Source organism: Hyla sarda, chromosome 11 (genome assembly GCF_029499605.1).
Source record: "Hyla sarda isolate aHylSar1 chromosome 11, aHylSar1.hap1, whole genome shotgun sequence".
In the NCBI taxonomy this organism is placed as follows: domain Eukaryota; kingdom Metazoa; phylum Chordata; class Amphibia; order Anura; family Hylidae; genus Hyla; species Hyla sarda.
This window is the reverse complement of record NC_079199.1, coordinates 103,068,372-103,193,192: the sequence shown is the minus strand read 5'-3', so window position 1 is coordinate 103,193,192 and position 124,821 is coordinate 103,068,372. Positions and strand designations below refer to the sequence as shown.

The 124,821-nt window shown below is 43.8% G+C and overlaps 4 protein-coding genes across 12 annotated transcripts in view; all 4 read left to right on the top strand.

The window, feature by feature from the left end:
• The window catches only part of LOC130295080 (Fc receptor-like protein 3), a 32,272-nt gene extending 19,909 nt beyond the window's left edge, over positions 1–12,363 (top strand). The window contains exons 6-15 of the mRNA XM_056545349.1: positions 206–481; positions 2,286–2,333; positions 5,486–5,767; positions 6,599–6,916; positions 7,276–7,404; positions 7,481–7,502; positions 7,635–7,705; positions 9,442–9,516; positions 10,398–10,423; positions 11,841–12,363. Of these exons, the coding sequence (XP_056401324.1) occupies positions 206–481; positions 2,286–2,333; positions 5,486–5,767; positions 6,599–6,916; positions 7,276–7,404; positions 7,481–7,502; positions 7,635–7,705; positions 9,442–9,516; positions 10,398–10,423; positions 11,841–11,969 (1,376 nt within the window). The 3' untranslated portion in view covers positions 11,970–12,363. The remainder of the gene's footprint in view (positions 1–205; positions 482–2,285; positions 2,334–5,485; positions 5,768–6,598; positions 6,917–7,275; positions 7,405–7,480; positions 7,503–7,634; positions 7,706–9,441; positions 9,517–10,397; positions 10,424–11,840) is intronic.
• A 3,168-nt stretch (positions 12,364–15,531) lies between these two features.
• On the top strand, positions 15,532–50,050 carry LOC130295083 (high affinity immunoglobulin gamma Fc receptor I-like). Of its 9 annotated transcripts, XM_056545357.1 has the most exons (15): positions 15,532–15,611; positions 20,943–20,963; positions 28,522–28,638; positions 30,745–30,765; positions 31,209–31,475; positions 33,999–34,259; positions 34,351–34,605; positions 36,182–36,460; positions 37,891–37,926; positions 40,048–40,173; positions 41,443–41,520; positions 42,368–42,384; positions 48,047–48,084; positions 49,195–49,340; positions 49,685–50,050. In XM_056545357.1, exons 3-14 carry the CDS (start codon positions 28,608–28,610, stop codon positions 49,307–49,309), a joined length of 1,524 nt encoding a protein of 507 aa, XP_056401332.1. In that variant the 5' UTR covers positions 15,532–15,611; positions 20,943–20,963; positions 28,522–28,607; the 3' UTR covers positions 49,310–49,340; positions 49,685–50,050. The 9 variants fall into 9 exon arrangements, 8 of the variants coding, with proteins under 8 accessions (XP_056401332.1, XP_056401331.1, XP_056401338.1 ...); XR_008848695.1 differs by lacking the exon at positions 49,685–50,050 and having other exon boundaries at positions 40,127–40,173; positions 49,195–49,262; XM_056545356.1 differs by having other exon boundaries at positions 49,195–50,050.
• A 9,891-nt stretch (positions 50,051–59,941) lies between these two features.
• Positions 59,942–97,394, top strand: LOC130295081 (Fc receptor-like protein 2). The gene is made up of 13 exons (XM_056545350.1): positions 59,942–59,972; positions 66,319–66,339; positions 66,726–66,992; positions 68,350–68,610; positions 68,702–68,953; positions 70,947–71,225; positions 76,408–76,671; positions 89,855–90,136; positions 92,102–92,230; positions 92,728–92,799; positions 93,706–93,768; positions 95,888–95,925; positions 97,139–97,394. Exons 1-13 carry the CDS (start codon positions 59,942–59,944, stop codon positions 97,259–97,261), a joined length of 2,082 nt encoding a protein of 693 aa, XP_056401325.1. The 3' UTR covers positions 97,262–97,394.
• Positions 97,395–100,669: 3,275 nt separating this feature from the next.
• On the top strand, positions 100,670–124,517 carry LOC130294985 (low affinity immunoglobulin gamma Fc region receptor III-A-like). Its single transcript, XM_056545142.1, has 8 exons — positions 100,670–100,775; positions 101,496–101,516; positions 103,933–104,193; positions 106,338–106,601; positions 111,569–111,709; positions 114,238–114,312; positions 119,413–119,438; positions 124,419–124,517. The coding sequence occupies exons 1-8, from the start codon at positions 100,745–100,747 to the stop codon at positions 124,515–124,517; spliced, it is 918 nt and encodes a 305-aa protein (XP_056401117.1). The 5' UTR covers positions 100,670–100,744.
• The last annotated feature ends 304 nt before the right edge of the window (positions 124,518–124,821 follow it).

The following is a 124,821-nucleotide window of genomic DNA, read 5'->3' as shown; positions in this document are numbered from 1 at the left end:
TATCTATCTCATATCTATCTATCTATCTATCTCTCTCTCTCATATCTATCTATCTATCTATCTCATATCTATCTCATATCTATCTCATATCTATCTATCTATCTATCTATCTATCTATCTCATATCTATCTATCTATCTCATATCTATCTATTTATCTATCTCATATCTATTAGTAAATATTAATACTTCTTATATTTCCCGCAGAGATATTGAAGCCCCCGGTGTTGACCGTCTTCCCGTCGTCTGCTGTCAGTATCGGAGATCAGGTGGTACTCCGGTGTGCGACCTCTTCTCCTTCAGGAATCCGTCTCCTCTACAGCTTCTTCAGAGGCTCCCGGACGGTGCGCGACTATAGTGCGAGTGACACCTACACCATCCCTGGGGCTGAGGAACATCACGGCGGAATGTATCGATGTTCCGGTAAATCTGACAACAACAAGGGGTTAAAATTCAGCAAGGACATCAACATCGTGGTGAAAGGTGAGACGCCATACTGAGTCTATGGGGGGGATTTATCAAAACCTGTGCACAGGAAGAGTGGTGCAGTTGCCCATAGCAACCAATCAGATCGCTTCTTTCATTTTTAAAGAGGCCTGTGAAAAAGGAAAGAGACGACCTGATTGGTTGCTATGGGCAACTGGAGAACTTTTCCTCTGGACGGGTTTTGATCAATCTTCCCCTATGTATATATAGTGTATATAGCGTACATGTGCAGTATATAGTGTATATAGCGTACATGTGCAGTATATAGTGTATATAGCGTACATGTGCAGTATATAGTGTATATAGCGTACATGTGCAGTATATAGTGTATATAGCGTACATGTGCAGTATATAGTGTATATAGCGTACATGTGCAGTATATAGTGTATATAGCGTACATGTGCAGTATATAGTGTATATAGCGTACATGTGCAGTATATAGTGTATATAGCGTACATGTGCAGTATATAATGTATATATGGTACATGTGCAGTATATAGTGTATATAGCGTACATGTGCAGTATATAGTGTATATAGCGTACATGTGCAGTATATAGTGTATATAGCGTACATGTGCAGTATATAGTGTATATAGCGTACATGTGCAGTATATAGTGTATATAGCGTACATGTGCAGTATATAGTGTATATAGCGTACATGTGCAGTATATAGTGTATATAGCGTACATGTGCAGTATATAGTGTATATAGCGTACATGTGCAGTATATAGTGTATATAGCGTACATGTGCAGTATATAATGTATATATGGTACATGTGCAGTATATAGTGTATATAGCGTACATGTGCAGTATATAGTGTATATAGCGTACATGTGCAGTATATAGTGTATATAGCGTACATGTGCAGTATATAGTGTATATAGCGTACATGTGCAGTATATAGTGTATATAGCGTACATGTGCAGTATATAGTGTATATAGCGTACATGTGCAGTATATAGTGTATATATGGTACATGTGCAGTATATAGTGTATATAGCGTACATGTGCAGTATATAGTGTATATAGCGTACATGTGCAGTATATAGTGTATATAGCGTACATGTGCAGTATATAGTGTATATAGCGTACATGTGCAGTATATAGTGTATATATGGTACATGTGCAGTATATAGTGTATATAGCGTACATGTGCAGTATATAGTGTATATAGCGTACATGTGCAGTATATAGTGTATATAGCGTACATGTGCAGTATATAGTGTATATAGCGTACATGTGCAGTATATAGTGTATATAGCGTACATGTGCAGTATATAGTGTATATAGCGTACATGTGCAGTATATAGTGTATATAGCGTACATGTGCAGTATATAGTGTATATAGCGTACATGTGCAGTATATAGTGTATATAGCGTACATGTGCAGTATATAGTGTATATAGCGTACATGTGCAGTATATAGTGTATATAGCGTACATGTGCAGTATATAGTGTATATATGGTACATGTGCAGTATATAGTGTATATAGCGTACATGTGCAGTATATAGTGTATATAGCGTACATGTGCAGTATATAGTGTATATAGCGTACATGTGCAGTATATAGTGTATATAGCGTACATGTGCAGTATATAGTGTATATAGCGTACATGTGCAGTATATAGTGTATATAGCGTACATGTGCAGTATATAGTGTATATAGCGTACATGTGCAGTATATAGTGTATATAGCGTACATGTGCAGTATATAGTGTATATATGGTACATGTGCAGTATATAGTGTATATAGCGTACATGTGCAGTATATAGTGACGCCGTATCTCCAACATTTTAGAGCCCTTTGACACCGGAGGCAATGGGAAAAAGAACATAGAGGGCGACGGTGAGTAACAAGGTATTATTTACATCTCTACACGGCTTAAAGGGGTATTCCAGGAAAAAAAATGTTTTTATATATAAACTGGCTCCAGAAAGTTAAACAGATTTGTAAATTACTTCTATTAAAAAATGGTAATCCGTCCAGTACTTATTAGCTGCTGAATACTACAGAGGAAATTCCTTTCTTTTTGGAATGCTCTCTGATGATATCACGTGCACAGTTCTCTCTGCTGGCGTTATTATAATAATAATAACGCTTTATTTATTGTTGTCCTTAGTGGGATTTGAACCCAAGTCCCCAGCACTGCAAGGCAGCAGTGCTAAGCACTGAGCCACCATGCTGCCCTTAGCATACATTTGCTATGTTTGGTTGCTAAAAAGGACAGAGATGTCAGCAGGGAGCACTGTGCTCGTGATGTCATCAGTGTTCCAAAAAGAAAGGAATTTCCTCTGTAGCATTCAGCAGCTAATAAGTACTGGAAGGATTAAGATTTTTTAATAGAAGTAATTTACAAATATGTTTAACTTTCTGCCACCAGTTGATTTAAAAGAAAAAAGGTTTTCACCGGAGTACCCCTTTAAGTTTGTTCTTTTCTGTCTAAGTGCTCTCTGATGACACGTGTCTCGGGAACCGCCCAGTTTAGAAGAGGTTTGCTATGAGGATTTGCTTCTAAACTGGGCGGTTCCCGAGACACGTGTCATCAGAGAGCACTTAGACAGAAAAGAACAACCTTAACTTCAGAAGCTCATAAGTGCTGGAAGGATTAAGATTTTTTAATAGAAGTTATTTACAAATCTGTTTAACTTTCTGGAGCCAGTTGATATATATATATATATATATATATATATATATATATAAAGTTTTTTCCTGGATAACCCCTTTAAAGGGGGAATCCAGAATTAGAAAAATAACAGCCCCCCTGTCCACAGGTTGTGTCCAATTCACCCCCTAGAGCAGTGTTTCCCAACCAGAGTGGCTCCAGCAGTTGCAAAGCTACAACTCCCAGCATGCCCGGACAGCCGTTGGCTGTCCGGGCATCCTGGGAGTTGTAGTTTTGCAATAGCCGGAGCCACCCTGGTTGGGAAAACACTGCTCTAGATCACCTCATTAACCATTTAGATGCCGTGATTAACACTGATCGCGGCATCTATAGTATTTGTAAAGCATTGGGAATGCTCATCGGACCCCCTGGAGCACGATCCCAGGGGTTCCGATGAGTGAAGATGGCAGAAGGAAGTCTCTTACCCTCCTCCGCGCCGCTCTCATCTTGTATATGGTCTGCCTTCTGGCGGGCTGTACATGTAGATTGCCGATATTACTGATCGGTGCTATGCCACTGCGCAGCACTGTACAGTAATAGCAATCGCAACGAACACATGTAATAGACTTTAAAATTGTGAAATAAATGGTCAAAAAATGTTTTTTTAAATAAATATGCCCCTCCCATCATAAAAATTTTAATTGCACCTCTTTTCCCATTTAAAAAAAAATAAAAAAATAAATGTCCAAGCTATTAAAATATAACGTTCATGATGACGACTGGCCTAAACGTAAAAAAACGTACCAAAATCTAAAATTGCTGATTTTTGGGTCAGCAAAAGAGTTGAAAAAAAAAACTGATCAAAAAGCCAATCAGGTATATACAAAAAAATTGGTACCTGTAAAAACTGCAGATCAGGGCGTGAAAAATTGACCCTGTATACGGAAAAATAAGAAAGTGATAGGTGTCAGAATAGGACGATTGTAAACAGACTTATTTTGTTAAAAAAAGTTTTATTTTTTTGTTTTTTTCAAGTAATACAGTGATAGAAAAGTATAAAAACACGGACATCATTTTAAATCGCGTTTTACCCACAAAATGAAAAATATCATTTTGATTTTACCGTAAAGGGGACAGCGTCAAAACGAAACCCTCCAAAAGTTTCAAAATTGAGAGGAAGTTGTGTAGTTCTTTCCAGTCTGACCACAGTGCTGGAACTGTACAGAGTAGAAGCAAATCCCCATAGGAAACCTCTCCTGCTCTGTACAGTTCCTGACATGGACAGAGGTGTCAGCAGAGAGCACTGTGATCAAACTAATAAGAACTACACAACTTCCTCTGGAGCATACAGCAGCTGATAAGTACTAGAAGGATTAAGATTTTTAAATAGAGGTAAGTTACAAATCTGTTTAACTTTGTGGCAAGAGTTGATTTGAAAAAAAAATAAAATTAAATAAAAATAAAATTCCACCAGAGATCCCCTTTAAAACTTTTAAAATACTTGCCCTTTAAATAGACCCCTAATTACCAGTGAGGGCGGGGCAGAAGTTAGCTCCTCCCCTGAATTTTTGTTTAATATATTTAGGGCTCTACTGGGAAATGTATCACATGATTCCCATTGCTGAGCTCATCCACTGCATGGGTCAGGTGACATAGAGAAGAGAAGCATAGGGAAAATTATGGGGGAGATATATATATGTATGTGTATTATATATACATTTATATATATATATATATATATATATATATATATATATATATATATATGTCTAGTTTAGAGCACAATTTAGTCCTTTAGATTTAAAGGGGTACTCCGGCGCTCCCCGTTAAAATCAGTCCCCGGTTTGCTCCGGAGCTGATTACTGTCGATCACGGGGCCGGAGCGTTGTGACATCACGTTCCGCCCCGTATGATATCACGCTCCGCCCCCTCAATCCAAGCCTATATGAGAGGGGCCGTGACGGCTGTCACGCCCCCTCCCATAGACTTGCATTGAAGGGCGGGGCGTGATGTCACACGGGGGCGGAGTCGTGACGTCACGCTCCTCCGCTCGCGTGGTCGGGATCCGAAGCCTCCAGCGTTGCCGGAAGTCGTTGAGGTGGGTGCTGCAGCCGAGATCCCGGGGGTCCCCAGCGGCGGGACCCCCACGATCAGGCATCTTATCCTCTATCCTTTGGATAGGGGATAAGATTTCGAAGCACCGGAGCACCCCTTTAATACTTTATAATATACAGTAATAGATAAATAATAGAAAACATTATAGCATTGTGTGCTTACAAAAAGAGTCTTTAGGGGTGGGTGGGGGTGACGGGGAGATAAAATAGAACATTTTTGAAAAATGTAATTCTGAGCTGCTCGCTATGATTATTATTATTGTGACCATTTCCCCCTGTAGTTGCGGTGGGCCGCCCGCGGTTGACGCTCTTACCGGATAAGGTGGCGGTTGGTGATGAGATTATCCTTCGCTGTGAGTCCTCCCAGGGTTCTCCTCCTATCCACTACAGATTCTACCACAATGGGACGATGGTAGGAAATGTTACCGTTCACCAAAGCAGGACAGGGGAAATAAGACAGGTCATCGAGTCGGTGACCAGGACCGGACCGTACCATTGTGAATCTCGACAGGATATTTCACCAGTGATATGGCTAAGTGGGGCAATAAGTTTGTTCATTGTGGGTGAGTACTTGGTTTACTTTGATGATTCCAGAAAACATTGTAGAGATCAGGCGGAGTTAACTAGATGTGCTAAGTCTGATGGTTAACCCTGCTACGTCAAATACTATTTTAAAAGTAAAAATGTATGACTTTTTATTAAAGCCAATGTTATAAATGTTATATTAGCCAATCTAATAAATCGCCTTTTTATTTTTCATTCAAGTTTCAAGGAGGCGGGGCCAACCTGTTTAAGTGCCACAGCCTGGAACGTCTTCTCTTTCACCCTCACCTACCAGCCTGTCCAAGATAGATGTACAGGACTCAATATATCCATCAAGGAGGGGCTGGAAGGTGAGGGTGAGCAAGAAGGTGTGTCCCACTGTGGTACTTGAGCAGCTGGACTCCGCCTTCTTGACACTTGGTATTAATTTTGCTATTTATATTATTTATTACAGCCTGGCCACTAGGTCTAATATTAAGCTGAGACTTTTAATTCATTACAGATAACTTTCTAGCAGTGATCTTCTTATCATCACAGACAGGATCAGTGTATAGATAAGACAATAGCTGTTATTCGCTGCTCAGCCACCCCCTCCCCACACAGGTGATAGAGCGTGTCCAGAAAACTTTTCCATATAAGTGAATGGGGTCAGCTCCAGACCATTTTGCCTATGTCCTTGGGGCCCGCTGTAGAGCATATACAGTATCTAAATTTTGTAAAAAAATAAAATTAAAGAAAAATTTGAGAACAAACGACATATTTCAATATCTGGCTTTGATCCCTTTGATATCTCTATAGACTTACTAAATTTATTATTATTTTTTGTTTTTTTGTATTTTTGGTTTAAACAGACCCCGTAGCAGATATCTCAGTTACAATAGAAAATGATGATGAGGATTTTACATTTGGGGAGCCTGTCACGTTTACCTGCTCCGTTCAGCGTGGCACTTCTCCGTCATATCTTTGGTTCCACAATGGCGAAGTAGTAGAAGAACGGTCAATGTTCTACCAGCTTAGAGACAATTGGAGACAACTATATATCGGTTCTCTTCAGAGTCACCATACAGGAACCTATCGATGTCAAGCCAGCAATACCCTACCACCCAGCAGAACCTTCTCCGTCTTAAGTGACCCCTGGGACATTAATGTCATGGAGCCGAGCACAGCTGGTGAGGACACTTATGTGACTAGCTGAGTACCCGCTGTTCTTCCATCTTCCTTCCTAGACATTGTGGAAGAGTAAAAGCAATGCTATTCAGGAGACTGGGAAAAGCTGGGTGGCACGCATAATGCGTGCCACCCAGCTTTTACCAGTCTCCTGAAGCCCCCCAGGCTGCTTGTCCTCCCTGCACTTCTCACTGCAGAAGCGCTTCTCTCCCTCCTCACTTTTTTTCTCAGCTGACAATAAATCTTCTCTTCTCCGCCGACTGGTCCCCTCTCCCTGCCCCTGCACTAACTATTCTTTACACCTGCCTGCCGGACAGTTAAATCATATTTTATATAATGAAACCTTGTCTTCTTCTATCAGAAAACAATGTCCTGTTGACTTTACTGGGGATTGTCCTCTTGACTGTTCTCACTGCTGTCCTGGGCTTAATGTACAGACAGAAAATGGCTTCGATATATAGACGATGTGCCGGACAACAACTCAAAATGGGTAACACTTTGTTTGGATTTTTTTATTTTAAATTTTTATGATTTTATCTTTAATGTTTTTTTTTTGTTTCTTTTAGAGAGAACTAAAGATGAGGTGAGGTAAGTGGGCATTGTGTGCTGTATACGGTATTGCTGTATAGGAATTCATAGATGGTTCTTGGCTTGTTGACCGTTACTATGACACAAAATCCATCGTCTGACTTTCTTTCTTACACTTGTTGTGTCATCCAGATCTACACAGAACCCGACAAGGGACATCTGCCAGAGTTCATTAGACATTGGCCAGGAAGACTACACTAACAGTAAGTAACCTTGGAGTTTGGTGTCCTAGTTGTCTTTCTTTTACATGATTTTTTTCATTTATAACTACGACCGATCTAACCAGATCAGAAGAAATTTGTGAGCTTTAACCCAAATCGGTATAGGACTGTAGAAGATAGTGGGGCCCAACATAGGGGTGTACAGGTCTTCTACTCTTGTGGGCAATTCAAAAGATTAGCAATTGCTCAGATGGGGAGCAGAAGGCCCCTCAGGAAGCTACAGTTCCCGGTCTAATAATGTCCCAAAATTGTCACAAATTTTTAGACTTTTCTAACCAAGGTTGACCAAGATCTTTCTCGTTGCAGTTGAAGGAGAATAACTTTTCTGAAAGAACTTGACAATGGCCCAATAATGACGCGTTTCAAGATTTCCCTTCATAAGATTGTAGGACATAACCCTAACATATGAGGAACGTTGAAACGCGTTATTAGGTCTCTGTCAAGTAGAATAGGTATTCTTAGTAACTTAGTGGCAACAAACTGGAAACTTACAGGGGTACTCCGGTGCTCCAGCATTCTGAAAATTTGTTCAGGACGCTCGGAGCCGGAAGCCGTGATCATGATGTCATGCCACGCACCCTCTATTCACGTCTATGGGAGGGGGCGTGTCGGCCAACATGCCCCCTCTCATAGACATGAATAGAGGGGGTGTGGCGTGACATCACAAGCGGGCTTGGCCGTGACATCACGACCACTGCCACAGGAATTTGGCGTTTGTTGGATAAGGGATAAGATGTCTAGCAGTGGAGTTCCCTTTTAACTATGACATGGAGTCCAAGGAACCCTTATGTTCATCGCCCCGATCCTCGTCATGCCTTATTATTGGGTCTTTGTCAAGTTGTCAAGTAAAAAAGGCATTCTTAGTAATTTAGTAGCTACAAACTGGAAACTTAAATGGGTACTCTGGTGCTCGAGCGTTCTAAACATTTTGTTCAGAACGCTAGGAGCCAGAGGCCATGATCTTGACATTAGGGCCACGCCCCCTCATGGCGTCACACCTTTCCCCTCTATCCATGTCTATGGGAGGGGGTGTGTCGGCCGACATGCCCCCTCCCATAGACATGAATAGAGGGGGTGTGGCATGACGGCACGAGGGGGCGTGGCCATGGCGTCACAACCACTGCCGCAGGAACCTGGCGTATGTTTTGAATGTCGGGTGCTGCAGGAGATTGCAGCAGGACCCCCACGATCAGACATCATGTCTAGCAGCGGAGTGACCTTTAACCACAACATGGAGTCCAAGGAACCCTTGTGTTCATTGCCCCCGATCCCTTTCATGGGGTAATGAGCTTTCCTGGTTAAACCCTCAGATCCGTGCACCCAGAAAAGTCTTGTAGGACGTAGCATAGTGGTTCAGAGACACTGGGTAGGCAATTAGATTTAGGATGGGGAAGGTGGAAGATTAATGGTTGATGCCTCATAAAAGTCAGGAAAAGTAAAGGGCCCCTGGTCAGAGTAGATGAGTAGAAGTTGGACTGAGGTAACATGGATCGGGGCTTCTATCATGGGGCAAATAGTATCCACACAACCAATACTGAAGTAACTAGATAGCTGGTATTACCCAACAGTACTGACTGACACACCATTATGAGGCCACGAGCTGACATCTATTTTACTATTTTATTGTCTCCCTTTACAGCTTCCTCCTGACTCTAGCACTCTAATATTAACCCATTTTTCTCTTAGTTTTTCCATTTAAATCCTTTATTTTTTCCCAGTCCCTTCCAGGAATCATGTTGTATGTGAAGAAGACGTAGGTTATTCCCAAATTGCTTTTATTCGGGTAAAAGAAGGTAAGTCACATGATGTGTATCTGTACGCTGCACTGTGTAAATACATGTGTAAGTATTTTAGTAAAATAATCCTCCGGTCAGGACTGACGTACTGTGTTTAGCCCAAGGGGGCGAAGAGTAATACTTGGTTTAAATATTTCCTAATTACTTATTTCCATCGGGGTTACTGTTTCGTGTCCATGACATGAAAACATTGTATGAAGAATAAATAATCTGTAACATACTTACCTGTCCTGGGTCCAGAGCCCTCTTGGATCTTTGTCAGGTGCCCCTGTCGATTAACTTACATGGCGCAAGACCACTTGTCACTCTGTGAGGCAGCCATGCCTAGCCAATTAGGAGGTAGTAGCGATGGACCAAACAGCTGCCGCGCCAGCTTTTACACCTCTCTACAGTAGGAGACTTAAACTAGACAGCTGCTACAGTCACTTTGTACCCTTCACTAGAGTTCCTCCTCCCTGTATTTTTCTAATCTGACCGTTTACCTGTATTTTTGGCTATTCTCTTGCTTGCTGATTTTGTACTGTGCTCACCTTTAGGTTTTGACAATGGCTTGTCCCTGCGTTACACTTGGTCTTCTGATTTGGCTATATCCTTGCCCATGTGTTGCTAACCTGGTCTTTCTGACCTCCCTGTAGCAGTAAAGTGTAGGGACCATCACCCAGTTAGGAGCCGCTGGTAAGGGCAGATAATTTCCTAATAAACTGGAAAGTTTATACAGCTTAAAGTACTTTATGAGTTTTCTAGTACTTTTTGGTATTTGCCAAGACAAGCCCTTGTTGCTTTAATAGTCTATACCTGCTCTAACTGTGAAGAATCCTTCCATTGCTGGTGACATTTCTCACATTCCATCAACATACCTATTTTTTTCCCCCCTACAGCATCTCCACGTTCAAACAAAGACAATGTAAGTATTTACTAGACTGATATTGTTCAAAAACTTTTTACACCCATGAAATGGAAAATTTAGAGAAGTAGGAAGTGTCGCCTTTTCTTGCCACGTTTGTTTGGATTATAGTCATTATTTACATTGTCTTAAAAATAGTAGATCAATATCTGCAATTTAATGTATTGTTGATACCACATCTGGACCTTCTCAGGGAATTGACCAAGTGACTTCTTCTTTGTACCCATTTCTTAGGGGAAATGTTAAGCTAAATAAGACAATATCGGCTATCTACCAATTTGGGAAAACCAGACGTTAAATCTTCTAGATTATTTTACTTTACCTAGTCAAGGCCTTCACCAAGTCATGATCTTCACCTAGTAACTATCTTCACCTAGTCACGATCTTCACCTAGTCACGATCTTCCTCTAGTCATGGTCTTCCCCTAGTCATGGTCTTCCCCTAGTCATGATCTTCACCTAGTCATGATCTTCACCTAGTCATGATCTTCACCTAGTCACGATCTTCCTCTAGTCATGGTCTTCCCCTACTCATGGCCTTCACCTAGTCATGATCTTCACCTAGTTATGGTCTTCCCCTAGTCATGGTCTTCCCCTAGTCATGGCCTTCACCTAGTCACGATCTTCACCTAGTCACGGTCTTCACCTAGTCACGGTCTTCCCCTAGTCATGGCCTTCACCTAGTCATGATCTTCACCTAGTCACGGTCTTCCCCTAGTCATGGTCTTCCCCTAGTCATGGTCTTCCCCTAGTCATGGCCTTCACCTAGTCACGATCTTCACCTAGTCATGGTCTTCCCCTAGTCATGGTCTTCCCCTAGTCATGGCCTTCACCTAGTCACGATCTTCACCTAGTCATGGCATTCACCTAGTCATGGCCTTCACCTAGTCATGGCCTTCACCTAGTCATGGCCTTCACCTAGTCATGATCTTCACCTAGTCACGGCCTTCACCTAGTCACGGCCTTCACCTAGTCACGTTCTTCCCCTAGACAGGGTCTTCCCCTAGTCACGGTCTTCCCCTAGTCACGGTCTTCACCTAGTCACGGTCTTCCCCTAGTCATGGCCTTCACCTAGTCATGATCTTCACCTAGTCACGATCTTCACCTAGTCACGGCCTTCACCTAGTCACGTTCTTCCCCTAGACAGGGTCTTCCCCTAGTCACGGTCTTCCCCTAGTCATGGTCTTCCCCTAGTCATGGTCATTGACCAACACTTTCTGGTCACCTTTCACTTATCTAATCTAATGTCATCTTACATTATCTCACACTGGTTTGTAACCAGTTGGCCTTGGTTTTGTCAATTTTTTTAAATATTTTTTCGGCACTGTTACTATAAACTCTCCATGTATTTTCGTATTTACAGGCAGCCATGGAAAACACTTAGATTAGAATATAATTCTGCCTTTATTCCCCCTCAGGAAGAATTATCTGTGACATATTCTGCTGTACAGTTTTCTCAGCCGACAACGGATCCACGACCAACCAATGGGAGACCTGACTGTGTGGATCTCTACCAGAACCTTAATACTGAGAGACTTCAATCGTGATGTCACCAAATACCTCTGGGGCATAATATCTGTGGAGATCGGTGCCAGTGATGGGCACCTCTACTACATTCCTATTCACATATATAATAGGTCAGGAAAAGGGGAGTGACTGATCGACTTATAACAACTTCCCTAAATGTAAAAGAAATCTCTAGGATTGGAAAAACAGAGCTGATTTCTTCTGGATGTCTAGGGTGCCGCAGCTGAGATCCCAGAGGCGGGACCTCCGCCATTAGACATCTTATCCCCTATCTTTTGGGCGGAGTACCCCTTTAATATAGACTATCACACATACACCGGTGTAACAGCCGCTGTCTTCCCATCTACCTTTGTATAGTGCCGTTCTTTTGAAGCTGTTAGTGTTATGTGCTCCAGAATGTATTTTATTGTTCATATAAATATTTTGTGTATATTCCTATTTGTGTAATTGTCTCTTATTGAGTATTTTACAGGATCTCTACAGTAGGTCCACACTTTTTATATCATCTTGATATAGAGCAGGAAGAACTGAGATGATGGAATAGAATGAAGTGATCTATGTAATGATGATCTATGGAAGTGATTATAATAGTAGAGAGAATAGAGAAGATTATTGGGGAAAACTGTACAATACAGAGGAGGCTCTAGCCTAGATACAAGATGAGATACGGTTGGGATACACAGGGAGTGTAATGAAGAGACAGGAGGGGTAATGAAGAGACAGGAGGGTGTAATGAAGAGACAGGAGGGTGTAATGAAGAGACAGGAGGGTGTAATGAAGAGACTGGAGGTGTAATGAAGAGACTGGAGGTTGTAATGAAGAGACTGGAGGGTGTAATGAAGAGACAGGAGAGTGTAATGAAGAGACAGGAGAGTGTAATGAAGAGACAGGAGGGTGTAATGAAGAGACTGGAGGTGTAATGAAGAGACTGGAGGGTGTAATGAAGAGACTGGAGGGTGTAATGAAGAGACAGGAGAGTGTAATGAAGAGACAGGAGGGTGTAATGAAGAGACAGGAGGGTGTAATGAAGAGACAGGAGATTGTAATGAAGAGACGGTTGTGTAATGAAGAGACGGGAGAGTGTAATGAAGAGACAGGAGGGTGTAATGAAGAGACAGGTGGGTGTAATGAAGAGACAGGTGGGTGTAATGAAGAGACAGGAGGGTGTAATGAAGAGACAGGAGGGTGTAATGAAGAGACAGGAGGGTGTAATGAAGAGACAGGTGGGTGTAATGAAGAGACAGGAGCATGTAATGAAGAGACAGGTGGGTGTAATGAAGAGACAGGAGGGTATAATGAAGAGATAGGAGGGTGTAATGAAGAGGCAGGTGGGTGTAATGAAGAGACGGGAGCATGTAATGAAGAGACAGGTGGGTGTAATGAAGAGACAGGAGGGTGTAATGAAGAGACAGGTGGGTGTTATGAAGAGACAGGTGGGTGTTATGAATAGACAGGAGAGTGTAATGAAGAGACAGAAGAGTGTAATGAAGAGACAGGAGAATGTGATGAAGAGACAGGAGAGTTACATAGTTACATAGTATGTGCACTCACGCCGACAGTTTGTGCACGCCGGCAGTTTCGCACGTGAGTGCGTGCTTCTTCTGGAGGCCGGAAGGAGCACGCACTCACGTGCAAAACTGCCGACTTTGCCTCCGAGCGCTACCTATATGCGTCCACGCTGAGATCCAGCTTCCCGTGACCAGGACCCCGGGACACAGTGACCTATATTGAGCGGTGAGTGCACATACACCCCTCCTGTACTATATTTCTTGATACTTCATCTGTAGTATATGCAATCCGCAGGAGGTACTCATATAGGTCGCCGAGGTTGGGCTGCGCATTCCATGCAGGTGAAGTTGCCGTTCAGTGTGCCCTCCCCTTTCTGTATTGTATACTAGTTAATAACTTATTTAACTATTAGTCTCTAGGGGGCCCAACGCCTTGTGCTGTCAAGCTGCTAGAATCAGTCCAAAGCGACAGGACAGCTACTGGTTCTAGGACATCACACTAACAATGAAGCCCCCACAATCTATCACTTGATAAACGTCCATTGTGGTAGATCCACTGCCATAAAATGCTGCTTCTACATCTATAAAGCCATGAATGATTACATTAGAGCAGACAAAAACATTAGTAAACAATATTTGTTGATGTTCTGTGGGTTTGCCTTTCCTGTAGGGTCTTGTGAAAGGATCAGACATGCTACAACCCAACAACCTAACTACCAACTCTTCACCAAGCACCGGAAAATGTTCCTCCTTCTTCTACATCTATAAAGCCATGTATGATTACATTAGAGCAGATAAAAACATTAGTAAACAATATTTTTTAATGCTCTGTGAGTTTGCCTTTCCTGTAGGGTCTTGTGAAAGGATCAGACATGCTACAACCCAACAATCTAACTACCGGCTCTTCACCATGCACCAAAAAATGTTGCTCCTTCTTCTACATCTATAAATCCCTGTATGATTACATTAGAGCAGACAAAAACATTAGTAAACAATATTTTTTGATGTTCTGTGGGTTTGCCTTTCCTGTAGGATCTTGTGAAAGGATCAGACACGCTACAACCCAAGAACCTAACTACCAACTCTTCCCCATGCACCTAAAAATGTTCCTCCTTTTTCTACATCTATAAAGCCATGTATGATTACATTAGAGCAGACAAAAACATTAGTAAACAATATTTGTTGATGTTCTGTGGGTTTGCCTTTCCTGTAGGGTCTTGTGAAAGGATCAGACACGCTACAACCCAAGAACCTAACTACCAACTCTTCACCATGCACCGAAAAATGTTCCTCCTTCTTCTACATCTATAAAGCCATGTAAGATTACATTAGAGCAGACAAAAACATTAGTAAACAATATTTGTTGATGTTCTGTGGGTTTGCCTTTCCTGTAGGGTCTTGTGAAAGGATCAGACATGCCACAACCCAACAACCTAACTACCAACTTTTCGCCATGCACCAAAAAATGTTCCTCCTTCTTCTATATCTATAAAGCCATGTATGATTGCATTAGAGCAGACAAAAACATTAGTAAACAATATTTGTTGATGTTCTGTGGGTTTGCCTTTCCTGTAGGGTCTTGTGAAAGGATCAGACATGCTACAACCCAACAACCTAGCTACCAGCTCTTCGCCATGCACCGAAAAATGTTCCTCCTTCTTCTACATCTATAAAGCCATGTAAGATTACATTAGAGCAGACTAAAACATTAGTAAACAATATTTTTGGATGTTCTGTGGGTTTGCCTTTCCTGTAGGGTCTTGTGAAAGGATCAGACACGCTACAACCCAAGAACCTAACTACCAACTCTTCACCATGCACCGAAAAATGTTCCTCCTTCTTCTACATCTATAAAGCCATGTAAGATTACATTAGAGCAGACAAAAACATTAGTAAACAATATTTTTGGATGTTCTGTGGGTTTGCCTTTCCTGTAGGGTCTTGTGAAAGGATCAGACATGCTACAACCTAAGAACCTAACTACCAGCTTTTTGCCATGCACCAAAAAATGTTCCTCCTTCTTCTCACTCACCTAGAGGTAAAACCAGTGTAAAGCGAAAGTAAAAGAAACTGTGAAGCCCTTCATACTGAGCTCTGCAGGCAGCCTACACCGATAGCCCACCATGTCAGTCCTCGTCCTCATCACCCTCCTCTGTAAGTAGTTCTCAGATATTCTCCACCCCTATGGTGATGTCCGGGGGAGGCGAGTGCTTGGGGGCGATTGTCATGGGTCATCAGAATTTTTTGTGATAGTCCGATAGATTCTTTACCTCAAGTCTCTGAGAGGATAAACCTGTTTGTGATTTCTAGACCAACCATCATGGGTTAAAGCCAAACCAAGACGTCTCGGTCTATGACTTGGATTATGTAACTGGATACTGAGCCAAATAGTGAGAGCTGGTGGTCCGGTCTGATGACCGAGGACGTCATCCATGGGGCTTATCAGGGATGGGGAGTTCTCTGTCCTCCGGAACGATCCTGCCCAAACAATATGACTAGGGTCGTCACCTTTCTTCCCCCCCAAAAATACCGGCCATGCTAATTTGCATAATTAATTATATATGCGTGACATCACAGGATACACATATTAAGGGGATCATTTTGTCCTATTCTGACCCCTATAACTTTTTTCTTTCTCCTTATACGGGGCCTGTATGAGGGTCATTTTTTGCCCCCCAATCTGTAGTTTTTCACAGGACTGTTTTTGTTTTGATGGGACTTTTTGATCGCTTTTTTTTATTTTTTAAACAAATTAGGGAGTTGCAGTTAGTTACTAACTACAACTCCCAGCATGCCATGATACAGCAGCTGCCCCAAACGACAACTACAACTCCCAGCATGTTGGACTATATAGTAGTATATAGTATAGGTCAGTGTTTCCCAACCAGGGTGCCTCCAGCTGTTGCAAAACTACAACTCCCATCATGTTGGACTATATAGTAGTATATAAAATAGGTCAATGTTTCCCAACCTGGAGTGTCTCCAGCTGTTGCAAAACTACAACTCCCAGCATGTTGGACTATATAGTAGTATACAGTATAGGTCAGTGTTTCCCAACCATGGGTGCCTCCAGCTGTTGCAAAACTACAACTCCCAGCATGTTGGACTATATAGTAGTATATAGTATAGGTCAGTGTTTCCCAACCAGGGGAGCCTCCAGCTGTTGCAAAACTACAACTCCCAGCATGTTGGACTATATAGTAGTATATAGTATAGGTCAGTGTTTCCCAACCAGGGGTGCCTCCAGCTGTTGCAAAACTATAACTCCCAGCATGTTGGACTATATAGTAGTATATAATATAGGTCAGTGTTTTCCAACCAGGGTGCCTCCAGCTGTTGCAAAACTACAACTCCCAGCATGTTGGACTATATAGTAGTATATAAAATAGGTCAGTGTTTCCCAACCAGGGGTGCCTCCAGCTGTTGCAAAACTACAACTCCCAGCATGTTGGACTATATAGTAGTATATAATATAGGTCAGTGTTTTCCAACCAGGGTGCCTCCAGCTGTTGCAAAACTACAACTCCCAGCATGTTGGACTATATAGTAGTATATAAAATAGGTCAGTGTTTCCCAACCAGGGGTGCCTCCAGCTGTTGCAAAACTACAACTCCCAGCATGTTGGACTATATAGTAGTATATAATATAGGTCAGTGTTTTCCAACCAGGGGTGCCTCAAGCTGTTGCAAAACTACAACTCCCAGCATGTTGGACTATATAGTAGTATATAAAATAGGTCAGTGTTTCCAAACCAGGGGTGCCTCCAGCTGTTGCAAAACTACAACTCCCAGCATGTTGGACTATATAGTAGTATATAATATAGGTCAGTGTTTTCCAACCAGGGGTGCCTCCAGCTGTTGCAAAACTACAACTCCCAGCATGTTGGACTATATAGTAGTATATAGTATAGGTCAGTGTTTCCCAACCAGGGTGCCTCCAGCTGTTGAAAAACTACAACTCCCAGCATGTTGGACTATATAGTAGTATATAGTATAGGTCAGTGTTTCCCAACCAGGGGTGCCTCCAGCTGTTGCAAAACTACAACTCCCAGCATGTTGGACTATATAGTAGTATATAAAATAGGTCAGTGTTTCCCAACCAGGGGTGCCTCCAGCTGTTGCAAAACTACAACTCCCAGCATGTTGGACTATATAGTAGTATATAATATAGGTCAGTGTTTTCCAACCAGGGTGCCTCCAGCTGTTGCAAAACTACAACTCCCAGCATGTTGGACTATATAGTAGTATATAATATAGGTCAGTGTTTTCCAACCAGGGGTGCCTCAAGCTGTTGCAAAACTACAACTCCCAGCATGTTGGACTATATAGTAGTATATAGTATAGGTCAGTGTTTCCCAACCAGGGGTGCCTCCAGCTGTTGCAAAACTACATCCCCCAGCATGTTGGACAATATAGCAGTACATAGTATAGGTCAGTGTTTCCCAACCAGCGTTCCTCCAGCTGTTGCAAAACTACAACTCCCAGCATGTTGGATTATATAGTAGTATATAGTATAGGTCAGTGTTTCCCAACCAGAGGTGCCTCCAGCTGTTGCAAAACTACAACTCCCAGCATGTTGGACTATATAGTAGTATATAGTATAGGTCAGTGTTTCCCAACCAGAGGTGCCTCCAGCTGTTGCAAAACTACAACTCCCAGCATGTCCGGACAGCCAACGGCTGTCCGGGCATGCTGGGAGTTGTAGTTTTGCAACAGCTGGAGGCTCGCTAGTTGGGAAACACTGGGAGTTGGAGGATTGGTTGGATATGTGACGGCCATTACATTGCCATTATTTTTAAGATATAAATACCGGCTGTGCCTGTAAAATACCGGCCAGGTGTTAACCCTAAATATGACAGATGGAGTAAATTTTTTTAATGTCAAATTTTTTTTTTGTTTTCTACTTTATATCTAATATTTTATTTATTTATTTATTTATTTAATTAATTAATGAATTCATTCATTCATTCATTTAGTTAGTTTTTGTTTCTCGGCGTTCCTTCGCTGTGGCTTTAGAGCCAATTCCTGTAAGTGTGACCTAGTTTCGACATTTGTCACTACGACACCTTGTTTCATTCTTGTGGGTGCAAAAGTGAAGAGGAAACCGGTGGAACAGAACGGATAAAAACGACATATAGCTAAATGGCGCAAAGTACAGAGAAATTCTTAATGAAAACATGATCCAGACAACGCAGGAGCAGCTTAAAGGGGTACTCCGGTGAAAAACTTTTTTTTTTTTTTAAATCAACTGGTGGCAGAAAGTTAAACAGATTTGCAAATTACTTCTATTAAAAAATCTTAATCCTTCCAGTACTTATCAGCTGCTGTATACTACAGAGGAAGTCAATTTCTTTTTGAATTTCTTTTCTGTCTGACCACAGTGCTCTCTGCTGACACCTCTGTCCATGTCAGGAACTGTCCAGAGCAGGAGAGGTTTGCTATGGGGATTTTCTCCTACTCTGGACTGTTCCTAAAATGGACAGAGATGTCAGCAGAGAGCACTGTGCTCGTGATGTCAGAAGAGAGCTCTGTGTCCCCCCCCCAAAAAAAAAAAAAAAAAAAAAGAATTTCCTGTAGTATTCAGCAGCTAATAAGTACTGGAAGGATTAAGATTTTTTAATATAAGTAATTTACAAATCTGTTTAACTTTCTGGCTCCAATTGATAAAAAAAAAAAAAAAATTCCACCGGAGTACCCCTTTAAGGACAACTCTGAATATCCTTGAGGGGTCCAACCAGAGCCTGAACCCAAAATGGCTTAAAGGGGTACTCCAGTGAAAAACATTTTATTTTATTTTTTTAAACCAACTGGTGCCAGAATGTTAAACAGATCTGTACATTACTTCTATTAAAAAATATTAATCCTCCCAGTACTTATCAGCTGCTGTATGCTCTACAGGAAGTTATGAAGTTCTTTCCAGACTGACCACAGTGCTCTCTGCTGACACCTCTGTCCATGTCAGGAACTGTCCAGAGTAGAAGCAAATCCCCATAGCAAACCTCTCCTGCTCTGGACAGTTCCTGACATGGACAGAGGTGTCAGCAAAGAGCACTGTGGTCCGACTGGAAAGAACTACACAACTTCCTGTGGAGCATACAGCAGCTGATAGGTACTGGAAGGATTAAGATTTTTAAATAGAAGTAATTTACAATTCTGTTTAACTTTCTGGCACCAGTTGATTTGAAAAACATTCTTTTCCACCGGAGTACCCCTTTCTGGTTAATAATTAAGTATCACATGTTCTTTTTTATACATCCTCCAGCCTTAAAGGGGTACTCCTCCCCTAGAAATCTTATCCCCCTATCCAAAGGATAGGGGATAAGATGTCTGATCGCGGGGGTCTCGCCGCTGGGAACCCATGCGATCTCTCCTGCAGCACCCCTGTCATCTGGTGCACGGAGCTCGCTCCGTGCACCAGATGACAGGGGTGCTGCAGGAGAGATCGCGGGGTTCCCAGCGGCGAGACCCCCGCGATCAGACATCTTATCCCCTATCCTTTGGGTAGGGGATAAGATGTCTAGCGGTGGAGTACCCCTTTAAAGTAAATTTAGCTTTTTGCTATATATCAACTGGCTCCAGAAAGTTAAACAGATTTGTAAATGACTTCTATTAAAAAAATCTTAATCCTTTCAATACTTATGAGCTGCTGAAGTTGAGTTGTTCTTTTCTGTCTAAGTGCTCTCTGATGACACGTGCCTCGGAAACTGTCCAGAGTAGAAGCAAATCCCCATAGCAAACCTCTTCTACTCTGTGCAGTTCCCGAGACAAGCAGAGATGTCAGCAGAGAGCACTGTTGCCAGACAGAAAACAACAACAACTCAACTTCAGCAGCTGATAATTATTGGAAGGATTAAGATTTTTTAATAGAAGTAATTTTCAAATCTGTTTAACTTTCTGGAGCCAGTTGATATCATTTTTTTTTTTTCTTGGAATACCCCTTTAACCTCTTCGGATACCGCAAGGCAATGTCATGATACTTTATAATCCAGTCAGAACTTGTCATTTCAGCAGCTATGACATCACTGGTCCCACCCCTGAGGATTAATCCACCAGTCCGGAGCAGTTAGGACATCACTGGCCCCGCCCCTGAGGATTAATCCACCAGTCCGGAGCAGCTATGACATAACTGGCCCCGCCCCAGAGGATTAATCCACCAGTCTGGAGCAGCTATGACATCACTGGCCCCACCCCTGAGGATTAATCCACCAGTCTGGAGCAGCTATGACATCACTGGCCCCGCCCCTGAGGATTAATCCACCAGTCATGACATCACTGGCCCCGCCCCTGAGGATTAATCCACCAGTCCGGAGCAGTTATGACATCACTGGCCCCGCCCCTGAGGATTAATCCACCAGTCCGTACAGGTCTATACATCTCCAGAGGAATCACTCTGACCATTCAGTTATTTTGTATATGTATTTTGGCTTTCTTATGACTATGGTATTTTATCACAGTTACAAATGTTTCCTATTTTCTTTTCTTTCAGCCTTGATAATGGAAAATTCAGGTAAATAATCTCCCAATGAGCATTAGGAGGGGATCTACATGTAATTGGGAATTGGTCTTCTATATGAACAGTATGTATGCACTAAGCTCCTGAGCTCCCCCTAGTGGTGGCTGCAGGCGGTCAGAATGTTATTATGGAAACAGGTTCCATCTTATATAGATACATTGGGAAAAGACTCAGCACTGACTACATAATGGAAGAATCGGCAGATATGTAAAGCCACGTACCGCTGCACTACATATATATATATATATATATATATATATCTTTAATTGGATAAGAAAAATCCCATCCACATGAATATCTGAGAACAATCCGACCTGTATAATACTAAAAATGTCCGGCCATTGATGTATTTGGTGACTGATACCTCACTAGGCCTCAATGACAACATAACACCCAATAGCGGTCGTTGTACAGTATATGGAGAGAGTATAGCGGTCCCTCTTTGTACAGTATATGGAGAGAGTATAGCGGTCCCTCTTTGTACAGTATATGGAGACAGTATAGCAGTCCCTCTTTGTACAGTATATGGAGACAGTATAGCAGTCCCTCTTTGTACAGTATATGGAGAGAGTATAGCGGTCCCTCTTTGTACAGTATATGGAGACAGTATAGCGGTCCCTCTTTGTACAGTATATGGAGACAGTATAGCGGTCCCTCTTTGTACAGTATATGGAGAGAGTATAGCGGTCCCTCTTTGTACAGTATATGGAGACAGTATAGCGGTCATTGTACAGTATATGGAGACAGTATAGCAGTCCCTCTTTGTACAGTATATGGAGACAGTATAGCGGTCCCTCTTTTTACAGTATATGGAGACAGTATAGCGGTCCCTCTTTGTACAGTATATGGAGACAGTATAGCGGTCCCTCTTTTTGCTTTTCCTGTGTGACCCTGAGAACCCAACACCCTCACAGATCTTCACCCTCACAGATCTTCCCCCTCACAGATCTTCCCCCTCACAGATCTTCACCCTCACAGATCTTCACCCTCACAGATCTTCACCCTCACAGATCTTCACCCTCACAGATCTTCACCCTCACAGATCTTCCCCCTCACAGATCTTCCCCCTCACAGATCTTCACCCTCACAGATCTTCACCCTCACAGATCTTCACCCTCACAGATCTTCACCCTCACATATCTTCACCCCCACATATCTTCACCCCCACAGATCTTCGCCCTCACAGATCTTCACCCTCACAGATCTTCACCCTCACAGATCTTCACCCTCACAGATCTTCACCCTCACAGATCTTCACCCCCACAGATCTTCACCCTCACAGATCTTCACCCTCACAGATCTTCACCCTCACAGATCTTCCCCCTCACAGATCTTCCCCCTCACAGATCTTCACCCTCACAGATCTTCACCCTCACAGATCTTCACCCTCACAGATCTTCACCCTCACATATCTTCACCCCCACATATCTTCACCCCCACAGATCTTCGCCCTCACAGATCTTCACCCTCACAGATCTTCACCCTCACAGATCTTCACCCTCACAGATCTTCACTCCCACTGATCTTCACCCCCACAGATCTTCACCCTCACAGATCTTCACTCCCACTGATCTTCACCCCCACAGATCTTCACCCTCACAGATCTTCACCCTCACAGATCTTCACCCCCACAGATCTTTACCCTCACAGATCTTCACCCTCACAGATCTTCACCCCCACAGATCTTCACCCTCACAGATCTTCCCCCTCACAGATCTTCCCCCTCACAGATCTTCACCCTCACAGATCTTCACCCTCACATATCTTCACCCCCACATATCTTCACCCCCACAGATCTTCGCCCTCACAGATCTTCACCCTCACAGATCTTCACCCTCACAGATCTTCACCCTCACAGATCTTCACTCCCACTGATCTTCACCCCCACAGATCTTCACCCTCACAGATCTTCACCCTCGCAGATCTTCACCCTCACAGATCTTCACCCTCACAGATCTTCAACCTCACAGATCTTCACCCTCACAGATCTTCACCCCCACAGATCTTCCCCCTCACAGATCTTCACCCTCACAGATCTTCACCCTCACAGATCTTCACCCTCACAGATCTTCAGCCTCACAGATCTTCACCCTCGCAGATCTTCACCCTCACAGATCTTCACCCCCACAGATCTTCACCCTCACAGATCTTCACCCTCACAGATCTTCACCCTCACAGATCTTCACCCTCACAGATCTTCACCCCCACAGATCTTCACACTCACAGATCTTCACCCTCACAGATCTTCACCCCCACAGATCTTCCCCCTCACAGATCTTCCCCCTCACAGATCTTCACCCTCACAGATCTTCACCCTCACAGATCTTCACCCTCACAGATCTTCACCCCCACAGATCTTCGCCCTCACAGATCTTCACCCTCACAGATCTTCCCCCTCACAGATCTTCACCCTCACAGATCTTCACCCTCACAGATCTTCACCCTCACAGATCTTCAGCCTCACAGATCTTCACCCTCGCAGATCTTCACCCTCACAGATCTTCACCCCCACAGATCTTCACCCTCACAGATCTTCACCCTCACAGATCTTCACCCTCACAGATCTTCACCCTCACAGATCTTCACCCCCACAGATCTTCACCCTCACAGATCTTCACCCTCACAGATCTTCACCCTCACAGATCTTCACCCCCACAGATCTTCACCCTCACAGATCTTCACCCTCACAGATCTTCACCCCCACAGATCTTCACCCTCACAGATCTTCACCCTCACAGATCTTCACCCTCACAGATCTTCACTCCCACAGATCTTCACCCTCACAGATCTTCACCCTCACAGATCTTCACCCTCACAGATCTTCACCCCCACAGATCTTCGCCCTCACAGATCTTCACCCTCACAGATCTTCACCCTCACAGATCTTCACCCCCACATATCTTCACCCCCACAGATCTTCGCCCTCACAGATCTTCACCCTCACAGATCTTCACCCCCACAGATCTTCGCCCTCACAGATCTTCACCCTCACAGATCTTCCCCCTCACAGATCTTCACCCTCACAGATCTTCACCCTCACAGATCTTCACCCTCACAGATCTTCACCCTCACAGATCTTCAGCCTCACAGATCTTCACCCTCACAGATCTTCACCCTCACAGATCTTCACCCTCACAGATCTTCACCCTCACAGATCTTCACCCTCACAGATCTTCACCCCCACAGATCTTCACCCTCACAGATCTTCACCCTCACAGATCTTCACCCTCACAGATCTTCACCCTCACAGATCTTCACCCTCACAGATCTTCACCCCCACAGATCTTCACCCTCACAGATCTTCACCCTCACAGATCTTCACCCCCACAGATCTTCCCCCTCACAGATCTTCACCCTCACAGATCTTCACCCTCACAGATCTTCACCCTCACAGATCTTCACCCTCACAGATCTTCACCCCCACAGATCTTCGCCCTCACAGATCTTCACCCTCACAGATCTTCACCCTCACAGATCTTCACTCCCACTGATCTTCACCCCCACAGATCTTCGCCCTCACAGATCTTCACCCTCACAGATCTTCACCCTCACAGATCTTCACTCCCACTGATCTTCACCCCCACAGATCTTCACCCTCACAGATCTTCACCCTCGCAGATCTTCACCCTCACAGATCTTCACCCTCACAGATCTTCAACCTCACAGATCTTCACCCTCACAGATCTTCACCCCCACAGATCTTCACCCTCGCAGATCTTCACCCTCACAGATCTTCACCCTCACAGATCTTCCCTCTCACAGATCTTCACCCTCGCAGATCTTCAACCTCACAGATCTTCACCCTCACAGATCTTCACCCTCACAGATCTTCACCCCCACAGATCTTCACCCCTACAGATCTTCACCCTCACAGATCTTAACCCTCACAGATCTTCAGCCTCACAGATCTTCAGCCTCACAGATCTTCAGCCTCACAGATCTTCACCCTCACAGATCTTCAGCCTCACAGATCTTCACCCCCACAGATCTTCACCCTCACAGATCTTCACCCTCACAGATCTTCACCCTCACAGATCTTCACCCTCACAGATATTCAGCCTCACAGATCTTCACCCTCACAGATCTTCACCCTCACAGATCTTCAGCCTCACAGATCTTCACCCCCACAGATCTTCACCCTCACAGATCTTCACCCTCACAGATCTCCAGCCTCAAAGATCTTCACCCTTACAGATCTTCACCCTCACAGATCTTCACCCTCACAGATCTTCAGCCTCAAAGATCTTCACCCTCACAGATCTTCACCCTCACAGATCTTCACCCTCACAGATCTTCACCCTCACAGATCTTCACCCCCACAGATCTTCACCCTCGCAGATCTTCACCCTCACAGATCTTCACCCTCACAGATCTTCCCCCTCACAGATCTTCACCCTCGCAGATCTTCAACCTCACAGATCTTCACCCTCACAGATCTTCACCCTCACAGATCTTCACCCTCACAGATCTTCACCCTCACAGATCTTCACCCTCACAGATCTTCGCCCTCACAGATCTTCACCCTCACAGATCTTCACCCTCACAGACCTTCACCCTCACAGATCTTCACCCTCACAGATCTTCACCCCCACATATCTTCACCCCCACATATCTTCACCCCCACAGATCTTCACCCCCACAGATCTTCACCCCCACAGATCTTCACCCTCACAGATCTTCACCCCACATATCTTTACCCTCACAGATCTTCACCCCCACAGATCTTCACCCTCACAGATCTTCACCCCCACAGATCTTCACCCCCACAGATCTTCACCCTCACAGATCTTCACCCTCACAGATCTTCACCCCCACAGATCTTCACCCTCACAGATCTTCACCCCCACAGATCTTCACCCCCACAGATCTTCACCCTCACAGATCTTCACCCTCATAGATCTTCACCCCCACAGATCTTCACCCCCACAGATCTTCACCCTCACAGATCTTCACCCTCACAGATCTTCACCCCCACAGATCTTCACCCTCACAGATCTTCACCCTCACAGATCTTCACCCTCACAGATCTTCACCCCCACAGATCTTCCCCCCCACAGATCTTCACCCTCACAGATCTTCACCCTCATAGATCTTCACCCCCACAGATCTTCACCCTCACAGATCTTCACCCTCACAGATCTTCACCCTCACAGATCTTCACCCTCACAGACCTTCACCCTCACAGATCTTCACCCTCACAGATCTTCACCCCCACATATCTTCACCCCCACATATCTTCACCCCCACAGATCTTCACCCCCACAGATCTTCACCCCCACAGATCTTCACCCTCACAGATCTTCACCCCACATATCTTTACCCTCACAGATCTTCACCCCCACAGATCTTCACCCTCACAGATCTTCACCCCCACAGATCTTCACCCCCACAGATCTTCACCCTCACAGATCTTCACCCTCACAGATCTTCACCCCCACAGATCTTCACCCTCACAGATCTTCACCCCCACAGATCTTCACCCCCACAGATCTTCACCCTCACAGATCTTCACCCTCATAGATCTTCACCCCCACAGATCTTCACCCTCACAGATCTTCACCCTCACAGATCTTCACCCCCACAGATCTTCACCCTCACAGATCTTCACCCCCACAGATCTTCACCCCCACAGATCTTCACCCTCACAGATCTTCACCCCCACATATCTTCACCCTCACAGATATTCACTCCCACATATCTTCCCCCTCACAGATCTTCACCCCCACAGATCTTCAACCTCACAGATTTTCACCCACACAGATCTTCACCCCCACAGATCTTCACCCTCACAGATCTTCCCCCTCACAGATCTTCACCCTCACAGATCTTCACCCCCACAGATCTTCACCCTCACAGATCTTCAGCCTCACAGATCTTCACCCCCACAGATCTTCACCCTCACAGATCTTCACCCTCACAGATCTCCAGCCTCAAAGATCTTCACCCTCACAGATCTTCACCCTCACAGATCTTCACCCTCACAGATCTTCAGCCTCAAAGATCTTCACCCTCACAGATCTTCACCCTCACAGATCTTCACCCTCACAGATCATCACCCTCAAATATCTTCACCCTCACAGATCTTCACCCTCACAGATCTTCACCCTCACAGACCTTCACCCTCACAGATCTTCACCCCCACAGATCTTCACCCTCACAGATCTTCACCCCCACAGATCTTCGCCCTCACAGATCTTCACCCTCACAGATCTTCACCCCCACAGATCTTCACCCTCACAGATCTTCACCCTCACAGATCTTCACCCCCACAGATCTTCACCCTCACAGACCTTCACCCTCACAGATCTTCACCCTCACAGATCTTCAGCCTCAAAGATCTTCACCCTCACAGACCTTCACCCTCACAGATCTTCACCCTCACAGATCTTCACCCTCACAGATCTTCAGCCTCAAAGATCTTCCCCCTCACAGATCTTCACCCTCACAGACCTTCACCCTCACAGATCTTCACCCTCACAGATCTTCAGCCTCAAAGATCTTCCCCCTCACAGATCTTCACCCTCACAGACCTTCACCCTCACAGATCTTCACCCTCACAGACCTTCACCCTCACAGATCTTCACCCCCACAGATCTTCACCCTCACAGATCTTCACTCCCACAGATCTTCACCCTCACAGATCTTCACCCCCACAGATCTTCACCCCCACAGATCTTCACCCTCACAGATCTTCAGCCTCAAAGATCTTCACCCTCACAGATCTTCACCCTCACAGATCTTCACCCTCACAGATCTTCACCCTCACAGATCTTCACCCCCACAGATCTTCACCCTCACAGATCTTCACTTTCCACAGATCTTCACCCTCACAGATCTTCACCCTCACAGATCTTCACCCTCACAGATCTTCACCCCCACAGATCTTCCCCCTCACAGATCTTCACCCTCACAGATCTTCACCCCCACAGATCTTCACCCTCACAGATCTTCACCCTCACAGATCTTCACCCTCACAGATCTTCACCCTCACAGATCTTCACCCTCACAGATCTTCACCCCCACAGATCTTCACCCACACAGATCTTCACCCCCACAGATCTTCACCCTCACAGATCTTCACCCCCACAGATCTTCACCCCCACAAATCTTCACCCTCACAGATCTTCACCCTCACAGATCTTCATCCTCACAGATCATCACCCTCACAGATCTTCACCCTCACAGATCTTCACCCACACAGATCTTCACCCTCACAGATCGTCACCCTCACAGATCTTCACCCACACAGATCTTCACCCTCACAGATCGTCACCCTCACAGATCTTCACCCCCACAGATCTTCACCCTCACAGATCTTCATCCTCACAGATCTTCACCCTCACAGATCTTCACCCTCACAGATCTTCACCCCCACAGATCTTCATCCTCACAGATCTTCACCCTCACAGATCTTCACCCTCACAGATCTTCACCCCCCACAGATCTTCACCCTCACAGATCTTCACCCCCACAGATCTTCACCCCACACCTTCTTTTTTGAGGAAGTTATATTGGGAGCTAAAAATGTTTCTTCTTCTTATCAACGAGAAAGAATAATTTACTATAAAGGGAAGTAAAAGACCTGTGAACGTCTTCATATCGAGCTGAACGCTGCTTGGAGCTCAGACGAGAGCCGCCATGTCAGTCCTCGTCCTCATCCTCCTCATCTGTAAGTATAGTCTCTGTTATATTCTATAGTTAACTGAATCCAACCCGTCCCTATGGTGGCAAAAAAGGAGAGGAGGGTGCTCCTGGGTCATCAGAAATGGTTTAGTAACTCCATATTTATTATCTCAGATTTATGGAAGATTGTATGTTGTGGGTTGTTTGTAAAGTACGAGGTTGTACCATCTGGGCACCCCCTGACCATACGCCCCTTGTGGACTCCCCTCAATAATCTATGGGCAACTATGTATGGCACCAAGTTATTGGAATAAGTGCCACCAAATACCACATATCCCTTAAAGGGGTACTCCCCCCCCTAGACATCTTATCCCCTATCCAAATGATAGGGCATAACATGTCTGATTGCGGGGGTCCCGCCGCTGGGGACCCCAACAATCTCCCTGCTGCACCCCGCATTCGTTTAGAGCATCAGTGCAGTGCGGGAGACTCGTCATGTCATGGCCATGCCCCCTCAATGCAAGTCTATAGGAGGGGTGTGACGGAAATCACGCCCCCCTCCCATAGACTTGCATTGAGGAGGTGTGGCATCTTATAAGGGGGTAAGATGTTCGGGGCGGATGTTTGCGATACGGGAGTAACATCTGACCTATCATGAGCAGCTGATACTCTACATTACTGGTACCTGCAACCACCCCACCCCCATACTGCAATGAGTCCTGCGGACATATTGTTCCTTTTATAACTGAGTTTAGTTCTTCCTTAAATTTTTTATTTTGTTATTTATTGCTCCTGGTTGCTACTCTGGGTTTTGTTACAATTTATTTTATTTGTTATACAAGGTTTTAAATAAATTTTATTAATTATATTAATTGTATTTATTTTTTTATTTACTTTGTACTATTTCATTTTATATGTTATTTTGTATTATTATTTTATGCTGTTTCCTATGTTGAGATTTTGTTACATTTTTTAAACACTATTTGTTATAAAATGTTGAAAATGTTATTAATTCTTCTATTTTTTTATAATTTCTTTTTATATTTTATTTTGTATTAATATTTTCTGATGTTTGCTATGCTGGGTTTTTGTTACATTTTATAAATATTATTTGTTATAAATTATTTGTTTTTCTAGTTTTTTAAATTATTTAATTCTATTATTATATACTGCTGTTTGCTATGCTGGATTTTTGTTACAATTTATAAATATGATTTGTTATAAAATGTTATTTATGTATCTATTTTTTTATTTATTTTTAGATTTTATTTTGTATTAATATTTTATGATGTTTGCTATGCAGGGTTTTTGTTACATTTCATAAATATTATTTGTTATAAAATGTTATTTTTTTTCTAGTTTTTTTATTATTTATTTTTAGATTTTATCTTTTATTATTATTGACTGCTGTTTGCTATGCTAGGTTTTTGTTACATTTTTATAAATATTATTTGTTATAAAATGCTATTTATGTATCTATTTTTTTATTATTTATTTTTAGATTTTATTTTGTATTAATATTTTCTAATGTTTGATATGCTGGGTTTTTGGTTACATTTTATAAATATTATTTGTTATAAATTGTTATTTATTTTTCTAGTTTTCTTATTATTTATTTCTATTATTATTGACTGCTGTTTGCTTTGCTGGGTTTTTGTTACATTTTATAAATATTATTTGTTATAAAATGTTATTTATGTATCTATTTTTTATTGTTTATTTTTTATTATTTATTTTTAGATTTTATTTTGTATTAATATTTTCTGATGTTTGCTATGCAGGGTTTTTGTTACATTTCATAAATATTATTTGTTATAAAATGTTATTTGTTTTTCTATTTTTTTTATTATTTATTTTTAGATTTTATTTTGTATTATTATTGACTGCTGTTTGCTATGCTGGGTTTTTGATACATTGTATAAAAATTATTTGTTATAAAATGTTATTTATGTATCTATTTTTTTATTATTTATTTTTTATTTATTTTTTTATTTTATTTTGTATTAATATTTTCTGATGTTTGATGTGGGATAACTTTTATTTTCACACCAAGTAAAAAATAAACCTCTTATAACCCCAGATCCCCCAAACAAGAATCCCCGGTGTTATCTCACTTGTACTAACATTCTGTATATTTGTTTTTTTTTTTCAGCCTTGATAATGGAAAATTCAGGTAAATAATTCCCCAAGGAGCCCTAGGATTATATGTCAATAGGCTCTCTTTGTAGTGTCTACAGCAGTGGCCTCAAACTGTGGCCCTACAGATGTTGCAAAACTTCAACTCCCAGCATGCACGGACAACCAATGAAGCCTTGATTTACCTTTCATGATCAGTGTGGATCCTCTGGAGGAGGCAGACAGGTGTTTGGCGGTTCGGGCAAGCTGAGAGTTATAGTTTTGCAAAAGGGAAGCCTTGATTTACCTTTAATGATCAGTGTGGATCCTCTGGAGGAGGCAGACATATATTTGGCTGTCCGGGCATGCTGGGAGTTAAAGTTTTGCAACATCTGGAGGGTCACTTACATTAATCTTCAAGTATTTATTTTTTATACCATTCTTATTTAACGTTACTCTTTGGCCTTGTCATGTGGCTATCGTAGTTTCGGTTCTTTGCAGGATCCTCACCCCGGTACCTGGTCACCTCCTCTCCTAACTGGAACCACATATACACGGGTGACCCCGTGACCTTAACATGTGACACCGGACCAGAGAAAAACAGCAACAAGGACAACTTTATTTGGTTTAAAGATAATAAAGAGATGAATCAACAAAAACAAAAATTTTACCTTAGCGAGGCCAAATCTTCTGACTCGGGGGTCTATGAATGTTGGACGGGATCCGGTGACCGCAGTCACCCCCTCACTATATATGTTATACAGAAAGGTAAGTATTTATTGTCTATCTACTTACAAGCTTTCTTTTTGTCACCAGCAGACAACTTAGGTTTCGATCTTTCAAATACTCACGTTATATTAGAGCTATCTGGCAGCCACTCTCGTTCCCACCATAAAACACAAGCCCATGGGCCAAGCTTCTCACACACATCTTAAGATTGATGACCGACATCCCACTCAATGTTAAAGGGGTACTCCATCCCTGGACATTATATCCCCTATCCAAAGAATAGGGGATAAGATGTCTGATCACAGGGGGGAGGGGGTCCGGCCGCTGGGACCCAGGGCCGACTCTGCCTATAGGCAAAATAGACAGCTGCCCAGAGTGCCCACTTGAGGGGGGCGCTGCTCTGCCCACTGCAAGAAACTCAGCCAGCTAGCATACGAACCACCCGCTCACAGCCAGCACCTCTCCCCCTGTTGCATTGTGTGACTCCAGTGGTAAGTAGATTTCATGAGGAGGGGGTTTGTTACAGTGTGTTACCCATATAGAAGGGTGATTACACCGACTCTGAGTCTTCACTGTCCATCACCCTCCATAGGTCCTTCGCTGTCCATCACTCTCCTTCACTGTCCATTACCCTCCATAGTTCCTTCACTGTCCCTCACCCTCCATAAGTCCTTCACTGTCCATCACTCTCCTTCACTGTCCATCACCCTCCATAGCTCCTTCCCTGTCCATCATTCTCCTTCACTGCCCATCACCCTCCATAGATCCTTCACTGTCCATCACCCTCCATAGCTCCTTCCCTGTCCATCATTCTCCTTCACTATCCATACCCCTCCATAGGTCCTTCACTGTCAATCAGCCTCCATAGGTCATTCACTGTCCATCACTCTCCTTCACTGTCCATCACCCTCCATAGATCCTTCACTGTCCATCAGCCTCCATAGGTCCTTCACTGTCCATCACTCTCCTTCACTGTCCATCAGCCTCCATAGGTCCTTCACTGTCCATCACCCTCCATAGCTCCTTCCCTGTCCATCACCCTCCATATGTCCTTCCCTGTCCATCACCCTTCATAGGTACTTCAATGTCCATCACCCTCCATAGGTCCTTCACTGTCCATCACCCTCCATAGGTCCTTCACTGTCCATTGCCCTCCATACCTCCTTCACTGTCCATCACCCTCCATAGGTCCTTCACTTTCAATCACCCTCCATAGGTCCTTCATTGTCTATCCCCCTCCATAGGTCCTTCATTGTCGATCACCCTCCATAGGTCCTTCATTGTCGATCACCCTCCATAGGTCCTTCACTGTCCATCACTCTCCATAGGTCCTTCACTGTCCATCACCCTCCATACCTCCTTCACTGTCCATTACCCTCCATACCTCCTTCACTGTCCATCACCCTCTATAGGTCCTTCACTTTCAATCCCCCTCCATAGGTCCTTCATTGTCCATCACCCTCCATAGGTCCTTCACTGTCCATCACTCTCCATAGGTCCTTCACTGTCCATCACCCTCCATACCTCCTTCACTGTCCATCACCCTCCATAGATCCTTCACTGTCCATCACTCTCCATAGGTCCTTCACTGTCCATCATTCTCCTTCACTGTCCATCACCCTCCATAGGTCCTTCACTGTCCATCACTCTCCTTGACTGTCCATCCCCCTCCATAGATCCTTCACTGTCCATCAGCCTCCATAGGTCCTTCACTGTCCATCAGCCTCCATAGGTCCTTCACTGTCCATCACCCTATATAGGTCCTTCCCTGTCCATCACCCTCCATAGGCCCTTCACTGTCCATCACCCTTCATAGGTTCTTCCCTGTCCATCAGCCTCCATAGGTCCTTCATGGTCCATCACCCTCCATAGGTCCTTCACTGTCCATCACCCTCCATAGGTCCTTCCCTGTCCATCACCCTCCATAGGTCCTTCACTGTCCATCACCCTCCATAGATCCTTCACTGTCCATCACCCTCCATACCTCCTTCACTGTCCATCACCCTCCATAGATCCTTCACTGTCCATCACTCTCCTTGACTGTCCATCACCCTCCATAGGTCCTTCCCTGTCTATCACCCTCCATAGGTCCTTCACTGTCCATCACCCTCCATAGGTCCTTTACTGTCCATCACCCTCCATAGATCCTTCACTGTCCATCCCCCTCCATAGATCCTTCACTGTCCATCACTCTCCTTCACTGTCCATCCCCCTCCATAGATCCTTCACTGTCCATCACTCTCCTTCACTGTCCATCACCCTCCATAGGTCCTTTACTGTCCATCACCCTCCATAGATCCTTCACTGTCCATCCCCCTCCATAGATCCTTCACTGTCCATCACTCTCCTTTACTGTCCATCACCCTCCATAGATCCTTCACTGTCCATCCCCCTCCATAGATCCTTCACTGTCCATCACTCTCCTTCACTGTCCATCCCCCTCCATAGGTCCTTCACTGTCCATCACCCCCCAAAGAATTAGTCAAAACACATCTGTTCCTGCTTTTCTTTGATATGTTTCATATGTTTTTTTTATACATTTTTATATGTTTTGCCTTGAAGATGTAAAGAATAGACCAACTGTGACCTTCAATCCAAACTATAGAAATATATTCGCTGGGGAAAAGATGACAATTTCTTGTGAGGACGGATCTTATGCAACACGAAACCAAAGATATGTTTGGTATAAAAACAATAAAATTCTCGATAATGATCAAAAATTCATCACAATTATTAAGGCGAATAGTAATGACAGTGGAGAATATAGATGTGGGAGAGGAAGAAGAGACAGTTACCCCCTCAGACTCCATGTTCACCCCATATGTGAGTATCTGCCCCATCTGGGACCAGGACGGATCTACAGAGGAGACTTCACGATGTTCTGGACATTTCTCTTATTTCTTCTATTTTATAGATGATGAAGTCATCCTGCAGACTCCCCCCAATATTCTGGAAGGTGACCCCCTGGATGTGAGATGTCACAGCTATCCGCACTACAGTAATAAGGAGGAGGATGGAACATTCTATAAGGACGGAGACATTATCCAGAAATCCAACCAGATTCTACATCTAGAAAATGTGACTAAATCCACGACCGGGATTTACAGATGTGAAAAAATTGTTCAAACCCAAAATTCCAAATTAGAGGAAACATTTATGTTTGTCCAAGGTAATACTTACAGGGCCTCAATATGGCCATTACCTTCAAAGACATTCAATATGGAAGACTAAAAGGTCTTGTAGTATTGAAGAATACAATGTTATAAGATGGATGTATTTTTCGTACTGCAGAAGACATCTCGCTAAAAACTTAAAGTGGGGGGTTTGGTAACAGAAATCCTTATTTAAACAAAACTTTAAAAAATTGCTTTAAAAAAAATCTGTTACCTATTTTATGCTGCCTAAATTGCAGGCAGCATGAAACATGTGAAGAAGTGGGGTCCCAGACCACTATCATTTACTTTGAAACTTTCCGGTACCTGGGTGATTAGTCATTGGGGAGATTCCCGTGGCTGATCTTCACCTCGCGAGTGTGATGTGCATTTTCTTGTCTGTGCATTGGAATAGGCTTGTTCATCAGGCCTGGTGGAGACTTGGATGAGCAATCATCGGATTGCTCATACAGATCAATTCGGTACAGATGTACTGAATTTATCCATTAGTTCTGTGCTCTTCTGGCACAGCCTAGTCATAGGCAGACTCTTTTCATAGCAGAGTCCTGTCGGCCATGGAGGTCTTATTGAGGAAAAAATACTATACAAGGTACCATCCAATGGGAGGCCATCCCTGGCCATAGTCTTGTGGTGGCGGAGGAGAGGACACTGTCCCGTGGGGGTGTAGGGTGTCTAGGGTGTCGGTGTGCAGGATAATTAAGGGCGCTGTTAACCCTTGTCACTTGTGACGCCAGGGTGAGGGTTAAATACTTTATTTTCTTGATCGGCTTATTGCCACCCTTCCCAAAAGCAATAGGTGATGCAGAAATAAAGGATTGTCCACAACCGCTGTTAACTGAAAACTTGCAGGAACTTTTACTGAGGAGTTTCTGTGCATGAAGTAACAGTAACAGTCCGGATAACAGAGTCTCTTTACATTAGGCTTGAGCAGCGATTGACAGTTGGTTGGGATCATATAAGCCCAATTTGGCTTGTGGAGAATTGTATGGGGGAATATTGAGGTCCAGTGATCCTGCGATGAGTAGTGGGGAATTGCTTAGTCTATCCATTATGCCATAGGCCTAGGCCGCAAGGCTTTGGCCTAGTAACTAGTCTTGCAAGCTGCGGAGGTCCTACCTCTTCCAGAGTCAGCAACCCAATAGAGGGATCAAGATGGCGCGGGTCCCTTATATGGGCAGGGGCCGGCCGTTTTGGATTGGTCCGTAACGACTGTCACTCACCGTTCCAGTGCATTGTGGGTGCATACATCACGGGAACCTCCAAAGGTCCTGTAGCAAAAACCATAGAGTTTCTACCTAATCACATGACCCGCAGGTCCTGCTACGCTGCGAACAGCTAGATAACTAATTATATACAATTGTATACTTATAATTATATAAATATTAAATAAAACTGCTATATACTTATTGACTAAGTGAGAGGTGACAAAGAGAGATCTACAAAAGAGGGACCCCGACGTCCTAGGGACTCTGACTATGGGGACCTCTTACACAGGTATCATATACAATATGGTACCGGGACACCGCAGTCTCCTGTACACAATTATAAGATTATTATTATCATCTGTTGTAGATCTCTTCACAAGGCCAGAAATAAAAGCACACTCCGACATAAAGGAAGGAGAAGTCCTGACCCTGAGGTGTGACACAAGATGTAACCCTCTCAGAGAGGACACTGAGCTGACGTTCACCTTCTACAGGAATGGAGAGACAGTGCAGGAACTCAGATCACATGACACATATACAGTCCAGACCGCTCAGGGGAAGGATAGCGGGAAATACACCTGCACGGTGCGGACTCTATCAGATACGGTGATGAAGAGGAGCGACGAGTTATTTATCCGAATAATAGGTCGGTATGTTGGAAAAAAATTGCAAAATGTAATCCAAATTGATCGAGATGCAGTACATGGTATAATATATTGGCACAAGTCATTAGATGTAGTAGACATGTTTCTTTTTTTTAGGCCTCATTTGATGCACAAATATATTTTTACAAATCTGGTGCTTTTCACAGTTTATGTTATCCATGTCCCCTTTTTTATATACTTTTTAAAATCCAGAAAAAACATCTCGGTTTATTCAGTATAGAGCATAGAAGAGGTAGGTAAACACTAGAGTTGCTCGCGAATATTCGCAATGCGAATTTTATTCGCGAATATCGCATATTCGTGAATTCGCGAATATTTGCGAATATAGCGCTATATATTCGTAATTACGAATATTCGTTTTTTTTTTTTTCACAGTACACATCACAGTGATCATGCCTCTCTGCTCCCAGCTTGTGTGGTGTAAAGAAGGCTCTAATACTACTGTGTGAGACTGGCGTGCAAATTTTCGTATGCGCGAAAATAAAACGAGAATATTACGAATATGCGAATATTCGCAAATATATGACGAATATTCGTCCATATATTCGCGAATATTCGTGAATTCGAATATGGCCTATGCCGCTCAACACTAGTAAACACTCACCCTCTTTGGACGTCTCGATGTGCGAAGCAACGATGTCACGGGAAGGCATAACCAGACGGTGAGGAGTGCTCAGAGACGACTGACGGTCGTTTCGCACGAAGGTACATGCTTCGGTCGCCTCTGAGCGTACCGTCTGGTTATGTCTTCCTGTGACATAGTTTCCTCACACATAAAGTTGTCCAAGTAGGTCAGTGTTTACCTACCTCTTCTATGTTCGTTATATATAATGAACTGCTTTTTCTTTAAATGTTTCGTACCCGCCAACATCATTTGATATCTATGTTAAGCAATATCGCCTGCAGAAGCCTAAGTTGTGGACTGTAGCCAGTGATTTAGCTGTACTGTGCCCTCCCCCCTTCACCTTCTTGCCCATATTAGTATAGAGTATGAGCAGACATACACACACTTACACACTTTGGCATGCTATCAGGGAGGTTATGAATGATTGTCTGAGGAATGTTCTGCCACAATGAATACACGTGGGCACCTAAATCCTCAAGATCCATTGCTGGCAGCTCCCTGTGTAATTGCTGACCAATGAGGTACCAGATGTTACTGATGGGAGACAAGTCTGGAAATTTTGCATTCCATTGTACAACCTTCAGACCACGATGGCTGCCAATAAAATCACAATAACCATGGGGTCTGGTGTTGAAAAAAGTCCCTACCACTGGTTCCACAACCAAACCAATGTAATGCCGAGCTGTTACTCTACCAAGAATGAAGACGGGTGGGGTCTATTTTGATAGGCCTTTTGTGGTGTGCAATGTATTATTACTTTCACTTTCAATATCTCTCTTCCAACAGATCCAGTGACAGGCATTACCCTTGGACCAGATAAAGGTGAGAACTTTATAATAGGAGAACTTTTGACTTGCTCCATCCAGCGAGGCTCTTCCATCTTTATTTTCTTTAAGCACAAGAAAGTGTACAAGAAAGATATAGTGGAGCTGGAGAGAGTTCAAAGATGGGCGACCAGAGTAATACGGGGAATGGGAGGACTACAGTACCCAGAAAGATTATTATAATTAGGGTTATTTCGTTTAGAATAAAGAAGGCTTAGGGGTGACCTAATAACTATGTATAAATATATCAGGGGACAGTACAGAGACCTCTCCCATGATCTTTTTTAACGCAGAACTGTATCTATAACAAGACAGGGGGTTCTTTACTGTAAGAGTAGTGAGACTATGGTACTCCCCGCCAGAGGAAGTGGTCATGGTGAACTCATAAGGCTTCTTTCACACTGCCATTGTGCTCCGTCGAGAACATCTGTCAAACTCTCTCTTTTTTTAAATTTAAGTTTGACTGCTGTAATTTTGACATGACACAACGGGCAACAGCGGGTCCTGTTGGACCCCATTGTAGTGTGACAACTGTAGTGTGAATGGGGCCTAAAAGAGGCCATTCTTAAAAAGATTCAATTCTGGAGGGCAAAATTATTACAGGTTTAACACAGAATGAAGATATTGCACGGATGACCCTGAGTAGGATCCTCTGTAGATATAGAACAAAAATGAAAGCTCCAGCAAGATAGGTACCATAAACATCTTACTTTATTGTTTCATCTTAAAACAGTTTTCCCCTGGTATGGGGCAATTGGCATCAGCCTCAAGGGAAAGGAGGGGGGGGGGGGGTATTTGTCTTCCTTTGGACTAACTCAGTAGGGACACAATAGAGATGTAGGTTAAACATGATGGACTCTTGTCTTTTTTTGACCTTGCGAACTATATTACATAGCTGTGACTTTAGTGGAACAGGGTTCAGAACTCATACCACAATGGCAAAAACTTTCGGTCAACAGGACTTTTTCTTTTCTCAGCAAAACCTTAAAGTGTCAGAAGTGGAGTGGAGAACTGGTGATAGGTCCAGTTATGGATGAATACTTGTTCTTTTAACTTGTTCATCCCCATTTTTATCTTTGTCTTTTCTGTTTTTGTTGCTTCCATCCCTGTCTTCTTCAATATCTTCCTCTTAAAGGGGTACTCCGCCCCTAGACATCTTATCCCCTATCCAAAGGATAGGGGTTAAGATATCTGATTGCGGGGGTTCCACCGCTGGGAACCCCCGCAATCTCGGCTGCGGCACCCCAGACATCTGGTGGACGGAGCGAACTTTGCTCCATGCCAGATGACTGGTGATGCGGGGTGGAGGCTTGTGACGTCACGGCAGCGCCCCCTCAATGCAAGTCTATGGGAGGGGGCGTGACAGCTGTCACGCCCCCTCCTATAGACTTGCATTGAGGGGGCGTGGCCATGACATAAAGAGAGAGGCATGGCCGTGAAGCCACGTGCCTCTGGCGCTGCACCTGTTTCTATAAACGAATGCCGGGAGATCGCAGGGGTCTCCAGCGGTGGGACCCCCGCGATCAGACATCTTGTCCCCTATCCTTTTGATAGGGTATAAGATGTCTGGGGACAGAATACCCCTCTAATGTTCTTCATTAGCTTCTTGAGTCCTGGACCATTTTATTTCCATTATGTTCTATTTCGGTTACTCTCTGTTCCTCTTCATCGTATTCATAGTTGTCTCTTCTCCATCTTCTCTGTTTTCTTTATGTTCTTTTTTGTCTTTTACTTCTACTTCATGCCTTTAGTTTGTAATCTCTAGAAGACTCTGGAGGGAATTTACTCTTGTCTGCACTAGGCACAGACAGTGAAAAGACGTAACATTTGTACTCAAGACTTCTTTTTGAACTCACGCCTCGCTTTCTAAGTGGGTGGAGCTTGTTGTGAAGTGGGTGTGGCAGGAGGCATGGCTTCCTACAATGCCAGATTTACCATGTTTTATGCTACAGATGTTAGCTTTGAGCTAGCTTAGATTTTAGAAGTATGGCGCACGGCCCATTTTTCTGCTTGCACTATATAGAGATCTGGTCCCTTAAAGTTTTCCGCCACCTTATCATTATTATGACCATTGACATCATTCTTCCTGCTCTGTGAATTCTCTTCTCTTGTTTCACAGATAATAGTATCCAATGGATAATAATCGGGGTTCCGGCGCTGGTCTTTATCCTTGTTGTTGTCCTTCTTGTAATGTGCAGGAAGAAAATGTCCGCCCGATGTTGTCACAAGAAGCCGCCATCTACAGGTCACCACAACTAATATACATATCAGTCATATTATTACCTGTTGCTCTTTATAAGACACACTATCTCATTCTTAAATTTTACCTTAAAGGGGTACTCCACCCCTAGACATCCTATCCCCGTCGCAGCACCCAACGTTGGTTTATAATGCTGGATGCGGGCGGTGGGGGTCATGACATCACGGCCACGGCCTTCATGATGTCACACCACATCCTCTGAATTATGGGAGGGGGCATGACAGTCATGAGGGGGCATGGTGTGACATCATGAGGGGTGTGGCCATGACGCCACGACCCCCCACCGCCCGCAACGGAGTACCCCTTTAAACATGCAGATACTGTCATTTATTTGACGAATCTCAGTCCTGAAGCCCACTGTGATCTGGAATTATAGCCTCGCTTCATTCCCCAACCGGCTGCCAGATACAACTCATGAGCTCCATTATAGTCTATAGAGTGTATGAGTCAGATTGGACAGCCAATGGGAGAGTGAATTGATCACCATGTGCTTCAGCCAGCTATAACTCACGATCTCACTGCGATTGGACTGAGACGTGGTGCCCTCTGAACTTTTAACATGTAAGTTTGTAACATATAGAGCTTCGCCCACCTTCAAAATAGGACATCTACAAAATAAATGATGTAAGTGGAATTAGTGGACCTAATGTATAACCTTAAAGGGGTACTCCGCCCCTAGACATCCTATCCCCTATTCAAAGCTTTGTCACCCGGCGTTCGTTTAGAGCATTGGGTGCAGTGCCGGAATCTGCAGCACTCCAGACATCCGGTGCATGGAGCGAACTTCGCTCCTTGCCGGATTACTGGCTATGCGGGGCGGAGGCTCAAGACATCACGGCCATGCCCCCTCCCATAGACTTGCATTGAGGGGACGTGGCCATGACATCATTTATCTCTGGGGCTGCACCGGTGCTGTAAATGAACGTGGTGCAGCAGGGAGATTGCAGGGGTCGTAGCCGTGACATCACGAGCGTGGCGTGACTGTGACGTCACGAACCTCTGCCCCGAATCGCCAGTCATCCGACAAGGAGTGAATTTCACCAGTGCACTGGATGCCTGGAGTGCTGCAGCCGAGATCGCGTGGATCCCGCGGGATAAGATGTGTAGGGGTGGAGTACGCCTTTAAGGGGCCAAGGGGGCATCTTGTCTATTTCTATCTCTAGCTGAACATGTTTCCAATCCCGTCCCTCACCCCCAATTTCTTTCCCTCCCTCACCATTTCCTCCCTATTTATCCAAATGACTTTATCTACAGGGATGGACATGGGGCAGAATGACCAAGACATGGACAAGGAATATGCTGCGTCCGATTCTGAAGGAATATATGTGAATGGTATGAAAAATAACCAGAATAATGATTTCTATCCGTTCCCATCCTACTTGAATCCGTTTGTTTGCTCTTCTATTCCATTTACTTCCTCTTACATTCTTTTTCTGTAGCTTCCATATCTCTCTCTTTTGCTTCTCCATCCATGTCACTTTCTTTTTCGTGTTTGTTCTTCTCTATTCCTTTTCCTTCTACATTAAAATCTTCTCTTGTTTCCTTCCATTTAAGTTCTCTTCTAGTCCATTCTTTCCATTCCCATCACTTTCCCCTTACATGGGTTTCACTTTCTCTTTATTCCTGTTACATTGCTTTCACTTTCTCTTTATTCCTGTTACATTGCTTTCACTTTCTCTTTATTCCTGTTACATTGCTTTCACTTTTACTTCAATTTCCTTCACTTTCTCTTCCATTCTTTCACTTTTTACCTCCATTATCTTCACTTTCTTTTCTGTCCAATTTTCTGATAAAAAAATAATGTCTTTTTGGTTTGTCCTCGCTTGAACCATCATCAACTCTATTATCTGCTTTTTGTTCACTAACTTCTCATGGGAGTTAAAAGCAAAACTATAGCACCAAGACTAGAAGTGGCACTAAAGCTTTCCTCCTGACCACTGTAACTTTCATTTGGGTTTTAGTAAAGTAAAACAATAATTTCCTAGTCAGAAATACTAGTTATTGATTTTGGTGAGATTTTCACAGATTTTCATGAAACACTTTTTGTTTCATCCCCCCAGTGCATCACAGTTATGAGCCCATAGACCCCATCAGTGCCCACATGACCTAAGAATAAAATGTAGGTGACTCGGAGGCACCGACAACGACTGATATTTATTTTCTTTCTGTCTTTTTTTAGTTTCATCAAGAGATGAGGTAAGTATACAGAAAAAAAATATGTCCATGTGCAAGCTGTGGCTTTGGACACTGTAATGTCCAGAAGTTAACCCATTAAGAACATCCAATAGCCTAGTAAACAAAGAAGATTTGCTGGACCCTGCTCTGAGGTCTAGTGGTAGATCAACATCTACCAATTGACCACCACTGGCCTATACCATAAAGCCTTCATTGTTAGGACTTATATTGTAGTTTTTGTTTGTAATTCAGGATAGGAAATTCCAAGTGCCAAATTTCTCCACTTTTACACATTTTAAAGGGGTAGTACAGGGAAAACAAAATTTGCTCCAGTGCTGAAGGTGGTGTAAAAGTAATAAACATGCTATACTCACCTCCTCTGGTCCCCTGCATCTGCTGTGCTGATGCTCTGTCCATCTCTGGTCCCTGTTATTTCTGTCTACCTGTGACATCTTGACACCCACAGGACCTGCCCACTCAGTGGCCGCAGTGGTGTCCCGCCGCAGTGGTGTCAGTGATCGGCTGAGCAGGCCAATTCTTGTGGGCTTGGGACATCATAAGAACCAAGAAGAAGCCAGAGACCAATGGAGGACCAAGAGCTGCGGGGGACCAGAGGAGGTGAGTATAGCATGTTTATACGGTAAGCTTAAAGGGGTACTCCGCCCCTAGACATCTTATCTCCTATCCAAAGGAAAGGGCATAAGATGTCTGATCGCAGGGGGTCCCGCTGCTGGGGATTCCCGTGATCTCCGTGCTGCACCCAGTGTTTGTTTAGAGCGTCGGGTTCAGCACTGGAGGCTCGTGACGTCATGACCACGCCCCCTCAATGCAAGTCTATAGGAGGGGGCGTGATGGCTGTCACGCCCCCTCCCATAGACTTGCATTTAGGGGGCGCTGCCGTGACGTCACAAGCCTCCACCCCGTATCACCAGGCATCTGGCACAGAGCGAAGCTCTCTCCGTGCACCGGATGTCTGGGGTGCCGCAGCCGAGATCGAGGGGGTCCCCAGCAGCGGATAGGCGATAAGATGCTTTGGATAGGGGATAAGATGTCTAGGGGCTGGAGTACCCCTTTAAAACAACCGTCAGCCTTGGAGCTAAATAATGTCCCTTTGTACCTCTGTACTAATGGGATGTAGCTTTTTATAGTTTTTCATGTTCAGGAGGTTTTCATTTTTCAGAGAAATGGAGATCCATCATAGCATATCATGGACTCGAAGACCTGCATGGACTCGATGAATTCTGGCTGACATTTAACACATTGTTCCCAAGACCTGCATCCTACAGTGGACATTGTAGCTCAGTTTTGAGTTTTTTCCCAACTCTTTCCCAACACTTTTTTTTTATTATTTTTTTTTTATTGTTGTGTATTTTACCCAAACAGTGAAGATCCCTTTAGAGACGAGCACAACCCCCGGCTTTACCCACACCCCCTCATTAACCTCTTCACTTCTGTAAACGGCAAGCCCTGAGCATTAACTACTTCCTGTACTAACTTTTTTATTGCTACAGTGTTTTTTACTTTTTTGGTACACCCCCCTAGTTTGCATAGTAATAATAAAGGGGTACTCTGGCCCTAGACATCTTATCCCCTATCCAAAGGATAGGGGACAAGATGTCTGAACACGGGGGTCCCACCACTGGGGACCCCTGCGATCTCGGCTGCGGCACCCCAGACATCCGGTGCACGGAGCGAACTTCACTCCATTCCGGATGACTGGCGATGCGGAGGCTTGTGACGTCACAGCCATGCCCCCTCAATGCAAGTCTATGGGAGGGGGCGTGACGGCTGTCACGCCCCCTCCCATAGACTTGCATTGAGGGGGCGTGGCCGCGACATCACGAGCCACCGGCACTGCATCCGATGCTCTAAACGAACGCCGCGTGCTTCAGGGAGATCAGGGGGGTCCCCAGCAGCAGGACCCCAGCGATCAGACATCTTATCCCCTATCCTTTGGATAGGGAATAAGATGTCTAGGGGCGGAGTACCCCCTTTAAACTGTTAAGTTGATGAAAAAAGAAGGATGTCTATAATAAGTGGGGTCAAATGTCTTATATAGTATCCTTTCTATACATGTTGCCTTATTTCTGCCAGAATAAAAAAATTATTTATATATATATATATATATATATATATATATATATATATATATATAAATAAATTAAAATTCCCTTGATCTTTGTAAAAAAAATTATTCTTGTGAATCTATTGGTAAATGCGCCCATTATGTGCTTTATTGTTCATATGTAAATTTCATGTATATTAAGAATCTTTGTAAATGCGCCGTACGTGGTCATTGACCACAAAGCGCCGTGATCTAGAGTACATGGGACTTTTTGATCACATTTTAGTAAAAAAAAATTTTCTGATACATTATGTGAGTAAAAAATCGCTAATTCCGGTATTTAGTACCATCTTTTAATTTACTCCTTCAATTCAGGCATTTCCCCTTGCGGCGAGAACAATTTCATCTATTTTTCTGTTTGTTTATATTCGGTTATGAGAAAAAGAGGGGGTGGTTAGAATTCTAGAAATGTGCAGTTTTATATTTTTAAAAACTTTTTTCCTATGCTTTCAATAACCCTCTAGGGGACTTTTATAAGCAATCATTAGATTCCTTATATGGATCAGTGCTATGCTGTTGCATAACATTGACCAGATACATAGTTGCTCTTCTGGTACAGCCTCCCTGAGGCTGACTGTATCAGCAGCATTGCTGTCACGCCCCCTTCCATAGACTTGCATTGAGGGGGCGTGACGTGACAGCACAAGGGGCTTGGCCATGGCGCTGCCGCCCGCACCCAGTGTTCTAAATGAACGCCGGGTGCTGCACGGTGCAGCGCCGCTGGTTTCCACCAGAGCCCACCGCAAAGCGGGATGGACTTGCTGCGGCAGACGGCACCCAGGTCGCTACCCCTCACACAGGTTGCCCAGATGAAACTTGGCACAGATGATGAAGCGTAGCCAGGTCACAAGCACAAGGACTGGAGGCAGGCGGCAAAGGAGCGTAGTCAGGTCACAAGCACAAGAACAGGAGGCAGGCGGCTAAGGAGCAAGGTCAGGTCATAAGCAGGAGGTCAGGAGCACTAATAAGGCACAAACAACATAACGCTTTCTCTAAGGCACTAGCACAAAGATCCGACACCATAATAGGGAGACTTATATGAAGTACGCCCTGCAGCAGACCAATTATGGGCATAATGGCCGTTTAAATCAAGAAGTGCCGGCGCGCGCGTGCCCTTAAGAGAGTGGATGCACATGCCGGCGATGAGCAGGACAAGAAGGGCCGGGGAGACAGAGGTAAGGGGATGCCCAGGACTCGTATGCTGGCGCATCGCGCAAAGCGAGTCCCAGGGGGGATTATAGACTGTACCATACTACAAAGCTTGGTGTCATCTGCAGAGATAGAAACAGAGCTATATATCAATAATAAATAAACTAAACAAGAGTGGGCCCATTACTAAACCTTGGGGTACACCACTAATAAACGGGGACCAATAAGCCATTCACACAGCCGTTGTGCTCCAATCCGTCCAGGGTCCGTTAAGCTCTGTGTTTTTTTTTTTTTTTTTACGCCAAAAGGACCTTGAACTGTTTCGAGCACAACGGACTCCACCGTGTCCTGATAGGTCCCACTGACTTTGAATGGGGTCTGTTTAGTTTATGTCTGGGGTCTTATGTGTCACAGAAGTTGAGAAAAGATTAGGACATGCAGAACTCATATTACTGCTTATTAGATTCATGACTCATTAGATAAGGCAGCAGGGAAGCCTGTTCTGCATAAAACTACATGACTGAGTACAGGCTGGCTGCCACCTTATCAAATGAGTAATAAATCTGCAACTAGTATGCGAGACAGAAAGGGGAGGGCACACTGAATGGCAACTTCCCCTGCATGGAATGCGCAGCTCAACCTCGGCGACCTACATGAGCACCTCCTGTGGGGTGCATATACTACAGATGAAGTATCAATCAATGTAATACAGAAGAAGTGTGTGTGCACTCACCGCTCAATATAGGTCACTGCGTTCCGGGGTCCAGGTCACAGGAAGCTGGATCTCAGCATGGACGCATGTAGGCATCGCTCGGAGTCAACGCCAGCAGTCTCGTACGTGAGTGTGTGCTTCTTCCGGAAGAAGCACGCACTCACGTGCAAAACTTCTGGTGTTGCCTCCGAGTGCTACCTACATACGTCCATGCTGAGATCCAGCTTCCTGTGACCTGGACCCCGGAACGCAGTGACCTATATTGAGCGTTGAGTGCACATACACTTTTTCTGTATTACATTGAGTAATAAATCTAATGAGCAGTAATACAAGCTCCACCTTCACATCACTGGTCTCGTCCCAGACAGACAGGAGGGAAGGGGGGGGGAGCAGACTGCATTCAGAGCCTGTGATCTGACGTCACAGCTTACAAAGGAAGGAGCACAGCTGATAATGGAAGATCTGTACACTATGGCTTAAAAGTAAGTTGCCTATATTTTTTGACATCATATACAGATTGTTTCTTCAGCTGGACAACCCCTTTAACTCTTTGACTGTGAGATTGGAAGTTCATGTATACAAAATGCAGCTCCAACAACTATTTATACTACGAGGGGCCCATGTTATAGTTTTCCTATAAGGACCTATAAAAGCAGCAGACACGACGCTACCCAGCAGCCTAACTAGTAGGTCTTCACCATGCACCTCTAGAGCTGAGAACACACAAGAGCCGCCATGCAAGTCCTCACCATCATCACCCTCCTCTGTAAGTAGAGACCTACTTATTATTCTGACCCTATAGGGCAATGTTCTCCAAACGATGGAAAAGATTCTGAACCCAACAGTGATCTTCAACCTGCGGACCTCTAGATGTTGCAAAACTACAACTCCCAGCATGCCCGGACAGCCGTTGGCTGTCCGGGCATGCTGGGAGTTGTAGTTTTGCAACATCTGGAGGTCCGCAGGTTGAAGACCACTGGTATAGGAGGTAATACTCACGTGTCCCCGCCGCTCCGGACCGTCACCGCTCGTCACCGCTGCCCTGGATGTCGCCCTCCATCGCTGTGGCCGCGTCCCCGATGCTCCGGACGTCTTCTTCCCCGGGATCCACGCTCTCCGTCGCCGTCATTACGTCGCTACGCACGCCGCTCCTATTGGATGATGGGACGGCGTGCGCGACGATGTGATGACGTTGAAGGAGAGCACCGCCATGCAGGGGATCCCGGCACATAGCAGACACCGAGGAGGCAGGTAAGGTCCCTTCCGGTGTCCTGTAAGCTGTTCAGGACGCCGCGGTGAATTTCACCGCGGCAGTCCCGAACAGCCCGACTGAGCAGCCGTGTTAGTGTCACTTTCGCTTCAGATGCGGCGTTCAGCTTTGATCGCCGCGTCTGAAGGGTTAATACAGGGCATCACAGCGATCGGTGATGTCCTGTATTAGCCGCGGGTCCCGGCCGTTGATGGTCGCAGGGACCGCCGCGATAGGTGTGTGTATTCGCCATATAAGACGCACCAACTTCCCCCCCCCCAGTTTTTGGGAAGAAAAAGAGCGTCTTATACGGCGAAAAATACGGTAACTAGATTTGGTTAATGTGAGTCCATAGATTCCACAAGCAAATATCTGACCCCGACAAGAAGATGGAGAAGTCTAGAAAGCTCCGGAAACCATTGATATTTATCTTTCTTTATGTCTTTAGCTCCCGCACGATATCCAACGACTGCAAGAAAAGAAGAAGTAAGTAACATATCTATGGAAAGACAACATGGCCACATAGCGCCGAGCGATGCAGAAAGTCACATGACCGGAACGGCTTCTATGTTCTGAAATAATCAATCCTGCTGATACTTGTGTGCAGGGCGCCCAATGGGGCTGACGAGATCTAGAACAAAAGTCACCACATTGTCCCACCAAGGGTTATGAATATTCGTAATATGAATTTTTATCGCGAATATCGGCACTTAGTGATTTCGCGAATATTTAGAATATAGTGCTATATATTCTTTTTTTTTTCACATGCAAATGTTTATGCAAATTTTTATGCAAATTTTCCATGTGAATTTTAATGGGAAAAGAAAGTGAACGAACATAGCAAATATGCGAATTACGCGAACATAGGAGGAATAATCGTCAATATATTTGGGAAATTTCACGAATTCGAATATAGCCCCTGCCGCTCATCCCTAGGTCCTATAGGGGTAGCAGCAGTATACAGATAGAGCTGGAGGGGACGTATAACTACTAAATATACTGATTCTATAGAGATAGCAGCAGCAGTATACAGATAGAGCTTGAGGGGAGGTGTGTAACTACTGTACATCCTGATACTATAGAAATAGCGGCAGTATAAAGACAGAGCTGGAGGGGAGGTGGATAACTACTATATATCCTGATTCCATAGCAGCAGTATACAGATAGAGCTGGAGGGGAGATGTATAACTACAATATATACTGATCCCATAGAGATAGCAGTATACAAATAGAGTTGGAGGGGAGGTGTATAAGTACTATATATCCTGATCCCATAGAGATAGCAGCAGTATACAGATAGAGCTGAAGGGGTGGTGTATAACTACAATATATACTGGTCCCATAGAGATAGCAGCAGTATACAGATAGAGCTGGAGGTGAGGGGTATTACTACTATATATCCTGATCCCATAGAGATAGCAGCAATATACAGATAGAGCTGGAGGTGTATAACTACTATATACTGTTTCCATGAAGATAGCAACAGTATACAGATAGAGCTGGAGGTGTATAATTGCTATATAGAAGTGTATATATTTTTTCATGTTCTGATGATTTTGTTACCGAATCATTTCAGCGATTTTTATCCTTAACCAGGTGGCGGTGGTGTACTCTACGATTGGTGATGTCATTTCAGAGACCAGAAGAACCTCCTGGAAATAAGACTCCACCGATATCTACCCAATTTACCATCAATAATCGTCATCACTAAAATCTGAGACCTTATGGAATTGTGAAGAAAAGTAAATATCCAAAACATCTTCTTAATACTGAGCTCATACGTGCCGCCATTACCTGCGTCATTGTATATGTCTATACAGATAGAAGTGTGGTGTCTCGGTACTGGACATGGTCCTGTACCTTTAGTCGTAAGTCCCCATAGTCAGAGTTCCTCCGTGCTGTTAGAAAACCCTCAGTCACCTAATAAAAATGTAATGTATTGTATATATTTAATATATTTCATAATATAAAGGTTACTTACAGGACCTTAGGTCATGTGATCTATAGTAAATGTGCTATGCTAAAGTTAAGGACCTTTCAGGTCATGTGATTGAGTCATGTGATGTACCACAATCCTTTCTGATAGGACTGACAGGTTTGGGTAACCAATAAGCTTTGAGCCTGCCCCTTCAGATATAAGGGCGCTGTGTCCAATCATCGCTCTCTCCCCGGGATATGACAGCGAGCGGAGCTCTGCGCAAATCTACAAGACTAATTAGGCCTGAGGCCGATCTCTTCAACTCCTTGATAACCGTGAGTCTACATAACTCCAATTCAGCTAATTCTACGTGACTACTGAACCTAAATCAAACCCCTACATTCAGTGGAACAGTGTAAAACAAGCCTCAAAGCTTATTCCCTACAAGGTCCCAACCAACCTGTGAGGAGCCTAAAGTCCGGTCCTCTGTATAGACTGTTTGCTGATTGCATCCTGCATAAAATCTGCAGTAAAGTTATTTCCCGTTTATTACAATTCCTGTTGTGGACAATCCTTTATTCCTCCCTATCGTTCCTGGGACGGGTGGCAGTAGGATATATGTATGCAGAGGAACCCGCACCCTGGCGTCACGACAGTTAAGGGTTACTGCTACACCCTCTCATCACTGCACAGCTACACCCTAGTCACCCTGCACCAGAGAAGAATATACGGGCAATGAATACAGACCCTTTGCTGTGTGGCAGTGTTCACACTAGGACATCCCCATACATTCCCAATGGAAGGAAAACTTCAGACCTTTCCAATGAACCTGCAGCAACATCATAAAACTGACATCGGAAACAAAGAGACTGAGGAGTAAAATTAGGATATAACCATATGTATTATATATAATATGCAATATATATATATATATATATATATATATATATATATATATATACACACACACACATTCTATATTACCATATCACTGTATATGTCTGTTCAGAACTGTCAAATGTAACAGATATCTCCACCTTTATCACCAATGTATAAATGATATAAAGTATAAAGTAAATACACAAAAAGTAGACTTATTCTTTAAATACTTTGCTTATCCTGTACTGACCCTGTATTATAATCCAGAGCTGTACTCACTATTCTGCTGGGGGAGTCACTGTGTACATACATTACATTACTTATCCTGTACTGATCCTGAGCTATATCCTGTATTATACTCCAGAGCTGTACTCACTATTCTGCTGGTGAGATCACTGTGTACATACATTACATTACTTATCCTGTACTGATCCTGAGTTATATCCTGTATTATACTCCAGAGCTGTACTCACTATTCTGCTGGTGAGGTCACTGTGTACATACATTACATTACTTTTCCTGTACTGATCCTGAGTTATATCCTGTATTATACTCCAGAGCTGTACTCACTATTCTGCTGGTGAGGTCACTGTATACATTACATTACTTATCCTGTACTGATCCTGAGTTATATCCTGTATTATACTCCAGAGCTGTACACACTATTCTGCTGGTGGGGTCACTGTATACATTACATTACTTATCCTGATTTATATCCTGTATTATACTCCAGAGCTGTACTCACTATTCTGCTGGTGAGGTCACTGTGTACATACATTACATTACTTATCCTGTACTGATCCTGAGTTATATCCTGTATTATACTCCAGAGCTGTACTCACTATTCTGCTGGTGAGATCACTGTGTACATACATTACATTACTTATCCTGTACTGATCCTGAGTTATATCCTGTAGATCTTTTATTTAAAAATATAAAACATTACAAAAAGAATAAACATCACCATAACAATAATACAAACATACACCTGTATAATATATACAAAAATGAGTCCATATTAGTCCATAAATGTCCAACCAAGTATCTTCTGGTCCAGCCTCATTCTCACCAAACACACCGCTATAATAACAACAAGTACTAAACACTCTACAATAATAATAATACTTACAGTAATAATAATAACAACAATAATAACAAAAAACTGGTCTGGTTGCATTTCCCCGCCCAAAATAATAAATATGTGTCAAACCACCAACAAACACCGCAAACAGAAAAACAGAATATACAATGTACAATGTACAAACACTAAACCCCAACACAACACAACCCCTAGAAAAAAACAATATATATACATACATACACATATACATAAATGTACAAACAAAACAAATATATATATAAAATAATACAAACTATACAAACCAAACAACAATAAGGCTTTTCAATCACACAAACCCCTAAAGCTCAAGTTCAGTGCCTGCAAGCCCTATATCACCATATATCTACAACACAAAACAAAAAGACTAATGTGCCAGCATCAGCCCACCACCAGGGGGAGACAACAGGCTAAGGCACTTTAAAGGCAAAGCCCCTCCACAGACGAGAGGCCCTGCCAGCACCCAGCCTCTCGTACTCCAGAGAACGCACCTTGACCAGGTCACCGAGAATGTTCCTAACCACCACACCCACAGGGAGGATTTTACACTGCGTCGACACAAAACACGTGTACGTGTAGTACCTGATCACTGAGCTGACTAGGAATAAAGTGCACCGGTCCCAGCCTCCAAGGTTTCTGAATGCCCCATAGGACCATTCCGCATAGGAGAGACTGGACAGCCGAGGCCAACCAATGGAAGCGCCCACCCTGGTGTAAACCTCTGTGTTAAAGGGACAATGAAGCAAAAAATGCTCCATGCTTTCCAGCATGCCTCCACACTCTTCGCGGGGACATCCCCGGTCATCAGAGCTCCTGCACTTCAGATTGTCCCTCACACACAGTTTCCCATGGAAGCAGCGCCAAGTCAAATCCCAAAATTTCAAGGGGATCCTGATAGAATTCAAAAGCTCTAAACCCACCTCCAGATCCCGACTTGGGCAGTCCTTGAGCGCCAATGGCCTCTGGAAATGAGAAGAAGGAATTTCCTCAACAGAGTCCTAATCTCCCCCATCCCCAGACCCCACCGACGAATAACCTTCAGAACAGGGTAGCATAAGCCGGGAGTTGCCCGTGTGGTGTGCGAAGATCCTTCACTTGCCCTCCTGTCTCCCATTCCTGGAAGAAAGGCCGAAACCCTCCCCTACAGGAGGATACCAACGAAGGAGCCCTCTTTGACCAGAGGTTTGCTATATTGGTCTTAAGAAAGTTATTCACTAGGAATACCACGGGGTTGAACATACACAACCCCCCTAGTCTCCTTGTACGGTAAGTAACCTCCCTCTTCACTAGGTTCAGTCTATTCTCCCATAACATTTGGAAGAACACACTGTAGACCCGGGTCCAAAGAGGTTCTGGCAACATGCATACACTGCCCAGATATATCAGCAAAGGGAGCAGGAATGTTTTGATCAGGTTAACCCTTTCCCGGAGGGTCAAAGACCAACCCTTCCACTGCTCCACCTTCTGAGCGGCGATCTTAAGCCTGCTGTCCCAGTTTTGTTTGGGATAATCCCCTTGACCAAATTCGATGCCGAGGACTTTTGCAGATTCCTAGGGCTCTGGAAGGGCGTCCGGGAGATCAAAATCAGGATCTCCCCCTCCCAGCCAGAGACTCTCACACTCATCCTGATTGATCTTGGACCCGGCTGCCTCCGAGTAGCGGTCCACCTCTGACATCACCCATCTGACCTCCTCTTGTGAGGAGACAAACACGGTGACATCATCAGCGTACGCTACCTCCGTCAGAGCCGAAACCGGCACCGCCAGGTCCATTCTCACCCCCGCCAACGGTCCACAACCAATCCTCCTAAGGAAAGGATCGATTGCAAACACGTACAGCAAAGGGCTCAAAGGACAACCTGACGGACACCAGACCCAACCTCAGAAGAGCGGCCAATCCAACCATTCACAAGCGGGAAACTCTCTGCCCCTGCATACAAGGTCTTAAGCCAATCAACAAACCCCCTGGCAGGCCATATCTCAGAAGGACAGACCAGAGGTACTCATGGTTAACCCGATCAAACGCTTTTGCCTGATCCAAGGACAGCAAGTACCCCTTCCAGTGGCCAGCCCTACCCTGCTCCACAGCCTCTCGGACACTGAGCACAGCACTGAATGTACTGCGGCCCGGAACAGAGCAATGCTGAGCCCCCGAAAGGAGCCGGGGTGCAAACTCCACCACCCGGTTAAACAGCACTTTTGCCAGAATCTTTCTGTCCGCATTGAGAAGCGCTATGGGACGCCAATTCTGAATGCGGGACGGGTCTTTACCCTTTGACAGGATGATCAGCGCTGACCTCCTCATTGACTTTGGCAGTTTTTGCATTTTCGTTTTTTGCTCCTTGCCTTTAAAAATAACTTCATGCAGGAAAATTAATACGTTTAAAATTGTCATCTTCTGACCCCAATAACTTTTTTTCATTTCATTTCATTTTTCATTTCATTTCACTTTTTGCGCGGTGATCTGAAGTTTTTAGCGGTACCATTTTTGCATTGATAGGACTTATTCATCGCTTTTTATTCATTTTGTCATGATATAAAAAGTGACCAAAATGCACAAAATTTTTTGCAGTCTTATAGCTCCCATAGGGACCTATAACACTGCATACACTGATCTCTTATACTGATCATTGTTATCCCATAGGGACCTATAACACTGCATACACTGATCTCTTATACTGATCATTGTTATCCCATAGGGACCTATAACACTGCACACACTGATCTTTTACATTGATCACTGGTTTCTCATAGGAAACCAGTGATCGATGATTCTGCCACTTGACTGCTCATGCCTGGATCTCAGGCATGGAGCAGTCATTCGGCGATCGGACAGCGAGGATGCAGGTAGGGACCCTCCTGCTGTCCTGTAAGCTGTTCGGGATGCCGCGATTTCTCCGCGGCTATCCCGAACAGCCCACTGGGCTAACCGGCATGGTTTCACTTTCACTTTAGACGCGGCGTTCAACTTTGAACGCCGCGTCTAAAGAGTTAATAGCGCGCGGCACCGCGATCAATGCCGCGCTATTAGCCACGGGTCCCGGCCGTTGTTAGAGACCGGGCCCGACCCGCTATGACCCGTTATAGATCGGGAGCGGACACATGACGTTCCAGTACGTCATGTGTCCTTAAGGGGTTAAAGGTCTTATAGAACTCAGATGTTAAGCCATCTGGACCTGGTGACTTCTTGAGGGCAAGCCCATCAATCGCCATTCTTACTTCCTCTTCCCGGATCATCTCTGCCAAAACGTCAAGAGAGGGGTCTACTCCTGGTTCAGGGACGGTTTCAGCCAAGAAAGCTGACACCTTATCCCGATCTAGATCCTTCCTTCCCAAGAGGTGCGAGTAAAAGGATCTGACGACCTCCAAGATCCCTGATCTGGACCTTTTCAATGATCCCGTACTATCAATCAGTCCTGAGACTACCTTACTATTCACTGACATCTTGCAGTTTCTGTAAGGGTCGGGCGAGCGGTACTTCCCGTAATCCCTCTCAAAAACCAAAGATGCGTGCCTATCGTACTGACACCTCATCAGCAAGGACTTCACTCTGGAGATATCCTCTCGGCTACCTCCAGTCGAGACAAGGTGCTCAAGTTTCTTCCTCAGGCCCTGGTACAAACGGTACCTGTTTAGGCTTCTGAGGCCTGAGAGCTGGCGGAAGAATCTCGCAACCCTTTTTTTGAAGATCTCCCACCACTCTGACTTACTGCTACAAAGGCCCAGCAATGGTACCTGGCTCTGAAGAAAATCCTCAAAGGACTGTCTTATCTCCGCTTCTTCCAAGAAAGACAAATTCAGCTTCCAATAGCCTCTGCCCATCCGGGGGGTCTCTGTAACATTCAGAGAAAACAAAATTAAACAGTGATCGGAGAACTCCACCTCAACAACAGACACTGCTGAAGAGACGGCCTCCTCCTTTAAATAAAACCTATCTATCCTAGACCTACAACTACCCCTATGATAGGTGAATCCTGCGTGGCCTGGGGTGTGCCGGATGTGGACATCCACCATGCGAGCCTCACTCGCTATGCTATTAAGGGCGACGCCATCATAAGTCAGCTTGTCTCTGGAACCTCCCCTGTCTTGGGACCTCGTGACAGCATTGAAGTCCCCTCCAAAGACCACCTGCCGACTTGTAAAAAGATAGGGCTTGATCCTTATAAAGAGACACTTCTGGTCCCACTTAGACTGTGGGCCGTGGATGTTAATAAGGCGAAGTTCTTGTCCCTTCATGAGGACATCTAAGATCAGGCACCTCCCCATTTCTAACTCAATAACCCGTCGGCATTCTACCGCTGCGGTAAAAAGGACCACCACTCCGCTATACGGCTCTGCCGCAAGAGACCAGTAGGAGGGCCCATTCCTCCACTCTCTTTTAGCCTTGTAGATAGATGGGTGGGTGGGGACCTCAGGATCCGCTGCTGGGGAAGCGTCCAGGTGCCAAGTATGACAAAGGTGAAGGAGACCCTCCGGAGATGTCGCCACATGCTTGGAGCCACCATGAGTGATTATGATTTTAGTAGGGAATCCCCACTTATAAGGTATCCCGTTGGCTCTGAGGACACTCGTACCTTTAGAGAACTCCCGACGTTGTGCCATTGTCGCGGCAGATAGATCCGCAAAGATAGCAAGTCAGACAAATCTATCTGGGAGAGCAGGAGGCTGGCGTGCCGCCGACACGATGCTTTCCGTAACATGGAAGAAGTGCACCCGCAGGATGACGTCTCTCGGGGATGAGGCCGGGATGGTTTTAGGTTTCGGCAGTCGATGGACACTATCGACAGTAGATCCTGGGTGGAAGCAGATGGAAAGAGAAGGGCAAAATAGTCCGTCATGTAGCTCCACAGATCCTCCATTTTAACCTCCTCAGGGATGCCATGGATGCGGAGGTTGTTCCTCCGGGAACGGTCCTCCATATCAGCTAGCTTCCCTTTTAGAGCCGCAATGTTGTCTTCCATCATATTCACACTGTCCACCACAGAATTATGAGCTGTGGTCAGTTCCCCCATCTTGCTTTCAATGTGAGAGGTACTGGAGCCAAGGGAGTGCAACTCCTTTTGGAGGCTTGACACAGCCGACCTGATTTCTTTCTGTATAGTAGTTGTGAGCTCAGCTGCAACTGCTCGTAAAGCAGCTTCCGTCAGGGCCGGGGAGGCTCCGTCCTGTAGATGAAGCGGGGAAAGGCCACCACCAGGTGCAGGAGAAGGCGGAGAAAGGTTCACCGGGGAAGTCGCAGGAGAAGCGTTCGGGTACCCCGCTCCAGATGAGCCGGCAGGACTCGAGGATGGAGTTCCCCTGTGAGACTGTGAGCCCTCCATTGTAAGGGTCGGAGAGTCTGCAGCACCACAGGTATGTAGGCCGCCGGCCCCATCTTGGGCGTTCGCAGCAGGGAAGAACTGAGTCATTTAAAGTGGGCTTTTCTTGCCTTTTTTAGTGCGGGCCATCTCTCACCCGGTTCAGAAGACCTCCAGAAGTGCTTTTGCGAGATAAAAGGTAGGTAATAGCTGGTTGGTGCCGTTGTATAGCCAGAGACTAGAGGAGCTCACTCAGCAAGCGTCCTCCACCATGCCCGTCCAGGCCACGCCCCCCACAGAGGTGATTTTCTACCCGGGAGGTATAGGTGGAAATAGACTCCCGGGTCCTCAGCACTCCCCAGCCTTCCTCACTGAGGTCGGCTTCACCTCTGTGAGCACTCTGCCTTCTTCCTGACGAACCCAGCTTTCCGCTGGCTGCACCCAGCTTTCCCGAGGAGGATCCAGCCTTGCAGCTTCTCACCTCTGTGGGGGGAGTTGGAGCAGCATTGCTGCGACTCCTGGTGGTACGCCTCACCCCCAAATCCTCCAATGTTCCGGCCTCTTGCTGGCTTCTACTGCTCCCCTGCGGCCTATTCCGAGGAGCAGAAGCCTGGGCCTCGCCTCCCTCACTCATGCCTGGAAACCCACTCCCTCCCTGGGGAGGAGGAAGCAGGCCCCAGGTGGAAACAGGTGGTAATTCCCTGGATCTCAGGAGGCACAGCAGACACCACCACACAGCTGAAGCAGAACCACACCCACAGCTGATTGGCTCCCACTCCAGAGCTGTACTCACTATTCTGCTGGTGAGGTCACTGTGTACATACATTACATTACTTATCCTGTACTGATCCTGAGTTATATCCTGTATTATACTGCAGAGCTATACTCACTATTCTGCTGGTGGGGTCACTGTGTACATACATTACATTACTTATCCTGTACTGATCCTGAGTTATATCCTGTATTATACTCTCTATCCTGTATTATACTCACTATTCTGCTGGTGAAGTCACTGTGTACGTGGATGTTGGAGTTGGGTAGAGCAGCTTCTACTCATCTACGTTCAAGTCCAGTTAGTAGTTGGTTTGATTTATTAGAATCGATGACAGACCTCAGTGAGGAGAAGGCTTGGGATGTTGGAGAGTGGACTGTGTTGATGAATGTCCTTTTGCCGTGGGCCCAAGCGAAATTAAGTCCCCACTGCTGAGGTGCCATGATGTCGTTGTACAGTGGAGTGAACCATGTTGGAGGTGCAACAGATGGGATGTCTGCGCACCGGATTGTCCTCTGGTCAGGAGGCCGGAGAAGTGTTAAGTGTAGACCTGTGAGGTCCTGGTGGTGGAATCCACCGATTGTCGAGCTGGACTGTGACCAGGAGGCGTTAGAGTCACTACAGACATTATAGTGTTTGTGAAGACCCAACCAGAGCCGGGTAAGACTGTTCTCATTGACTTTAAAGGAGTACTTTGCTGCTAGACATCTTATCCTCTATCTAAAGGATAGCGGATAAGATGTCTGATCACTGGGGTCCCACTGCTGGGGTCCACCGCGATCTCCTGCAGCATCCGGCTTTCTAAACAAACGCCAGGTTCCTGCAGCAGTGGTTGTGACGCAAGGGCCATGCCCCCCATTGGTGTCATGCCACTCCCCCTCCATTCATGTCTATGGGAGGGTGTGTCGGAAGTACTGTAGATTTGTTGGCTGCACATCCATAATGAAAATCTCCGGTTCCACCACATCCCAGAGATTATCTATAGGATGAGATCTGGTGACTGTGGAGGCCATTGGAGTCATGTGACCTCATTGTCCTGAAGAGATGATGTCATGTGACCTCATTATGCCGTATGAGATAATGTCATGTGACCTCATTGTCCTGTATGAGATGATGTCATGTGACCTCATTGTCCTGTAGGAGATGATGTCATGTGACCTCATTGTCTCGTATGAGATAATGTCATGTGACCTCATTGTCCTGTATGAGATGATGTCACGTGACCTCATTGTCCTGTATGTGATGATGTCACGTGACCTCATTGTCCTGTATGAGATGTCATGTGACATGGGGCATTATCCTGCTGGAAGTATCATCAGAAGATGGGTCCACTGTGGTCATAAAGGGACGGACATGGTCAGTAACAATACTCAGGGAGGCTGTGGGGTTTATACCAGGATCAATTGGTGCTAAGAGGCCCAAAGTGCCCAGAAAATGTCCCTCCCCCCCACCATTACACCCCCACCAGCCTGACCCTGATACAAGGCAGGAGGGGTTCATGATTTATGTTTACACTAAATTCTGACCCATCTAAATGTCACAGCTGGAATGGAGACTCCTCAGACCAGACAACGTTCTTCCATCTCCCATTCTCCAGTTTTGGTTCCTGTGTGAATTGTGGCCTCAGTTTCCTGTTCTTAGCTTACAGGAAAGGCCCCTGATTTGGTCTTCTGCTGCTGTAGCCCATCTGCCTTAAGGTTGGACATGTTATGCGGTCAGAGATGTATTCTCAAGACCTTATTTGTAACCAGTGGTTATTTGAGTTATTGTTGCCTTTCTGTCATTTCGAACCAGTCTGCCCATTCACATCTGCCCTTCACAAGGCATTTTCCTCCACACAACTGCCTCTCACTGGATATTTCCTATTTTTCGTACCATTTTCTGTATACCCTGGAGTTGGTTGTGTGTTAGAATCCCAGTAGATCAGCAGTTAGTGAAATACTCAGACCGTCTGGCACCAACAACCGGGTCACATTCACAGTCACTTAAATTCCTAATGTTCCCCATTCTGATGCCCGGTTTTAACTTCAGCGAGTTGTCTTGACCACATCTCCATGCCTAAATGCGTTGATTGGCTGCCATGTGATTGGCTGATTAACTATTTGTGTTAACGAGTGATTGTATAGCTGCCCCTAATAAAGTGGGCAGTGAGGGCATGCCTGGACTCTCTGTGCCAGAGGACCACTATATCAATCGTGTGAGATGAATCCCCTTTATCGTTTTTTGGGGAAGTCATATCAGAAACAAACTATCTCCTTCCTCCTAATTCATGGGTAGAATTTATTAAAAAGAGGAAGTAAAATGATCTGAACATCTTCAGAGAGAGCTGAACGCTGCACGGAGAACACATGAGAGCCGCCATGCAAGTCCTCATCATCATCACCCTCCTCTGTAAGTAGAGACCTACTTATTATTCTGACCCTATAGGGCAATAGTCTCCTGTGGACCCCCAGATGGTATAAGGACATTTGGGGGTCAGGGGTTAAAGTGACAAAAGGGCCCTTCTGATAATTATTTATTTAAATGCCCACATAATGATGCCTTACTGCCCGTAGCCCTCAGTAAGCTTCTGCCCCATTAAGTGAGCGATGATGCATACAGTGAGTGCATCACCGCTCACCACGGGACCATGCTGGGGACCATGCTGGGGACCATGCTGGATTTGATCATAGTTTGGGGTTTCAAAAAATAAAATAATACCACCAAACCATGACGATATATTACTACCATGATAATAACACCAGCCCGGGCTGAAAAAAAAAAGTTAATTGATTTCTATGGGACAAAGACGCATATTCTGCACGAAGAAATAACATGTTCATTCTTCATGTGGAACGGAATTCAGTGACGGAATGTGGAAAGTGTGAACCTACCCTTACAGAGGCGAGAGCTTGGGGTAGATCTGTCCTGGATCATCAGAAATGGTTTAGTAGCCTCATGTTCTTTACCTCGTATATCTATTTATAGTGTGTTCTACGTTGAGGGATGTTTATATGGTATAGGGTTGTCCTGATCATAGGCGGTATCGTATGGTCACCAAAATATATCAATTATTGGCGACCGATCACAAGGACAAGGCGGGAGAAATACACGTTTAGGGTCACACATAGCGCATCTGTAGGGTATTTCCCTCTGCCGATGCGCCAAAGCCAGTCACTAGAGTGAGCTCCCTGCTGCGGCCGTTGGCCACAGTAGGGAGCTAGCTCTAGTGACTGGCCTTGGCGCATTCGCAATGGAAAATACGCTGCGGATGAGCTACATGTGACCCTGCCCTTGGCATGTGCTCTCCCAGCCTTAAGGTGCTATCCCCCCCTTTCCCCTCTGCTAAAGGGGTACTACGCCCCTAGCTATCTTATCCCCATCTATAGACTTGCATTGAGGGGGCAGGCCATGACATCACGAGGGGGCGGTGACTCTGGCCCCTGTATCGCCCGTCATCAGGCAGCAGATTACAGGGGTGCTACAGGAGAGATCGTGGGGGTTCCCAGCGACAGGACCCCCGTGATCAGACATCTTAAGCCCTTTGGATAGGGGAGCATCAAATGGACAGGGGCTCAAGCCCCCTTTCTTGTCAACCTGTTCATGTCCTTGGCTTGGAGACCACTGCTGTAGTGTTACAAAGGCGAGAGCTTGGGGTAAATGTGTCCTGGATCATCAGAAATGGTTAAGTAGCCCCACGTTCTTTACTTCGTATATCTATTTATAGTGTGTTCTACGTTGAGGGTTGTTTATATGGTATAGGGTTGTCCCGTTCATCCTCTGATCATAGGCAGTATCGTACGGTCACCAAAATGTGACATATATGAGATATTGTTGGGATACATGGAGGCTCTAGTACATTGTCGCAAACTTTTAGACTGGATTCAAGATGAGATACGATCAGGTTACATGGAGGCTCTAGTACCCTACTGGACGCTCTAGCCTGGATACAGGATGAGATACAGTTGGGATACATGGAGGCTCTAATCTAGATGCAAGATGAGATACGGTTGGGATTCATGGAGGCTCTAGTACACTGTTGGGCGCCTCTAGGCTGGATACAAGATGGGGTACAGTTGGGATACATGGAGGCTCTAGTAACCTGTTGGGCACCTCAAGGCTGGGCACAATATGAGATATTGTATGGATATATGGAGGCTCTAGTACTTTTTCGCACACTTTTAGACTGGATTCAAGATGACATATGATCAGGTTACATGGAGGCTCCTGTACCCTACTGGACGCTCGAACCTGGATACAAGATGAGATACAGACATGGAGGCTCTAGTAACCTGTTGGGCACCTCTAGGCTGGACACAATATGAGATATTGTTGGGATACATGGAGGCTCTAGTACCCTGTTAGGCGCCTCTATCCTGGATACAAGATGAGATACGGTTGGGATACATGGAGGATGCAGTATTTTTTCTCCTGCTATTCCCCCAGCTCCCCTGACGCCCGTCACGCCTCCGTGTCATAACTGCAGTGTAAAAGAAGCCTAAGCTGTTAGTGTCCCTTGTATCACTACTAGGGGTAACCCACTGTCATATGCTATGGCTGCACTAACCATCACACCAACAGGGGGCAGCGTGTCCCTCCATGGAAAAGGCAGGATTTAAACGCCACAATAAGGCCTCCACAATACGGGAAGGAAGAAGTCCGGGCATTCCACAATATAAGCGGACTGTCGTTGGATCCTACACAGCAGTCGGCTCGTATTTTTCCTCTTCTATCTTCCTTCCTCTGTTTTTAACTTAGTTATTCCTTGCTTTAATTTCCTTTCTTAATTTTTATATCTAAAGAATGTCATATCTACTTTCTTCACTGACTGAGCTAGTTTCTATTCTGCCTGTGCTTTAGAAGCTCTTATAACTTAGTTATTCCTTGTTTTAATTTCCTTTCTTCATTTATATACCGTATTTATCGGGGTATACCACGCACCGGCCTATAACACGCACCCTCATTTTACCAAGGATATTTGGGTAAAAAAAGTTTTTTACCCAAATATCCATGAAAAAATGAGGGTGCATGTGTGCGCGTGTATACCCCGATATACCCCCAGGAAAGGCAGGGGGAGAGAGGCCGTCGCTGCCCGCTTCTCTCCCCCTGCCTTTCCTGGGGTCTAGAGCACTGCTGTCGGCCCTTTTCACCCCCTGGTTATCGGCGCCGCTGCCCGTTCTGTCCCCCTGACTATCGGTGCCGGCGCCGATAGCCAGGGGGAGAGAAGCGGCGCCGACAGCCAGGGGGAGAGAAGGGGCAGCGGCACCCATTGCCGGCGCCGCTGCCCCGTTGCCTCCCCCCATCCCCGGTGGCATAATTACCTGAGTCGGGTCCGCGCTGCTCCAGGCCTGAGTCGGGTCCGCGCTGCTCGGGTCCGCGCTGCTCCGCTGCTCCAGGCCTCCGTCGTTGCTATGCGCTGAACGGCGCAGCGCATGACGTCAGAGTGCCGCGCCGTGCATAGCAACGACGCTGGGGACCGGCGTCGTTTCTATGCACGGCGCGGCGCTCTGACGTCATGCGCCGCGCCGTTCAGCGCATAGCAACGACGGAGGCCTGGAGCAGCGGAGCAGCGCGGACCCTACTCAGGTAATTATGCCACCGGGGATGGGGGGAGGCAACGGGGCAGCGGCGCCGGCAATGGGTGCCGCTGCCCCTTCTCTCCTCCTGGCTGTCGGCGCCGCTTCTCTCCCCCTGGCTATCGGCGCCGACACCGATAGTCAGGGGGACAGAACGGGCAGCGGCGCCGATAACCAGGGGGTGAAAAGGGCCGACATCAGCGCTCTAGACCCCAGGAAAGGCAGGGGGAGAGAAGGGGGCAGCGATGGCCTCTCTCCCCCTGCCTTTCCTGGGGGGGTATCGGCGTATAACATGCACACAGACTTTAGGCTAAAAATTTTTGCCTAAAAAGTGCGTGTTATATGCCAATAAATACGGTATATATCTAAAGAATGTCATATCTACTTTTCTTCACTGACTGAGCTAGTTTCTCTTCTGCCTGCGCTTTAGAAGCTCTTATAACTTGCTTGGCCTCTTTCTGCCCAATCTTATAGATTTCCCTATCTTCATTGCTTTGTTTTTTTTTTTCATAATCACTGAATGTTGGCTTTTTGTTTTTTTATGATTTTGATCACTTCTGCCAAGTACCACAAGGGTCTGTTCCTTTTTGTTGTTGTGGTGTGACTCAGTCACTGTTCCTATATTAAACTACACTGACCATCTAATTCCCTTACTTGGTCAGGCGGTCTATACCTCACACCTACGCGAGTTACCGCATGATTACCAAGCTGCAATTTAACCCAAACTGACTCTATGTTGGTCTCACTAACTTGTATTAGGTTCGATTTTATGCTATCCTTCACCTAGAGGGCCACCCTACCCCTTCCTTGACTCCTCTATCTTTTCTATATAAAGAGTGTCATAGTATTGTTATATCCCAGTCATTACTCTCATTGAACCATGTCTCAGTAACAGGCACTAAATTGACATTTTCCGACGCCATTATTGACCCAAGTTCATTGATCTAAACTGCAAACATTTGCAACTCTGAGCTTGTCATTTCTTAACCTATTAACTTGTATGTACTGGCATTGTTTTTGGGGACAATTGGACTGATGGATTATTACTCTTTTGCCCCTCCCCCTTCCTCATTTAAATACTCCTCAACAAATACTACTATTATACTATAATACTATTCACTGAAGACATTTTTTTCCCTTAAAGGGGTACTCCACTGGAAAAAAATTTTTTAATGAACTGGTGCCGGAAAGTTAAAAAGATTAGTAAATTTACTTCTATTAAAAAATCTTAATCCTTCCAGTACTGCTGTATGATCCACAGAAAGTTATTTTCTTTTTGAATTTCCTTTCTTCCTGACCACAGTGCTCTCTGCTGACACCTCTGTCCATTTTAGGAACTGTCCAGAGTAGGAGCAAATCCCCATAGCAAACCTCTCCTGCTCTGGACAGTTCCTAAAATGGACAGCGGTGTCAGCAGAGAGCACTGGGGTCAGGCAGAAAGGAAACTCAAAAAGAAAAGAACTTCCTGTCGATCATAACAGCAGCTGATAAGTACTGGAAAGATTAAGATTTTTTTATAGAAGCAATTTACAAATCTGTTTAACTTTCTGGAACCAGTTGATTAAAAAAAATGTTTTCCAGTGGAGTGCCCCTTTGAGGGAAAGATGCAAACCATCCTTCTTGTACAGTTCCTCCCTATTCCAACCAGGGGACAGGGACAGGGAGAGTGACCCCTAAACTGACCCTAAAACCGCTCTCCCTGCCTACTTGCCCATCCACCCTAAATGGTGGATCGACACCGGGGCGCCGGTCCCTCCCTGAACTAAAGGGCAGTGGCCTTAAAAACACAAACTAATAAACAGTCGGTCACAAGCCAGAAACATAACAGGAACACAGAACTCTATAATAACTTAAAGTTCAGAGGACACAGATCAGTGAGCAGCACAGAGGAACACCATAGACCAATGGTAAAGCACAGAGGAAACACTAATTCAGTGATCATGAACTCTATGATCAGTGCATGTACAAAAACTCCAAAGATCTGAAATCAAAAACTAATAAACATACAGAGTTCAAAACACCAGACAAGGAAACGGATGAGTCAACAAAGACTCCAGATACAAGCCCCTAGGAAACCTCCAGTAGGCACAGAAATATCTTGACACTAAAACACAATCTCCCAGAGTCCAGGATAGAGCACGGAGATATCTAGTATTAATTCTCAATTCCCCAGAGTTCCCATGGAAAGGAAACAGGGATGCCTAGTACAACTCAGAAAAACAGATACAACAGGTTATAATTATAGAACACTGTTCATACTGAACACAAGAGAGGAATAATCGCAATCCCTCAGAAAACCTCCAGTAGATACAGGATTGTCCCCATGGAGCGGTAACAGGGATGCCTAGTAAAAATTCAGAAAAACAGATACAACAGGATATAATCATAGAACACTGTTCACACTGAACACAAGACAGGAAAACAAATGAGTCTGAACAGACATCAGGAACAGACAGGAATATAGCATAATCCCCTAGAAAACATCCAGAAGACACAGGAATAAAAATATCCCCTGAGTCCCCCACACAAAGGTAAACAGATACAAGAGAAAACACAATGTGAACAGATGGCAGAAAGGACATACAGATCTTAAAACCGACTATACAAACACGGATTAAAATCCACTATGAGCATGCTTACTAACCATTGGTAAAAGCCCAGAACATATCAAAGATAAATGCAAGATGCATGCTAAAACAGAGATAGTAGATTAAAACACAAACAAGAAGTGTAGACTGAGCTGATCTTAAGTAGACACACCCTAAGAGCTCTTGGATAAAAAGCCAAAGGCTTTAACTATTCCCTGACCGGGGAACGTAAAACTGTTCAAACACAACCAAATCCAATAGCTGTGTGTGAACACAGACCAAGACAGACATGACAAAACCCTTATAAGGCTGATGCCAACTGCCCCATACTAGGGATAAAAATTTCTTCCCTACTCCAAATATGGCATCAAAATAAATCCCTGGATCAATGTTCTGTCCCTATAGATCCAGAATCCATAACCTGTAATATTATTACTCTACAGAAATACATCCAGACCCCTTTTGAAATCTTTTATTGAGAAGAATTCTATCTGTGTTGGTGTAGTCCAGCTTGTTGTTATCTATCCTCTTGTGCTGTACATATGACTGTTATCTCACATTTACTAATATTTTGTATTTTTGTTTTTCTTTCAGCCTCGATAAAGGAAAATTCAGGTAAATCATCATCTACTGAATGTCAGGATGTGATAGAAGAAAATGTAGATGTTACATAGGGAAATGATATTATATAAAGAGGTAAATAATAATGCCGGAGTATGGAATAAGCTCCTGGGTTCTCCTTAGTAGTGTCTGCAGTCAGTATATTACCATGTAACTCTTCATCTACACAAGGAATTTGGGGATCGGAAACAAACCTGCACAGATATATTAGGGAATGAATCAGAATAAAATATATAATGGAAGAAGGAGCCGTGACAACTGTTCTGATGATTTAGAGGTTGGGGGTCAGGTACTTTAGCCTCTAAATGATTATTTTTTACACCTTTTTTATTTAGCGTTACTCTTTGGCCTTGTCATTTGACAGTTTTGGTTTTTTGCAGGATCCTCGGCCCGGCACGTGGTCACCTCCTCTCCTAACTGGAACCACATATACATGGGTGACCCCGTGACCTTAACATGTGACATTGGACCAGATAAAAGCAGCAACAATTACTATTTCTATTGGTATAAAGATAGTAAAGAGATCAGTCAAAGAAAACAAAAATTTACCATAAGATCTGCAAATACTTCTGACTCAGGGGTCTATGAATGCTGGACGGGATCTGGGGATCGCAGTCACCCCCTCACTTTATATGTTATACAGAAAGGTAAGTGATCTTTACCTATAATCAAAATATAGTAAATCCACAGGAAGTGAATGTAAACCTGTCTGGATGAACTCTCTCTATATATATATATCCTAAAATAAAGTAATAAAGGAAATAAGGTAAGAGCGGACTAGATGGACTAGATGATATTTTATGAAATCCTTTAATGGGGTACTCCGGCCCTCAGACATCTTATCCCCTATCAAAAGGATAGGGGAAAAGATGTCTCACCACGGGGATCCCGCCACTGGGGACCCCCGCAATCTTGTATTCGCCACCCACCTGTTAAAGCTGCATGGCGCGGTGCCAGCTCACAAACAGCCGGGTGGCGACCACTGGGCAGGAGTATTGTTGGGTCACAACTCTGGCCCCTTTTGACGTCACCCCCCGCCCCCCCTATGCAAGTCTATGGGAGGGGGCGTGACGGCCATCACGCCCCCTCCCATAGGCTTGCATAGCGGGGGCGGACGTCACACGGGGGCGGAGTTGTGACATCACGATACTCCGGCCCAGTGGTCGCCACCCGGCTGTTTGTGAACTGGCACCGCACCATGCAGCTCTAACAGGTGGGTGGCGAATACAAGATCGCGGGGGTCCCTAGCGGTGGGACCCCCGCGGTGAGACATCTTTTCCCCTATCCTTTTGATAGGACATAAGATGTTTCAGGGCCGGAGTACCCCTTTAAGTTACCATTCATCTATCATCCGTCTCCTATCTATCAATGTTTTTTTTATTGGCAGATATCGTGTATAATGTTACCAATACACACAATGGAGAAACAAGGATTAGACCAATTGGATTTCGATCTGTCCAATACTCAAGCTTTATTAGAGTTTTCTGGCAGCGACTTATCTTTGTTTCCACCATATAATACATTTGGCCAAAGCCTTCACAGTCCTTAGGGTTGATGACTAACACCACTGTCTGAAGGTTAAAGTGTCCTTGTCACAGGTTAAAGGTTGGGCTGAGACCCTCACCACTCACCAAAACAAGTGGGACGAAGCTTCACAGGATGTCCCATAGACAGGAGTGAAGTGTGCTGCTGAATGCTTCTCCCTGCTCATCCTGCTGATCATTGAGGAGCTCAGCAAACAGATCCTGACTGATCAAATGGTTTGAAGTCTCTGTGAGTTTTTTAAATGACAGCTACACTTTATTATTCCCAATTACGGAATGAAATAGTTTCTCTCTATCCATGAAGTCTACTTCAATCCATCCTCCCCCGGAAGGTCCATTTCATGTCCTGTATGTTCCATGTGGGATGTTGTGTATATTGTTACATTTAGATAAGTGACAAAACACAACTGCTGCTGCTTTTCTTTAGATGTTTTTGATTTTTTCTTTTTTTGTCTTAAAGATGTAAAGAATAGACCGACTGTGACCTTCATTCCAAACTATAGAAATATATTCTCTACGGAAAAGATGAAGATTTCTTGTGAGGACGGATCTTATGCAACACGAAACCAGAGATATGTTTGGTATAAAAACAATACAATCCTGAAAAATGATCAAAAATTCATCACAATTATTAAGGCGAATAGAAATGACAGTGGAGAATATAGATGTGGGAGCGGAAGAAGAGCCAGTTACCCCCTCAGACTCCATGTTCACCCCATATGTGAGTATCTGCCCCATCTGGGACCAGGACGGATCTACAGAGGAGACTTCACGATGTTCTGGACATTTCTCTTATTTCTTCTATTTTATAGATGACAAAGTCATCCTGCAGACTCCCCCCAATATTCTGGAAGGTGACCCCCTGGATGTGAGATGTCACAGCTATCCGCACTACAGTAATAAGGAGGAGGATGGAACATTCTATAAGGACGGAGACATTATCCAGAAATCCAACCAGATTCTACATCTAGAAAATGTGACTAAATCCACGACCGGGATTTACAGATGTGAAAAAAAGATTTTAAACATAAACACATCGGAGGAAACATTTATATTTGTCCAAGGTAAAATGCACATTGAGTGATCTTCTCATAGAGGCTTCACGGTACTTACCTCTCCTTGCTAATATACAATGGTGGTTGAATCATATCACAACTGTAAGGGCTCGTCCACACTACAGAGATTCCACTCACAATTTCCACTGTAAGATTCTGACCATAATCCACTTTTAGCAGCTTCGATGGAAGGTCCGCTGCTCTGATCACAGGTGCCGCACTGAAGTCTGCCAAAAGAACAAACAAGTTTATTATGAATCTTTATACATTACTTATCACTTGTACTGTAGCATTATTCAGCCACATAAGTGCTATTAGATTACTTTACTCAGGTAGCTGTTATTTGGTCACTGTATGTTGATATTATTTGGTCACTGTATGTTGATATTATTTGGTCACTGTATGTTGATATTATTTGGTCACTGTATGTTGGCATTATTTGGTCACTGTATGTTGATATTATTTGGTCACTGTATGTTGATATTATTTGGTCACTGTATGTTGATATTATTTGGTCCCTGTATGTTGGCATTATTTGGTCACTGTATGTTGATATTATTTGGTCACTGTATGTTGGTATTATTTGGTCACTGTATGTTGATATTATTTGGTCACTGTTGATATTATTTGGTCACTGTTGATATTATTTGGTCACTGTATGTTGATATTATTTGGTCACTGTATGTTGATATTATTTGGTCACTGTATGTTGATATTATTTGGTCACTGTATGTTGGCATTATTTGGTCACTGTATGTTGATATTATTTGGTCACTGTATGTTGATATTATTTGGTCACTGTATGTTGATATTATTTGGTCACTGTATGTTGGCATTATTTGGTCACTGTATGTTGATATTATTTGGTCACTGTATGTTGATATTATTTGGTCACTGTATGTTGATATTATTTGGTCACTGTATGTTGGCATTATTTGGTCACTGTATGTTGATATTATTTGGTCACTGTATGTTGGTATTATTTGGTCACTGTATGTTGATATTATTTGGTCACTGTTGATATTATTTGGTCACTGTTGATATTATTTGGTCACTGTATGTTGATATTATTTGGTCACTGTATGTTGATATTATTTGGTCACTGTATGTTGATATTATTTGGTCACTGTATGTTGATATTTGGTCACTGTATGTTGATATTATTTGGTCACTGTATGTTGATATTATTTGGTCACTGTATGTTGGTATTATTTGGTCACTGTATGTTGGTATTATTTGGTCACTGTATGTTGATATTATTTGGTCACTGTATGTTGATATTATTTGGTTACTGTATGTTGAAATTATTTGGTCACTGTATGTTGAAATTATTTGGTCACTGTATGTTGGCATTATTTGGTCACTGTATGTTTATATTATTTGGTCACTGTATGTTGATATTATTTGGTCACTGTATGTTGATATTATTTGGTCACTGTATGTTGATATTATTTGGTCACTGTATGTTGATATTTGGTCACTGTATGTTGATATTATTTGGTCACTGTATGTTGATATTATTTGGTCACTGTATGTTGGTATTATTTGGTCACTGTATGTTGGTATTATTTGATCACTGTATGTTGATATTATTTGGTCACTGTATGTTGATATTATTTGGTTACTGTATGTTGAAATTATTTGGTCACTGTATGTTGAAATTATTTGGTCACTGTATGTTGGTATTATTTGATCACTGTATATTCATATTATTTGGTCACTGTATATTCATATTATTTGGTCACTGTATGATGGTATTATTTGACAACTATATGTGGATATTACTTGGTCACTGTATGTTGATATTATTTGAGTACTGTACAGTTGTATTTATTTAAACTGTATGGTGCTACTCTTGTATCTTTTGCAGTGAATCTTAGTGTTAGTCCTGTATACAAGATATGATGCCGCACAAGGTCCGATCCATAGGGAGGGCAACCCTGGCCATATTCTCCATATAGCTTCTGTACGCAATAATGAGATTATTATGATATTATTTTAGATATCTTCACAAGACCAGAAATAATAGCAGGGTCAGACCTAAAGGAAGGAGACGCCCTGACCCTGAGGTGTGACACAAGACGTAACCCTCTCAGAGAGGACACCGAGCTGACGTTCACCTTCTACAGAAATGGGGAGACAGTGCAGGAACTCCGATCACATGACACATATACAATCAAGTCCGTCCAGCTAGAAGACTCTGGGAAATATTCCTGCGAGGTGCGGACTCCATCAGATACAGTGATGAAGAAGAGTCAGGTGTTATACATCAGTATAAAAGGTTGGTATGGATTCTATTATTATTACATATTATTCCATTATTACTACATATGGCTGATGGACTCAGTAGCTGCTTGTTACACAAGATGAATAAAGCCACACATGGATCCATCTGAAGGAACGGAGTGCTGCTGATTTTTCAGTTCTTTGTATACTGGAGGGCGTCTAACCCGGGCTCCAGCAGCCGGCACTCGGACAACTACAGTGGTTGTGCTGCTGTCCTGTGACGTGTATAAAACACACAATATATTTGGCACAGTGCAGGGATTTCTCTTCTTTTGCGCACTTTTCTGACAGGTGTCAGTGTCTGTCTGTGGTTATCTATATATAAATGTTGGATCCACATCATGGTCACATTAGATTGTCACATGATTTGTAAAGTTGGGTTTTACCAAGAATATCTGTGTGAATGGTAGAGATGAAAAATGCCCAAATCCAGGAATATCCTGGAATTTACAATGAATGATAAGACTCTTTATTCCCTGGTCCATATGTCGGCTCCTTATTGAGGAGGTTTTCTCTCTTATCTACTTTAGTGCAGGAAGGCTAAGAGGGATCTGGGTCCCTGGGCTTTAGAGGGGGTTTTCTAACTTTCCAAGTCTCCTGTTGGAATGGAGAGGCAGCAGCCCGGTATCTTTTACTAAGCCAACAAGGTGTGGTAGCCCTTGGGGGAGTGTTGGTAGTGGGGTATTGTATCGGTATATGAGGGGTTAATGTTAACCCTATAGTTCGTGACGCCAGGCTGAGGGCTAGTATGCTGAGGTAATTCTCCGGCCTATCGCCGCCCTTCCCAGTAACGATAGGTGCACGTAATAAAATGACTGAAGATCCGCAAAGTAGTTGAACTTTAACTTGAAGAACTTTACTTAGATCCAATGAACAATAACAGTCTCAGGTGAACAGTCTCTATATATCTCAATGGCTGACTGTTGTTGCAGACCTTGAGTGATATTAAAAGTCTCTGAATTTAGGGTAATTATTGCAGATCCGTCCGGATTTAGGGGATAGATAAGGTCCGGTGATCCTGCAGAGTGCTTAGGGATTGATGCATTCGCGATCCTGAATATATCAGCCGTTGCCGCAAGGCTCAGGCCTAACTCACTGCGATAGACAGCTGCGCAGATCCTGCTTGTTTGACAGCCCAGGAACAAGAGAGAGAACAATGGCCGCCGCTCCCTTATATGGGCAGGGGCGGGGTGAATCTGATTGGTCCGAACATCCGTCATTCACTGTTACACAGTAGTGTTGCTCGCGAATATTCGCAATGCGAATTTTATTTGCAAAAATAAAACGCGAATATTACGAATATTCGAATTTAGCGAATATATGACGAATATTCGTCCATATATTCGCAAAATATTGTGAATTCGAATATGGACTATGCCATTCAACACTATTACACAGTGTGATGGGTAGCATACGCCACAGGGACCTCCAAAGGTCCTTAAGCAGAAATACCATAGAGTTCAGATGACAACGTGACCCGCAGGTCCTGCTATGCTATAGACAGGTAATTAACTATTTATAGACATTGATATAATATTTACATGTTTCTTAAATAAACTATTAGCGCAATAAATATCTGGATGAGAGGTGACCAGGGGTGAACTAGACAATGGGAACCCCGACGTCCTAGGGACTCTGGCTAAGGGGACCCACACACGCAGGTACCGGATAGGATACGGTACCGGGACACCACAAAGGCCTAGGTCTAGGGTGGCACTTTATCAGGGGGCGGCAGCATGGAACAGGAATATAGTTTTCTTTTTACATTTTTTATCTCCTCGAGGGAGGGGGGAGGGGCCTTATTGCAAGACAGAGCCGCCTCCTCCTCACACACAGGAAGCTGAGATCATCCAATGAGGAGACAGACACGTCATCCATCAGCATCAGCTAACATTGGGTGATACTAATGGAGACTCTACTCAATGGATGATGGAGACTCTCATTATTGGATGATGCTGCAAAAAACCTCCAGACTCCACAAGGTCTTGAATCGGTGGAGAATGGATGAGGAACAAGAACAACGCGTTTCGATGCCAGGACAGGCGTCTTTTTCAAGTTCACAACATCTAATGGTCACATAGACATATTTATACAAGCTTAAAACACAACTCAAGTAACTTACGGCGAGTGAATCCTCCAGACACGTCGGACCTGAAGTTGTCATCAGGGTCATGGCGTGTCAGAGGAAACACAAGATCAGGGTCACGGAGTATCAGAGGAAACACTAGATGAACGCACCGGAATGCATCAAAACAGTAAGTATCAATATATACATTAAAAATCATAAACTTAGAGGTCTACAGTGCATAGAAAAACATAAAACAAGCAATAAAACCTAAATGTATCAATTATGTTACATTTTCGATCGTCTCGTTTAAACCATCAGGATGAAGGCTTTTCAGTTTAAATATCCAGTAGGATTCCTTATTGATCAGTTTGATCTTCTTGTTTCTCATCCATTCTGCGCCGATTCAAGTCCTTGTGAAGTCTGGAGGTTTTTTGCTACATTTGCTACACCGTTGCGGTAGTGGGACTGGCTGCATTGTGGAATACCTTTTACAGTGTAGTTCCTGACTTTGCACAACCTATTGGGTAAGCGCATCCGATAATATCGGCTTAGTTATATTACCCTTTTAATGCACTATGGAGCACTTCTTGTCTTTTTACATTGGATTATGCTGATAGAGACTCTCCTCATTGGATGATGCTAATTGAGACTCTCCTCATTGGATGATGCTGATGGACACTCTCCTCATTGGATGATGCTGGTGGAGACTCTTCTCATTGGATGATGCTGATAGAGACTCTCCTCATTGGATGATGCTGATGGACACTCTCCTCATTGGATGATGCTAATTGAGACTCTCCTCATTGGATGATGCTGATGGACACTCTCCTCATTGGATGATGCTGGTGGAGACTCTCCTCATTGGATGATGCTAATTGAGACTCTCCTCATTGGATGATGCTGATGGACACTCTCCTCAATGGATGATGCTGGTGGAGACTCTTCTCATTGGATGATGCTGATGGAGACTTCTCTCATTGGCTGATGGACACTCTCCTCATTGGATGATGCTGATGGAGACTCTCCTCATTGGATGATGCTGATGGAGACTCTCCTCATTGGATGATGCTGATGGAGACTCTCCTCATTGGATGATGCTGATGGAGACTCTCCTCATTGGCTGATGCTGATGGAGACTCTCCTTATTGGTGGATGCTGATGGACACTCTTCTCATTGGATGATGCTGATGGAGACTCTTCTCATTGGATGATGCTGATGGAGACTTTCCTCATTGGCTGATGCTGATGGACACTCTACTCATTGGATGATGCTGATGGAGACTCTCCTCATTGGCTGATGCTGATGGAAACTCTTCTCATTGGCTGATGCTGATGGACACTCTCCTCATTGGCTGATGCTGATGGAGACTCTCCTCATTGGATGATGCTGATGGAGACTTTTCTCATTGGCTGATGGACACTCTCCTCATTGGATGATGCTGATGGAGACTCTCCTCATTGGATGATGCTGATGGAGACTCTCCTCATTGGATGATGCTGATGGAAACTCTTCTCATTGGCTGATGCTGATGGACACTCTCCTCATTGGCTGATGCTGATGGAGACTCTCCTCATTGGATGATGCTGATGGAGACTTTTCTCATTGGCTGATGGACACTTTCCTCATTGGATGATGCTGATGGAGACTCTCCTCATTGGATGATGCTGATGGAGACTCTCCTCATTGGATGATGCTGATAGAGACTCTCCTCATTGGCTGATGCTGATGGAGACTCTCCTTATTGGATTATTCTAATGGAGACTCTTCTCATTGGATGATGCTGATGGAGACTCTTCTCATTGGATGATGCTGATGGAGACTCTCCTCATTGGATGATTCTAATGGAGACTCTTCTCATTGGATGATGCTGATGTAGACTCTTCTCATTGGATGATGCTGATGGACACTCTCCTCATTGGATGATGCTGATGGAGACTCTCCTCATTGACTGATGCTGATGGAGACTCTCCTCATTGACTGATTCTGATGGAGACTCTTCTCATTGGCTGATGGAGACTCTCCTTATTGGTTGATGCTGATGGAGACTCTTCTCATTGGACGAGGCTTATGGACACTCTTCTCATTGGCTATTACTATTACTGATGGAGATTGTCCTCATTGGCTGATGTTGATGGAGACTCTCCTCATTGGATGATGCTGATGGAGACTCTCTTCATTGGATGATGCTGATGGAGACTCTCCTCATTGGTTGATGCTGATGGAGACTCTCCTCATTGGCTGATGCTGATGGAGACTTTCCTCATTGGCTGATGCTGATGGACACTCTCCTCATTGGATGATGCTGATGGAGACTCTCCTCATTGGATGATTCTAATGGAGACTCTTCTCACTGGATGATGCTGATGGAGACTCAGACTCTTCTCATTGGATGATGCTGATGGAGACTCTCCTCATTGGATGATTCTAATGGAGACTCTTCTCATTGGATGATGCTGATGGAGACTCTTCTCATTGGATGATGCTGATGGAGACACAGTGGTGTCCCCAGAATAGCCTCAATCCCCCAATAAGGTGGGGTCTGAAGAGGAAGGTGTTGGTCTTCTACAGGAAAAGGTGTGGTCTTGGTAGGAAGTAGCAGGCAAATTTCGATTACAGGGGTGCAGGAGTTTAGTCAGACCTTGGGCAGCACAAAAACTAACTACACCACTGAGTGGAGGGTGATGCATGTGCGACTCCACTCCATTCATTCTCTATGGAAGCTGCCAGAAATAGTCAAGTATAGTGCTCAACTGTGTCCATGACTCCTATAGAGAATAAATGTCGGATTCACACCCCCTGTGATAAGATACTTATCTCTCTAATGCTGGTAATGGCCCATTACCCTTTACCAGGGCCCATTGCCAGTCACTACTGTCATTTGATTGGGATAATAAGTTACCATTGAGGAGATCTTATTATTAGTTTTTTTCAGACCCCGCTGATAAAGTATGAAGAATGTTGAAATAGCTCAAGGGGTCGGGACCTTCTCTGGCCATGATTATGCCATGTTTACCATAAGACCATATTTTTCTCCTTCTTGGTATATTTTCTTACTAGATATTTCATCATGTAATTTCTGTTACTTTTATTATGTTAAATATTTTACAGAGTTGTTTATGAAGCCAGAGATCCAAAGTGATCCAAAAAAAGTTCAAGAGGGAGCCGGAGTGACAATACGTTGTCTGCAGACCCAAAATCTTAATAGTTCATTATTCACCTTCTACAGAGACTCACAAAGTGTACAAAATGCATCCAAGAAGGAGGAGTATGTGATTCCTTCCGCCTCAGAAGAACACACTGGAAATTACAAATGTTCACTAACAAATCGTGGGATTTCTAAAAACAGCTCAGAGATAATGGTCCAAGTACAGCGTGAGTATAATCCTATATATAAGAAGTGTGAGATATATAGATACTGGCCGCCATCATGGCATGAAACTACACTGTACCAAAAGAAAGAACTCCATCCCTAGAGGTGGCCTCCCTGTAAGTAATGGTCAATCCCTTTAAGAGTTGGGAAACATGATTTGAGGAGTACCCACCCATGGTGCCTCTTGTTTGGCTGGTACCCAGGTCATACAATAGATAAGGACCCTTTAAGTGGCCAAACCCTAATGGGGTGGTCTGGGATTCAAAGAAAGAGTCAGTGTGTTGTATTTTTCTAGAAGCAGCGCCCCTCCTGTCTATAGTCGGTATCAGGTATTGGACTGACTGGGGCTGAGCTGCAAAACCAGACACAACAGGCAAAAGCTCATATCTATTTGTAAACTTGCAGAACACTTTTTAGTTACAGGATAGATACATATACGATATAGATCCTGCACATCTGTATGGCTTTCTGCATAAATATGAGATAACAGGTGCCATGAAAAATATCTAACATAGACAAAAAGAGGCCAAAACCACCAAGACACACACTGATATGCTTTTGGAATAACCCATCAAATTATACGAGGCTGTAAAATTATCAGAAAAGCTATTAGGGTCAATCAGAATTATGGAATTCAATGAGATGAGATGAAGGCCGGATGTAACTCTACCCAAGAACATAAATCTACCACCAAAATTTACTTTTCTCCATGCATGATGACATTGCCTTGGTTATACAGTAAATAATTATTATGGTCCTTAGAAGATGTTCTCTTGGTTATACAGTATATAATTATTAGGGTCCTCAGAAGATGTTGTCTTGGTTATACATAATTATTGGGGCCTCAGAATATGTTGTCTTGGTTATATATAATTATTATGGTCCTCAGAAGATGTTGTCTTGGTTATATATAATTATTGGGGCCTCAGAAGATGTTGTCTTGGTTGTATATAATTATTGGGGTCATCAGAAGATGTTGTCTTGGTTATATATAATTATTAGGGTCCTCAGAAGATGTTGTCTTGGTTATATATAATTATTATGGTCCTCAGAAGATGTTGTCTTGGTTATATATAATTATTGGGGCCTCAGAAGATGTTGTCTTGGTTATATATAATTATTGGGGCCTCAGAAGATGTTGTCTTGGTTATATATAATTATGGGGGTCCTCAGAAGATGTTGTCTTGGTTGTAAATAATTATTGGAGCCTCAGAAGATGTTTTCTTGGTTATATATAATTATTAGGGTCCTCAGAAGATGTTGTCTTGGTATATATAATTATTATGGTCCTCAGAAGATGTTGTCTTGGTTATACATAATTATTAGGGTCCTCAGGAGATGTTGTCTTGGTTATATATAATTATTAGGGTCCTCAGAAGATGTTGTCTTGGTTATATATAATTATTGGGGCCTCAGAAGATGTTGTCTTGGTTGTATATAATTATTGGGGTCATCAGAAGATGTTGTCTTGGTTATATATAATTATTATGGTCCTCAGAAGATGTTGTCATGGTTATATATAATTATTGGGGCCTCAGAAGATGTTGTCTTGGTTATATATAATTATTGGGCCTCAGAAGATGTTGTCTTGGTTATATATAATTATTATGGTCCTCAGAAGATGTTGTCTTGGTTATACATAATTATTGTGGCCTCAGAAGATGTTTTCTTGGTTATATATAATTATTGGGCCTCAGGAGATGTTGTCTTGGTTATACATAATTATTGGGTCCTCAGAAGATGTTGTCTTGGTTATATATAATTATTATGGTCCTCAGAAGATGTTGTCTTGGTTATACATAATTATTGGGGCCTCAGAAGATGTTGTCTTGGTTATATATAATTATTGGGGCCTCAGAAGATGTTGTCTTGGTTATACATAATTATTGTGGCCTCAGAAGATGTTGTCTTGGTTATATATAATTATTGGGCCTCAGAAGATGTTGTCTTGGTTATATATAATTATTATGGTCCTCAGAAGATGTTGTCTTGGTTATATATAATTATTATGGTCCTCAGAAGATGTTGTCATGGTTATATATAATTATTAGGGTCCTCAGAAGATGTTGTCTTGGTTATATATAATTATTGGGCCTCAGAAGATGTTTTCTTGGTTATATATAATTATTGGGGTCCTCAGAAGATGTTGTCTTGGTTATATATAATTATTGGGCCTCAGGAGATGTTGTCTTGGTTATACATAATTATTGGGTCCTCAGAAGATGTTGTCTTGGTTATATATAATTATTATGGTCCTCAGAAGATGTTGTCTTGGTTATACATAATTATTGGGGCCTCAGAAGATGTTGTCTTGGTTATATATAATTATTGGGGCCTCAGAAGATGTTGTCTTGGTTATACATAATTATTGTGGCCTCAGAAGATGTTGTCTTGGTTATATATAATTATTGGGCCTCAGAAGATGTTGTCTTGGTTATATATAATTATTATGGTCCTCAGAAGATGTTGTCTTGGTTATATATAATTATTATGGTCCTCAGAAGATGTTGTCATGGTTATATATAATTATTAGGGTCCTCAGAAGATGTTGTCTTGGTTATATATAATTATTGGGCCTCAGAAGATGTTTTCTTGGTTATATATAATTATTGGGGTCCTCAGAAGATGTTGTCTTGGTTATATATAATTATTATGGTCCTCAGAAGATGTTGTCTTGGTTATACATAATTATTGGGGCCTCAGAAGATGTTGTCTTGGTTATATATAATTATTATGGTCCTCAGAAGATGTTGTCTTGGTTATATATAATTATTATGGTCCTCAGAAGATGTTGTCTTGGTTATATATAATTATTAGGGTCCTCAGAAGATGTTGTCTTGGTTATATATAATTATTGGGCCTCAGAAGATGTTGTCTTGGTTATATATAATTATTAGGGTCCTCAGAAGATGTTGTCTTGGTTATACATAATTATTAGGGTCCTCAGGAGATGTTGTCTTGGTTATATATAATTATTAGGGTCCTCAGAAGATGTTGTCTTGGTTATATATAATTATTAGGGTCCTCAGAAGATGTTGTCTTGGTTATATATAATTATTATGGTCCTCAGAAGATGTTGTCTTGGTTATACATAATTATTAGGGTCCTCAGGAGATGTTGTCTTGGTTATACATAATTATTAGTGTCACGATTCGGCTTACGGGTTGTGGATCCGCTGTGTCAGCGAGGGATTGGCGTGGACCGTGCTAGTGGACCGGTTCTAAGAGGCTACTGGTTTTCACCAGAGCCCGCCGCAAAGCGGGATGGTCTTGCTGCGGCAGTAGCAACCAGGTCGTATCCACTAGCAACGGCTCAACCTCGCTGACTGCTGAGAAGGCGTGGGACAGAAGGACTAGGCAGAGGCAAGGTCAGACGTAGCAGAAGGTCGGGGCAGGCGGCAAGGTTCGTAGTCAAGATGGATAGCAGAAGTTCAGGTAACACAGGCTTTGGACACACTAAACGCTTTCACTGGCACAAGGCAACAAGATCCGGCAAGGGAGTGCAAGGGAGGAGATCAGATATAGCCAGGGAGCAGGTGGAAGCCAATTAAGCTAATTGGGCCAGGCACCAATCATTGGTGCACTGGCCCTTTAAGTCTCAGAGAGCTGGCGCGCGCGCGCCCTAGAGAGCGGAGCCGCGCGCGCCAGCACATGACAGCAGGGGACCGGGACGGGTAAGTGACCTGGGATGCGACTCGCGAGCGGGCGCGTCCCGCTGTGCGAATCGCATCCCCGACGGCCATGACAGTGCAGCGCTCCCGGTCAGCGGGACTGACCGGGGCGCTGCAGGGAGAAAGACGCCGTGAGCGCTCCGGGGAGGAGCGGGGACCCGGAGCGCTAGGCGTAACAGTACCCCCCCCCCTTAGGTCTCCCCTTTTTTTTGTCCGGTAACTGCCTCCCCTGGGATGAGGACACCGGGAAAGAATGGAGGGTTTCCTCAACGGCAGGCAGTACAGCAGGAGTTGGAATGGGGAGGGAGGGCAGAGGGTGAAGCTTGGCACGGGGCAGGGAGACACAAGGACGGGAGCCATGAGGGGGCACAGAGGCTTGCCTGACGGGACTGGGAGGGGGGGAGAGGCACTTCCTGTGGCAGGCAGAGTCCCAGTTCTTGATCTCCCCGGTGGTCCAATCAAGGGTGGGAGAATGAAGCCGGAGCCATGGCAGACCGAGGAGGACCTCAGAGGTACAGTTGGGGAGAACGAAGAGCTCAATCCTTTTGTGGTGGGGTCCAATAGACATCAGGAGGGGTTCTGTGCGGTAACGCACGGTGCAATCCAATCTGACTCCGTTGACCGCGGAAATGTAGAGCGGCTTGACGAGACGGGTCACCGGGATGCTGAATTTATTCACAAAGGACTCCAAAATAAAATTCCCAGAGGCACCAGAGTCCAAGCAGGCCACGGCTGAGAGGGAGGAGTTGGCTGAAGGAGAAATCCGCACGGGCACCGTGAGACGTGGAGAAGCAGACTTAGAACCAAGAGACGCCACACCCACGTGAGCTGGGTGCGTGCGTTTCCCAGACGTGGAGGACGGATAGGGCAATCCACCAAGAAATGCTCGGTACTGGCACAGTAAAGACAGAGATTTTCTTCCCTACGGCGATTCCTCTCTTCCAGGGTCAGGCGAGACCGATCCACTTGCATGGCCTCCTCGGCGGGAGGCCCAGGCGTAGATTGCAACGGATACTGTGGGAGAGGTGCCCAGAGATCTAAGTCTTTTTCCTGGCGGAGCTCTTGGTGTCGCTCAGAAAAACGCATGTCAATGCGGGTAGCCAAATGGATGAGTTCTTGCAGGTTGGCAGAAATCTCTCGTGCGGCCAGCACATCCTTGATGCGACTGGATAGGCCTTTTTTAAAGGTCGCGCAGAGAGCCTCGTTATTCCATGATAACTCGGAAGCAAGAGTACGAAATTGGATGGCGTACTCGCCCACTGAAGAATTACCCTGGACCAGGTTCAGCAGGGCAGTCTCGGCAGAAGAAGCTCGGGCAGGCTCCTCGAAGACACTCCGGACTTCAGCGAAGAAGGACTGGACTGTGGCTGTGGCAGGATCATTGCGGTCCCAGAGCGGTGTGGCCCAAGACAAGGCCTTTCCTGAAAGAAGGCTTACTACGAATGCCACCTTAGACCGTTCTGTAGGAAACAAGTCCGACAACATCTCCATATGCAGGGAACACTGAGACAAAAATCCACGGCAGAGTTTAGAGTCCCCATCAAATTTGTCCGGCAGGGACAAGCGGAGGCTAGGAGCGGCCACTCGCTGCGGAGGAGGTGCAGGAGCTGGCGGAGGAGATGGTTGCTGCTGTAGCAGAGGCAGAAGTTGCTGTAACGTGGCGGTCAACTGCGACAGCTGCTGTCCTTGTTGGGCAATTTGCTGCGATTGCTGAGCGACCACCGTGGTAAGGTCAGCGAGACTAGGCAGCGGCACCTCAGCGGGATCCATGGCCGGATCTACTGTCACGATTCGGCTTACGGGTTGTGGATCCGCTGTGTCAGCGAGGGATTGGCGTGGACCGTGCTAGTGGACCGGTTCTAAGAGGCTACTGGTTTTCACCAGAGCCCGCCGCAAAGCGGGATGGTCTTGCTGCGGCAGTAGCAACCAGGTCGTATCCACTAGCAACGGCTCAACCTCGCTGACTGCTGAGAAGGCGTGGGACAGAAGGACTAGGCAGAGGCAAGGTCAGACGTAGCAGAAGGTCGGGGCAGGCGGCAAGGTTCGTAGTCAAGATGGATAGCAGAAGTTCAGGTAACACAGGCTTTGGACACACTAAACGCTTTCACTGGCACAAGGCAACAAGATCCGGCAAGGGAGTGCAAGGGAGGAGATCAGATATAGCCAGGGAGCAGGTGGAAGCCAATTAAGCTAATTGGGCCAGGCACCAATCATTGGTGCACTGGCCCTTTAAGTCTCAGAGAGCTGGCGCGCGCGCGCCCTAGAGAGCGGAGCCGCGCGCGCCAGCACATGACAGCAGGGGACCGGGACGGGTAAGTGACCTGGGATGCGACTCGCGAGCGGGCGCGTCCCGCTGTGCGAATCGCATCCCCGACGGCCATGACAGTGCAGCGCTCCCGGTCAGCGGGACTGACCGGGGCGCTGCAGGGAGAAAGACGCCGTGAGCGCTCCGGGGAGGAGCGGGGACCCGGAGCGCTAGGCGTAACAGTTAGGGTCCTCAGGAGATGTTGTCTTGGTTATACATAATTATTAGGGTCCTCAGAAGATGTTGTCTTGGTTATATATAATTATTAGGGTCCTCAGAAGATGTTGTCTTGGTTATATATAATTATTATGGTCCTCAGAAAATGTTGTCTTGGTTATATATAATTATTGGGGCCTCAGAAGATGTTGTCTTGGTTATATATAATTATTGGGGCCTCAGAAGATGTTGCCTTGGTTATATATAATTATTATGGTCCTCAGAAGATGTTAGATTGGTTATATATAATTATTAGGGTCCTCAGAAGATGTTGTCTTGGTTATATATAATTATTGGGCCTCAGAAGATGTTTTCTTGGTTATATATAATTATTGGGGTCCTCAGAAGATGTTGTCTTGGTTATATATAATTATTGAGATCCTCAGAAGATGTTGTCTTGGTTATATATAATTATTAGGGTCCTCAGAAGATGTTGTCTTGGTTATACATAATTATTAGGGTCCTCAGGAGATGTTGTCTTGGTTATATATAATTATTAGGGTGCTCAGAAGATGTTGTCTTGGTTATATATAATTATTATGGTCCTCAGAAGATGTTGTCTTGGTTATACATAATTATTAGGATCCTCAGGAGATGTTGTCTTGGTTATATATAATTATTAGGGTCCTCAGAAGATGTTGTGTTGGTTATACATAATTATTAGGGTCCTCAGGAGATGTTGTCTTGGTTATACATAATTATTAGGGTCCTCAGGAGATGTTGTCTTGGTTATATATAATTATTAGGGTCCTCAGAAGATGTTGTCTTGGTTACATATAATTATTAGGGTCCTCAGAAGATGTTGTCTTGGTTATATATAATTACTGGGGCCTCAGAAGATGTTGCCTTGGTTATATATAATTATTATGGTCCTCAGAAGATGTTAGATTGGTTATATATAATTATTAGGGTCCTCAGAAGATGTTGTCTTGGTTATATATAATTATTGGGCCTCAGAAGATGTTTTCTTGGTTATATATAATTATTGGGGTCCTCAGAAGATGTTGTCTTGGTTATATATAATTATTGGGATCCTCAGAAGATGTTGTCTTGGTTATATATAATTATTAGGGTCCTCAGAAGATGTTGTCTTGGTTATACATAATTATTAGGGTCCTCAGGAGATGTTGTCTTGGTTATATATAATTATTAGGGTGCTCAGAAGATGTTGTCTTGGTTATATATAATTATTATGGTTCTCAGAAGATGTTGTCTTGGTTACACATAATTATTAGGGTCCTCAGGAGATGTTGTCTTGGTTATATATAATTATTAGGGTCCTCAGAAGATGTTGTCTTGGTTATACATAATTATTAGGGTCCTCAGGAGATGTTGTCTTGGTTATATATAATTATTGGGGTCCTCAGAAGATGTTGGCTTGGTAATATATAATTATTGGGGTCCTTAGAAGATGCTTTCTTGGTTATATATAATTATTGGGGTCCTCAAAAGATGTTGTCTTGGTTATATAAATATTAGTGTCCTCAGAAGATGTTGTCTTGGTTATATATAATTATTGGGGTCCTCAGAAGATGTTGTCTTGGTTATATATAATTATTGGGGTCCTCAGAAGATGTTGTCTTGGTTATATATAATTATTGGGATCCTCAGAAGATGTTGTCTTGGTTATATATAATTATTAGGGTCCTCAGAAGATGTTGTCTTGGTTATACATAATTATTAGGGTCCTCAGGAGATGTTGTCTTGGTTATATATAATTATTAGGGTGCTCAGAAGATGTTGTCTTGGTTATATATAATTATTATGGTTCTCAGAAGATGTTGTCTTGGTTACACATAATTATTAGGGTCCTCAGGAGATGTTGTCTTGGTTATATATAATTATTAGGGTCCTCAGAAGATGTTGTCTTGGTTATACATAATTATTAGGGTCCTCAGGAGATGTTGTCTTGGTTATATATAATTATTGGGGTCCTCAGAAGATGTTGGCTTGGTAATATATAATTATTGGGGTCCTTAGAAGATGCTTTCTTGGTTATATATAATTATTGGGGTCCTCAAAAGATGTTGTCTTGGTTATATATAATTATTGGGGTCCTCAGAAGATGTTGTCTTGGTTATATATAATTATTGGGGTCCTCAGAAGATGTTGTCTTGGTTATATATAATTATTAGGGTCCTCAGAAGATGTTGTCTTGGTTATATATAATTATTAGGGTCCTCAGAAGATGTTGTCTTGGTTATATATAATTATTATGGTCCTCAGAAGATGTTGTCTTGGTTATATATAATTATTGGGGTCCTCAGAAGATGTTGTCTTGGTTATATATAATTATTGGGGTCCTCAGAAGATGTTGTCTTGGTTATATATAATTATTAGGGTCCTCAGAAGATGTTGTCTTGGTTATATATAATTATTAGGGTCCTCAGAAGATGTTGTCTTGGTTATATATAATTATTATGGTCCTCAGAAGATGTTGTCTTGGTTATATATAATTATTATGGTCCTCAGAAGATGTTGTCTTGGTTATATATAATTATTGGGGCCTCAGAAGATGTTGTCTTGGTTATATATAATTATTAGGGTCCTCAGAAGATGTTGTCTTGGTTATATATAATTATTGGGGCCTCAGAAGATGTTGCCTTGGTTATATATAATTATTATGGTCCTCAGAAGATGTTAGATTGGTTATATATAATTATTGGGGCCTCAGAAGATGTTGTCTTGGTTATATATAATTATTGGGGTCCTCAGAAGATGTTTTCTTGGTTATATATAATTATTGGGGCCTCAGAAGATGTTGTCTTGGTTATATATAATTATTAGGGTCCTCAGAAGATGTTGTCTTGGTTATATATAATTATTAGGGTCCTCAGGAGATGTTGTCTTGGTTATATATAATTATTGGGGTCCTCAGAAGATGTTGGCTTGGTAATATATAATTATTGGGGTCCTCAGAAGATGCTTTCTTGGTTATATATAATTATTGGGGTCCTCAGAAGATATTGTCTTGATTATATAAATATTAGTGTCCTCAGAAGATGTTGTCTTGGTTATATATAATTATTGGGGTCCTCAGAAGATGTTGTCTTGGTTATATATAATTATTGGGGTCCTCAGAAGATGTTAGATTGGTTATATATAATTATTATGGTCCTCAGAAGATGTTGTCTTGGTTATATATAATTATTGGGGCCTCAGAAGATGTTGTCTTGGTTATATATAATTATTGGGGTCCTCAGAAGATGTTGTCTTGTTTATATATAATTATTGGGGTCCTCAGAAGATGTTGTCTTGGTTATATATAAATATTGGGGTCCTCAGAAGATGTTGTCTTGGTTATATATAATTATTGGGGTCCTCAGAAGATGTTGCCTTGGTTATATATAATTATTGGGGTCCTCAGAAGATGTTTTCTTGGTTATATATAATTATTGGGGTCCTCAGAAGATGTTGTCTTGGTTATATATAATTATTGGGGTCCTCAGAAGATGTTGCCTTGGTTATATATAATTATTGGGGTCCTCAGAAGATGTTTTCTTGGTTATATATAAATATTGGGGTCCTCAGATGATGTCGTCTTGGTTATATATAATTATTGGGGTCCTCAGAAGATGTTGTCTTGGTTATATATAAATATTGGGTTCCTCAGAAGATGTTGTCTTGGTTATATATAATTATTGGGGTCCTCAGAAGATGTTGCCTTGGTTATATATAATTATTGGGGTCCTCAGAAGATGTTGTCTTGGTTATATATAATTATTGGGATCCTCAGAAGATGTTGTCTTGGTTATATATAATTATTAGGGTCCTCAGGAGATGTTGTCTTGGTTATATATAATTATTGGGGTCCTCAGAAGATGTTGGCTTGGTAATATATAATTATTGGGGTCCTCAGAAGATGCTTTCTTGGTTATATATAATTATTGGGGTCCTCAGAAGATGCTGTCTTGGTTATATAAATATTAGTGTCCTCAGAAGATGTTGTATTGGTTATATATAATTATTGGGGTCCTCAGAAGATGTTGTCTTGGTTATATATAATTATTGGGGTCCTCAGAAGATGTTGTCTTGGTTATATATAATTATTAGGGTCCTCAGAATATGTTGTCTTGGTTATATATAATTATTGGGGTCCTCAGAAGATGTTGTCTTGGTTATATATAATTATTATGGTCCTCAGAAGATGTTGTCTTGGTTATATATAATTATTGGGGCCTCAGAAGATGTTGTCTTGGTTATATATAATTATTGGGGTCCTCAGAAGATGTTGTCTTGTTTATATATAATTATTGGGGTCCTCAGAAGATGTTGTCTTGGTTATATATAAATATTGGGGTCCTCAGAAGATGTTGTCTTGGTTATATATAATTATTGGGGTCCTCAGAAGATGTTGCCTTGGTTATATATAATTATTGGGGTCCTCAGAAGATGTTTTCTTGGTTATATATAATTATTGGGGTCCTCAGAAGATGTTGTCTTGGTTATATATAATTATTGGGGTCCTCAGAAGATGTTGCCTTGGTTATATATAATTATTGGGGTCCTCAGAAGATGTTTTCTTGGTTATATATAAATATTGGGGTCCTCAGATGATGTCGTCTTGGTTATATATAATTATTGGGGTCCTCAGAAGATGTTGTCTTGGTTATATATAAATATTGGGTTCCTCAGAAGATGTTGTCTTGGTTATATATAATTATTGGGGTCCTCAGAAGATGTTGCCTTGGTTATATATAATTATTGGGGTCCTCAGAAGATGTTGTCTTGGTTATATATAATTATTGGGATCCTCAGAAGATGTTGTCTTGGTTATATATAATTATTAGGGTCCTCAGGAGATGTTGTCTTGGTTATATATAATTATTGGGGTCCTCAGAAGATGTTGGCTTGGTAATCTATAATTATTGGGGTCCTCAGAAGATGCTTTCTTGGTTATATATAATTATTGGGGTCCTCAGAAGATGCTGTCTTGGTTATATAAATATTAGTGTCCTCAGAAGATGTTGTATTGGTTATATATAATTATTGGGGTCCTCAGAAGATGTTGTCTTGGTTATATATAATTATTGGGGTCCTCAGAAGATGTTGTCTTGTTTATATATAATTATTAGGGTCCTCAGAATATGTTGTCTTGGTTATATATAATTATTGGGGTCCTCAGAAGATGTTGTCTTGGTTATATATAATTATTATGGTCCTCAGAAGATGTTGTCTTGGTTATATATAATTATTGGGGCCTCAGAAGATGTTGTCTTGGTTATATATAATTATTGGGGTCCTCAGAAGATGTTGTCTTGGTTATATATAATTATTGGGGTCCTCAGAAGATGTTGTCTTGGTTATATATAAATATTGGGGTCCTCAGAAGATGTTGTCTTGGTTATATATAATTATTGTGGTCCTCAGAAGATGTTGCCTTGGTTATATATAATTATTGGGGTCCTCAGAAGATGTTTTCTTGGTTATATATAATTATTGGGGTCCTCAGAAGATGTTGTCTTGGTTATATATAATTATTGGGGTCCTCAGAAGATGTTGTCTTGGTTATATATAATTATTGGGGTCCTCAGAAGATGTTGTCTTGGTTATATATAATTATTGGGGTCCTCAGAAGATGTTGCCTTGGTTATATATAATTATTGGGGTCCTCAGAAGATGTTTTCTTGGTTATATATAATTATTGGGGTCCTCAGATGATGTCGTCTTGGTTATATATAATTATTGGGGTCCTCAGAAGATGTTGTCTTGGTTATATATAAATATTGGGTTCCTCAGAAGATGTTGTCTTGGTTATATATAATTATTGGGGTCCTCAGAAGATGTTGCCTTGGTTATATATAATTATTGAGGTCCTCAGAAGAGGTTGTCTTGGTTATATATAATTATTGGGGTCCTCAGAAGATGTTGTCTTGGTTATATATAAATATTGGGGTCCTCAGAAGATGTTGTCTTGGTTATATATAATTATTGGGGTCCTCAGAAGATGTTGGCTTGAAATAGCTGCAAAAGCTTTGATATCCATCAGTTAAGATCAGTGTTTATAGTTTATAGGAATAATTAGCCTGAAAGGACGAGAAAAGTCAACTTCTTTCCAAGCAGAAAACAGTGGCCCATCTAAACATTGCTGAACATCGCATAAGTGATCCAGAAAACCACTACGAGGTTGAGTTTCTCTAGATATCCATGGTATAAAATCCTCATCTGAACTTTAACCCATGGTGGCGGCAGTAAGCATAGAGCTGGGATTTGGCTTTCTTTGGTTGAACTTTGGTTGAATCTTCAATGAAGATGTCATCTCCGACCTGGCAAATCAGTCTACCAAAAAAGTTTGAACCAGGAGAAATGTAATTTTTTGGAATGGTCAAATCCTGAGTCTATTAAAACCAGAACATTGTAGAGGCATCTTCATGTACCATACATGACTTTAGGCATACCAGTCATTCTGGTCCGTGTAATCTTCCCTGTATGTGCACATGAGGAGTAGCACCATTTCTGGCCCTTATATCACTTTTATATGGAAGTTTTCCCCTGTGCAGGCTGATCTGGTCAGAATACAACATTCATTGGTTGAGATTTCTGAATATGTCCACAAGACCATATGTAATTCATACAACCCAGGCTGACATATGAAAATAATCCTTAATATGGCTTTAGTTTTTCGATGAACCGTAATTTATGTAATTGCAATAAGCAAAACACAAAACAGGGATCATAATATATGAAATATTCTACCAGACACCAGTCAGTGCATACACTTCAGTAATACAGGTGTTTTACCAGTGAGATGCCCATTCTGATTGGTCGGTTCTTTCAGCCATTGACACATTTCACAGATCTGGACTGTCTGTACATTATATGTTGAGTCTGGTTTCAAGTTAAAATGGTCCAGAAAAGACCAGAAAAGACCATTGTATTCTGAAAATATTGTTGAGGGATCACTGTATATATATGAAGCTATACATTATTATCTAATAAACAATTATATTATTTAAAGTAAATGAGGTAACAAGAACATTTCCCTCCTCAACAGTTGCGGTGGATAAACCCATCCTGATGCTCTCATCAAACAATGTGACCGTGGGAGACGACACTGTTCTTCGATGTGAGTCTTCTAAAGGCTCCTACCCTATACACTACCTTTTCTATCACAAGCAGACATTGTTAGGGAATATTACTGTTCACCAAAAGGGGACAGCACAGCTACAACTTAGCATTACGTCACTGACCATGGGTGGACTCTACTCCTGTGCTTCATACAATGATTTCCAAACCCAACCTCAACGCAGTGAGGAAGCCAATTTGCTAGTGATAGGTAAGTAGTTGTGTCATGTGTATGCATTCTGAATTCATAGAACTGGGGACAAAGCTAACTGAAATATTAAGAAATTGTAGATGGAATTCATGCCATGAGCCACATATACATCATGTCTTCTATTTATATTAAAAGGGATATTGTACTGCGCTGCCCCAGCATTTTAAACATTTTGTTCCAAACGCTTGTAGCGGGTGGCAGGGGTCGTGACATCACAGACACGCCCCCTTGTGATATCACACCTCGCCCCCTCAATGCAAGTCTATGGGAGGGGGCGTGGTGGCCGCCACGCCCCCTCCCATAGACTTGCATTGAGGGGGCATTGTGTCACATGACAAGGGGCGTGGTTGTGATGTCACGACCCACACTGCCCACAACCAGAGTTCTAAACCAATGCAGGGTGCTGCACAGAGATCGTGGAGGTCCCAGCTGCGGGACCCCCACGATCAGACATCTTATCCCCAATCCTTTGAATAGGGGATGAGATGTCAAGGGGCGGAGTAGTCCTTTAAAGCCTGGTGGTCACCATTGACTTATTACAGGGTCAGAAGGGTTTGTGGTGGTTTTTCTCATGTTGACAGCACTTCATTCTGTGGTTTTCTTGTCAACACATGCGATGGGGCAGTCGATAGAACGTCTAATAGTAGTGTAGTTATAGAGTTATCTGTAGGATTAAGAACCAATGGACTATATATTGTCTAGAATAAGATCTACAATGACAAAATCCATATAGGTCTTTTGCGTTTCTTAACCCCCTTTACTATGTGCCCAATAAAAGAACAAAGTCAAGAAGGCCAGAACTGCAGCTCCGTATAAACAACACCGAAATAAGTGAAGACCAATTGATATTGATAGGATCATGTGCAATGCACTAGTGCCAGTCCCATACAATCCAAGCCTACCCCCATATTTTCAGCATTACACGTCTATCACATTTAACTTCCATCGTCTCTCCTCTAACAGAACCGGTATTGGGCATTCACATCATCACCAATAGGGAAGGGGAGGATTTTATAATGGGAGAACCCCTGACGTTGACCTGCTCCGTCCAGCGTGGCACTAGCGTCTCTGTCTTCTGGCTGCACAATGAGACTGTGGTGGAGACAAGTTCTGAGCTCTATGAACTGAAGGACAATGGGAAAATCCTGTATATACCTTATCTTCAATATCTAGAAAAAGAGAGAGAAGGAGCGCTCCATAGTGTAATATTGCCAATAATGACAAACGCCAGATGTAAATGAGCGCTTACCATAAAATGTTGTGCAACAGCCAGCACAACATGGAGAAGGGTATATGTCAATCGCCCACTGCTGCCATTCCACAAGAAACCAGACATACCACAATCCACCTCCAAAAATGGAACTTCAGGCGGTGAGGGACCAGATAGTAATGAAGGCAAATAATTTTATTCCCAGCATGCAACGCGTTTCGCGCATCTGCGCTTCATCAGGCATCTACTACTATCTGGTCCCTCAGCGCCTGAAGTTCCATTTTTGGAGGTGGATTGTGGTATTTCTTATCTTCAATATGACTATAAAGGAATCTACCGGTGTAATGCCGGGAATGGACTCTCACACAACAGGACCTTCTCTGTGCTCAGTGAAGTCCGAAACGTCTTGGTGGAGGCCAGGCCTTCTGGTAGGACACCTGTAGATTTATACATTTTATGAACTTCTTGAATCTTCTTCTTGAATCTGATTTCATGTTTGCGTTCTTTATATCTACTGCACTGTCCTTTATCCGTGTGATAACTTCATTTCAAACATTATGTTTTATTTTGCCTTCCGCGTCTTCTCCGTTGTATTTTCTGTTTATTCTCCTTCCTCTTTTTCTCTTTTACTTCATTATTTTCTTTATCTCTACTTTGTCATCTCCATAAGACTTACAGCTCCTCTTACTTTAATAGTTATTATCACTATTGGCCTCATTCCTATACTTTATGGCTTTTGTTCATTTGTTGCACAGATCGTAGTTTCCCGTGGTTGATGCTTTGGATTCTGCCCTTAGTCTTCATCCTACTTGTTGGGCTGTTCTTACAATACAGAAAAAAAATTCTTTCTTCTGGATATTGTCACAAGGAATCACCATCTACAGGTTATTACTACTAATATCTAAGATATAATCTAAGTGATAGAACATCTACATAGAACGCTACAAATGCATTTAAAGTGTTCAAATTACTGCTTCATATGAGACACAACCTTATTGTATATACTGCTTGTCCAGGGATCAGAAAAGGTCTTACCGATTCTGTTCCCCAGTGCACCACTTTCGCCTTTGGCACATCTTGGAAGTAAACCTTCCTAGACTTAAGGGGGTGATGCCAGTCACAGCTTTCAGGTGCGCTATAAACCATGCCGCCACGACTAAGTGCCATGACTAAGAACCATGATGGTTTGAAACGCGTCGGTGTTTCTGCTATGCTTTTAACACCACTTTTTGGGTTTCAATTTTTTTCATTTTTAATGATGTGAAATACATTTTGGACTTTTATCTTATTTTTGGGAGCTGAAATTTCATCTCTTTTTTGTTATCATTTCCTGTGTATTACAGTTTGACCTGACTTTATGTCCAAATTGTCTACTCTTCAGGGTCCGTACAGAATATAGAAAATGTAGACAGACAAAATACCACAACTGCCCAAGAGGAAGTGTATGGAAATGGTAAGAAAAATAACCTGAATATAAACATTTCTCTCCAGTTCCCTTCATTGTATCTTCCTCTTGCTCTCCTGTTTTCTATTATTCTTACCTTCATTGTTTTCACTTTCACTGACGTTCTCTTCTGATTCATTCTCATCTTTCATCTATTTTCCTTCCACTGGATTTCTTTAGCTTTCTCTTTGATGCTTTTCTTATTCCATTTCTTATTTTTATTTTCTTCGGTTCTTTTATTTTCTATTCACTTTACTTTCTCTTCTTTTCCTTTCCTTTTCTCTCTCTCTCTATATTTTCTAGTTTCTTCATTTTCTCTTTCAGTCACTTTCCCTTTCCACTGGATTCCTTTCACTTTATCTATCATTACTTTTACTTTCATTTCCTTCACATCCTTCTTTATTCATCTCCTTGGCCCTCCATTTCCTTTCACTTTCTTTTCCATTTCTTTCACTTTCTTTTCCATTTCTTTCACTTTCTCTTTCATTCCTTTCACTTTCTCTTCCTTTCCTCTACTCATATTTTTCAAAACTTTTTGCTCTGAATTTTTTCATATTATTTTTTTATCAGTAAGGCCTGGTTCATACAAAGGAATTTACAAGCGTAATGCTGCGTAGAAATCCCTCTGGGAAATTCCAGTGCAGCTGAATCCCAATGCTGTAGATATGATTCTATTGCACAGTTCACACTTTGAAAATTCCTCCACCAAAAGAACAATGTTACCCAATGTTTTTGTCAGAATCCGCGCACAATACATTGCCATCTATAGAAACGGAAACGCTTGCGCAGTCCTATCGCCGACTGATTCAGTCAGCAAAGGGTGCCCTCGTATTCTCTGGCTGGAATGTTCTACAGTCAGAGAATCCACAGTGTGAACCCTGCCTAAAATGTTTCTCAAATCCTCTTTCTCGTCAGTAACACCGGAGGAGAATCTTGAAGATGAAGGTTGTACCTATGTTACTCTCAGGATGGAACAAGGTCAGTGTTATATTCTACAGACTATATTGAGGGTGGGGGATGACCTTAATAAATCTTTCCTAAGGAGGGGTCTATACATCTTATACGGTCTATACATTTATTTAGCTGACTATAGTTTTATTTTATTGACCAGTTTTATTTTATTAGAAGAAGAAAACCTAAAGAGAATTATCTCGTCCCAAAGGAGAAACTAGGGGTGGACTCACCTATGAGAGTTACTGTTTATATATATATATATATATATATATATATATATAGTGGACCACCAGTGTATGGCAGGACCACGGATGTAGCGGTGTGAGTGGTGGGATCAGATGGGATTAACCCCGGGGGCTGGATGGTATTAACCCCTAGTGTTCGTGACGCCAGTGTGGTTTTAGGGTTCTGGAACACCCCACGCCCGGATTCTCCGCTATCCCAGTTGCTAGTAGGGAAATGAGAGTCCACAACCAGTTATGGTCAAACGGAGACTTTACTGAGTATGAGACAGATGGGATTATCTTCACAACTAAGGCCAGAATTCCCAGAGAGGTGGCCAGAACCCAGAAGGACCTCGCAGCTTGCTGGACCAATATACTTGACTTGAGATTGGACTTGAATATACTTGACTATTTGTAGTGACAGCAGACATAGACTTGAGACTTACTGGAATGACTGTAGCTTTTGGGGTCTTCCAGATGCTGATCACTTGCACTGAGATCTCTGGTGGTTGCTGTCTCAGTAGCAGATGGAATCTGAGAGAAATTGTAATGGCCGCCCCTTTATATAGTGGGGGGCTGGACTAAAGCCCATTGGTCAAGCTGCGGGTCATAGGTTAAGCTGGTGCTCTCTGGGAGAACATTTGACAACAAATCATGTGACTGCATAACATAACATGTGACAGACTCCCAGGTCCTTGAGACCTCCCACAGCAACTCTGCTCTATATATACATTAGGAGACTGTCTAGGCATTAAAGGGGTACTCTGGTGAAAACCTTTTTTTCTTTTAAATCAACTGGTGGCAGAAAGTTAAACATATTTGTAAATAACTTCTATTATAAAATCTTAATCCTTCCAGTACTTATTAGCTGCTGAATGCTACACAGGAAATTCCTTTCTTTTTGGAACACTGATGACATCACAAGCACAGTGCTCTCTGCTGACATCTCTGTCCATTTTAGCAACCATGCATAGAAGATGTCTGCTAAGGGCAGCATGGTGGCTCAGTGGTTAGCACTGCTGCCTTGCAGTGCTGGGGACTTAGGTTCAAATCCCTCTAAGGACAACAATAAATAAAGCGTTATTATTATTATAATAACGTCAGCAGAGAGAACTGTGCTCGTGATGTCATCAGAGAGCATTCCAAAAAGAAAAGAATTTCCTCTGTAGTATTCAGCAGCTAATAAGTACAGGAAGGATTAAGATTTTTTAATAGAAGTAATTTACAAATATTTTTAACTTTCTGCCACCAGTTGATTTAAAAGAAAAAAGGTTTTCACTGGAGTACCCCTTTAAAGTGATATACACAACATTATGGAACAACAGGGGGAGACCCTGCAGGGGAGCCCCCAGGTCACTGAGGGACTCAACCTGACAGGGCCTAAAGGTAGCTCAGGGCCACGTCCTGTACTGGGACTATATATATATATATATATATATATATATATATATATATGAGGGATGGACACTGATGTAAACCAGTGGTCTTCAAACTGTGGCCCTCCAGATGTTGCAAAACTACAATTCCCAGTATGCCCGGACAGCCGTTGGCTGTCCGGGCATGCTGGGATTTGTAGTTTTGCAACAGCTTGAGGGCCACAGTTTGAAGACCGCTACTATATATGATAGGATTGGTAGACTTGTTAATGATATGCGAATGATAAAAAATTGGGCATCTAACTCATCAAGATCCGCTGCTGGCAGCTTTACTGTGCAATTGGTGACCATCAATGTCCAGGCCATGGTACCAAATTTAGGCCATGCAGGCAGCTAATAGTAGCACAAGAACCAAGTGGCCTGGTATTGTCATTAAAAAATGGCCGTTCCACCGGTTCCACCACCTAATCAATGTAAGGCCGTCATTGTTCTGGGAGGCTCTAACAATCATCGACATTTATTGTTCTTCGTGTTTTCTTTTAGATCCTTCACCCTGTTCGTCCGCTGCCACAAAAGAGGATGTGAGTATATAGAGGAATGATACGGCCACATAGTGCTGAGCTGTTCTGGAATAATGGACTATACCGATGTTTGGGGGGGATGGGCTGAGGGATGTGATTGACTTGGTCTATAACAAAAGAGGAAACCTTTTCAATAAGGGGTCTAAATTTTAAGGGGCCTGAGATAGGTGATGTAGGCCGGAACACCATCAGAAATTTAAAGGGGTAGTCCAGTGGTGAAAAACTTATCCCCTATCCTAAGGATAGGGGATAAGTTTGAGATCGCGGGGGGTTCGACCGCTGGGGCCCCCTGCGATCTCTCTGTACGGGGCCCCCGGCTCTCCGGCCAGATAGCGGGTGTCGACCTCCGCAGGAAGCGGCGGCCGACGCGCCCCCCTTCGGAGATCGCCGAAGGCAGCGCTTCGGCTCTGCCATAAAGTTGTATTGAGGGGGTGTATCAGCCGCAGCTTTGTGCGGAGGTCGACACGTCCCCTTCCCGCGGGCTGTCGGGGCTCCATACAGAAGATCGCAGGGGGCCCCAGCGGTCGGACCCCCGCGAGCTCAAACTTATCCCCTATCCTTAGGATAGGGGATAAGATGTTCACCACTGGATTCACCACTGGACTACTCCTTTAAGGGCCCCATACTGCCAAACCACAGACTGTGCAGTAGAAGGGGCAGAGCCAGCGGGACAAGGACCCTTTTTATGTTAATTCGGCCTGGGCCCCTAATTGCAGTACTGCCCTCATGGAGGCCCAGGATGTTGGAGACTAGGGTACGGAGCATATATCAAGATGCCCCGTTACCCCCATAAAAGTCATGTCATCTCCATTCCTGACCATCTTGCTCCTCCTTGCTCTGTGCCATCGTGTATATTCACCTTTAGACGATGGGGAGACCCATTTACTGCCCCGGTGGAGACATAGCGGGACATCTATGGTACTGTCTCATAGTCAGGTTCTCTTTGTTGCCCATAGCAACTAATCACAGTTCAGCTTTCATTTCACCAGAGCATTACGAGAAATGAAAGCTGAGCTCTGATAGGTTCTCTTTGTTGCCCATAATAACCATAAATCTCCCCCATAAGTTCTTACAAGATTCGTCAATATGCGACAATATAGACTAGAAAAGTACAGACATGGAGGTCGCCCTCTGGGGGTTGTGCCCCTCTATCATTTTTCATGTCCAGAATCTTTTACAGAATTGTGTTGAGAATTTCTCTCTTTTTTACCAGGCCTTGGTTGTATACGCCACGGTTAAGAAGTCCGATGCAGTCACCTCAGAGACCAACAGAGATCAAATGGACCCCGACACATCCGACTCTACCGTCATATTCCATAATCCCATATATAATTAATAATTATTATCAAAATCTGATCACTGACCTTATGGAGTTGTGAAGAAATATTTAAATCCAATAGGTCGTCTGATCCTGCGCTCGTATGGCCGACTGTGCCTGTGTCATTGTATATGTCTATACGGATGTAACAGAGCCGTCCATGTATATATGGAAATAATCTCTATATAAAGATGTGTTATTCTCTAAATACATAACTTGTACTATACAGATCCTGAGTAATATCCTGTAGATCCTTTATTTTCAGGGGTACTCCGCCCCTAGACATCTTATCCCCTATCCAAAGAATAGGGGATAAAATAGATGGATCCATGATGTGTGTGCCCACCTCTATACATTGATGGATCCATGACATGTGTGCCCACCTCTATACAAAGATGGATCCATGATGTGTGTGCCCACCTCTATACATAGATGAATCCATGATGTGCGTGCCCACCTCTATACATAGATGGATCCATGACGTGTGTGCCCACCTCTACACATAGATGGATCCATGACATGTGTGCCCACCTCTATACATAGATGGATCCATGATGTGTGTGCCCACCTCTATACTTAGATGGATCCATGATGTGTGTGCCCACCTCTATACATAGATGGATCCATGACATGTGTGCCCACCTCTATACTTAGATGGATCCATGATGTGAGTGCCCACCTCTATACATAGATGGATCCATGATGTGTGTGCCCACCTCCATACATAGATGGATCCATGATGTGTGTGCCCACCTCTATACATAGATGGATTCATGATGTGTGTGCCCACCTCTATACATAGATGGATCTGTGATGTGAGTGCCCACCTCTATACATAGATGGATCCATGACTTGTGTGCCCACCTCTATACATAGATGGATCCATGATGTGTGTGCCCACCTCTATACATAGATGGATCCATGACGTGTGTGCCCACCTCTCCACATAGATGGATCCATGACATGTGTGCCCACCTCTATACATAGATGGATCCATGACGTGTGTGCCCACCTCTCCACATAGATGGATCCATGACAAGTGTGCCCACCTTTATACATAGATAGATCCATGATGTATGTACCCACCTCTCCACATAGATGGATCCATGACGTGTGTGCCCACCTCTATACATAGATGGATCCATGACGTGTGTGCCCACCTCTACACATAGATGGATCCATGATGTGTGTGCCCACCTCTACACATAGATGGATCCATGATGTGTGTGCCCACCTCTACACATAGATGGATCCATGACGTGTGTGCCCACCTCTACACATAGATGGATCCATGACATGTGTGCCCACCTCTACACATAGATGGATTCATGACGTGTGTGCCCACTTCTACACATAGATGGATCCATGACATGTGTGCCCACCTCTATACATAAATGGATCCATGATGTGTGTGCCCATCTCTATACATAAATGGATCCATGACATGTGTGCCCACCTCTATACATAGATGGATCCATGATGTGTGGGCCCACCTCTATACATAGATGGATCCATGATGTGTGTGCCCACCTCTATACATAGATGGATCCATGATGTGTTGCCCACCTCTACACATAGATGGATCCATGACATGTGTGCCCACCTCTACACATAGATGGATCCATGATGTGTGTGCCCACCTCTACACATAGATGGATCCATGATGTGTGGGCCCACCTCTATACATAAATGGATTCATGATGTGTGTGCCCACCTCTATACATAGATGGATGCATGACATGTGTGCCCACCTCTATACATAGATGGATCCATGATGTGTTTGCCCACCTCTACACATAGATGGATCCATGACATGTGTGCCCACCTCTACACATAGATGGATCCATGACATGTGTGCCCACCTCTATACATAAATGGATTCATGTGTGTGCCCACCTCTATACATAGATGGATTCATGTGTGTGCCCACCTCTATACATAAATGGATTCATGATGTGTGTGCCCACCTCTACACAGCTTACTTGAATTGATGGTGGCTGCAGGACTGGACTTTGAGGTCTCCAACACTCTGGATACACACACTAGACGACTACACTGGACCTCAGCCGGAAGAGAGAGAGAAGCACCATCCAGGGCTTATATGGGGGAGACTATCAGGGAGCCCATAGCTCTTGGGGTCACCTGGTCACTGGTACCTCCTGGGTAACAATCTTTTAATATCCAACAACATATATACAAATGAGGAAACAACTACAGGGGGCCCTGGGGACACTGAGGGACACTGCCTGACAGGACAGGAAAGATACAAGACAACACCATGCCGTACTGGGCTACCACAGATACAAGACATTTTATAATACAATACACTGCAGAACATATGTACAGGGGGGGATATAGGTACAAGGGGCCCTAGGGACACTGAAGGAGGCTGCCTGACAGGACAGCAAGGGTACCGGGTAACATCTCCCATACTGGGCCACCACAATTATATCAGTGATGTCATACAGGGGGCGGGGCTGTGATCACATGTCATTATATTACTATTATATTATATCACTGATGTCATACAGGGGGCGGGGCTGTGATCACATGTCATTATATTACTGTTATATTATATCAGTGATGTCATACAGGGGGCGGGGCTGTGATCACATGTCATTATATTACTATTATATTATATCAGTGATGTCATACAGGGGGCGGGCTGTGATCACATGTCATTATATCACTATTATATCAGTGATGTCATACAGGGGGCGGGGCTGTGATCACATGTCATTATATTACTATTATATCAGTGATGTCATACAGGGGGCGGGGCTGTGATCACATGCCATTATATTACTATTATATTATATCAGTGATGTCATACAGGGGGTGGGGCTGTGATCACATGTCATTATATTACTATTATATTATATCAGTGATGTCATACAGGGGGCGGGGCTGTGATCACATGTCATTATATATTACTATTATATTATATCAGTGATGTCATACAGGGGGCGATGCTGTGATCACATGTCATTATATTACTATTATATTATATCAGTGATGTCATACAGGGGGCGGGGCTGTGATCACATGTCATTATATTACTATTATATCAGTGATGTCATACAGGGGGCGGGGCTGTGATCACATGTCATTATATTACTATTATATCAGTGATGTCATACAGGGGGCGGGGCTGTGATCACATGTCATTATATTACTATTATATTATATCAGTGATGTCATACAGGGGGCGGGGCGGTGACACCTCTCAGACATTATATAGGGGCTGGTTCTTGGCAGTATTATATGAATAGCTGTTCCTGTAGTATGAGGTTTATTATCTACTGATGAGTAATAGATATAGAATAATAAAGGATTTCGGTCACCCTCTAGTCAGGTGATTGTGGCCACAACAGGGACGCCCCCTGGTGAAACCTTCCGATAAACAATGTAAATATCTTCACCACAGATATAAGACCGGAAACAACAATCTGCTTCACCACAAAGAAGAGAAATCATTTATAGTGCGAATGGGGCAGAAACATGAGGGTTCCGATACTCCTCCTCATCCTCTGTGAGTATCATCTGTGTCTTATCCCTCCACACCCTGATAGATAGATAGATAGATATGAGATAGATAGATAGATATGAGATAGAAAGATATGAGATAGATAGATAGATATGAGATGGATAGATATGAGATAGATATGAGATAGATAGATAGATATGAGATAGATAGATAGATATGAGATAGATATGAGATAGATAGATAGATATGAGATAGATAGATAGATAGATATGAGATAGATAGATATGAGATAGATAGATATGAGATGGATAGATATGAGATAGATATGAGATAGATAGATATAAGATAGATAGATAGATATGAGATAGATAGATAGATAGATAGATAGATATGAGATAGATAGATAGATAGATAGATATGAGATAGATATGAGATAGATAGATATGAGATAGATAGATATGAGATAGATATGAGATAGATAGATATGAGATAGATAGATATGAGATAGATAGATAGATAGATATGAGATAGATAGATATGAGATAGATAGATATGAGATAGATAGATAGATATGAGATAGATATGAGATAGATAGATATGAGATAGATAGATAGATATGAGATAGATAGATATGAGATAGATAGATAGATATGAGATAGATAGATAGATAGATAGATATAGATATAACAAATTATATAACAATAGTCAGGACGCCCCTGCCCTGTCCGGTCTGGTTACTGACCGCTCTTGTTTTATGTTTTACAGCAGCGGCAACAAATCGGTGTGGTGAGTATCTATTACACATGGGGGAGAATTCCTTCCATCTAATCTTCTTCTGCTTAATGTTTCTTCAGCTTTCGGCAGCACTGAGGGGTCCAGGCCTGGTTTTTGTTGTGTCTGGTTGTTTTCAGGGCAGGTTATATTGATGGTGTTTGTTTGTCTAGTCCAGTGTTGTCCAAGCAGAGTGCCCCCCAGCTGATCGGAGCCCCTCCACAATAAAAGTTTTTCAAATAAAATTATGTAAATAAATATGAAATTGACATCACCACGTGCGGAAATGCCCCAACTATTAAAATAGAATGTTAACCCCTTTTACTTTTGCTTTTACTTTTCCCCCTACAGACCTATATGAGGCTCGTTGTTGTTTTTGCGCCACCAATTGTACTTTGTAATGACATTGTTCGTTTCACCACCAAATCTAGAGGGAAACAAAAATATATATTATTTGTAATTATTTTGTAACTCATTTCTGCACGGTTCCCCTTTCGATAAAAATGACTTATCAATATTATTTATCATTATTATTTATCATTATCATTATTATTTATCATTATTATTTATCATTATTATTTATCATTATTATTTATCATTATCATTATTATTTAGCATTATTATTTATCATTATTATTTAGCATTATCATTATTATTTACCTTATCTTTATTCTATAGGTCCATACGGTTACAAGGATATCCAATTTATATAGGTTTTATTTTATTTTTCTATTTTTAAATATTTATAACTTTTTGTAAGAAAATTTGTATGTTTAAAATTGTCATCTTCTGACCCCTATAACTTTAAATTTTTTCGTATACGGGACTAAGTGAGGGTAATTTTTTGCATCGCATCTGTAGTTTTTCTTGGTACCTTATTTGTTTTGATGTGACTTTTTACTTTTTGATAATTTTTGATAATTTTTTTTTATTGTAAATGAAGTGACAAAAAAATTGCCATTTTGGACTATGGTATCTTTTTACGTTTACGCCATTCACCATACGGTTAAAGTAATGTTATATTTTAATAGTTTGGACATTTACACACGGGACGATGCCAAATATGATTATGTTAATTTTTTTTATCCATTATGTTATTTTGTAAAAATGGAAAAAGGGGGGTGATTCAAACTTTATTAGGATAGGGGTTAATTCACATTTAATTATTACAAATTTTTTATATATTTAATTCACAATTTTTTAATCTCGTACATGGAATCTTATGATTGCATATACTGTGCCATCCGCATAGCATTAATCGGTGTTAACCTCGCTCCATTGCTACAGTCTGCTGAGGCTGCCTACAGTGAAGGAGCGCCGATCGGATGGCAAGGAGGCAGATAGGAACCCTCCAACCATCCTTATCGGAACCCCGTAATTTTGCCATGGTGATACCGATTAGTTCTTTTGGGCTAATCAGCACATTTAGATGCCGCGATCAACTTTGATATTGGCATCTAAAGGATTAATGTGAACATTGTCCTGATCGGAAAATTGGAACGATCCAAAGGGGTTAAAGTTGGGGGTCTTTGCACAATGGAGATCTGCGCTGTGTAGGATTCTTACAGATGTATATGCTGCACCTGGGCAAAGTCTTACTCGCAGATTTTATGATTTGCATACTGCTGATACTTGTGCAATGAAAGGAAACAGAAGAGCAGTGGTCCGTGCCACTTACCGCTCCACTAGAGATCTACAATAACGCACATCCTCAGGCGGTCTTCCCTCACTCGCCCATTTCGGCACTTCCTTAGATCAGTGGTCTCCAAACTGTGGACCTCCAGCTGTTGCAAAACTGCAACTTCCAGCATACCCGGACAGCCAAGGGCTGAAACCAACCGAGCAGCAACAGTCTGATGTTACCAGGGTGGGCAAGGACCATAATATGACACAATACATTTTAAAAACTTTAAAAGTATTGCAGGAAAAAACTTTTTTTTATATATATCAACTGGCTCCAGAAAGTTAAACAGATTTGTAAATTACTTCTATTAAAAAAATCTTAATCCTTTCAGTACTTATGAGCTGCTGAAGTTGAGTTGTTCTTTTCTGCCTCAGTGCTCTCTGATGATGCCTGTCTCGGGAACTGTCCAGAGTAGAAGCAAATCCCCATAGCAAACCTCTTCTACTCTGTGCAGTTCCCGAGACAGGCAGAGATGTCAGCAGAGAGCACAGTTGCCAGACAGAAAAGAACAACTCAACTTCAGCAGCTGATAATTATTGGAAGGATTAAGATTTTTTAATAGAAGTAAGTGAAAACCGTCATGCCCCCTCCCATAGACTTGCATTGAGAGGGTGGGGCGTGATGTCATGAGGGGGCGGGGCTATGATGTCATTATTTAAAAAAAAATTATTATTATTTCAAAACCCACTTACCAAAGACAACAATGATATTCCTCCCCTATATGTCTTGGTTTTTATTTTTGGTAAGGAACTGAAGTCCAACCAGTGGTGACCTTCACACCCAACTGGAGGATTATCCTTCTATACGAATCGGTGACAATATCCTGTAACATCGGATCTGCGACTCAGGAGAACCCAAGGTACGACTGGTCCAAAGATGGTGAACTACTGCCCCACCATGAGCAGAGGATCAGTATAGACCAAGCGTCCTATGAGAATAGCGGGAGATACCAATGTTGGGTCAACAAGGCCTTGAAAAGTGACCCAGTCAGACTGGATGTGATTGGCGGTAAGTTGAACTGGACTCTCATCTTAACCACTTAGAGACCAAGGGCGTACAGGTATGCCCTGACGCCCTTGTACTTAAGGACCAAGGGCATACCTGTATGCCTGTGGGAATTCCGGTATCCGCAGCTCGCCAGGCGGGGACCGGACTGGGATGCCTGCAGAAACCTCTGGGGGGGAGGGGTCCACTCAAATCGCTGGTAAATTCACCAGTGTCCGAGACGCCACCTATCACCCTTTACCAGCAGGAGCGAGGATGCACGGGTGCCATCTCACGATCGCGTGATTGATCGGTCCGGACAACCGTTCAATCACAGAGCCTGCTGGGAGTTGATCGGGTGGCGATAAGGCAAGTCGGGGCTCCCTTACCTGTCCATCGGGGCAGGCGGGGGTCCCTGGCATCGATGTTAAGGGTCTCTGGAGTCAGCGGTGCCGGCGGAGGTCCCCAGGTGGCAGCAGCATCCCCAGTCGCGGCGGCAGGATACAGCAGGAGGTGAGTTGTTCACCTCCTGCTATTGCTAAGCAATAACTCCCAGCATGCACAGCCAAATGGCATGCTGGGAGCTGTAGTTATGCAACTGCTGGAGGCACACTACTACAGCATGCCCTTTGGCTGTTTGTGCATGCTGGGACTTGTAGTGATGCAACAGCTGGAGGCACTTTTTTTCTATGAAAAACTGTGCCTCCAGTTGTTGCATAACTGCAACAACCAGCATGCACAAACAGCCAAAGGGCATGCTGGGCAATGTAGTAGTGTGCCTCCAGCTGTTGTATAACTACAGCTCCCAGCATGCCCTTTGGCTGTCAATGCATGCCGAGAGTTGTAGTTATGCAACAGCTGAATGCACACTGGTTGCGAAACACAGATTAATTTGTTACCTAACTCAGTGTTTCGCAACCAGAGTGCCTCTAGATGTTGCAATCTACAACTCCCAGCATGCAACAACAGACCATACATTTTGGGAGTTGTAGTTTTGCAACAGCTGGATGTTTGCCCCCCCCCCCCCCAGCTGTTGAAAATCAACAACTCCCAGTATTGCCGGACAGCCACTGACTGTCAAGGCATACTGGGAGTTTTGCAACAGCTGGAGGCACCCTGTTTGGGAAACACTGCCGTAGGGTATTTTGGTGGCAGATGCAAATCCCCAAGTTAAGCCTCAAATGAACATGGCGCTCTCTCGCTTTGGAGCCCTGTTGCACTTCAAGGAAACAGTTTAGGGCCACATATGGGGTATCGCCGTACTCGGGAGAAATTGTGTTACAAATTTTGGGGGGATTTTTCTTCTTTTACCTCTTATGAAAAGGAAAAGTTGGGAGCTACACCAGCCTGTTAGTGGAAATGTTTTTTATTCTTTACACTAACATACTTTCAATTTTCAAAAGCGGTAAAAGGAATAAAAAGACCCCCAAACTTTGTAACGCCATTTCTCCTGAATACGGAAATACCCCATATGTGGGTGTAAAATGCTCTGCGGGCGCACAACAAGGCTCAGGAGTGAGAGCGCACTATGTACATTTGAGGCCTGAATTGGTGATTTGCACAGGGGTGGCTGATTTTACAGCGGTTCTGACATAAACGCAAATAAAAATGTAACAAGGGGTATAGTGCGCCTTAACACCCCACAGGTGTTTGACGAACTTTCGTTAAAGTTGGATGTGAAAATGAAAAAAAAATGTTTTCGCTAAAATGCTGGTGTTACCCTAAATTCTTCATTTTCACAGGGGATCCGAAGGATAGGGTATAAGATGTCTGATGGCGGGGGTGCCACCGCTGGGGACTCTCACCATCTTCCTGCTGCACCCACCGTTTGTTTAGAGCGTCTGGTGCAGCGCCGGAGGATCTTGACGTCACGGCCACGCCTCTCAATGCAAGTCTATGGGAGGGGGCATGATGGACGTCACGCTCCCTCCCATAGACATACATTAAGGGGGCACGGCCATGATGTCACGAGCCAGTCATCCGGCATGGAGCGAAGTTCGCTCCGTGCACCGGATGTCTTGGATGCCACAGTCGAGATCGTAAGGGTCCCCAGTGACGGGATCCTCGTGATCAAACATCTTGTCCCCATCCTTTTGATAGGGAACAAGCATTTGTCAGTGTTTTGAGCTTTTTGTCGCCTCTTACTGTTGATGTTCTCCCTGTTTCAGGGCGTCTGATCCTTCAATCTCCTCCGATCATCTATATAGGGGACCCCCTGACTCTGCGGTGTCACAGTCACTTAAGTTACGATAAAACCAACACGACCTTCTTCAAGAATAAAACCATCATTGGCTTCTCGGTCAGCGACACTGAGTTACGATTTGCAAGTGTTGACCAGAATGTAACCGGGGCCTACAGGTGCACCCAAAAAATAAGGACCCAACAAAACAACTATAAGGTTTTCCAGGCTATGACATTTGTCTCTGTCCAAGGTAAGTCACCTGACATGGTCATACTGTGTTGTAGAATGTTTTTAAAGGGGTATTCCAGGCAAAAACATCTTATCCCCTATCCAAAGAAATCTGATTGCAGGGGTTCCGCCGCTGGGATCTCCGTGCAGCACCTGCATGAGACTGGAGATGTCACGAGACTGGAGACGTGACGAGACTGGAGATGTCACGAGACTGGAGATGTGACGCCACGCCCCCTCTATTCATGTCTATGGGAGGGGGCGTGATATCATGTCTCCAGTCTCATTACGTCTCCAGTCTAGTCACGTCTTCAGTCTCGTCACGTCTCCAGTTTCGTCACGTCTCCAGTCTAGTCACGTCTCCAGTCTAGTCACGTCTCCAGTCTCGTCACGTCTCCAGTCTCATCACGTCTCCAGTCTAGTCACGTCTACAGTCTCGTCACGTCTCCAGTCTAGTCACGTCTTCAGTCTCATCACGTCTCCAGTCTAGTCACGTCTCCAGTCTCGTCACGTCTCCAGTCTCATCACGTCTCCAGTCTAGTCACGTCTCCAGTCTAGTCACGTCTCCAGTCTCGTGACGTCTCCAGTCTCATCACGTCTCCAGTCTCGTCACGTCTCCAGTCTCGTGCAGGTGCTGCATGGAGATCCAGCGGTTGGATCCCCGTTGGATCCTTTGGATAGGGGAAAAGATGTTTTTGCCTGAAATACCCCTTTAAGTTTTTTTTTGTTGGTATTGAAGTAAGACAAGACAAGAAGTCTTCATGAGTCCCTAGGCTCGAAGGTACCTCTGCTCTATGTACTTATGATAGTCATAGTAACCTTGTAGATAAAATGGTATTAAAAGCACAAGGTTTTAAAGTAAATTACTAAATGTTTAAAACTAAATGTTTAGGCTGTATTTTTTCCGTTTATGTCATTCTCTGACTGTTCCGTCCTGTAGATCAAAGCACATCTATTATTAGCCAGTAATGGCAGTGGAGCAGAAAAGTCACATCTAGAACGTAAAGAGTTTTCTATAAATCTAAGTATAGTGACAGCTGTTCCTGGCAGAATATCTGTACCAGGCAGCTGCAGTGCAAGCACCAAGCACAGTATTATAACCTATAGAAGTTATCCAGACCAGTGTTTCCAAACCTTTTTCAGCTCGGGGCCCTCCTCAGTATAACATTCTTTTCCCCGGACACCACTACCAAATAATTTTCTCCAAACAACAAATTTTTTTTTTAAATAAGCAATGTCCAATTCCTGTCTGCTATGCTAGTGCTGCAATATAGATACATAGATGACATCTTCTCTGATCAGAGTCGCTCACTTTACCTTTTCTTCTTCATCTGGCCCAGACAGTCATGACTCTTTCTTCCAGCCACAATTCTTTACCGCACAACCTGCAACACAAACATATTAGACTCCGCACTTTTCCAGCATCGTCCTCCCATTTCTCCTATACACACAATGCCTCCCGCCTCCTCCACACACAATGCCTCCTGCCTCCTCCACACACAATGCCTCCCGCCTCCTCCACACACAATGCCTCCCGCCTCCTCCACACACAATGCCTCCCGCTTCCTCCACACACAATGCCTCCCGCCTCCTCCACACACAATGCCTCCCGCTTCCTCCACACACAATGCCTCCCGCCTCCTCCACACACAATGCCTCCCGCCTCCTCCACACACAATGCCTCCTGCCTCCTCCACACACAATGCCTCCCGCTTCCTCCACACACAATGCCTCCCGCCTCCTCCACACACAATGCCTCCAACCTCCACCACACACAATGCCTCCTGCCTCCTCCACACACAATGCCTCCCGCTTCCTCCACACACAATGCCTCCCGTCTCCTCCACACACAATGCCTCCCACCTTCTCCACACACAATGCCTCCTGCTTCCTCCACACACAATGCCTCCCGCCTCCTCCACACACAATGCCTCCTGCCTCCTCCACACACAATGCCTCCTGTCTCCTCCACACACAATGCCTTTTGCCTCCTCCACACACAATGCCTCTCGCCTCCTCTACACACACAATGCCTCCCGCCTCCTCCACACACAATGCCTTCTGCCTCCTCCACACACAATGCCTCTCGCCTCCTCTACACACACAATGCCTCCCGCCTTCTCCACACACAATGCTTCCTGCCTCCTCCACACACAATGCCTCTCGCCTCCTCTACACACAATGCCTCCTGCCTCCTCCATACACAATGCCTCCCGCCTCCTCTACACACAATGCCTCCCGCCTCCTCCACACACAATGCCTCCCACCTTCTCCATACACAATGCCTCCAAACAACAAATTTTTTTTTTAAATAAGCAATGTCCAATTCCTGTCTGCTATGCTAGTGCTGCAATATAGATACATAGATGACATCTTCTCTGATCAGAGTCGCTCACTTTACCTTTTCTTCTTCATCTGGCCCAGACAGTCATGACTCTTTCTTCCAGCCACAATTCTTTACCGCACAACCTGCAACACAAACATATTAGACTCCGCACTTTTCCAGCATCGTCCTCCCATTTCTCCTATACACACAATGCCTCCCGCCTCCTCCACACACAATGCCTCCTGCCTCCTCCACACACAATGCCTCCCGCCTCCTCCACACACAATGCCTCCCGCCTCCTCCACACACAATGCCTCCCGCTTCCTCCACACACAATGCCTCCCGCCTCCTCCACACACAATGCCTCCCGCTTCCTCCACACACAATGCCTCCCGCCTCCTCCACACACAATGCCTCCCGCCTCCTCCACACACAATGCCTCCTGCCTCCTCCACACACAATGCCTCCCGCTTCCTCCACACACAATGCCTCCCGCCTCCTCCACACACAATGCCTCCAACCTCCACCACACACAATGCCTCCTGCCTCCTCCACACACAATGCCTCCCGCTTCCTCCACACACAATGCCTCCCGTCTCCTCCACACACAATGCCTCCCACCTTCTCCACACACAATGCCTCCTGCTTCCTCCACACACAATGCCTCCCGCCTCCTCCACACACAATGCCTCCTGCCTCCTCCACACACAATGCCTCCTGTCTCCTCCACACACAATGCCTTTTGCCTCCTCCACACACAATGCCTCTCGCCTCCTCTACACACACAATGCCTCCCGCCTCCTCCACACACAATGCCTTCTGCCTCCTCCACACACAATGCCTCTCGCCTCCTCTACACACACAATGCCTCCCGCCTTCTCCACACACAATGCTTCCTGCCTCCTCCACACACAATGCCTCTCGCCTCCTCTACACACAATGCCTCCTGCCTCCTCCATACACAATGCCTCCCGCCTCCTCTACACACAATGCCTCCCGCCTCCTCCATACACAATGCCTCCAGCCCCCCCCCCACACACACAATGTCGTCAGCCTCCCCCACAAACCCAAATGCCTCCCAGACAACTCCCCACCCCCACAAATTCTTTCAGATTCCCTCCTAAGTACCTTGAAGGATGGATCCCCTGTAGGTAGCACCCCCCTTGTAAGTAGCTTTTCTCCTGAATGTAGGAGCCCCTGTAGGTATCTTGCACCCTGTATGTATGCCGGGACCCCTGTAGGTAGCTGACACTCTGTATGTAGAACCCCAGGTAGATAGCTTGCACTCTGTATGTAGGACCCCTGTAGTAAGTTTGCCCTTGTAGGTAGGACCCTCCTGGAATGGCCATGATTAAGTGCATGTGAGTGTGAAACGGCCCGTTGGCCTATGTTGCATCTGTGACCACACCCGATTAAAGCATTGGCAAAACCACAAGTGCCTCCTCGTTTCTTCCTTCTCAAGTTATGCATTGCTGCTGCTCTGGAGGACTGAGCACTGTGAGTAGACCGAACCAGGGTTCACAGGTACGGGACTGTGTTCACACTACCTCATGGGACTTTGTATACGTGGCAGTGCCGTGCCTACTATTTTCTACTTACATGGATTATTCCCTCCTGTAACTAGCTTATCTGTATGTAGGACCACCCTATAGGTAGGAAGCTTGGCCCTGGTCTCCTCCCTTTACAGAACAGATGTGACAGAGGGGTGACGGGTGTAGGAGAGTGACACAGGGTTATACATGGGCGACAGAAGGGTGTAGAGGGGTGACAGAGGGGTGTCAGTAGGGTGTACAGGGGTGACGAGGGGTGTAAGGAGGTGAAAGTGGTTGACATGATGCCCCAGTTGGGAATTACTGGTATATAATCTACAGTATGTCCAATCAGGAGAACCTCCAAAAACCTTCACATACATATGTGAGATATCTGCTCATCCTCCTACATCACTGGGGTACTCCGCCCCTAGACATCTTGTCCCCTATCCAAAGGATAGGGGATAAGATGTCTGATCATAGGGGTCCCGCCTCTGAGGACCCCCGCAATCACGGCTGCGGCACCCCAGACATCCGGTGCACGGAGAAAACTTCGCTCCGTGCTGGATGACTGACGATGCGAGGCAGAGGCTCATGACGTCGCGGCCATGGCCCATCAATTCAAGTCTAAGGGAGGGGGGCGTGACGGATGTCACGCCCCCCTCCCATAGACTTGCATTGAGAGGGCATGGCTGTGATGTCACAAGAAGGCTCCGGCGCTGCGCCTGACACTGTAAATGAATGCCGGGAGATCACGGTAGCCCCGGGCGGTGGGACCCCAAGCAATCAAACATCTTATCCCCTATACTTTGCATAGGGGATAAGATGTCTAGGGGCGGAGAACCCCTTTAAAGACATGGACAAGAGATCACAGGATGTTCTAAATCCTAATTTAGAAAACCTTCCGGTCTTCTGGGAAGCAAATTCGTATCATAGAGAAGAATACAGAAGAACCATGAGGGCAGCTGGAAGACTTTTTAAGTAAAAGGCCCATCTGTGCACACTTTTCATTTACAGCACCCCCTGCTTGCCCATACTAATAATAGATGCAGACTAGTACAAGATGGGTCATCAGAAGGTGGTCCCCAGAAAGTAGAAAGACTGTTTCTCTGAAGCTCAGCTTTGTTCTCGCAGAACGGCCACAAACATCACCGGGTGAAATGGCTCCAATGACTATTTGGATTCTGGTCGGGGTCTTCTTCCTTTTCCTGCTCTTCTCGGTTCTCCTGATCTTCATGTGCAGACACAAGCTTCACCAGCAGCACACCATCACAGGTTGGACAGTATAAACGTTGTGTAAATAATCTCCTCAATGTGTTTTTTTTCATATATCTCATATATGTGCCAATATATTTTACGGCCTATAGGGGTCACTATTCACATTTCTTGATACAGAGCTCCAGATTCCCTGCTTCCTGTCCGGCCACCTTAGATGTCGATTATAACATTCTGCCTGCCTGCCGCCACCACTAGGGGGAGCTCATGAGCTTACTGAAGACAGGTTAGATTTTCAACAGAAGCTGGTTATGTTTGGACACAGCTCCCCTAGTGGTGGCTGCAGGCAGTCAGAATTTTTATTCATCCCTTTAGAAGAAGAAAAAAAAAGCCCTAATCCTGGTAATGATATATTATGAAACTAACAAGTACCGATTTTTAGACAGATAGTACTAGCCAAACCGAGGGTTGAGACGTTGGCCCACATAAATCCCCCCCCCCCCCCATACAGTAGAGGGGTACTCCACTGCCACAGCATTCAGAACATATTTTTTCCGAAAGCTTGGAGCAGGCGGCGGGGGTCATGACGTGTCATGACCACGCCCCCTCAATGCAAGTCTAAGGCGTGGCGACTTCTACCATAGACTTGCATTGAGGGGGCGCGACGTGATATCAGGAGGGTGGGGTGGCGGTACATCACGACCTCCGCACCTAAATGAACGCCAAGTGCTGCACAGAGATCGCGGGGGGGGGGGGGGTCCCGCAGCTTGGACATCTTATCCATCTGACACCTTATCCAATATCCTTTGGATAGGGGATAAGATGTCTAGGGATGGGGTACCCCTTTAAGTGGTATTAGAGAGACTCTTGTCTTCCTTATTGAGGACAGGTGCTGTAATATCTCTGCCACTACTGATGAGACCTCCTAATGTTGAGTTACAGGCCGGTCTATGGCTCTACTATGTTTTCCAGAACAACCCCAGTGAGATATATTCCTTTCCTTGGGTTCTCATGAAACAATGGTCGATACAATGTTCTGCTGACCGGATTAGGTTACATAGTGCTGGAATCTTTTCTTTCAGGTTTAGTCAGGGCCGGCTCTACCTATAGGCAAAATAAGCAGCCAACCTAGAGCGCACTCATGACTGGGGCGCAGCTCTGCCCGCAGCAATAGGCATCAAATTAGCCACCCCAGTAGTAAGGAGATTACATGAGGAGGGGTTTTGTTACAGTGTGTCACCCCAGTAGTAAGGAGATTACATGAGGAGGGGGTTTGTTACAGTGTGTCACCCCAGTAGTAAGGAGATTACATGAGGAGGGGGTTTGTTACAGTGTGTCACCCCAGTAATAAGGAGATTACATGTGGAAGAGGTTTGTTACAGTGTGTCACCCCAGTAGTAAGGAGATTACATGTGGAGGAGGTTTGTTACAGTGTGTCACCCCACTAGTAAGGAGATTACATGAGGAGGGGGTTTGTTACAGTGTGTCACCCCACTAGTAAGTAGATTACATGAGGAGGAGGTTTGTTACAGTGTGTCACCCCAGTAGTAAGGAGATTACATGAGGAGGAGATTTGTTACAGTGTGTCACCCCACTAGTAAGTAGATTACATGAGGAGGAGGTTTGTTACAGTGTGTCACCCCAGTAGTAAGGAGATGACATGATGAGGAGGTTTGTTACAGTGTGTCACCCCAGTAGTTAGGTGGGACGTGTCAAAGTGTGGACCAATGGGTGGAGTCAAGGGGCAGTAAAATTACCTTTTGCCTAAGGTGGCAAAAATCCTTGCACTAGCCCTGACGGACAATATAGGTGTCATCTCGCCCAGCCTAAAATAACCCCACTCTGTGCTGTTGAGTGACACCATTTCAGAAGCAGCTGTCTGCAGGTTGGTGCCTCTGGTTTGACCTATAATCCAAGTCAAGTTTCAAGTACTGTATCTACGAGGCGTCCGACTACTAGGAATTGCTTAGACATTGTATCTTCTCCACCAGCTGGTCCAGACTGGGTAGTTACCTTCATGGCAAGTCAAATTGGTCCTCCTGGATCATGGTCCTCCTGGATAATGGTGCAGAAGGGGGCAACCTCCCTTGGGCCACTGTGTACATTGCCCATAGATATTTTTCTGTCCTTTCTAAATCCATATTATCATCCAACGCCAGTCTACGAAGGGCTACTGCAAGGATTTTTGCCATCCTAGGCAAAAGCTAATTTTGCCGCCCTCTTTACTCCGCCCATAGGCCCGCCCTCGACACACCCTATGTTGACTCAGTGAGTGGTTCTGATGCTGGTTGCAACTTACTTGCGGCAGGCAGAGTGATGGCCCCCCAATAAAGATAGCGCTCTAGGCGGCCACCTATTTTGCCTATAGGCAGAGCCGGCACTGCATTCAGCTTATTTTGCCAACTAGTTGTCACTTAGGGCAATTTTATTAGTTTCTTTTGTGGCCTAATAGGATTTGGAAGGCCAAAGATCCTCATCTAATGGTGGTTCCCTTTTATGAATAATGTGACTTTCTGTTATTAGAATTTTACCGTCTTTTGTATCCCACCAGGAGATCCAGAATCTCATCGTTTTTCTCTAATTTTCAGAACGTGAAAGAAAAGACTATCTGGAAGAAGATGAAGTGTATTACACATATATACATCCAGACTGTTTACAGAGAGGTTGGCCATATTCTCATATTATTATTCATGTAGGTCGGACCTCCACAATGACGTTTTGTTGCCCACCGCAGACCTCCTCAGTGTTCCCCTGTGGAAAACATTTTGACTCCTGACTCTTTTCCTCATAGAGATCGGTAAAGTCTCAAATATATCATAAAGGATACATAATAGGTGACCAAATGTCTATGTGGAGCCTTAGTCTCAGAATACAAATCAAGGTGGAGTTCCATGGCCGACCATATTCTATAGAAGTTAAGAACAAATGTCTCTAACCCCCCCCAATCTTATACATATACCGTATATACTCGAGTATAAGCCGAGTTTTTCAGCACAATTTTTTGTGCTGAAAACCCCCCTCAGCTTATACTTGAGTGAACAAAAAAACTTTTCTGGCTTTAGTTGTGAGGGGATAGTCCCGGCCGTCCATCTCCGCCTGTCAATCCGGGGCCTTCGTCATCATCCAGACCCCCTTTTGTTTTCTACTCACCTCCCCTCGGTGGGAAGGAAGGGTGAGCTGGTCCGGGGCATCCATATTCGACCCCCTTATGCTGCAGGGACCGTCCGGTGGGGAGGGTTAGTCGTTCCGGGCTGTCCATCTTCACCGTGAGGCCCTCTTCTCCGCTCTGGGCCGGCCCCGGACTAGTGACGTTGCCTTGACGACGACGCGCAGGGAAGTCCGTGCGCAGCAGACGTCTGTGACGTCCCTGCGCGGTGGCATCAAGGCAACGTCACTAGTCCGAGGCAGGCCTGGAGCGGAGAAGAGGGCCTCCCGGTGAAGATGGACAGCCAGGAACGACTAACCCTCCCCACCGGACGGTCCCTGCAGCATAGATGGCCAAAGATGGAAGGCCCGGACCAGCTCACCCTTCCTTCCCACCGAGGGGAATAGAAAACAAAAAGGGGGTCTGGATGATGACGAAGGCCGCAGTGGTCTTCAACCTGCTGACCTCCAGATGTTTCAAAGCTACAACTCCCAGCATGCCCGGACAGCCAATGGCTGTCCGGGCATGCTGGGAGTTGTAGTTTTGCAACATCAGGAGGTCCGCAGGTTGAAGACCACTGAGAAGGGATTGACAGGCGGTGATGATGAAGGGGGGGATGATGACGAGGGGGATGATGACGAGGGGGATGATGACGAGGGTGATAATGACAGGGTGATGATGACGGGGTGATGATGACAGGGTGATGATGACGGGGGTGATAATGACGGGGGTCTGGATGATGACATGGGGGGATGATGTATTTCCCACCCTAGGCTTATAGTCGAGTCAATAACTTTTCCTGGGTTTTTGGGGTGAAATTAGGGGCCTCGGCTTATATTCGGGACGACTTATACTCGAGTATATACGGTAACCTGGAGATTCCATACGAAGCCACCATAAGTAGAGCAGAATGGAGCGCTCTATACATCTTTCAAATTGTATTTTATTTCAATGGTATCAATGTATAAACAATCCAGGGATCTGCGCAGGGGAGGAAATGAGAAACAAGAGGCGGGGGAGTCTAAAAGGAGGGCTACAACTGTTTCACGCCAGAGTGACACCTTGTCCGGCCCAAACAATCCAGGGATCTGTGTAGTGAGGCAGATAGCAAACAAGAGGTCAGGGAGTCTGAACGGAGGGCTACAATTGTTTCAAGCTGGAGTGGTGCTTTGTCTGGCCCAAACTTTAGGCCAGATGAAGCGCCACTCGGGCATGAAACAATTGTAGCCCTCCTTTTAGACTCCCCCGCCTCTTGTTTGTCATTTCCTCCCCTGCGCAGATCTCTTGATTGTTTGTACCGTGTGGAAGATGTATCGGGTGAGTGCTCCATTCTTCTTTACTTATGGTGAATTGTATGGACAGCTATCTACTTAAAGGGGTACTTCAGTGGAAATTTTTTTTTTAATCAACTGGTGCCAGAAAGTCAAACAGATTTGTAAATCACTTGTATTTAAATATCTTAATCTTTCCAGTACTTATCAGATGCTGTATGCTTCACAGGAAGTTCTTTTCTTTTTGACTTTCTCTTCTGTCCGACCACAGTGCTCTCTGCTGACACCTCTGTCCATGTCAGGAACTGTCGAGAGTAGGAGCAAATCCTCATAGCAAACCTCTCCTGCTCCAGACATTTCCTGACATGGACAGAGGTGTCAGGAGAGAGCTCTGTGGTCAGACAGAAATGAAATTCAAAAACAAAAGAACTTCCTGTGGCGCATGCAGTAGCTGATAAGTACTGGAAGGATTAAGATTTTTAAATTGAAGTTATTTACAAATCTGTTTAACTTACTGGAACCAGTTGATTTAAAAAAAAATTGTTTCCACTGGTGTACCCCGTAGCACTAGGGATGAGTGAATCGAATCTGACGAATCCGAATTTGTTACGAATTTTAGGAAATATTCGATTTGCAAGGAATGCGAATATCGCCACGATTCGATTGAGCAAATTGCTTCATTAAACTCCATTTAGTGCGGTCTGGGCATCTAAAATGGCGGATACTCATGTGAGGATCTGGGGCAAGGAATCCTAGGAAGGCGGGAAGGCAAGGCGGGTAGGTAGGATGACCCTGAATCACATGCAGCATGCAGCCTATCAGTAGCCAGCCACCCCTGTGATGTCACAGACCTATATAATCGGCAGCCGTTCTTGCGCCCAGTCACCTCAGCCTTTTATTACAGAGAGAAAGGGACCGAGAGCAGTTTGTGTTGCACAGAAAAGCTTTTTTACAGCAGCGTTTCACCTCAAGTCCAAATCCAGCCTAGAAGCACAGATAGGGAAGGGAGAGAGATTAAGAGAGAAAGTGCAATTGTGGGTGTATTACAGCAGCGATTCACCTCAAGCCCAAATTTGTTCCTGTTAAAGTCTGAAGGGCCTAGTTACTGTAAAAGGACAGCCAAAAGTACACACCTGCTGGTGTTGTAGACAAATACTGTTAAGTGTGCTGTAGCACATTTTTCTGCCCTCATAAGTGCATACTACATACGTACATCTACGCGGTGTACCATTTTGTTCCTGTTAAAATATGAAGGGTCTACAGACTGTGAAAGGACAGCCAAAAGTACACACCGGCTGGTGTTGTAGACAAATACTGTTTTAAGCGTAGTGGAGCGTATTGTCCTCCCCCATATATGCACTAAGTATGTCAGGCAGAGAAGTGCCAAGATGTGCACAGAGGAGTGGCAGAGGCCTAAATTCATCAGGCAGAGGTCGCAGCAGAATAGGGGCGAGTGGCAGCAGGAGTTGCAGTGGGAGGCCAGATCTCCCGCTATCAGCTAACGGTCGTGTCTCGACCAGCAACCCATCTGCCGTCATCGATTGGTTAACACGCTCATCCACTTAATCACAAGTGACATCTGACATCCCCAGTCAACAGTCGGTGGGTTCCTCAGACACAACCCTCAGTTGGCATGGCTCGGGAGCAGTCCCTGTCCTCCCATTGCCTTTGTCCTATGCTGTTCCCTCTCCTAGAGAAGTATCTTGTGCTGTGGGTTCAGCTCCACTATTTACTGAGGACGATCCAATAGAGGACAGTCAGCAGCTACTGGACAGCCAAGAAGGGGAGGAGACATGCGCCGCTTCCTCCGTTAGGCGGGCAAGTAGTGATGCGGAGAGTGACGTGGGAGGCGATGTTGGGAGCAGAAGGAAACGGTCTCTTTTGTAAAAGTGTTAGTGTGCACAAGTATTGAGGATATGCATTACGTAAAACGTAACTTTTAATAATATTCTAATATTCTTAGGATAAAATATATGGACCCACATTTTTTTTTAAATCAAACAAGAGGAAATGTGTGCAAAAAACACCATGTGCCACCTACACCACCAAGTATTGATGTGATGCAAAGACCTCTAAAAGGTGGAAGGGAACAATGTATGGTCCATTGTAACCTGTGGGGGTAAAAACTTCCCCTGTGAGGCCCTACTCTACTATTTTTTGGGTACATATATTTGATCCTAAGAATATTATTAAAACTTCCGTTTTACGTAATGCTCAATACTTGTACACACTAACACTTTTACAAAAGAAACCGTTTTCTTCTACCTATGTGCCTCAGCTACTATTCTGATCCTGTCACCTGCCTGATGCCATACATCTGATGTCAAGTTCTCCTTTTTTCCCCACCTTCGTCACTGGGTACTGGTATTGCCACCCACCGCATTACTCTGTCACCGGGTCACTTTCAGAACCCCTGATGCTGCTGTTTCCACCTCCTTGCTGTGTCATTCAGCCACTATATGGTCTCCCCTTATGCATCCGCCACCTCCAAGCTGTGTCATTCAGCCACTATATGGTCTCCTCATGCTGCCGCCACCTCCAGGCTGTGTCATTCAGCCACTATATGGTCTCCTCATGCTGCCGCCACCTCCAGGCTGTGTCATTCAGCCACTATATGGTCTCCTCATGCTGCCGCCACCTCCACGTTTTGTCATTCAGCCACTATATGGTTTCCTCATACTGCCGCCAACTCCAGGCTGTGTCATTCAGGGCAATGTGCAAGCGATAGTGATGACTTTATTGGCCACAAAAAATCTGATCACCTTATGGAAGACCATTTTCTCATTCGTCGGCTCATCGCCAGATCTTTTACATTATTTTTAGGATTATTGTATGCGCCCTCCCCTGATAATCAGCCCATATAAAAGGGTCTTAAGATTGTCTTGGGTGTGTCTTTCCTCTTGTATAGAGAGGCAGAATGCACCATAGATGTCTGTGGAACTTATCATCCTTACACTCCAGCGATCTGCTCGCCAAAGAGATCAATGACTATCTTCACCAGGGAATGGCGCCACAAAAAATATATATGTTTCTAACATGATGAGTGGCTGCCAGAAACCTCTGGAGGAGTCCTATCTCCCTTGAGAACAAAAGGATCGGGCAATATAATTCAACATGCCCCCATCCTTCATCTCCCTGTCAGGAAAGTGTTGGTACACTCCCATACACCGAGGATAGTTGGTTAGTCCCACCGAAACCCGTCAGCTTGGCCCATTTGCTCTTAACTGAATGGGTACCTTCAAATCATAGTTGTAGGACCAGCTGATGTATGAGATAATACCAAATTTTATTATAATTTTCAGTTTTGTAAGTTTTTTACAAGAGTTACTCTTTTTTTCTTAATCCAGGTTTGCCTTCTCAGAGACGAGATAGTGTGAGTATACGTATTTACTGTATTATTAGTATACGTATTTATTGTATTATTAGTATACATATTTATTGTATTATTGGTATTTATTGTATTAGTATCTATATTCAATTATTAGTGTAAGTATTTATTGTATTATTAGTGTATATATATTCATTCTATTATTAGTATACGTATTTATTGTATTATTAGTATACATATTTATTGTATTATTGGTATTTATTGTATTAGTATCTATATTCAATTATTAGTGTAAGTATTTATTGTATTATTAGTGTATATATATTCATTCTATTATTAGTATACGTATTTATTGTATTATTAGTATACATATTTATTGTATTATTGGTATTTATTGTATTAGTATCTATATTCAATTATTAGTATAAGTATTTATTGTATTATTAGTATACATATTTATTGTATTATTGGTATTTATTGTATTAGTATCTATATTCAATTATTAGTATAAGTATTTATTGTATTATTAGTATGTATATATATATATTCATTCTATTATTAGTATATATATTCATTCTATTATTAGTATATATATATATATATATTCATTCTATTATAAGTATTTATTGTATTATTAGTATAAGTATTTATTGTATTATTAGTGTAAGTATTTATTGTATTATTAGTATATATATATATATATATTCATTCTATTATAAGTATTTATTGTATTATTAGTATAAGTATTTATTGTATTATTAGTATACATATTTATTGTACTATTGGTATTTATTGTATTAGTATCTATATTCAATTATTAGTGTAAGTATTTATTGTATTATTAGTATACGTATTTATTGTATTATTAGTATACATATTTATTGTATTATTGGTATTTATTGTATTAGTATATATATTCAATTATTAGTATAAGTATTTATTGTATTATTAGTATAAGTATTTATTGTATTATTAGTATATATATAAATATAGATTCATTCTATTATAAGTATTTATTGTATTATTAGTATAAGTATTATATTATTAGTATATATATATATATTCATTCTATTATTAGTATAAGTATTTATTGTATTATTAGTATATGTATTTATTGTATTATTATTATAAGTATTTATTGTATTATTAGTATAAGTATTTATTGTATTATTAGTATATATATATATTCATTCTATTATTAGTATAAGTATTTATTGTATTATTAGTATAAGTATTTATTGTATTATTAGTATATGTATTTATTGTATTATTAGTATATGTATTTATTGTATTATTAGTATATGTATTTATTGTATTATTAGTATAAGTATTTATTGTATTATTAGTATGTATATATATATATATATATATATATTCATTCTATTATAAGTATTTATTGTATTATTAGTATAAGTATTTATTGTATTATTAGTGTATATATATATATATTCATTCTATTATTAGTATAAGTATTTATTGTATTATTAGTATATATATATATATATATATATATATATTCATTCTATTATAAGTATTTATTGTATTATTAGTATAAGTATTTATTGTATTATTAGTGTAAGTATTTATTGTATTATTAGTATATATATATATATATATATATATATAAATTCATTCTATTATTAGTATAAGTATTTATTGTATTATTAGTATAAGTATTTATTGTATTATTAGTATATGTATTCATTCTATTAGTATATATATTCATTCTATTATTAGTATATATATTCATTCTATTATTAGTATATATATATTCATTCTATTATTAGTATAAGTATTTATTCTATCATTAGTATTTATTGTATTATTAGTATAAGTATTTATCGTATTATTAGTATAAGTATTTATCGTATTATTAGTATGTGTATTCATTCTATTATTAGGATTAGTATTCATTCTATTATTAGTATATGTATTTAATGTATTATAAGTATAAGTATTTATTGTATTATTAGTATATATATTCATTCTATTATTAGTATTTATTCCATTATTAGTATAAGTATTTATTCTATCATTAGTATTTATTGTATTATTGGTATATGTATTAATTCTATTATTAGTATAAGTATTCATTGTATTATTAGGATTAGTATTATTAGTATTAGGATTAGTATTATCTTCAGAAGAAGAGACCGATCAGCAGAGGAGGAGACTCCTTCAGAAGAAGAGACCTGTCAGCAGAGGAGGAGACTCCTTCAGAAGAAGAGACCTGTCAGCAGAGGAGGAGACTCCTTCAGAAGAAGAGACCGGTCAGCAGAGGAGGAGACTCCTTCAGAAGAAGAGACCTGTCAGCAGAGGAGGAGACTCCTTCAGAAGAAGAGACCTGTCAGCAGAGGAGGAGACTCCTTCAGAAGAAGAGACCGGTCAGCAGAGGAGGAGACTCCATCAGAAGAAGAGACCTGTCAGCAGAGGAGGAGACTCCTTCAGAAGAAGAGACCTGTCAGCAGAGGAGGAGACTCCTTCAGAAGAAGAGACCTGTCAGCAGAGGAGGAGACTCCTTCAGAAGAAGAGACCTGTCAGCAGAGGAGGAGACTCCTTCAGAAGAAGAGACCTGTCAGCAGAGGAGGAGACTCCTTCAGAAGAAGAGACCGGTCAGCAGAGGAGGAGACTCCTTCAGAAGAAGAGACCTGTCAGCAGAGGAGGAGACTCCTTCAGAAGAAGAGACCTGTCAGCAGAGGAGGAGACTCCTTCAGAAGAAGAGACCTGTCAGCAGAGGAGGAGACTCCTTGAGAAGAAGAGACCTGTCAGCAGAGGAGAAGACTCCATCAGAAGAAGATACCTGTCAGCAGAGGAGGAGACTCCTTCAGAAGAAGAGACCTGTCAGCAGAGGAGGAGACTCCTTGAGAAGAAGAGACCTGTCAGCAGAGGAGGAGACTCCATCAGAAGAAGAGACCTGTCAGCAGAGGAGGAGACTCCTTCAGAAGAAGAGACCTGTCAGCAGAGGAGGAGACTCCATCAGAAGAAGAGACCTGTCAGCAGAGGAGGAGACTCCATCAGAAGAAGAGACCTGTCAGCAGAGGAGGAGACTCCTTCAGAAGAAGAGACCTGTCAGCAGAGGAGGAGACTCCTTGAGAAGAAGAGACCGGTCAGCAGAGGAGGAGACTCCTTCAGAAGAAGAGACCTGTGAGCAGAGGAGGAGACTCCTTCAGAAGAAGAGACCTGTCAGCAGAGGAGGAGACTCCTTGAGAAGAAGAGACCTGTCAGCAGAGGAGGAGACTCCTTGAGAAGAAGAGATCGGTCAGCAGAGGAGGAGACTCCTTCAGAAGAAGAGACCTGTCAGCAGAGGAGGAGACTCCTTCAGAAGAAGAGACCGGTCAGCAGAGGAGGAGACTCCTTCAGAAGAAGAGACCTGTCAGCAGAGGAGGAGACTCCTTGAGAAGAAGAGACCGGTCAGCAGAGGAGGAGACTCCTTCAGAAGAAGAGACCGGTCAGCAGAGGAGGAGACTCCTTCAGAAGAAGAGACCTGTCAGCAGAGGAGGAGACTCCTTCAGAAGAAGAGACCTGTCAGCAGAGGAGGAGACTCCTTCAGTAGAAGAGACCTGTCAGCAGAGGAGGAGACTCCTTCAGAAGAAGAGACCTGTCAGCAGAGGAGGAGACTCCTTCAGAAGAAGAGACCTGTCAGCAGAGGAGAAGACTCCATCAGAAGAAGATACCTGTCAGCAGAGGAGGAGACTCCTTCAGAAGAAGAGACCTGTCAGCAGAGGAGAAGACTCCTTGAGAAGAAGAGACCTGTCAGCAGAGGAGGAGACTCCATCAGAAGAAGAGACCTGTCAGCAGAGGAGGAGACTCCTTCAGAAGAAGAGACCTGTCAGCAGAGGAGGAGACTCCTTGAGAAGAAGAGACTGGTCAGCAGAGGAGGAGACTCCTTCAGAAGAAGAGACCTGTGAGCAGAGGAGGAGACTCCTTCAGAAGAAGAGACCTGTCAGCAGAGGAGGAGACTCCTTGAGAAGAAGAGACCTGTCAGCAGAGGAGGAGACTCCTTGAGAAGAAGAGATCGGTCAGCAGAGGAGGAGACTCCTTCAGAAGAAGAGACCTGTCAGCAGAGGAGGAGACTCCTTGAGAAGAAGAGACCTGTCAGCAGAGGAGGAGACTCCTTCAGAAGAAGAGACCTGTCAGCAGAGGAGGAGACTCCTTCAGAAGAAGAGACCTGTCAGCAGAGGAGGAGACTCCTTCAGAAGAAGAGACCGGTCAGCAGAGGAGGAGACTCCTTCAGAAGAAGAGACCGGTCAGCAGAGGAGGAGACTCCTTCAGAAGAAGAGACCGGTCAGCAGAGGAGGAGACTCCTTCAGAAGAAGATACCTGTCAGCAGAGGAGGAGACTCCATCAGAAGAAGAGACCTGTCAGCAGAGGAGGAGACTCCTTCAGAAGAAGAGACCGGTCAGCAGAGGAGGAGACTCCTTCAGTAGAAGAGACCTGTCAGCAGAGGAGGAGACTCCTTCAGAAGAAGAGACCTGTCAGCAGAGGAGGAGACTCCTTCAGAAGAAGAAACTTGTCATCTGAAGACATGACTATGCATACGTGGACATATTTCTGTATTTCGAGAATTTATTATGATTTTGCAAGCAGCTTCTTTCGTACATTGTGGAAGGTCTCTCCATCCTATACCACGTACTCCTCTCTTCTAGACTATACAGATCATGTCCGGGTGCAGGGACTTGCACAGGTTGACTAGAAAGGGGGCTTGAGCCCTTGTCCTTTTGATGCCCCTCCTAAAAGTGTCCTTCTCAGTATGTTGGTATTATCCTGGTAGAAATATATATCGTCCTGGTTTGGAGGTATTATTTTATGTTTCTGAACCCCAAACTATGATCATATCCAGCATGGTCCCGTGGTGAGCGGTGATGCATTCACTCTGTGCATCGTCACTCACTTAAAGAGGCAGTGCACGTCCCCATCTGGGTAGGTGCTGCCAAGGCCGCCTACAGAATAAAAGTTAAGCTTTGTTATGTAACAGTATATACGGTTTATGGTACGGTAATCATACAAGTGTTTTCTATTTTGCAGCACGACTACTCCACTGTGTATTCCGTCGTGATGGCCGCTCCGACATCAGAAAACAATGTGGAAGGAGCAGAGACCTCAATGACCCCAGATGGGACGTAATCTTCACCAAGCAGCCATCTTGCGGAATGTGGATGATCACATGACACCGAAGTGACCAGAACATATACAGGAACTTTTAAAAAAATACTCTTTGACTATTCAGGACAAGAGAGGAACGGTCCATGCTGGGAGTTGTAGTTTTGCAACATCTGGAGGTCCGCAGATTGAAGACCGCTGCATAGGAGGTAATACTCACGTGTCCCCGCCGCTCCGGACCCGTCACCGCTGCCCTGGATGTCGCTCCATCGCTGTCGCCGTGTCCCCGTCGCTCCGGAACATCTCTGCTGCCGGCCGGGTATCCTCG

Bases quoted from the DNA above. Each gene is read 5' to 3' on its own strand.
- LOC130294985 (XM_056545142.1), top strand. From the start codon at position 100,745: ATGAGGGTTCCGATACTCCTCCTCATCCTCT. The intron at 104,194-106,337 runs GTAAGTTGAACT...TCCCTGTTTCAG, and splicing joins CAGACTGGATGTGATTGGCG to GGCGTCTGATCCTTCAATCT. The intron at 119,439-124,418 runs GTGAGTATACGT...TCTATTTTGCAG, and splicing joins CTTCTCAGAGACGAGATAGT to CACGACTACTCCACTGTGTA.
- LOC130295081 (XM_056545350.1), top strand. From the start codon at position 59,942: ATGCAAGTCCTCATCATCATCACCCTCCTCT. The intron at 90,137-92,101 runs GTAAGTAGTTGT...TTTGTTGCACAG, and splicing joins AGCCAATTTGCTAGTGATAG to ATCGTAGTTTCCCGTGGTTG. The intron at 95,926-97,138 runs GTGAGTATATAG...CTTTTTTACCAG, and splicing joins CCGCTGCCACAAAAGAGGAT to GCCTTGGTTGTATACGCCAC.
- LOC130295083 (XM_056545357.1), top strand. From the start codon at position 28,608: ATGTCAGTCCTCGTCCTCATCCTCCTCATCT. The intron at 34,260-34,350 runs GTGAGTATCTGC...TCTATTTTATAG, and splicing joins ACTCCATGTTCACCCCATAT to ATGATGAAGTCATCCTGCAG. The intron at 37,927-40,047 runs GTGAGAACTTTA...CTTGTTTCACAG, and splicing joins TACCCTTGGACCAGATAAAG to ATAATAGTATCCAATGGATA.